This window comes from Vipera ursinii (assembly GCF_947247035.1).
Source record: "Vipera ursinii genome assembly, chromosome: 2".
Classification (NCBI taxonomy): domain Eukaryota; kingdom Metazoa; phylum Chordata; class Lepidosauria; order Squamata; family Viperidae; genus Vipera; species Vipera ursinii.
The window spans coordinates 244,656,271-244,779,855 of NC_139513.1; the positions used below are offsets into that span (position 1 = coordinate 244,656,271).

General features: G+C 39.0%; 2 protein-coding genes across 5 annotated transcripts; both read right to left on the bottom strand.

The window, feature by feature from the left end:
- Positions 1 to 14,249: 14,249 nt before the first annotated feature.
- On the bottom strand, positions 14,250 to 93,455 carry COMMD10 (COMM domain containing 10). Of its 3 annotated transcripts, XM_083356267.1 has the most exons (8): positions 93,341 to 93,455; positions 86,593 to 86,683; positions 84,044 to 84,154; positions 82,954 to 83,109; positions 69,336 to 69,446; positions 33,986 to 34,142; positions 18,162 to 18,221; positions 14,250 to 17,597 (listed from the first exon to the last, which is right to left on the bottom strand). In XM_083356267.1, exons 1-7 carry the CDS (start codon positions 93,373 to 93,375, stop codon positions 18,187 to 18,189), a joined length of 696 nt encoding a protein of 231 aa, XP_083212393.1. In that variant the 5' UTR covers positions 93,376 to 93,455; the 3' UTR covers positions 14,250 to 17,597; positions 18,162 to 18,186. The 3 variants fall into 3 exon arrangements, with proteins under 3 accessions (XP_083212393.1, XP_083212394.1, XP_083212395.1); XM_083356268.1 differs by lacking the exon at positions 33,986 to 34,142; XM_083356269.1 differs by lacking the exons at positions 14,250 to 17,597; positions 18,162 to 18,221; positions 33,986 to 34,142 and adding an exon at positions 66,894 to 66,970.
- Positions 93,456 to 101,910: 8,455 nt separating this feature from the next.
- Positions 101,911 to 118,087, bottom strand: ARL14EPL (ARF like GTPase 14 effector protein like). Of its 2 annotated transcripts, XM_083356274.1 has the most exons (4): positions 117,830 to 118,087; positions 115,436 to 115,568; positions 103,827 to 103,969; positions 101,911 to 102,251 (listed from the first exon to the last, which is right to left on the bottom strand). In XM_083356274.1, exons 2-4 carry the CDS (start codon positions 115,547 to 115,549, stop codon positions 102,035 to 102,037), a joined length of 474 nt encoding a protein of 157 aa, XP_083212400.1. In that variant the 5' UTR covers positions 115,550 to 115,568; positions 117,830 to 118,087; the 3' UTR covers positions 101,911 to 102,034. The 2 variants fall into 2 exon arrangements, with proteins under 2 accessions (XP_083212400.1, XP_083212399.1); XM_083356273.1 differs by lacking the exon at positions 117,830 to 118,087 and having other exon boundaries at positions 115,436 to 116,104.
- Positions 118,088 to 123,585: the final 5,498 nt, after the last annotated feature.

The window sequence follows — 123,585 nt, forward strand, 5'->3', positions numbered from 1 at the left end:
CAAGAGACACATTGACCCACAACCATCCTATGAACCCCTCGGAATCCAAATCAACTGGACAGCCAACCAGAGACAGCACTGATCCTCAACCAACCCACCCAAGCCCCCTTAACCTCACTTCTCCTACCAATGACCCTCACCTGATATAACCTTTCCATCACAAGGCCCTCACTTGACACACGTACAACTGACCCATCACAAGACCTACTAATCACACAAAGCCACACCTGACCTATAAACATCTGACCTATCACAAGACCCAACACAAGACCCTCACTTGACACACCCACACCTGACACATCAAAAGACCTAGTGATCACACAAAGCCCTTATAAACAGAAGAATACGGACACTGACATCCCCTAAACTCCACTGAAGATGTTTCCTAGCCTGGTAATGAAACGTTCAGAAAGCAACCCACAAGCTCAGAGAATGAATATTCACCCTCATTCATCCGTTGTGGGAATTAAAGAGTATCTTTATATTTTTATGCATCAAGCATTCTTGCTATGGTCAACAACTGCAAAGTTTCACCTTTTTCCCCAAGTTCTTTAGCCATGAAGCCTAAAAAAAATATCTCTGGTTTAACTTTTATATTCACTTGAAGAATCCTCTAAAATGTTAGTATTTTTTATTTAGAATATTAGAATGGCTGATATTAAAAAGGAAGTATATCCAAAAAGAACTTGGAGTGCTTCAAATCATCATCCTGAAAGCAGGCTTATGTCCATTGGCATCTTTCAGCCTCAAGAGACTATGGTATCGTGCTCTGGAAAGAGGTCCTAAAGCAGCATCTGGTGTGGCTAAAAAGGCCAATTCGAGAGTGGCAGTCCCTTCCACACTGAGGGGCAGATACAATCTGTCCCCTGTCCAGCCCCCAGATTTCGCTGGTTCTGGGACTCTTTCTTTTCCTCAGCCTGCCACAGAAGTGTCTCTTCGAATTGGAGAAGGCCATGCTGCGTCTTTAGCCTCCAAGCTGAGCAATCAGAGGTCAAGTTTTCCCAGCTGTTAATGTCCATTCCCAAGGCCTTTAGATCCCTTTTGCGGATATTCTTATATCGCAGCTCTGGTCTCCCTCTGGGGCACTTTCCCTGCACTAGTTCTCCATACAAGAGATCTTTCGGAATCTGATCATCAGCCATTCTCATGACATGCCCAAGCCAGCGTAAACGTCGCTGTTTCAATAGTGTATACATACTAGAAATTCCAGCACATTCCGGGACTGCGCTATTTGGAACTTTGTCATGCCAGGTGATGCCAAGAATACATCGGAGACAGCGCATTTGAAAGGTGTTTAACTTTCTTTCCTGCCATGCGTAAAAGGTCCAAGACTCACTGCAGTAAAAGAGTGTGCTCAGGATGTAGGCTCTATAGACCTGGATCTTTGTATGTTCTGTCAGCTTCTTATTAAGCCATACTGTCTTTGTAAGTCTGGAAAATGTGGTGGCCGCTTTACCAATATGTTTATTCAGCTCATTATCTAAAGAGAGAGTGTTGGAGATGGTTGAGCCGAGGTACACAAAGTCATGGACGACCTCCAGTTCTTGTGCAGAGATTGTAATACAAGGAGGTGAATCCATGTCCTGATCCATGGCTTGTGTTTTTTTCGGGCTGATTATTAGTCCAAAGTCTTGACAGGCCTTGCTAAAACAGTCCATAAGTTGTTGAAGGTCTTCGGCAGAGTGAGCAGTAATGGTAGCATCGTCAGTGAAGAGGAAATCCCGTAGGCATTTCAGCTGGATTTTAGACTTTGCTCTCAATCTAGAGAGATTAAAGAATTTTCCGTCTGATCTGGTCTGGAGATAAATACCCTCTGTTGCAGTTCCAAAAGTGTGTTTCAGCATGACAGCAAAAAAGATCCCGAATAAAGTTGGCGCAAGGACACAGCCCTGCTTCACTCCACTTCGAATGTCAAAGGAATCTGATGTTAAGCCATCAAAAACTACAGTGCCCTTCATTTCCTCGTGACAGGACCTGATGAGGAGGAGGAGCTGAGGTGGAGATCCAATCTTGGGGAGAATTTTATAAAGGCCGTCCCTACTAACCAAGTCAAAAGCTTTGGTAAGATCTATGAAGGCTACGAAAAGTGGCTGTCTTTTTTCCCTGCATTTCTCCTGCAACTGTCTAAGGGAAAATATCATGTCAGTAGTGGACCTGTTGGCTCAGAATCCACACTGTGATTCTGGGTAGACTCTCTCTGCAAGCACCTGGAGCCTCTTCAGTATGACACAGGCAACCAGCTTCCCTACAACACTGAGAAGAGAGATGCCATGGTAGTTGTTACAGTCACCCCTGTTGCCTTTGTTCTTATACAGTGTGACGATATTTTCATCCTTCATGTCCTGTGGTACTCCACCTTCCCTCCAACAAATGGCTGCTATTAAAAAGGAAATATATCCAACAAGAACTTGGAGTGCTTCAAATCATCATCCTCACAGCAGGCTTATATTGTAAAAAGAATGAACTGTTTAAGCCTAAACAGAATACAGGAATGAGGTTCCCCTGTATGATGTTAGTGCAAGTTCTGCAGTGAAATACCAGAATAAATCTATTTAGCAATAGAACAGCAGAAGCAGGTTACTAGAATGCATAAGGAGAAGATGAATTTGCTACTCTCCAAAATGTAATGCCAGCAACTATGCCAACAGCATACCAGTAGATGGATGGGAAGGATGGTACTGGTTACCTTTTAATTGGATCCAGACTTTCCAGTAATACCTATGTTTAACTTTAATCAATAAAAATGTTATTTGTTTTAACTTTATAATCGTTCAGGTACTCTACATGATCCAGTTTATAGATTATGCCATTGACAAACAGGATACAAGTCATCAAGAAACCAGTATTCAACATCCAACTAACCAAAATAAATTCAACAACCGTGTCACATTCAACATCTTTTTTTTCTGACTTTTTTTTATAAATTTCTAAAGTATTCTTATGTTATCTTAGGCATTTTCCCAATCTGATTTCTCTTCAGATCATACAATTCTTTGCCTTTGCTATTGGACTTTTTATTTTTTTTAATATTAAGCACTGAGAAAACAAATGGGGTAATTAATCTTGAAGAGGTATAATCCTTTTCTTCCTGCACAGGGCCTTGAGAGGTCACCAGCATAAATCAGCCATTTTGCTTAATTACAAAGGAATGTTCTGCCAGAAGCTGGAGGCACCTGCAGGTTTAGTAGCTGTTAAGTCTACATTATAATCTTAGAGAAATATTTTAAATTGAGAAATATTATTATAAAACACTCTTTGATATTAAGGTTAAAGTCCTTGTAATGTATTGGCCTTATCTGTTTAAATCACTTGCTTTATGTCTAACTGCTTGCTTAATGGTTGACCTACTTTTGTATGTTATGTAACGGTTGCTGGGCTGAACTAGACTTGCTGTCTCCAGCCTGTTAAGTAGTTTTGGGGCGGGAAACTACTACTTTAAATCTATTGGTCGCCGCCTAGAGGCCAACCGTATAAATAGCTGCGCAGCAGCTATTACCTTGCTTCTGTTATGTTCTGAGTTAGAATAAATTTGTTGCTGTTTGAACACCTCGTCTCGCTTAATGCCTTCAAGAACCGAATACTTAACAGTCCTTTTCCTCTCGATTTAAAATTATTTATATAAACAAGTCTAACCATTCCTTTCCTGTCACTTAACAGCTATTACCAGTCAGAGATACTCAGGCCATCTGACCTCATTACATGAAAATCATGAGCTACAACTGGAAGCTTATCTTGGGATTGTGATATCATTTCAATCCCAAATGGTCACCATTTTGTATTTTCAAAAACTGGATTTTGAAGCATATAGCGTTATTTATCTATTTGTCTGTTTTAGAACATTTATATAGCAGTCCATCTTATATTATCTTATATCACTTCCTTCTGGGTGGCTCCCAATCAACAATTAACCTCAGTAATAAAAGAAAATAATACATATATCTATTAAAATCATACACATTAAAAACCTCCCACCAAAGTTAAGCTTCCACATGCAGTCCCTTGTTAAATTATCTTATCGGTGTCACTGTCATCTGTCTGAGGAAAAGCTGGGTCATAAGTGCTTTTCAGAAGGCTAGGAGGATAGAGATCTGCCAGATTTTAAGAGAAAGGGAGTTCCATAGGACAGCAGCTGCTCTGTAAAAGCATACTTCCTAAATTCCACAAGATGGTGATTCTTAAGGAAAAGGACTAGGAGCATGCCCACCTTATCTTACCTGGTAGAACGGGTAGCTGTCCTTAGGGAGAAGCTGTCCCATAAATAACTTGGCCCTGTGCCATATTTTAAACCCCAGAACTGTAGAAAAAAAATTATAAGTTCATAGTCAACCAGTTTATTCACGTCCTGTTTCAAACCTGCATCCAGGTTTGGCTGCATATAATAAAATCATCCCCAAAAGCTGCAAAAACCTTTATAGGAAACATATTATCTATCCATTGATCTTTAAGAGACTGCAGAAGCATTTATAGCTCCAAATGGCACCATTTTTTTATGTCAAAAGCCCTTGTGAAGTAGCAGTGCCCCCCCTCCCACTCCCATAGCCTATAGCAGTGATGGCAAACCTTTTAGAGACCGCGTGCCCAAACTGCAACCCAAAACCCACTTATGTATCGTCGGGTGCTGGGTGGGCATGGCCCATTGGCTGGGCGTGGCTGCAGTGGTAATGGCAGACTGGATGGGACTAAAAAGTTCAATCAATTCCAACTTTGCAAGATCTTTTTTTTCCGCGAGAAGTTGAAATTGAGTGATTGATTGAACCTTTTTTTGGTTTTTTTGCACACGGCAGTGGAGGTCTAAAACGAAAAGGTTTTAATAAAACCCAGCCAAGGACTGGGGTGAGGGCTCTGCATGCCACCTCTGGCACGCGTGCCATAGGTTTGCCATCATGGGCCTATAGCTTTTCCACCTCGTGAAATCTATATATTTCAATTTCTGGATTCCACAAATTCCAAATGGCAGCTGCCCCTGATCCAAATAGCACAATAAACCTGAAGTTAGCTCCAATTCTGCCCAAGAAGCCACATAACGAGGAGAAAAAGGTGGCCCCGGACCAGGACATAGGCGGAAGAATTAACTTACAGTGGTGCAAAAAAATGATTGTATGATTTTTTTGAGAGTTCTATCACTTAGACATATTGAATTTGATTAACTCATGCTTATGTTGTGAAGAATGATGCATTATTCCTAGGTTTATGGAGCCCATCCTTCCTTAGACAGAATTCTCCACATGGAACAGCTACTTCCTGCTGTCAGCTATCCTGAAACAGGAAAATGTAGGGCAGCTTGGGAAGTCAAATGAATAAGGCTTGTTGCAGGGTGAAAATATAGGTCTATCTTTTATTTAAAAATCATATTTTGCTACATTGTGCATTTTGAAAACAAGGATCTATAGTATCAAATGAAGTAAGAAATAAGGTCCTTATGTGTTGAATTGCTGTTCAGATAAAGTGTGAAAAAAAGATTACACAGACTCTCATTTGTTCTTTATACGGGTGTTTGGAAAGCAAAATATAATGCCATTTGTCTCCTATGTGCTATACCCAGAGCTCAGCAATTTTGTTTCGTTTTGTGATTAACCACATGACTCTTCACCTCTCAGCAACACATTCAGGGGATGTCTGTGTACAATCTGACAACTGCCCACTTGTATCTTTCCTTTAAACAATATTGATATTTGATTTAAAAAGCTTATTTGTAATAGGGCTGATGGATAAGACAAGGCTCTTTTCCCAGATGCATTTTACAGACTACTGAAGTGAAGTGTTAGAAAGAAAATTAAACACTTTGTCAGTTCAAGAAGTGCTAAACAAACTATCCCACTAAAAGTGGGGGGAAAGTGGGGCTGGGGGAAAAAGCGCTTAGGAAAACTGGCAAGTCCTTTAAGCAGGGATCTTGGGAGACAAATAAGAGATTAATATGGGATTGAATCCACTGAGCAATTTTCTCATGCAATCGAGCAAAATTAATGCTGTTCTTTTGAAAGGCCCGTTCAGTTCAAGAAGTGGGTGATGCAAACCTTTCAGTGGATTTTATCCACTATATTATAGGCAAAGGAAATTGTTTTCTGAAATCCAGGAAAGGAGGGGGGCATGGTCAGTTCCACTACTGAAGGATATTATTCAGCAGCTTATTATTAGAGTGGTATTATCACTCTGCCTGCCCTTTTCCCAAGAAGCTCTGTAAATGGCAATCTTGTGAGGAAGATTTCACTCAGAAATAATATGTTTTCCCCTTCAAATCATTAAAATTCATAGATGATTTAAGGTATTTGAACCAGCACTTCACCTCATGACAGCTTAGTCTTGATGACAACATCGCAAACCTTCTTTGCTTTTTCATGTTTTACAGACTTTTGAAAACTTTACATGAAAGTGAAAATTTTAATCTTGTGATTCAATTGTTACAGGTGCATTAAAGGAGCATCCCTTAGTGAGAGAGGTACATAATGAAGGCCATGCTTTTGGTGACTGAGAGCAACTGATGACAGGAGAAACATCAATAGAAAATTTCCTCTCTCTCAAGATGAGAGATTAACACATCTCAAATATTTAAAGCTCAAAATTATTTAACTGGGTGTAATAGACATACCATCTATTTTCAGTCTTGCTTTCATGAAAAAAAAAATCATCCTGTCAATATCATGGACTTCCCACCAACATTTGTGGAAGAAGGGGGGAATTGAATTGAGACCAGAGAATTGCAAGCTGCCTACTGTATAGGCCACTGCTAGCCTTAAATCATATGCTATATGTACAGTATGTGAATAATTAATAATTATGAAGGAATAAGATGCTTGTGTAGGAATCATTATGATCCAATATTTAAAACTGAGACAACAAAACTGTGCTATCTAGAGCTTTGCTCGCTGGGTAATTTTCAGTAAATAGTTTCCTGTTTGTGAAGAGATCAAGAAATATGAACATGGTATTTAATATGTATTTAATTCCCAGTATGCATATTAAAATTACTATGGTCCCAGTGTAAAAAATCATCTGTGAAAAACAACCATTCTGCATGTTTCTGCTTCATCTACAAAGTTTTTGAAAAACTAATACTTTGTTGAAAAATACTATATGATTACACTGTTAGAAAACTTGAGGGAGTGAATAAACTTGTATTTCCCACAATTTTACACATCTCAATCTACAATCCTTTGTGTACTTACCAAGGACTAAATTGCCATCAGCATAAATGAACCTTTATCTCAGATTACCCCCTTTTGATTCTATATCCTCTACTAAAGAAGGTCTCATTACTCTGAATATAACTATTAAAAAAGATCATGTATGTAAAATACCCATATCCCAATAAAAGATGAAAGATTTGAAAAAGATGTCTATAGCATAATGGAGAAAGTAAACAAATTGGCCATCTTGCCATGTGATTTCCCAGAAAAAACGTAGTTATAGTAAAAACATGAAGCTGAGAAAAGGATAAGGTTTTTCACGTACATGCAATATCTTATGAGGAGAAAGAATTGAAATGGGTGACGGCTAAGTTAATAGTGTTGGAGATGAGTCTAACCCCCAGCACAATTTCCTGAGCATTGACCCATTACAATTCAAGAGAAAGAGAAAAAAAAAGCTAGCAAAGAAAGATGGAAGTAGACAATTTCAGACTGCTGAAGAGGTTCTGGGATTATTCAAGATCACCAAAGAGAAGGAAAACCAATAGTGGGATTCAAATATGTGACTAGCCGGTTCTCTGTGCGGATGCCACTTCTGGAAGTCCATTCTGGGCCTGGGCAACAAAACATAAGCTACCGGTTCTGCTGAAGTGGTGCAAACCGGCTGAATCCCACCACTGAGGAAAACCCTTTTGAATGGGATCTATCTATCCTAGATCTGCATAGGGATCTAAAGGAACTGAAGACATCAAAAATAAGGTTGTATCAACTTCTAGATGATGACAACTAACTTTTAACTGATGTTCTTTATGAACTCTTTGAGAAGTTTAATCATAGCTACATGTTAGGAGGCAATGCTTCTTGAGTCAGGGAAATAGCTAATTCCAGAATTGGAAGCCAGAAAAGGGAGGGAGAACTTAAGTTCTATTTATATACACTTGTTGAATGCTATCTGCCTAATTATCTACTACCTTGGTTCATAAGATGTTTGCAGTGCTAAGTCTTGTTTGATCAATCCACAGACCCATAACAATATTAACTAGAGATAAGGCACACATAGATCTATCAAGTATCTATTCCATTTTGAACATAAAATTGAATATAAAATTTGTTAAAACATTTATATAACTATTAGTCTCCTTAAATAAATTAATTTAATATGAGTTCTCATATTAAAATTCAACCTCCATGGAAAGAAACATCAAGCTAGCCTAGATAGATATCTGTAAAGTTGTCTATGATTCAACAAACTGAAATAGGAAATTTGTTTTTCATCTTACCTTTCAACTTACAGATCTCCCTTAATAATATTTGATATTATTTGATTTAGATTTTACAAAAATGATTTCACTGAATTCAGCATATCCTGTAACCTCATATCAGTTTATATTTTCTCCACAAAATATTTGTATTATTATTAATAGTAACATTTTAAATAAATTTTTTACCTCCTGGAACTTCAGAGAAAAAGAAGGGAGGGACGGAGAGAGGGAGAAGGAGAGGGAGAGGAGAGAGGGGGAGAGAGAGGGAAAGAGAGAGAGAAATAAGTTTTGAAACCAAGAGACCACCACAATTTTAATAAAGCTTACTATGGATGCAACCTTTTTGGTTGTTTGATTTGCTCAGTAGGACTTTTTTAATTCCTCCTGATTATATTTCTCAACGCTCCCAATGAACTCCTCTCCATGAAGTTTTATTCCACATTAAGCAGAATGTAATAAATCACAGATCTCATCACCTAATCGGCAAAATTCTCATTCATGCTTAGTTTCAATTCCATAGGCAGCAAGTCAGAGAAAAAGAACTGCAAGCAAGGTAGACTGTGAGGCCCAAGATACAATATGCCAGCATTTCATGCTTCATTATCCTAAGCTGTTTCCTCTTGGTTCTCGTGATCATCAAAACAGGATATCCTATACCAAAATGATGGGCGTTTGTTCTTTCATTACTGAATCCTCATCTGAAGCATCATATAGCTGCATGTGTTCTTTACCTGCCATTCCCATATCTTGCTTTTTCTCAAAGGAACTCAGGATGACATATATGGGGGCCTACTGTTTTATTCCTACCACTCTCCTCTTAAATAAATTAGACTGAAAGTGATGAAGTTTTGCTCAAGGCCAATATGTTTTCTTGGTTGAGAAGAATTTAAGCACAAAGGATGTTCTTCAGATAATAAACATCTGCAGCTACGCATTATTGGAGATAACAATACAGAGAAATAAACAGAGCAAAAAGCTAAGTGCCACCAGTGGCTATAATCCAATAAAAAGATGTAAATGTTTCACTGCTGGAGAAAAAGGCCTATTTAGTTGAACCTGAAAATTAGAATATGTAACAACAGAAACAATTGGGGGGAGGGGGCAGGGGAATGTCCAAAAAGGGGAAAACCCAATTAGTTTTAAAATAGGCACTGAAACCTATTTAAATAGAAATACATATTTTGAATTTTTAGGCTTCTCATAGGTGAGCGCACCTGGGGAAAAGCTCCAGCATTCAATCCCTTTTGAGTTTTCTATGCATTGCTTCTTAAGAGTTACAAATCAAATCTGAAGAGAGAACACTGTGTTATCATAGAACAATTTAATAAAAAACACTGAGTTTCATTTTGCAAAATTAATTAAAGTAACTAAATAAAGCCAATTGTCTAAATAACTATGCAACAAAGATACCTGCTTTATGCAAGCTCCGATATTCTTGTGCTGGTTGCTTCCTTGCTAATCTAATTATAGACAGAAAGTATAGCCAGCAAATACCAAGTAATAAAACTAATGTTAACCTTTTAATTGAATTAATACATTAATACAACATTCTGACACAATGTAAATTTCCTTATTTCATCCAGATAATTGTGAATGTTGACAAATTCTAGAAATTTCATTGACAAATACTATGGCCAAACTCAGGTCCCCACCTGCCTCCATTGCTCACAACTCGGCGGATGCCTTAGTGGAAGCCTGGGAAAGGGCCGCCACTGAGGCACTTGACCGGGTTGTACCCTTGCGGCCCCTGACCCTGGTTCTCCGCGGAGCTCCGGGAGATGAAGCGTCGGAAACGGGGCCTAGAGAGCTGCTGGAGGTCTAGCCGATCTGAATCCGACCGGTTGCGGTTAAGAACCCATATTAGGTCTTATCTCGCAGCGATGAGGGTGGCGAGGTGTAATTACTTCTCCACCCTCATCGCGTCCGCAGATAATCGCCCGGCTGCCCTGTTTAGGGTGACTCGCTCACTTCTTAATCAGGAGGTGAGGGAGGATCCCTTGCAGGGTCGTGCCGAGGAATTTAGTCAACATCTGTCGGATAAAATCGCTCGGATTCGGACCGGTTTGGACTCCAGCTGGGCAGAGTCTGGCGATCAGGACACGGGCAGTCTTGTCAATGTTATCTGGGAGGAGTTTGATTCTGTGACCCCTGATGAAGTGGACAGGATTATGGGGAGGCTGAGCTCCACCACATGTTTATTGGATCCGTGCCCTTCCTGGCTGGTTTATGCAGCTAGGGAGAGGACACGAGGCTGGCTCCAGGCGGTTATATCTGCTTCTTTGAGTGAGGGTTATTTCCCCACCGTCTTGAAGGAGGCGGTGGTGAGACCTCTCCTCAAGAAGCCTGCCCTGGACCCAGCTGTATTGAACAACTTTCGTCCAGTCTCCAACCTTCGCTTTCTTGCGAAGGTTGTTGAGAGTGTGGTGGCGCATCAGCTCCCTCTGGTCCTGGATGAAGCGGATTATTTGGACCCCTACCAATCGGGTTTCAGGCCCGGGTACAGCACGGAGACGGCATTGGTCGCTCTGGTGAATGATCTCTGGAGGGCTCGGGATAGGGGATATTCCTCTGTCCTAGTCCTATTAGACCTCTCGGCGGCTTTCGATACCATCGACCATGGTATCTTGCTGCGGCGTCTCAGGGGATTGGGAGTGGGAGGCACAGTTCTTCAGTGGTTCTCCTCCTATCTCCTGGGACGCTCGCAGTCGGTGTTGGCAGGGGGGCAGAGATCGGCCCCTAGGTCTCTCGTTTGTGGAGTTCCTCAGGGGTCGGTTCTCTCGCCTCTCCTGTTCAACATCTACATGAAACCGCTGGGTGAGATCATTCGTGGTTTTGGAGTTGGGTATCATCAATATGCTGATGATACCCAACTTTTCATTTTGACCCCAAACCACCCCAGTGATGCCCTCACTGTGATGTCCCGTTGCCTGGAGGCGGTACGGGTCTGGATGGGGAGGAACAGACTTCAACTCAACCCTGACAAGACTGAGTGGCTGTACATTCCGGCATCCCGGCGCCGCTTGGAATCTATCAGGATCCATTAAGCGTCTGGGGCGGTACCATCTAATTGGCTCCATACCCCCACGGCGGGCGGTGGCAAAACGGAAGACCAGCCGCAGGAGGTGATGATCGGTCCATGACACGGGCATAATAAATGGAGAGCCCCCACCAAGATCATCCAACCACCATCCAGATAAAAAAATCAGGTCAAGGGTGTGGCCTCCCTCATGAGTTGGTTTAGAAATTACTTGCGTCAGGTCCATGGCCGTCATGGAAGCCATGAACTCCCAAGCTAGCTCAGATGAGCCTCCCAGGGATGGTAGATTGAAGTCTCCCAAAACTATAAGTTTGGGAAACTCAACCACCAACCCCGAGAGGATATCGAGCAGCTCAGGCAGGGCTGCCGCTGCGCGACTAGGCGAAATGTACACCAGCAGCAAGCCCAACTGCGCCTCAGAACCAAATCTCACAAAGAGAGACTCACACCCGACTATCTGAGGAACGGTGGTCTCCCGCGGACATAAGGTCTCCCTAATAGTCACCGCCACACCCCCACCCCTACCATGAGCTCGTGGCCGATGTAGCACCCGGAAGCCTGGTGGTTAGAGGTCAACCAAAGGGACCCCACCCTCTGGGCCCAACCAAGTCTCCGTGATGCAAGCCAGGTCCGCGTGCTCACCCTCAACTAAATCCCTAACGAGGGGAGCTTTGTTAACCACGGACCTGGCATTCAGGTACACCAGCCGGAGCTCAGGAGGCTGCACATCCTCGCTCCCGGAACCTCGGGGAAGAGGCAGAGGGTTGGAGCGCCTCACCACTTGCAAATAGCGGAGACGGCCCTCCCAGTAACGATACGGCCCTCTGCCTATCCACCTGCTGCCATTCCCCGTCGTGGGAAAAGGTAATCCCACGACCCGCTCATGAGCCCCGGAGACAACCACTATACTCAGGTCAGTGAAACTGGACTATGACTATCAACACATTAAAAGCCTACTTTCCCCTCTGCAGATCACACAATTAGCATTTTTATTTATTTCAAGTATTTATAGCTTGCCCCAATCCTACTGGATTCCAAGTGGATGACAAGATGAAGCATACAATATTAAAAAAAGGCAAAAAGGGTGAAATAAAAAGACTCTAAGCACAACTGAGCAGGATTTTAAAAAGCCATGTAATAATTGCTGAGTGAATCAAATATCCACCAGGTTTGCTCCAGTCAAACTGATAGTAATAAGTGCAATAATTAAGTGATCTCTGTAAAAGTGTAGCTCTAGGTCTAATGTGGCCTTGCAGCAGGTTAGAAAATCCCTTCTTTTGCAAGCCACTCAGGCTAAAAACATTTATGCCTAGTCATCTGTTTCAAAGTCAATTTCTTCAGCTTTTTTAGAGGACTGCTTAAACAAAACTCCTGAAAAATATATTCTTTCTTTTCTCTGACTCACCACATTAATAATGGCACAATGGCAAAATGCTTTTAGTGAATATTTCAGATAAATTCCAAATGTTCAAAATAACTGAATTTCTTCAGTTCTCAGGTATACATATTTAGCAACTTTATCATGAAGAAGAATCCTGTAATGTGCTCAGAGTACAAATTATACAATTTTAATTTTGATCATATCTACCTAGCTTAGCAAAAGTAAAAAATAAAGTATCCACTATTTTAAAATTTTACATTCATGCCTGCTTAATGCAGAAATGCTTCCACTGCCTTTTGGAGAAGACATCAATTCATCTTACAGCATAAATTACCACAAATTCTGGAAATAATTCATATTTTTTCAGCCTGGGCAGATGTTTTGCTTTAGTCATTTCATAAATTCTGCATAACCATAGAATACAATTATCTGTTGTATTTATTCCATTTTAGTCTTGCTTAAACAAAACTGGCATTAAGCTGCTTAAAATTATGGCTGTGCTTTTACCATTAGCATTTCTGTACAGAATTATGTTGTTTCATTTGGCTTGCAGAGACTGGGAACCTATGTCTTGATAAAGAACATGAGCAAATTCTTGGCCAGCAAATCCAGTTTTTCTTACCTTTGCAGCAGCTTTCCAAGGTTTCAGACCAACCAGCAAGCCAAATTTAATTTGTTAATAACTAACATAAAACAGAAACAAGCTGGAAAATTAATAAAAAGATAAAAAGTAGAAAGTGCCATATTTTCAGCACTTCAACATCCTCTCGTTAACGAGATCTTGTTTGCTAGTTACTGGAAATGAATGCAATGTGGTGTTTTTTTTACTAGTTTAGTCTAGTGCAGCAGTTCTCAAACTGTGGTCCGCAAACCCCTGGGGGCCCACGATGTTGTCACAGGAGGTCCATGAAGGCTTGAAGATTTTTTATGATTTAAATCTTGAGTTAACTTCTTGGGGGTCTGTGGCCATGGACTGTGGCCACACAAGGGATTTAAAGGGGTTCTGTGGTGAAGAAAAGGTTGAGAACCACAGGCCTAGTGATTAAGACACTAGGCCAGGGGTAGGCAACCTCGGCTCTTTTATGACTCATGGACTTCAACTCCCAGAATTCCTGAGTCAGCATACTGACTCAGGAATTCTGGGAGTTGAAGTCCATGAGTCATAAAAGAGCCGAGGTTGCCTAGCCCTGCACTAGGCTATAAACCAGAAGACTCTTGAGTTGCAGGCCTGCCTTAGGCATGAAAAACAGCTGGGTGACCATGAGCCAGTCATTCTCAGTGCAACCCACCTGACAAGGATGTTATTGTAGGGAAAATAGGAGGAAGGAATATTAGGTATGTTTGCTTTGACTTCTTTATAAAAAAAGTAATAAAGGTGAGACAATAAATAAATAAATACATAAATAGCAGATCAGTAAAGATAATTGTGCAGCAAAATCTTGTATTGACTTGTTTTATTTTAACATTCAGGCAGTATAAATACTTCAACATCTAAGAGTCTTTGGAAATGTGAAATTGTTTTAGCCCCTTATTCCTCAGTAACATTATAGTCAATAATGCACAGATTGCTAAAGCATGCAGGAATATGGAAGTACCAATCCCCACCATCTAAAGCATCTACAGTATAAGTTATTTTAAGATTTCCATCCACACATCATTTGTTTTTTTGGGGGGAAAAAACAATTATCAGCCATGTTAACAGAATTTAGCATCTTGAGTTGCAATACTTAAAAGTATATTAGCCTAAATATACATGAACTATGAGAGTCTAGTCCTGACTGTTTGAAAATTATATATATGAACAATTTGGAAAAGTAGATAATTGAATAGGTTTAATAATCTGATAAATTTATCAGTTTATCATAGTCTCCAGGCTAAATGAAACTAGATGAATCAACAACATGGTTTGTGCTTGTTTTCAACTATGCCTCAAAATTAATTTTGCTTAATGACTCTATACATCCATATTGTCTACAAAATAGGTAAAGCAAAACTGAAGGTTATTCCTAATTGACTGGGGCGAATTTGAAGTGAGTTTAAGAGTTTGCACAAATTATTATTTAGCCTGATTTTTAATGTAAGCAAAAAGTCATTCTGCAGTGCATGTTTGGGTATTTTTCAGTCAAAAGAGGAAAGTTGCAGAAGCATGTGTTAATGTGCCAATCAATAATGGCTTGACTTGAATACTACAAACCAATTTCTCTCTGAATCATAATATCTAATTTAGTCACATAATAATCTGTTATTACACTTTCTCCCTATAAATATAACCTTTAAAGGTTTTAGACTGTAAACATTTTTCAGTTACCCTACACTGCTTTACACTGACCTACATTAAGTTTATTTATAGAATAAACTTGCAAAGAAAAATAAAACTTTGGGGTTAATTTAGTTGCACTCCATTAATAGGACCAAAGGCATTTATGCCCCAAAGTCCTTTCCAGTTTTTTTTTTTATAAATGACTAAATCATCCATAGGTTATGTCACTCATGGCAATGCCATTAGGGAAGTACTGCTCACTCAAATATCAAGGCAGCAACTTCTGCCCAGTTTTGGCTGCCTCTTTTATGATTTTCTCATATCATCTGTGTATACACACACCTAAGACATTGGTGGTGAAGAGGTTGCTAATTCATCGTTAGTGCTGGAGATCTCCTTTTCCTTTGTGCCCTGAGCCAACAAATTAGACACAATGTTAGGTTCCCTCTTCAGACAAGATTCAAGTCCATGATCCGTATAGTTCTCCATTCACCATATTAGTAACAGGAAGCAGGTGACTTATATACGGTCACTGATAATCTCCTAGCAGGGTTAGAGACAGCGGGAAGATCTCTGTTGCAGAAATCATCCACTTTAATCCATCAGTTACTATCTGTCTGGAAGGCCCTCTCTAGAAGGCCACCTGGATGTAAGATCAGAACTGTTTCAAGCCTTGGCCTCAGACCCTTCTGAATCTTTTGTCAAGAGAGGATGGAGACCTGCCCGAAGATATAATTAAGACATCTGCTTCCTCAACTTGCCTATCCTTCACTGCTGTAATGATTGCAAACTTTAAAACAAAGATAGATGTGTCACTCTGAAATCTATGTGGTTTCTCTATTGTTACTCTCTCTCCACTGGATCCTGCCATCTACTGTGATGCTAGAGAGAAGACATAAAGAAAATTGCTCACTACTCTGAAGAGGGGAAAAAATACTTCATAGCTTTTGTGACCCCTTCTTCTGCTAGAAGCCTGATCGCTGCAGCTGGGCAGCTTCTCCACTGGCTTTGATTGTCCGCTTGTGTGTGTGTGACAAAGGTCCTTGTTCATGGGAGAGCCTTCAGTTCCTATACAAAGCACTCTGTATTTGTTCACGCTGCTCTGTCACTGACCTGGAGGGAGTTACGTCTCCACATGATGGCAAAACTCCTACTTTTTGTATCAAAGAGGTGAAGTTAATCGTTCTGTTGGGTCCATTTTATATTTGAATGGCATTTTGTTTCTGGCATTGTCCAATGAAGCATTTCTCCAGGTAAACTGATCCGTAAACTGCATAACCATAATAAATTACTTGAGTTTGTGGGTAAACAAATTAAAAAAAGCATTTTCCTTTTACTGATCCAGTTACGGGATGCATGAATTCTTGCAAAAAAAAGTGAAGTCCCCTAATGAATACGAGAAAGGTGCTGCTGTGCTCACCTCAGGTGCCGTACATTTCCATATTATTTCTGAAATTTGCTCAAACCTACTCTAAGTATGATATCGTAGATGTACCACAGCAATGTCAATTAATTATTGCACCAAGGACACTTGGCAGAGACACCTCCTGCAACGACTTTTAATTGGCATTGTTAAATGCACTTATTGGTGTAACCAGCAGCTACTTTTTGAATGAAAATGAGAAACCTAGGGAAAGCTAGGAAATGCAAAATATTACCCATAGTTACCTTTTCCAATTACTAAGGTAATGTGTGCATTATAACTCAGTGGCTTCTTACCATTAAGGCACCCTAAAATGCACATCAACAATAGTTTCCGCCGTCATTGCAGCACTGGACCTCATCCTCAATGCTTTGGATTTACTAAAAAGGGCCTTGTTTTTTAACTTTAATTTCTTTCAAGCTGGGAAACTATAAAATCAAATCTTGATGGTAAAATGTTGATCAAGTAAACAACTGAATTTCTTAAGAAATTTTCATTATTCTGTTTTTGATGCGTGAGAGGGCAATTGTCCTTTAAAGCATTTTAGCAATTACTGAAGCATTCAAAAACAAGCAAACCTTGCTATTTGTCATAGTTGGAAAATCTGGCAGCAAATTCAAAGGCATTAAGTAATAAACCAAAATAGTCCAAAGTCAGAATACTCTTGTACTGTTGTTCTTATGGGTACGATATCAGTATGAGAGCCAATGTTTTAGCAATTTAATTATCTTTTTCTACTGTTTAAGCATACTTTGGATAATAATTACGTGAAGTTTATTATGCTACAGTATTACATAAACTGCTATCTTCAATGTAAATACAAAGCACAAAAACTGCAGACTTCATCATTCAAAATCTGCACAATAATATAGTACATTGCTTCATTTAAAGTTGAATACCATGTAGTCACATGAAACCAAAACTTTCTTAACAATGATTTCATTTACCTAATGATCAAAGAAACCTAAATTATTTATTGACAGTTGAATATTTCGACAAATATATTCAGCCGATATATCTTCAGTATCAAAACAGTTGGAATGTGATGGAGAAATTAATCTTTGCATAGTATCACGTCAGCGAATCCAGTTGCATTTGTATTGTTTCCAACTATTTGATCAAAATAAAACAAAAAAGGTATTTAGGAACATGAAAATGGAAGAGAAATGATAAAAATATGCAAATTAAATATAACCATACATTGATGAGATAATTCTTCATTAATAAAGCAAAAAATCATTATCCCATTATTTAAAGCTGACTTTTTAAAAAATTGTCCAATGACAATTTATCCTGTATAAATATGTGTTTGCAATTTGGAAACCTATGGTTATGACTGGGTGAATTCATCACCTGAATAAAATGTAAATAAATATGTTTTACTGATTTAAGCTTTTCAGAAATTCTTGCCCTTTTGGTTCTTGTTAGAGGTAACTACAAGTTGTAGCAAACACCCATTTTGTTCAAAGTCATTTGAAACAGCAAATGTAAATCTTCTTTTTACAAGATATAATTCAGAAGATCTTTGCTTTGAGGGAAGAAGGCATTATGTGTTTACAAGAAAAGCTCCAAGCAAGAACAACTCAGAACCATAGAGTTGATTAAATAAAGTCTTATTAAAGCAAAGGAAATGTTATCAAATGCTGGAAAATCTATTAAAACACCAATACAGACCTTGTTATAGAACTCAAATAGTTCTTTATGATTGAATTCCACAAATATTTTCTCCATATTCTGTGAAAGACAAAAAGATGGGCAATAAATTAGTCCACACAATATAATGCTGTCTGTACCTTCAGCCTATGGCAAACAGTTACTGTAGTTCAGTAATTTCCTTCAAAGGACAAGTTAACCTGTATAAAAATGTAAAAATAGCAAAACCCCAACCTTTTTTCACACTGTATATTCATGATTACAACAACAACAACAAAAATCATTCCCATTTTTACTTATTTCTTTGGAAGTTATTCTCTAAATCATAACAAAATAGATGGCTAGAAAAAAATTATTAATTTTTGTAACATTTATAAAACACCAAATGATATTTCATCTCTCCCAGATGTCCTCTGATAGTCAGTAAATGCCATTATAACAAGACATTGGAGGCTGTGCATGTGACTGAACTCACTGATCCATTACGGTGATATGCAAGCATATATTTAACATTTCACATTAATTTAACTGTTAATATCTTATCATGCTGAGCTCTCTATAGACATTTACCCAGACCTCCAACCAAAGAAGTGCTTTTAAAACTATTTTTAAATATTAAAGACAAAATCAGCTCACGATGGGAAACACAGTGGATGAGGCAGATGGCCGGTAATAACTTTCTGCACCAATAAATATTGCCTGATTTCTTGGCTCATGGCTACGCAAACATGGTGTTTTGCATTTCTAAACTTGTATTTATTTCATTTTCTGTATCCTTTGCCTATGTCATATTTCATTTGAGATAAAGAAGTATGTTTCAAAAGTGTTAATTTTTCTATAAAGACAGTAATTCTGTACTAACTATACAATATTCTTCATCATAACTGCTCAGGAACATCTATAGCACTCCTACCTTAGCATCTCAACAACCCCATCAATAGGTCAGATAGTAATTTACCTGGAATCGTACAGGTCATACTGTATGTCCTCTCACTCAGATTCAACACTCTAACCTTTACATAATGTTAGGTCTTCTATTTCTAACAGAATTTTTGCTAGTCAATTTTTGCGAGTCAAAATTTTGCTAGTCAAGTAACATTGGACATCTGTTAATCTTATACTTCTGGTGTTACTTCAGCTTTTTCAATTTTATTTTCATTTTTTATTTCCTTAAATATGTTCATTTTTCATTTTAATTATAAGATTTTACAGTATTTGGGCATATTAAGGGTTACTTCATTCAATCAGCCTAAAATATCTATTCATGTAACCTTCATCCCAAGGTTTGTACAAAGATTAGGAACTTAGAACTACAAGTAATCCTCAAATTTGACCAAAATTGGGTGAACTTTTGTTGCTAAGCCAAGATGGTTGTTAAGTAACTTGCACTCAATATTACAAACTTTTTTGCTAGGGTTGTTAATTAAATCCATCTACCTTCATTGACTTTGCTTTTTGGAAGCAGCTGGGAAGTCGCAAATGATGATCATGTGACCCAAGAATGCTGTAACCATCATAAATGCATGAGGGTTGCCAGGTACCCATATTATGTTCATGTCAAGTTTCCGACGTATGGGCTTTTCAAGTGACTATGAGGCATTGTTTACCTTAAAAGTCCTTTATTAGCCTAATACACTGACAAATGCTTGCTCAAAGGAAGCTGGAATCTGAAATCTCCGCCCCTTGCACAATATATTAAAACACAATTCTCCACCTTACTAATTTTGTCATTAATCATATTCTCCAATTAATTTAAAGAATCAGTTTCTCTTCCGTTAGAAGACCTGCCAAAGCCTTTTCTTCTTAGTGAGAGAAATGGCCTTGAAGGTGCATTCTTACTCATCCCCCCTCCTAACCTTAAACTAAAGCAATACACTAGTCTTAAAGCAATACACAAGTTTAACATATGAAACAGCTACTTCTTCATCTCTTGTCAAGCAATAACATTCGATGTTAGCAGAGTTGACAGTTCATGTGACTGCAGGAATGCTGCAGCAGTTGTTAATGTAAGGACCAGTGACAAATCACTTTTTCAGCATCATCGTAACTTTGAACAGTCAATAAATGAATGGTCATAAGTTGAAAATGCTAAAATATGAAATCCATTGTATGGATATGAAAGACTGAAAGATGAAACTAAAGCAATTCCTCCCAGTGAAGAGTTATGATGCACTGTACAGGCATATTTGGCATGGCAAGAAAGTAAAACGGATTCTGTGGATTCAATTCTAACACTAGCACAATGATTTCCAAGTAGTGGGAATACTTTGAAATTGATATTAAGAGATAATAAAAACACTGGGTCCAGTATGTTCAGCACATGGCCTCCTCCTCTTTTCTGCGGAAAAAGGTCCCATTCTAGTAATTAAAGGAAACTCATATCTATGTCAGAATCTAGTCTTACCCTAAAGAAGGAAATAAAGCATTATGCTCAAAATAGGATACAGAATAAAAAATAGAAGTGCTACAGTTGCAGTCTGTAATGACTCCTCTCTAATAAAGAACATAAAATGTTTTTTTAAAGGAAAAATGTAAAAGATTCTGATAGCCCACAAAATGAAAATAAGTTTATGTTGGCCTATGACCACAATAAACTCTTCATTCATTCCAAAAATAAGTTAACAAGTGCTACTTGCAGGAAATGGGGATACATTTCTAAAAAAATTCCATAGATTGTCATCTCCATCTGAGTCAATATTCATATAATTCCAAAAACAAAACTGCGCCTCTATTTTGGGAAATATTGCTATTTATTCACACTAAATAAAAGTGTAATCAGTTTGCTAACTGTCAAATGAATTTTGGTGCTGGATAGCATGTGCTCCTAAGCTGCCAAAAAGTTGACAGTTTATAAATGTAAAAGTTTATAAAAGAAAGTAACTTAAAATTTATACATATAACAAAAGAAAAGAAAAACCTCAGACAAGTCATTTTTATACAACAGGAATACTGTTATTTGAAAGGCTAGCATAAAGGTTTGCTTTATATTTTAAATTAGAATTAGGTGTGATCCACCTGACAATTAGGAAATTTAAAACTTCTCATACGTGCCTCTAAATCTGGCTGGTCAAACAGTAAATTGGGGAGAACATTTGTTCTTAGATGAAAGTGATTATCTAGATCTATTTCCATTTGGTTTCAGGACTGCTTATGGAACAGAAACCATATTGGCTGTTGTGTGGGGATGAAAGAGAGGGGGAGTACCACCCTATTAGTCTTTATGGGACTCTCGTCAGCTTTCTATACTATCAAGTATGGTCTCTCTTGCGTAGACTATCAAAGTTGGGATATGGGGGTATGTATTACACCAGGGATTTTCAACCAATGGTACAGGTACCAGCTGTGGTACATTGGCACCGCACAGGTGGTACGCGACCATCCTAGAAAAGTGGTAGCGGGGGAGGGGAATGAGCTGAACCGGTGGCAGCACCGCACAAGCCTGAGTGAGAGATGGCTGGAGCTGCAGGGCTGTCAGGGCTCAGCGGAAGCACCAGGATCAGCACCAGGCTCCAGCTGGAGCTTGACGCTGATCATGGCGCTTCTGAGCCCAGAAGAAGCGCCGATCAACTGGAATGTTGCAACATCTCTAGGGTCTTGTGATTTACATTCAGATGCTTGGCAACTGATTCATATTTATGACAGTCATAGTGTCCCAGGGTCATGTGAAGTGACCAAAACCTGCTGCAACCACCCAGCAGATGGAGAGAATAAAAACGAAACACCCCCCACCCCACCCCAGCTGCCAATCCTCAACAGAAATGCTCACAACAATGAAAACCTCAGACAGGAGGAAGAGCGCCGCCAGGCAGGCAGGCAGGTATCTTGCTCAGCTATGGCTTTGGGGGCACTTTTTTCAGTGCCATTGTAACTTCAAACAGTCACTAAGCGAACTGTTGTAAGTCAAGGACTATCTGTACTTCATCACTTTTTTTGGGGGGGGAGTCATCAAGTTTTTGATACCTTGCTAGGTGACTGGTGGTACTCGGATGCTGCCATATCCTAAAAGTAATACAGTGGGTGAAAAGGTTGAAAAGCCTTGTATTACATTATACTGTAATACTTCCACCCACTATTTGGGTGACCATTTCCAAAAGGTAGTGACAGGAGATTATTCTTCCGCCTTGTGGAGTTATAGGGAGTAGTAAAGTCCCTCGGGGCTCCACTTTACTCCCTCTGCTGTTTAACATCTCTATAAAACTGCTGGCAAGGTTATCCAGAAGTGGGCTCAGGTGCCATCAATAGAAGAATGATATCTAGCCCTATATCTCCTTTTCATCTAACACAGGTGAGGTGGTTGGTGTCCCGAGTTAATGCTTCAGCTGGGCAATGGTCTGGATAAAGGCCAATAAACAGAGAGATAAACAGAGAGATGGTGCCCGACCTTCACTCCTTCCGGCGCGATCTGAAGACTTATTTGTTTGAACAAGCCGGCCTGGCCTGATGGGGGATGGGTTGGGTTTTTATTGTTGTTGTAAATATACTTACCTACTGTTTTAGCTTGGGCATTTTGTTTAATTCTTTTTTAACTTTTGTATTTTTGTATTTTTATATGTTTGCTCTGTTCACCGCCCTGAGTCCTTCGGGAGAAGGGCGGTATACAAATAAAATTATTATTATTATTATTATTATTATTATTATTATTATTATTATTATTATTATTATTATTATTATTATTATTATTATTATTATTTAGACAGAATGGAAATACTGTTTGTGGATAGTATATCTGTCCAGCTGAGTGATGCCCTGCCTGTCATGGAGATATTTCCAATTATTCTAAAGGAGCAGTTCTCTATTTTGGGTTGCTGTAATAACAGAATATTAAATGTCTGGTTGTGTTGCACCTCTTTACTTTTCTTATACTCCTGCAAAGTAGGAAAGGTCTGTCTAAGGCTCTTCTGAATGTGGTCTATTGTGGACAGTTATATTTCATTCATCATCACTCTGGTTATGGAAAAATCAAGGTCATCTTCCTTATTCTTATGCAGAGAATAAGGAAGATGACCTTGATTTTTCCATTGCAATGATGACAGAATGACAATTATTTTGTCATTTCCAGATCCAATTCAAAATGCTGGTTTTAACCTTAAAGCCCTAAACAGATAGAAAAGCTGTCTCCCCTGTAGAGCCTTACCTTGTCTCCTTTGGTGGGGGACCTGGAGAGCCTCATTAGGTGACCTTAAGGTCTAGGTCAGGGGTAGGCAACCTTGGCTCTTTTATGACTCATGGACTTCAACTCCCAGAATTCCTGACCCAGCATAGCTAGCTCAGGAATTCTGGGAGTTGAAGTCCATGAGTCATAAAAGAGCCAAGGTTGCCTACCCCTGGTCTAGGTAGATACATACAGGAGAAGGTGCTCCTTGAGATAACCTCTTTAGCTAGGTTTCATCTCAATGGAATTATTTCCATTTTGTATATTACTCATCCATGTTGCAAATTCAGTTTTCTGAATAATTGATTGATTGGTTTTATTTTAAAGCGGACTAGGCTGAAAAGACTGATTTTGTAGAACAGGTACCAGACTTGAAGCAGGAAAATCTCAGCTGAAATCCCAACTCAACTATGAAGCTGACAGGACATCAGCATCTCTTAGGCATCTATTTCATCATAGGAATCTGGGCAACATGTAGATCTAATTTTTTTTATTTAGCATTTTGTCAGACTTTCTTATCTACACTACTTCTTCAATTAGTGCATTCTCTTTTTTCCATTTGTTCTCTAGCATACTTTGAAGATAAACAACAGTTCAAATTATTATGAGCCAAGACTTCATTGTTAGCTTGGGATAGATCTCTATCATAATCTCTACAATTATAGTTTGGATAGAAAAAAACAATGGCTGTCTACTCTTCAAACTCAGAAGGAACACAGGGATCAAGTAGCTATTTCAAATTGTTGAAGAACACATTGCACCTTTTCCCTATTGTAGGTTCATGTGATAATAGATATGTGGATTGATCTCCTTTGTGTGTCACACAGGTTATTCCATGACTCCACTGAATGTGTCAAATATCAAAGAAATCACAATCTGTTATGCAGATATAAAAGATTTGGATGCCTAATAGTGTGTGTTTCCTGTTATAAAGGGCATTATCATTGTGCAGAGAGGTCTTGCTATGAGTGTCATAAGTTTTGAATACCATCATGCAGTCACTTACAGATGGGGTTTCCAAAGGGTGACTACTGCATTTTGAAATCCTCAATCCTAATAGTCAAGATATCCATACTATTAAATCATTCCTTTCAACCAGGCCTTTTTGTGTGAAGGGTAAAAATAAATCTTTTTCCCCGTTTTCTTTTAGTATACATGTCTGAGAGTAACTGTTTTATTTTATTGTTTTCAAATATGATTGTAAATTGCTACAAGAGGCTTTATGGGAAACTGTACAAAGGTTTAAGTAAATAAATGCTTAAGGTTCAAGTAAATAAATATTATTGAGTTTATAAGCTTATAATACTTCTACTAGATGGGATCTTACACTGTGAATAGAATACATGAACATTTTACAGATATTATCAAAGCAAAACAAAGAGCCAATTTACTTTCTTTTTTTACCAGGCCTTTCAAATGGCATCATTTTCCTCTTTTTTCATATTCTTAGAACACAAAGAACAAATCAGGTTACTATTTACTTTATTTGAATTTGAATAAATTCAAATTAGTGGCAAAATATAACAATACCATTTTTAAAATCACTAGGAAAAAGCTTAGCTGTGGGTATCCTGTGAAATATATTGATTAGAACTGCTTCTGAAAATCATTAAGGCTTGTCATTGTTCTGTAATACTGGTTCTTTCAACTAAGTAAAAAAACAGTGATTCAAGTATACTTGTCTCAACATTCATCTTCTCCAATGATATGTTACAGATTAAAAACTGAACTTTTTAATGGACTTTTTTCTCTCTCTCCAAGCATCTTGTGTCAACTATAAAAGCATGGAAACTTAATTACATTACCTAGAAATCTGAGAGAGAGAAAGGAGTCAAAACAACAAACTGCCTACTTCAGCAATGTTCTATTTGTCTGGAACAGTAATATTTTAATTAGAGGAATGAATTAAGGTACCACTTCATCTTTTAAAGGACATTACTGCTTAAACTAATGAAGGAATTTATAGTAAAAAGGCAAGCTAATGCTTTTCAACAATGTTGTCATCATTTTAGATGAAAGGAAAAGTACATCCCTGAACGTTTCACATTATGTATAAACTAAACTAAACCAAACCACTAAACACACACACACACACACACACACATATATTATGTTAGTTTAGTTCAATAATATTTATCAGTTCTAATATATCTGTCCATCATGTTGTAAATGCTTGCTAAGCTATTCAATCATCAAGTGGAAATCTGAAAACTGTCTATAAATATAGTGACTCCCTAAAGTACAACTAGGGGTCCAAGGTTAGCTTGCTTTGGAGTAGCCAAAGCTTGACATTCTAAGATGATGTAAATTAGGCAAACAAATCAATGCATATTCTATTTCTAAAGCAGGGCATAAAATAAGCGTAGATCAAAATCAATTGAAAGTATGTGACTCAGCTTTAAAATGCAGTATTTGCCAACATACTGACAGAAATTGATGTAAAATTTGGACTAAAATAGATTCAACAGCTTGCCTTTTTTTTGGGAACTGCCGGGAAAGGTATTGCGTAATTAGTAGATGATACTGGATTGACCTGTACCCAAGTGGAATCGGAAGCTTCCCGTGTTATTTCCTCATATTTAAGAGACATACCTAGTAGGTTCTTCACTATGTGTCTTTTCAGTGTGCTGTACTGATTAAGATCCTGGACTGGGACACTACCCTCAACCATAGAAGCACACTGGTGCTTTTGGGGCAGCCATGTTCTCTTAGGTCAGGGGTAGGCAACCTCGACTCTTTTATGACTCCTGGACTTCAACTCCCAGAATTCCTGAGCCAGCCAAGCTGGGAGTTGAAGTCCATGAGTCATAAAAGAGCCGAGGTTGCCTACCCCTGTCTTAGGTCAAGCCACCTCACAAAACTATTGTTATCTTTGAAGGGGTTAAAAAATAATATTCTTAAAAATTTAGTAAAGGAATATACAAAGTTGGCTTGTTCAATCAAGGCTAAAATAGAAAATTAGATACATCTGTTTTCCCTTATCGGGCCCTGCTTGTTAAAGAATGATTGATGAGGACCCTGTTTTTTATGGGGAGAAGAGACTTTACCTCGTATTTAGAGATAGCAATAAGCTGTTTCAATTGCTTCTACTAGCTGGAACGAAGGGGGAAGGTTCTTTTCTTTCTTTTCACTTTTCTTTTGTATTTTTATTTTTGTGTTTTGGTAGTTCGAATTAGTTTTCATTCTATTTGTGACTGTTTATAAAATTATTTGGGGGGAAAAAATCAAAACTGCTGTGGGAGCAGATTCCTTGATGAAAGGTACGAGTCTAACAAATGAAGCCATATAATACTGTAAATGTATCATATGGCAACAAGCCTCCCATGAATTAAAATTCAAAATGTTATGACAACATCGTAAATTAGTTGAAAACCGGTGAAAGAAGCATTCACTCAGACAAAATATATGCAGTTCTATTTGTTTACTCAGTTTATATTATTTTAGCTCCAGAAGGCTAGAGCAGTTTTCAGTGCTCAAAACTCTTTTAAAGAGCAGCAGCCAAGACTGCTAGAGGCACTCCGCAAACAGGAATTTTAGGGAGGTAGCCACTGATAATGATATCTCACTCAAAAAGACTGCAATAATAAAGAAGCTACAAACTTTAATTTCCAGGAAAAGCACAGGGCCAAGCAGTGCTCAAACAGGACAGCAAAAACTCTAGCTAAACAGAGGAGACACCCTTGGGTACTATGAAAAAAGCAAAGCTAACCTTTGGGACCAATAAATGTCAATTTATGATTGAGAAATACCTAGAGAGCCAAAAACTAAGAGGAAATGACCCCAAAACTTTGACTGAAGGTGGGGCTATATGACCATCAGGTATATCAAGTCAAGCATCATTGGAGAAGTGAACTGGAGAAATCTCTCCCCTTCTGAAGTTTAAAAATAAAAAAGTGGTAGGCAAGTTATTTGTTATCACGGATGTCTGTTTTAAGGTACATGCTAGTGCAACTCCTAGATTCTGTTATTTTTAATGTCTCTGATCTCTGTACCGTAAGTTTACTGTCTTTCTGCTAACTTCATTCTTATATGCTTTCTTGCACCAAAGCTATTTGAACCTAAAATCTTTCCCATCTGGTTCCAGGCGTAATTTCTCCATAACCGTCTGTGAAGACTGATCTTTGAAGAGATACATTATGATCTCATCGATGCTAAATAAAGTATTTCATTCAATTGTACAATTTTTATACAATCTTATAATTTTTCAAAAGGACAACGCCCGGCCTTTTGTTCACTGGTCAAATGCCACAAGCTTACCAGGCTCAGGAAGTAATAGAATGCATTATTATTGTTATTGTTATCATCATAAAGATTCCCAAATTGATTCTCAATTTACTGGTGAAAAATCTGGTCAGGCTGTAAATGCCCCAAGTGGTAGGATTCCAACCATGGGCATTTCTTTTTTTTTTTCAGGTAGTGGGATAGTGCCAATGAGAAGTCCCGCATAACTCCTAACTAGAAGTTTTGACAAGTCAAGCAGGAGCTAAAGGGCATGGTTGAAAGAAGTCCTTGCCAACCAATTTCTCACAGTGCTCAGTTGTGTTTCCAGATTCTTCCTCACCTTCCCATACTGTAGGAACAGTCTCAAACAGTGGCCCATGCTAATTGTCAGCTCTGGCAGGGAAGAGCCTCTGAGCAATCTAAGTTTCCTTCTTTGAAGGAAGAAGAGGAAGCAATTCCCACAGTCTCTCACATCTGCTCCATTGTTCTACAACAGCTTTGTTAAAAATAGATCAAATGTGGAAATAGGGATGTGATACACATGTTATTGCATTAATACCATCTTTGGGCAGTGGCTGTTATCAAATTTACATAAGCTAATGTTTTCATCTACTCAGTGTTACAGAGTTATATACTCAAATAATACTGCATTTATTCAAAGAAACAGAACTTCATTTACAGGTTCAGAATGACTGCATCAACTTTTAAAGGATGTAACTTCTCTATTGAAAGAGTAATAAATGTGAATTGATGAAGTCTTAAGCACTGGTTGCAGCAAGATCTATGAAGTTAAGTGGGAGTTGACATGAAAAAACAGAAATGAAAAAGTCCAGAGAAGAAAACGAAGATGACAAACTGAACTCTGGCATCAGCAACTGTGTCTTCTGAGTCATTTCTAGTAAATCATGAAAGATGACATACATCTTAGGTTAGGGAACTAATGGAATCCTTGAAAGTCTTAAGTGCAAGGCTAATAAGCAGGTGTGCCATGAAGTCTGCAAATGGAAGCAGAAAGGCTATCAGTGGAATGATACTTAGTTGTAATGTTCACAACGAAAAAATGGAAACAGCTGCAAAGTCTGTTTCTATCTAAAAAATTTTTTAGAAAACCCATCTATTAAATATTATTTATTTTAAGCGTTCATAAAATACATCACTGTCTACCAAGTATAGATCTAAAATTAAAACAATAGTACAATCAAGCAATTACTCATTAAAAGCCAAAGTAAAACATTTTTTAAAAACAAGCCAGGATTATATTTATATTCATCAAAGAAGAAAAACAGTATTGTAATTAATATCTTTTCTAATATCTTGGCTGATCTCAGAGACTAAATAGCTCTGGCTAGTATTTGGACACAGTAGAGTGGGTAGAATTTATGGTAAATATGGTACATGGATTTTTTTTACACATTAAAAATATTTAGTCTAAGCCAGGGGTGTCAAACTCGCAACATCATGTGACGTGTTGTGACATATCACGACTTTTGCCAACAATGGGGTGGGTGCGGTTTCAGCATGATGCATTCAGCCCACGGGCCGGCAGTTTGACACCCCTGGTCTAAGCCAATATTGAACCCAAAACAGATTTTTATTTTTGGATAAGGTTTCTAGAAAGGAAACAAAAGTACTGTAACTTTATTATAAATAAAAGGTGAGCAAAGAAGTTTTCTTAATTATATTGGTCATTATTTTGACATCAAGCTAATGTTATACAGCTGCTACAAGTGTTAATAACACCTGATACTGGAACAAATGCTATGACAGTTTGGTGTGCATGTGTTATTTTGTTGTCTCCTAAAATAAATAAAAAAACAAAATGGTGTTAAAAAACCAAACAGAAAATAAGTGTTATCCCTAATCATCAAATGGCTTATGTTTTTTACAGTTCAAGTAATAATTACGTTTCAGGGGAAAAAATATTAAATCTGTATGGAACACGAGGCACAAATCACATTTTAAAAAGTACATGTGACACATAATTTAATGCAGATGAACGTTCACAGAATATTTCATACAGTAAATTCAAATTTCAAACTATTTTTAAAGCAGAGTCTACAGTCTTATTTGAATTCCTTCTCTTTCCCAGTCAGAGCTGAAGAAGCTTCTTGGATGAGAAGCAAAACATCTTCAAAGAAAAACAAAGTCCAGTTGCCTCATGAAAAAGCATCTTTGCGGAAACTATGACCTGGATGACTGAGAATCTCCATAGACACCCTTTTCTTTCCTTTTCAGAAATGCAGTCAATCAGCAAGCCCGTCTGTCCATTCTAAGAAAGTTAATTTCAGTGACCAGATATCAATTCCTCTACATGAAAATAAGAAAACTGGCATTTCATTAAATACATTTAACTAGATCTGGGAAACAAGATGATACCTTTATTCTATAAGTTTTATTAAAATATATGTTAAAGGTAAAGTTTCCCCCGCGTGCTAGTCGTTTCCAACTCTAGGGGCCGGTGCTCATCTCCGTTTCAAAGCCGAAGAGCCAGCGCTTGTCCGAGGACGTCTCCGTGGTCATGTGGCTGGCATGACTAGATGCCAAAGGCGCATGGAACATTGTTACCTTCCCACCGTAGTGGTCCCTATTTTTCTACTTGCATTTTTACGTGCTTTCGAACTGCTAGGTTGGCAGAAGCTGGGACGAGTAACAGGCGCTCACTCTGTTACGCGGCACTCGGGATTCGACCCACCAAACTGCCGACCTTCTGATCGACAAGCTCAGCGTCCTAATCCACTGAGCCACTGTGTCCCTTCATATGTTAGACACACATATATGTTAGACACACATATATTTGAATTAATTTTTTAATCAAAACGCTTATAGTACTTTGTAGTCAATACAAAGTGGGCCAGTAGCAGACAAGATATATTTAAAAATAATGTTATTAGTATGGACTGTCTGTGGAAGAGATTGCACATTTATAAAGCAAAAAGGCTGCTAATCGTTTTCTTCAAAATGTTAGTCTGAATCTTCCTCAGATGAACTCAGCTCAAATGATTATTTTAAATCAATTGTGATTATACTATTATTATTCTATACATATATGCCTATAATACATCAGAGATCTTCCTAGCAATATGGGAAAAGAAAAAGATACTGAAGATACTGTATTATTTTCTTGGGCATTTAAATCGTATGAAGAAATTGCTATGTAGTATGCAACATCACAAACATCAGACGAGTATTCTAGTCTTCAAAGAAAAGGAAGGCAAGCACTAATGATCAAAGAACAAAAGGAGAAAGGAAAGCCAGGGAGGAAAATCTGTATTAAGCAAAGTGTTCTTGAAAAAGGTGCCCATCTCAAATGGGTTGGACCTCATTAGCAACATTTTTCTTTCTTCACTAGCACCTTAGATTTCAACAAGTAGTAATGACATATTCTGCAAAAAAAATACAAGAAAGATTCTAAACCAGGGGTGTCAAAATGCCGGCCCCGCGGGCTGGTTTCATCATGCCGAAGCCACGCCCACCCCATTGCTGGCAATGGAAAAAGAGTCGTGATACGTTGCAACACGTCACGTGACATGGCGAGTTTGACACCAGTGTTCTAAACCATTTTTGAGTCTGTAGTCCTAAAGTAAAAGTAACATGCCTTTTAAGTCAAATTTATTTTTCAGTGATTTCATGAACATATATTTATTTTAATTTAATTCCATTTTATATCCCGCCCTTCTCCGAAGACTCAGGGCGGCTTACAAGCTTAGCAGTAGCCTTCATTCTATGTATATGCCTGCTTATTAGGGCTTTCACGCACATACCCAAGCGGCATTATTACAAAGTCAGCTTAATTGCCCCCAACAATCTGGGTCCTCATTTTACCTACCTGGGAAGGATGGAAGGCTGAGTCAACCTTGAGCCTGGTGGGATGCGAACCTGCACTAATTGCAGGCAGCTGGTGTTACTTAAGGAGGCATTAGCCCACTGCTCCACCAAGGCTCATGTAGCTTTCTTAGTAAACATACAAAAGTGGTTTGCTTATGTCTTCTCTTGACATTTTTTCTAATCTAATTTCTAATCTGACAAGTGCAGTTCCTATCCTAATGCTGATTACAGGTTGTCCTTGCTTAATGGCCATATGTTTAGTGAGCCCTCAAACGTACAACAGTACTGAACAAGTAGTTGTAGCTGTTGCAGGGTCTCAGCCATGTGACTGCAATTTGGGTGCTTGGTAACCAGTTTGCAATTACAGATGTTGCAGCATCTCTCACTCATGTGATCCCCATATGTCACCTTCCTTGCTGGCAAAATCAATGGGAAAGCTGGAAGGGGTCACAAGTGGTAACCACATGACATCATGCTTAATATGCATGATTAACTTAACGACAACAACTAGAAGAACTGAAACTGGTGTCACTAAGCAGTATGGTCATGTGTGTGACATTTTACAATCACATTAGTGTCCGAAATTGCTGTTACCATTGTTAAGCAATAATTACCTGCATGTACAGCCCTGTACATAATAAAGGCTGTCTAGATGCATTTCTACTTTATTTCAAGTATTAGTTGTGCTACCAATACAATCCTAGACCAGTGTTTTTCAACCTTCACCATTTTAAAATGCATGTACTTCAACTTCCAGAATTCCTCAGCCAACAAGACACTCTTTTCCTACAAAAGAGGTTACCATACAGTTTATTTTGTCCTTCAGAGACCATGTTCTGTATTCTACTGCCCTTCACGTGCATAGCTAGTAGTAATGAAAAACATAAACCGATCAGTTGTGCCAGAATTGCAAAAGTTCCTCCTTTGGGCCTTTTTTGCCTTTAGAAGGATAGCAAAGATGTTCTTTTTCCAGGAATTCAGATTGTTATAACAATATTTCTTTTCTCTGCTGCCCTGATGGTTTTAATATGGAGACAATTTTAATTCTCCCTTTTTACATTGTTTTTAACATTACAAACTTGCTAAAGGGCATTCACAGCCAAAGGGTGAAGTGGAAATCTCTAAAAAAATAAATATTAAATACATTAAAATAAATTAAAGAAATGAGGAATAGTGGAAGATTCCAGAAAAGATTATATAATGTTTAATAAGATTTCTGAAGTCAGGGAAGACATTCTGAGCCCTCCCCTTCCATGACTGAACCCAAGAGGTTAAAAAACCTTCCTTTGAGGTTGATTTAGTGAAGGAATTTGGCTTCATGCTCCTCTTTAAAGGGCAATCTCTTATACAAATATTTATATAGACATCCAAGCATTAAATCTATGCCATCAGTCAACTATACAAAGTGTATGCATTTATTATTCAGCCCTTGCTCCTTTAACACATACAAAACAGAAAATCAGGATAAAATAAACTTCCCTTTGCATATGTGATAAATCACTGGCTGTTCAAAATACATAATTGGCTTCCACATCTGAGGAGACATACAAGTGCTTTAGAAAGTCCAATAAATCATAATATATCATGACAAGAAATGAACCAGAGTATTTCACAGGCTTCCCTGCATATTCTCTTGTTTTCAAATGCAGTCCTGAGATCGCTTCTGGTTTTGATTGTTATTTGATTGAACTTTACAATATGCTTAATCTTAACTAAGATTTATCTCTAATAAGGCAATTTCAGACTATAAGTCTAAACTGATACAGTAAAAATGCATCCAGTATAATAGTTCAATGCATTAGTTCTTCCAACTAAGTACTGTTTTTTGATGGCCAAAAATTCTACGTAATGTTTGCTGGGTTGATTTCTCTGATGTCTAACATGCATTTAATGAAATGCATCTGGCTTTACGGCAGAGTTTATTCTTACATGTCTCCTTCTCCCCACTGTATTGTACTGGACTGTGAAAACAACAGCATTTTAGTACTGTAATCAAAATATTGCCACACATATAACTATAAAAATAATACACACTATTTGTTGATGAGAATGGCATTTATTCTTTACTTGCCACTATTTCATTCATTAGGATTTGTGATAAGAATAGTGATACCAAAATCCTGTACCAACAGAAATGCACAAGCATTTTAAAAAGGTCAGGTAAAACATGAGCAATTGCCCAGGCCATTTTTTTTTCCTTTTAAATATCCTTTAAAGTCTATCACAGGTCTACAGCATTAGGTTTTATAACAAGAACCTCTCCCAGAGATAACAGACAAAAGTTTTAAATAAAACTTTGGAGGAATGCCACTCAACAAAACACCCCCTCTAGTATAATACATACTGATTAGATTAAAGACCAACCTTTGTCCACAGGTAAATTATCTTTACTTTTCATAAATAAAAGCCTGAGAGTTTGTTGCTGTATTACTAAGATAATACTGGGGAAAAATTAACTGTACATCATCAAAAGAGGAAAGGACAGCTTTCTTTAAATGACATACTATAACTGTAGTCTGTATGTTTTAGAGTCACTGGGCATATGTGGACTCATATCACAGATACTCTCACAACATGGTTGCTATAAAGCCAGTCCTCAAACCTTAATTTACCAGAAAGTGAACTGCTGAGGAATGTTTTCACCCACCTCTTCCAGTCTGCAGGATGCTTCTTCTCACTGCCAGCCTATCTTTGCCTCTTTTCTGGCAGGTGGATAAACTTTCAAAACAACAATACTCACGCCCAAGCCTAGGCTTTCTACTTTTATTTTCTAAGATTTCTGAAGGGGTTTCACGGGGCCATTCCTGCAAATAATAATGCCAGAAGCTGGGATTTTGTTTTCAATATGCAAGCTCTGCATTTAAAATTAAAATAATCTAAATAAAATTAGTATGTGCAGCAGAGGACCTGGCAAATGCAGATACCATATTAGGGAGCTACTAAAGTTATTATACTAATATTGACCACTCAAATTTTTATTTCCAATTTTGCATCTAGCTTTGTTATTTCATTTCAGGTAATCCTCAACTTATAACCACAAGTGAACTCAAAGTTTATATTGCTAAGTGAGATAGTTGTTAAGTGAATTTTGTCCCATTGTGCAACCATTCTTGACACAGTTGTTAAGTGAATCACTGCAGTTGTTAAGTTAGTTTCATGGTTGTTAATTGAATCAGGCTTCCCCATTGACTTTGATTGTCAGAAGTCATGAAAAGGACACTGCAACCGTCATAAATATGAACCAGTAGTCAAGCATCTGAATTTTGGTTATGTGACCATGGGGAGACTGCCAATCAAAGATTACCTGTATTACAAAGAAAAAAATGACGGTCGTTCATCAACAAACCACAACTAAATTCCTTCTCCAAGCAAATTTCTCCACCCATTTTCCAATCTTTAGTAAACATTCTACAAGAATATACAAATTTTACCTATTTTAACTGTTGTGGTTTTGCTTTCAATTGTTTCCTCCAATTTGCTGCAAACATGACTATCTTGATCCTAGAGATATTATTTTTTAAGATCCATCCATACTCTGGGCTGCATACTTGTAACTATTTTTCTAACAAATTATCGGCTCTCATAGCCAGCAAGTATGCATCATTTGTGTGTATATTCACATCGCCAAACACACAGGAAGCATGTCCCCCCCGTTTGTTTTAGGATTAGAACCATTTAAAAATGAAGTAGTAGTAGTAGTAGTAGTTGGAAGGGACCTTGGAGGTCACCTAGTCCAACTCCTTGCTCAGGCAGGAAACCCTATACCGTTTCAGACAAATGGCTGTCCAGTCTCTTCTTAAAGACTTCCAGTGTTGGAGCATTCTCAGCTGCTGGAGGCAAGTTGTTCCATTGGTTAATTGTTCTAACTGTCAGGAAGTTTCTCCTTAGTTCTAGGTTGCTTCTCTCCTTGATTAGTTTCCATCCATTGCTTCTTGTCCTGCATTCAGGTGCTTTGGAGAATAGCTTGACTCCCTCTTCTTTGTGGCAGCCCCTGAGATATTGGACACTGCTATCATGTCCCCCCTGGTCCTTTTCTTCATTAAACTAGACATACCCAATTCCAGCAACTCTTCCTTATATGTTTTAGCCTCCAGTCCCCTAATCATCTTTGTTGCTCTTTTTTGTACTCTTTCTAGAGTCTCAACATCTTTTTACATTGTGGTGACCAAATCTGGATGTAGTATTCCAAGTGTGGCCTTACCAAGGTATTGTAAGTTGGTATTAACACTTTATGTGATCTTGATTCTATCCCTCTGTTAATGTAGCCTACCACTGTGTTGGCTTTTTTGACAGCTGCAACACACTGCTGGCTCATATTTAAGTGATTGTCCACTAGGATTCTGAGATCCCTCTCATAGTTACTACTATTGAGTGTCTAGTTGTTCTGAAAAAACAACTTCCATCATTTCCCATAGCTTCGCCCACAATAATCCTACCCCACTAGATGGTGCCAGGTTGGAGAAAACTAAACAATGCTACCCACTGTGACCAAATATTTCATCTTAAGATTCATATCAACTCATTAAAGTGTTTGTATAGCTCATCCTTGAGTGACAAACCAGGTAAGAAAAAGAAGAAAAAGTGTATGTACAGATAGTCCTCAACTTATCACCCCAATTGAGCCCAAAATGTATGTTGCTAAAGGAGACATTTGTCAAGTGAGTTTTGCCCCATTGTATGACCTTTGTTGCCATAGTTGTTAAGTGAATCACTGCAGTTGTTAAGTTAGTAACGGTTATTAAGTGAATATGGTTTCCCCATTGACTTTGCTTGTCAGAAGGTCGCAAAAGATGATTGCATGACCCTGGGATCCTGGAACTGTCATAAATATGAATCAATTGCCAAGCATCTGAATTTTGTTCATGTGACCAAGGGGATGCTGCAGTGGTTGTAAGTGTGAAAAATGGTCGTAAGTCACTCTTTTCAATGCTGTTGTAACGGACACTAAATGAGCTGATGTAAGTCAAGGACTGTCTGTATTGATTTTGTCTTTGGAAATGGCTTTGATTTAAATTTAGCATTAAGCATGACCAAAAAGGAACAATACAAAACCTGACCTTGGCTAAATAGTGTGTCATCTACCTGTGTTGCTAAATAGTGTATTATCTACCTGTGTTATATTATTCTTCTATCAGTTCCAGCATAATAGCCATCCCTCCCTGCAAAGTATTTCATATAAAGATCCTTTCAGCATCTTTTAGACTTTACAGTTGCTAAAACTACTTTATACCATTAAAATTACACCCATACTTTAACTTAGATTTCTAGAGGGAACCTCACAGAGTTAAAACCCATTTGGTAATAGCCTACTGTGGACTGAGAAGAAAAAGTGCTATAACATAAGCGATAGTGCTTTTAAGTAGGTTACCTGTGTCACATCTTCATGACCCCATGCAGAGAACTGGACAAATGCACACTATATTCTAACACATCATCAGCTGAGATTAACAATATGCAGAACAGTACAGTTAAAAATCTTCTAATAATTTAAGTCTTCCTCTGTTGTACTCTTTATAGCATATTGAATGGTTTTCTTTTTAAAAAATTCCCAGCTGAACAGGTGAAAAGAATGTTTAAAAAGTTTTAATAATTCTTTTAAATCATTATAATTCATGGCTTGGAATAAAAAAGATAAAGGTAGAAAAGATGAACTAATTATTTAGTTTGGATACATAAGTTAATGGCACAAAGGAACTTATCTAGAAATTCATTCTCACAGCAAGGGCTTGCATTCACTAATATGTCTTAGGAAGGACTCTTACAGTTAATTCTCTTATTTTCCACACAGGACTCCATCATTATGAATATATGACCACAGTTTAAAGCTGCATGAACTCTTGAATAGATTTCAAATCAGCCAAACAATAATTACCTACTGCTCTGATATCGAGGTTTCTGCTGGTAGGTTTATAAAATGTAAGAACTGGAATTAATAACTTGGAATAGCAATTTCAAAACAAATTGTGCTAACTTTTCCTATAAAAGCCTGTGATCAAACTCAACTATTTCTTCTTATATTTTATGTTAAGATCCATGTTTGTAAATGCATGTACAAAATTACATAGATGCACACTACACTGTTGATTTTTTTTTCCAACAAACGGAGGCAGTTTTGCCAGGCAGAGTAGTCAATGACTTAGAGATCAGAAGCTGGTAATGCCTAAGCCAAATATGGCTTTTTGAGGAACATCATCTGACTCCCACTAGACTAGCAGAAGACAAAAAAGCTGAGTCAAATAAGGAGCAGGCTTACATATGAACAAGCTGCTGTTGGAAAACAATAGCATAACCCCAATCTCGTATTGTCCTTTTCCAGGGGAAGCACGATACCTATCTTCTATCTATTATTGTAAAGAAATGGCCTTAAAGATAGAGAAGGAAAGATTTTTTCTCCATAGGAACCTGGAATGTAAGATCCATGAATCAAGGATGGAGTCACTGAAGCAGTAGGCGTGAGCTTAAATGGACTCCAGAAGATGGTAGAGGACAGGAAAGCCTGGAGGAACGTTGTCCATAGGGTCGCGATGGGTCGGACACGACTTCTCAGCTAACAACAACAACATTGTGAGAAATTAGGAAGCATGGGGGGCGGGAGAGAGAGAGAATGAATTCTGCTGCTAATTTTTAACAACTACAGAGAAGATTTTGGAAGCCATAAACAAGGAGGTTAGAGAGCTGCACCAGGCTGTGTGTATGGATTGGGCCTTCAGACTGTCCACTTACATCATCTTCCACAATCCCCTATTTTCATGAGACTGCTGCTGCTGCGAAAAGGAGGCAAAGAAGCTTCAATTCATGAATCTCAATTCACAGATCTTTGGGAACAATTTAAAAAAGGGTAATATATATTTTAAACAGTAAAAAGCAAGGAGAAGAACCATTTAGAATAACTAGCTTCATATTTAATCATTTATCTTTAAAAATAAAGTGCAATGATGCAACTTTAGTTTGTTTTGCAGTATTCATGAGAAGCTTTAGCACTGGGAACTGTATTGGGATCAAATGTCCAGATGAACATTTTTTAAAAAAAAATTTATTCAATTAAAGAATGGTTCTTAGTTTCTGTATGGACATGTCCCAGTAGGGTGTGGGGTTTTTTGTTTTGTGTTTTTTTTGGGGGGGTGGGGGGGGTGGGAATCTAGAACTGGTTTGCATCTTCTTCCAAGATGATTTTTTAAACTTCCCTACAGCTTTGGAAGTTCTTGGTTGTCTACCAAATGGGTACTAATGAGGTCTGACCTTGTAATCTTTTTCAAGTTAACCAAGATCAGTTAGAAATCTTTGGTTTTCCCATTCACATGTTTCAGAATAACATTTTATGTTGTGCTGCAACTCTGCACTATGCTTATTATATTATATTATATTATATTATATTATATTATATTATATTATATTATATTATATTATATTATATTATTATATTATTATATTAATTATATTATATTATATTGTATTGTATTGTATTGTATTGTATTGTATTGTATTATATTATATTATATTATATTATATTATATTATATTATATTATATTATATTATATTATATTATATTTATAGACTCATAAGAACCACTAAAACCAACCTTCCTTTTCATAAGCAACATTCCAATTAAGTATTTGTAACAAAAACAGAAAGAGACCCAGTTTGGTACAGTGGGCAAGGCACCAGACTGTGAGTTCTAATCCTGCTTTGGGTATAAATACAGCTAATGATTTTGGGCCAGTTACTCTCTGTCAGCCAAGGGAAGAAGTCAATAGCAAAACATTTCTATAAACTTTGCCAAGAAAGTTGCAGGGACTCGTCCAGGCAGTCACCAGGAGTCAACAGGGATTCAAAGACACCAAAAAACCCACAGAAAATGGAGAACGGAGGAAGGACAGAAAAAGAGAAAATATATATTAAACTCAGATTTCAAAAGCTTTTAAGAACTGAAAATATTGGACTTTGCTTCCTCTCAAAAGCTTCCATCTCAGTGAGTCACTGTAATTTTAAGAAGCTATGCCTAAAGCTTTATTTTTTTCTTTTCTCCTCCATTCTGATTATCTTTTGATTTGATAATTCACATTAAGTCTTCTGGCAAGAACTACGCTAACATGAGACACTCTAAGCTGAAAAGCGGAGTAAATATGTGTTCAATAAACAATTGCAGACTTCCACAGAAGTCTGCTGGAAGTGTCCTTGAAAAGTTAAGTTTATTTTGACCACTTTCATAGTTTGGAGGGGGGGGGAGGAATTCCCATCTGCTTGTGGAATTGGATGCTATCTTTTCTAACAAACAGACCACTATTGTAAGAATCTTTCTTTCTTTCTTTCTTTCTTTCTTTCTTTCTTTCTTTCTTTCCTTTCTTTCTCTTTCTTTCTTTCTTTCTTTCTTTCTTTCTTTCTTTCTTTCTTTCTTTCTTTCTTTCTTTCTTTCCACTAACAGTTCAATACAGGCAGTCCTCGACTTACTGCCATAACTGCGACTGGAATTTCCCAAGTTGATGTGTGGTTTTTATGACCATACTTACTGCAACTGTTAAGTCAAACCAGCTTCCCTAACCAACTTTCCTTGTCAGAATACACATGGGAATGTCACAAATCATGACCACATGACTAGAAGATGCAGCAACCATCAGAAATGTGATGTTAGGACTCAGGTTACCAAGATAGAGGCAGACATTTATTGCTCTGATTAAAGGGCACAACAAACGGCCCTACAACGGCCAGTGAGGCTCTACCTCACACTACCCTCTGGAATGAACTGCCTCCGGAGCTGCGGACGGCCCCTGACCTTCGATCCTTCCACCGTGACCTGAAGACATGGATGTTCCAACAAACGGGCCTGGACTGACCATGGTTTTTAATTTGGTTTTTATTGTGTTAAATTGTCCCATATTTCTTACATTCATTGTTTAACTCTTTTTTTAATTTTTGTATTTTATGTCTCTTAATTTTTATTGTTGTGAGCCGCCCTGAGTCCTTAGGGAGAAGGGCGGCATATAAATTTAATAAATCCTAATCCTAATCCTACCCTGAAGGCAGCCACCTTCAGTCTCCCAAAGAAAAGCTAGTAAGCCATAAAAAAAAAGTCCAAAGAGAAGGTGCAAGCTCATGGGGCAAGGTTCAGGGGCAAGGTACAAAGGGCAAGGAAGTCCACGAGGCAAAAGGCAAGTCCACAAGGGAAAGGAAAGGCACAAGCAGAAGCACAAGTCAAAGCCGGGGGAGTGTGAGCCAAAACAAACAATTGTTCCTGACAAAGAAAATCTCCCCCACACACACACACAGCTTCTCCTTAAGTCAACCCACAGCAGGTCTTCCTTGTGAGGACGACAGCCCTCCTTTGAGCTTGCCTCCGTTCCACTCTCTGTGCCCTTGGCTCAAGTGGGGGGAGGTAGCTATTCCTCATCAGAGGGGATCTGTTGCCTATCAGCATCACTGCCTGTCTGTAGACCAGGGGTGTCAAACTGCGGGCTGGTTGCATCATGCAGAGGCCAGCTCTGGCAATGCGAAAAAACTCACGATACATCACGACACATCATGTGACATGACGAATTTGACACCCGTGCTGTAAACAATTCTCCCCTGTGTCTGTGAAGGTAGGTCTGGTCGACCAGCTCCCCCAATGCCTGAGGGGCCTGAGATAGCATCTTCCTCCGTCCCTGGCCTCTCCAAACATCCCCGTCGGACAGCCCTGGTTCCAACTCCTCCTCCTCCGAACAAGGCTCCGATTAAGCCATGACCTGCGAGCTGGTTGCCAAGTACTTAAAATGTGATCACATGACCACAGGTATGGTGCAATGGTCATAATGAGGATGCGTCATAAGTCACTTTTTCCAAGGCCATTGTAAGTTTGAACTGTTGTTAAATAAATGGTTGTATGTCAAAGACTACTTATATAAACTTCTCTGCTGACAGGCATAGTTGTGGGCCATTATCAGCCTTTCTCTCAAAAAGTTTTTTTTTAAAAAAACCAACAACATGACATTAAACCTTTAAATACTCCACATGTAAATCCCTTCTACCTATGCCTTGAGGAAAGTATAGAATGAAAACAATATAATATTTGTTTTTACAAAGTAATATTGACAAGAGTTATGACATTTCTCCCTCGGTTCCTTAAGCAAATGTTATCTTTCTCTTCAATTTTTAAACTATTTAGTGAGATATTTCAAGCTACCAATATTAGTAAGTTTGGCTGATCAGATTTAATTGATTTAATCAGAACATTAAATAACCCATTACATACATTGAAATGTTTTAAGTACTTATCTTTAACGCAATATCCCTTTTGAACTACTACTAACTGCAAAGGAGCAGTGTGCCATTGGTTCTTTAAAAAACAAGTTGCATAAAACAGGATCAAACCAATCTAGCATAAAGCTAGATTCCAGACCAATTGTAATTAAGTAAGCCTATGCCATCTAACATTATTCAAAACCAAGTGATACTAGGCTCATCATGGTATTATCACATGCTTGTCATTATTAGAATCTTGGGGTGAGAGAAACATTTATTTATTTTGTATTCTGCTTTTATTAACTCAAGGCTGTGAACATATTCAACACATCTTCATCCTCCTATTTTCCCACAACAATACTGTGAAGGGGGTTGGGCTGAGAGAGAGTGACTGGACCAAAATCACTCAACTGGTTCTCATGGCTAAGGCAGGTCTTGAAATCATGGTCTCCTGTTTCCCAACCTGGTGCCTTAACCACTAGACCAAACTGGCTCTCATCAAATTAAGTCATCTTCTCTCTCTTTCTCTAGGACCTAGGAAGCAGGTCCAGAAAAAAGGAGATTTAAAAATGTATGCCAAGTTGCTGTATAGCTCAAAGACATGCTTTTCCTGCTTTCAATAGATTTGCCAATTATAAGTCACCCAACCAAGAAATAAGTACAAAGTATAGTAATCGCCAGCTACTCAGCAGGATACAGCTTTCTTAAACTTCCCATTGCAGATTCCTTAATGGTAAGAAATATTGAAGTATATCTGCAATAATATTTGCAAAAACCGTTTTTACTTACATGTGAAACTATTGTGACACACACATGGGGGGGATCTTTTATTTATTACTGTTTTATTACAGATACTGTATATCAGTTCCTTTCTTTGCCTGTGTAGCATAATTTCCTGTAAGGTTATTTGGGGATAAACAGATATATGTTTAAACAAAAAAATGAGTTTGAATTCTTTGAACCTGAGGAAGTGGACATGGTCCTTGTGACTGTGAGGTTGACCACCTGCTTAGATCCATATCTTCCTGGCTGGTGAAGGCTTCCTGATGATTGGGTTTGGGCAATGGTAAATTATTTTTAAAAAGAGGGATTGGTTCCATTGTTCCTTACAGAGGTGTTGGTCAGCTCCCTCCTTAAGAAGCCATTATTAGACCAACCACAAGACCCACCCATACCAGACAATTTTTATACAGTATCCAACATTCCTGTTTCAAGGACGTTTGTGGAGAAGATGATTACACAACATTTTCAGGGCATTCTGGTTGAAATAAGATATCTGTCCCCCTTTCAGGCCTAGGTATGGGTCTGAAACAGCATTGGTCACACTTTTAGATGATCTTTGACAGGAGCAGGATGGTGGTAGAGATAGTCCTTGTTCAACAGCCACTCATTCAGCAACTGTTCAAGAGTTACGAAGGTGTTGAATATGTGGTACTTATGACCGGTCTTCAAAGTTCTGGCCACTCTAGCACCTCCATAGTCATGTGATTGTGATCTCGGTACTTTGCAATCAGTTTGCATTTATAATGAATGCAGCATCCCGTGGTTACATAATCACCATCTGCAATCTTTCCTACCAGCTTCCCACAAGCAAAGTCAATGGGGAAGCTGACAGGGAAAGTTGCAAGTCTCTTTGGTAAGTCACTTGCAGCCTTCCCAACACTGCAGCAAGCACTCCTGCCCCTGTGCACTCATTTCCACCTTACAGGCCCCAGGTGGACCATCCTCTACCCAGCAGCAGCCATCCCCAGCCCTGCCACACTTGCAGCAAATGGGAAATGGCAATGAATAAATCTCAATGTCAGTATCCTACAGAGATTACCTCCACTTTTAAAGTTATGTTCCTGGTAGCATAGCATCTTAAAATAAGTGGGAAGGTTATTTTAATCTATTTGTCATTTTTTTCAAAATGCCACTTGATTAGGAATAATTAAACTGGACTGGACTAGATGCATGGTTGATTTTAGCAACAGAGTATCTCATATGTCCTAGATCTGCATCATATAATGTACATCTATGTGCACACAAACACTTTATAAACACATACACATATATGGCTATGCGTGCATGTGCCGGCATGAATTATATGCATACACTGAATGACATTTTCCAACTTTGTTCCAGGAGCACAAAACTCTGTTCTTACATGTTTTTCTTTTTAATAATTTAGATAAATCTCACTGAGTTAACAGTGGTTAACCTAACGATACAGAAAGAATTTCTTAGTTCTTAGCTTAAGGCTTTAAAAGTATAACACAGAGATATATAGTAAGATGTGTTTTCAAATAAATCCATTTAGGACTCAATGTAAAAAATGAACACCATATTTTGATTTTCCATAAGCCTAATATTTCACATTGAAGCTCATATTAGTTAGAAATGCTAGGGGCTAATAATTTTGAATTATAACCTTTTTTTTTGATTAACCATTTATTTATTTCGCTTTAGTGGCTTTGACTTCAGCAAAGGGCAGCACCCAGCTAATTTTGGTGGATCTCTGAGGTCAAGCAGAGTCAGCTATGGTTAATATTTGAATGTGAGTGCTAAGGTAATTGGCTCAACTAGGAAAGGGGGGGATCACCAAAGGGAATGACAACCATTTCTGACAGGTTCTCAAAAACCTGCATGGAGGGAGTCATCATAAGTCAAGCTCAATTCAACAGCTCAACATATTTATCTTTTTCCCCATGTTTGGGCTCCTGTGTATAGCTATTATATTGTACCTTCTTGGCTTTCAAGTTTCAAAATATTATAGACATTACACATACCAATATATGGCATCATAAATTTATTTCAGCTGTGATATTCTTTGGTTTCAAAACATATTTTCCTTCTTTGTTTTCTTTAAAAAGGAGTTAGAAATGTAATTATTTCACAGCAAAAATCAACAGTATTTTTAAGAGAAAATAAATTCTATTTTATCTTACATAATAGCAAAGATTTAATTACCTATTCAAAAACTACCATGTGCAAAAAGCTGTTTTGTGAACAGTTGTCCCTCATCTCAAAAAGCAAAAAAAAGAAAAGAAAAGAAAAGAAAACCTGCGCGAAATGAAAACAAAAAAGGACTATTGGGGCAGGGGAGGATCAATTTGCTGTTGAAATCCCACTGGATAAGTCTATGTCCTTGTGCTAAATTAAAATGTTTCTTTGCACTGTGCCCAAAGCAGCATTTAAATAATGCTTTGTGTGTACTGTTGCAGAGTTACCATTATCCAATAGCTATGTGCTTACATGACAGTCGATACAAAGTAGCATTTTTTTAAAAAAAATGTTTATCTGTGCATTCAGCAAAGATTCAACCCAAAACTTGAAAATACTTAAAATACTTGGCTATCCAAAATTATTTAATACACCACCATTGTCTGATTTTTGTACCTGTTGCTGAAAAGATAACTTTTCTAAAGTATGAATTTTAAAACATTAGGAGGCTAAATTCTTTATTTTGGCTTAGCATGGTTTATAATTTAAAGTAAATTATAGCTTAATTGTATGCAGACCATGCAACTATGACTTGTTCAGCAATAAATTATGGCTTAGTATAATGTGTGAACCCAGCCAAACTAATCGCTTGATCGGCACTCCATTCTAGATTATGGGTAAGTAGGGATTTTTAAAGGAGACTAATTAAAAGTAGAGACAATCCAGGAACACAGATGTAACACTTTTACTTCTCTCGTGCATTTATTCCAATCAGGCATATTTAGAAACTGTTCTCAAGAGACTTGTTTTACATTGTAATGGCTCCTTAATATAGAAATACATTAAGCCTTTGATCGGTAATAGGATATTTTGCATAAACATTAATAAAATACATAGCCATATATATCTTGTGCTGTACAGTACCCAATCTGTTACACAGCATCCCTGGTGGAACACACTATTTTTGCTTGAGTTTTTGCTAAAAGAATATTTTTCTTCATAAGCCTCTGATCAAGATATCTGGGAGCTACAAGACTCTGCTATGAATGAACAGGCCTGAATACCAAGTTAGAAAGAGAAAATCAAACTTATCAATAATCAAATTTATTCAAACATCATCGGTCTGTGTTTTGTTATTAATTTTTGGCCTGAATCTTTTAAAAACTCTTTGTAATTGAGAAAATCTTATTCCCACACTCTATAACATACTATCCAGGATAAATAAGGTACATTTTTAATTACTTTATTCCCCCCTCCCCCGATAAAGAACAAAGGATTAGTTTTAAAGAGGCAAGAGGTCAGAAATAGGAATAAATGGCTTCCCTCAACAAACTGGTGACAGTAGTGAGATTCTCCTAACATTTACAACATTTAACTTATAAAATAAATTTTTATATTTTAAATATAAAATATACATATAAATATTTACATTATTTTTATTAATTTTATAATTTATAAATTAAATTTTATTTCATTAAATATATAAATAAAATATAAACATAAAATGTTTAATATTTATGTTGTAATCATTTATTAAAAGAAATAAAATACACTTAACTTACAAAGTAACAAAGTAGCAGGAGAAGAAATCAAATAAATAAAAAACACACTCTCATCTTCCCAAAACAAATGTTTTGGTCATGATTCCTCTCCCTATCCCTTTCCATACATTGAATAATTGTATCTTAATAAAACCCTGGGCTGTGCAAATATTAAACATCAAATCTTGGACTTCAGATTTTGTTACCTATAATTAAGGTGAAATATGGTAAAGCGATACAATGAGAAAAGAACAGTTTTGTTTGAACAATTCCTAGATTCTCAGTTTAGATATCTAAAAGCTGACTGAAATATTTACCAAAAACCTGAAGAGCACACATTTTTAATACTAGTGAATGCTAAAATGCTATCTGAAATGCCAAAATATTGGATTAGTCCATAAATAGAAAACTGTATAGTCTATGCATAGAAAAGGGGGAGGGCCTTCTCTGTGGGGGCGCCTGCCCTCTGGAACCAGCTGCCTGCGGAGCTTAGGACTGCCCCCGACTTTCGATCATTCCGCCGAGACCTGAAGACCTGGCTCTTCGAGCTTTCTGGCTCAGGCTGAATTTTAATTGGGGTTAACTGGGGTTTTACATGTTGCAGGGACTTAGTTTAATCTTTTTTTAAATTGGTCTTAATTTTTGTATTAATGTTTTAAAAATTATACCCTGTAAACCGCCCTGAGTCCTTCGGGAAAGGGTGGTATATAAATTCAATAAATTAAATTAAATTAAATTAAAACTACAGACATCTATGAATTTTGATGGAGCCCTTTCTCTGGTACTTTCCTCTTTCTGATCCTTACTCTTGCCAACTTTCATGCATTCAAACAAAGGATCTGAAAGAGGGACCTTGGAGTTGGGATCAGCTCTCCAGACAACCTGGATTCATAACCCAAGCATAATTAATTCCCTTTCAGCTCTCCTCATGGAAGCTAGGAAGTAAAGGATATCTGCAAATGAAGTTATTGAATCATACATTTTCTACTTGAAGCAATGTATTTTCTAAAAAGCAAGATTTTTCTTTACTAAAAATACTTTATTTTTCCAAATAAATATGTGTAAAGGAGAGATGGAGTTTATGTATCAAGTGTTTGTTTATAAGACCTATACCCAAGATTTTATTAGATATGTGCACATTGAAATAAAGCCAAACTATTTTACATTATGTCAAGGATAAACATGGCACTAATTCAGAGATGACAGTGTGAAACTGGTTAGACTTTGTACAGAAAGAATTCAAAAACAAAAACAAAACCCTCAGCAATTTATACTGAGCTACATTTAATAAACCAGTAAGAATTATGATAACTTACCTGGAGACATTTACTAATTTAGTTACCTTTTTAAAAAGACAGACACCCCTTTTCTTCCAGTATTCATAATTATAAGTTTCTGAACACAAGAAAGTAGGCAACGAAGAAAACCTCTAGATTATTTAATGCAATCATTCATTCATTCATCCATCATTAGAAACTAATGGAATAAAAAGATCTTTAGTCACGTTACCTATAAAAGCTTTTAAAGTATCTCACAAATTTATGCATAGATGGCTCTTTCAAGTGACATTTAACTTATTGTTCTGCCTTACTGACATTTACTGAATGACCTACTTTGGCTGAAATTATTAGTGTGAAAAACTATCTTCAGTATTATGAATAATGTTGACCAGACACAATGTCTTATCTGAACAATATGCAAACATTGATGTCCCTGGTTGGAGAAGGTTAGTTATTCCAACATGACTCTCAGAAATTGGCAGTGATGAGCAATTCAGTTAGAAAAGGTTCAGAAGGACACGGAATTGAAAAGCCAAAGTTGTGAAACCTCTTCCATTATACATCAGACACTGAAATATATCCTTACATAAAGACCAATGTGATACTGACTAAGTGACAATAAAGTGACAATAAAGTTATTGTTGTTGCTGCTGTTGTAACTCATTTGATACTGAAGAAAGGTTTTAGTTTATATGTATTTTTTAAAGCTCACTTTTCTTCGAAATTTCAACGTTGCATATATGAATGGCACTCTCTGTCTCCTTTCCTAACAGCTGTTTGAGATAGTTGAAATTGAGAAGTAGAGGTCAATGGCTTCCTGGCCAAGGTAAGAATTTTAATTTGCATCTTTCCTGCTCTATTTCAACACCCTAACTGAGTCTTCCCCATCTGCATTTCCTGAAGATATGTAGACTTTGTCCCAGAATGACCCAATTGTTGATGAAGAATTCTGGAACCCATATATTGACAGAATCTATATATCTGAAAGTGGAAAAATTTTTTATAGAATTCCTCTAATCACTACACAACTGTGGGTCTAATTTATGAAGAATTCCACCCATCCTTATAATGATGTTTTTCACAGTGCTTATTACCTAAATAATTACATAGTTTGTATTTTTAATTTTAAGGGACGCGGTGGCTCAGTGGGTTAGGACGCTGAGCTTGTCGATCAGAAGGTCGGCAGTTTGGTGGGTCGAATCCTGAGTGCCGCGTAACAGAGTGAGCGCCTGTTACTCGTCCCAGCTTCTGCCAACCTAGCAGTTCGAAAGCACGTAAAAATGCAAGTAGAAATATAGGGACCACATGAGATGTCTTCGGACAAGCGCTGGCTCTTCGGCTTTGAAACGGAGAAGAGCACCAGCCCCTAGAGTCGGAAACGACTAGCACGCATGTGCGGGGGAACCTTTACCTTTACCTCTTTATTTTTTATTTTAATTTTTTAACTTTACTTTTTTCTTACAAACAAGGCACAATGCCTTTATTTTTGCAATCATTTCTTTCACTCTGTTATAAAGCAATACAAATTTAATGCAACACAGTACAGGTATTCAATAATGATGGGATTGTCAGAAACGAAGTGGTTGTGTGTGCATGAACCAACAGCCAACAATGGTCTTCGAAGTAGCCACAGAAAAATACAAAGAATGCAGCTGCTTTAATGCTTCAAGGATTTTATTTGTACTAATTTATTTGCATTCTTGGAAAAAGTTGATATATACATACCCGATGAATAATTAATAAAAGACAATATCGGTAATACTGGAAAATCTGACAGAATGGTTATTAAAAAATAAAAAACAAAAAACTGAGCTAGAACATTAATTGCAGCACTACAGCCAGCATCTTGGCCTGTTTTACCAAACCCTGCAGACACAACTGGTCATTACTCCAATCATAAAGCACCAAGTTGAACCTATCCTTGAATAAATAAATCAGTACTAAAGTAAACATGGAGACAAAGCAATTATTTTATGGGTTTGGAGGTTCAGAAGAACTGAAACAACACTGAGTATAACTTTCTACTCAGAGATCAGCTACATATTCCTCTATTTGTAATCTATCTCATATTTCCACAGAGACAATTCACTACCTGTTTTAGTCTGAAAAGTCACAGCTGATAAGGCCAAGATCAGTTGTTTTTAATGGAGTTTAATTAGGATGCCAAGTAATGATCTAATAAGAGTACTATGTTTACAATGCATACTGCCAAAAATGCTTAAATATACCTTCTTAAAGTTTCAAAACCATATCCTTGGAATAGCTTTTTTTAAAATCCTTTTCAATTAGAATCTGAGACCACAATTAAGAAAAAAAGATAAAGAAATACAAAGATATCTTGTTCCCTAAATTGCAAAAAGCTTGTTTAGCTCACAATCAAACTTGATTAAAACTACTCTTTACATTTTAATAAGCCCCCTGATGGAATTTATCCTACTTTGGCCTCTTAGTACATTTTTTACCTGGGTGGCCATCATTTAAATACTTTACAAAAGGGCCTTATTTAGTTCAAGCAGTGCAGAACAAGTTCCCATGAATGTGAATGGGCAAGGAAGTGCTTAGGGAGGAAAAACTGCCTCAAAAGAATAAACATAGTTACAATGGCTCACTATTCTAACAGGATACAAATTTCATCTAAGTACATAATTCAACATAATCCTGCTTTGTTTACATAGCAATTTTATGTCCAATACTGTACTAAATGTTGCAAGCATAATGCAGCTGTAATCACAGATATTTCATGGCAGGATTATCACTCATAAATGACTTTTCAGTTAAGATTTTGTATGAATAGGCTGGCATACAAGGTCTTCCCTCTGGATGATCATGATTTCAGATGATACTAGTTTGGACACAACTGAGAAAGGAAATTATTGCTGGCCTAATTATCACAGAAAATGATTTTGAAACACTCGGAAGTCTTGTCCATGTTTGTTCATTTGTTCTAATCCTATCAATAATGCCATAGACTCATAGAGCAAAATGATGAAACCCAATCTCTCTCTCTTGTTTTTCTCTCGTTCTCTCTGCTTGTCTGTCTGTGTCATCTATCTATCTATCTATCTATCTATCTATCTATCTATCTATCTATCTATCTATCTATCTATCTATCTATCATCTATCCTATCTATCTATCTATCTATCTATCTATCTATCTATCTATCTATCTATCTATCTATCTATCTATCTATCTATCTATCTATCTATCTAAAATGCACAAAACTAAACATTATGGTAAAAGCCAAACTTTAAACAGTTATGTTTTACTTCAAAACAAAACCAATGAATGGTTGAAACAAACTAAATATAATTTTCTACTCAGGGATTAGCTACACATTAGATATCTATCCGATTTCCATTGGAACATTTCTTTACCTGTATTCATTTTGAAAAAGATCAAGATACTGTAAGTGTGATTTTCACTATTATCATTAAAGTTAAGAATAATACCTATATTGTGGATCTCCCAAATACTTCCTCACCCCCTAAGACACCCCTTGCTCCATTTAATGACCCATATGCTCATTTATCAGGGAGAACTGGGGCAGGGGTCACTAAATGAAGCTGTTCTGCTTAATGGCATGCAACCCCAATGGGCAGACTCCATTAAGGTTTTTATAATGCAAGCAATCAAAGAAAACAAATTTCGCAGAAGAAGCAATGAGACACAAATATATCCTCATAGGGTTCAACAGGCTTTCTGGCCTACCATGGGTTTACAAAATATATACTTTTCCCCACAGACCTCTGTTGCAAAAATTCTAGACTTACCTTTACTATCTTATCCTCTGAATTCATTAGAGTGGATTGGGCTGGATTGCCCACATTCTTCTTATGCTATATCATTTAACATGTTTTTCTCCTATTTCTACCAGAACACTATTTTTGAGAATGTTTTAAACAAGATGAAATACTATCAGATCAACTTTAATTCTCATGCCATTCACATATGAGCTAAATCAAAAGAGAATGCCCTGATAGTGATGTTTTAACCATCTCTGTTTAAACTATAATGAGCCACACATTATAGTTTTCCATCCTAAGTTATTTTATTTTCTTATTTCCCAAGTTAAACATCATGCTGTTTAGATTACCCGTCCTGCTGATGAAAAATGTAAGAAACTGCTGCTGTAGAAAATGTGGTTATGCATGAGGATATATTAGTCCATATTAATCAGTATGAAAAAAGAAAACAAAAGTTCATGTAAATGCTATCTGCTGCGGATTGGAGAAAATACTGAATTCATTTATCGCTGTTGACATGAGTATAATAAATTCATGTACAACTTACACAGAGAACAGAACACAGTTTGTGAGTCTTGAAGCCAGAACATCCACCTAATGAAAAAGGTAAGTGAAATAGAAAAGTTTTGAAATGGTACAAGAAATAAGAGAGTGTTTCTAGCAATGTATAAATTCTAGACTACAAAAAGTATATTCTTCGTGTATGTGGATTTTACTCAGAATGCAAAGTGTTTGACCTGATGCATCAGCAACCATTTTAATGTTTGGGTCAGAAATTCTCAAACTAGCAACTACTGAGAATTTTGCTGTTCATTTTATCTCTATAAATCACAATGCAATATAAATTGCTGAGGATTTGAGAGTGCATTATTAAGAACCAGAGCTTTAAGAGAAAATATACATCATATTAAATCCACCATGAGAAGCGTCTGCAGTTTCTTTGTTTTTTGGGAAGAAATTATGATAAATGCTAGCCTGAAAGGAATAATCTTTGGTGCAATCAGATAGAGTGTGTATGTGTTGGTAGAGGGACAAGAAATAGTTACTGTGCACTGATATAGTGCTTTTATGATATCCAGATTGAATATCTAAATAATTAAAACAACAAATTGTTTTCATTAGAAACATAAGATTAATAGAACATTTGACAAATATTTCTGCAGAAATCAATGCTCATCATTGCAGTTAATGAGGTTTTCTCCTAGTTGTTGTAAATATCATATATACTGAACCATTAAACAACTCACTTAAAATTCTTAAAATTTCTTTTCCTTACAACATTCTCCTATTATACACATTTTTGTATAATATTTTTGAAAAAAAGTATTACTTCAAAGAAGATGCCTGCGAATGCCAGTAATTATATGCTTGTTGTAAGACATGGATTATAATATTTCATTTGAAAAGAAACCCATGCTAGATTTCTGTTATTCTTAAATTCTAGTCATCAAACTAAGATGTCATGTTAATAAGAAAAATCTGTTAATTTATCTGGAATAAGACTTTCAATTGGACAGAAAAATAAACTATTTCAAACAAAAAGAATGGAATATTCTAAACAGGGCCATAACATGGTACATGTGTGTTTGTGTATTTTTTAAATTTAATGTGATATATAAATCCTGCTTCATTCTTGGGGTGGATTCAGATACAATGCTAAACTAAGCATAAACAAATCACTTGGTGGTTTAGGATTATATCCATATCAAGCTCACAAAGGTCATGTAACAGCAATTGGAGAAAAGCAGAATGGATACATAGATAATATTCTAAGATCTGCATATCCCAGGGCAAAAGACCAAATATTTTGTTTGTTTCAAATTTATAATTTTCTTCAACAAATCTAATAGCATGCTGCAATGTGGGATTGGCCTATTTTATCTAACTGTTATACTGTTGTTTTTAATTACCCTTTTAATTAATTTACTTTAATTTTCTTCAATACTTAGAAACCAACTATAAGCTCCAATGATTGATACAATATATTTCTGTAGCACTTGCATGTAAAGCCTTACAAATATATTTTTATTATTTTTTAAGATATAAGACATGGGGGGAAATTTTCTTTGTATCTTTACAAAAGTGACAAGAAACTGTATAAAGGAAAGAAATATGAAATTATTTTACTTGTTTGAAATTAATATATATATTCTACTATTTCTGATAACTCTTAATGGACTTTTGCTGAATAACACTAAATGATGAGCCTTTCTTATTTGTTAATAGATAAAGTATGAGATATGGAATAAAAAGATTTCTGGTTGAAACATTAGAGAAGGTGTTAAGTTATTGAAAATGTTTGTACTTGTCTTTTTATATATTTTTCTCCTTTCCCCTTTTTCTTTTTCTCTCTGCATTTTTTACTTTTTCTTCCTTTACATATTTCTCATTTTGTATTAATTTTATGTATTGTATTTTTAAACTTGAAGAAATATTATTATACAAAATAGAGCCTCATAAATGTTATCTAAATATTGAAATAAGTAAATAAGGCCATCCAATCAGAACCTCACTGTAACTACTTTTAAAAGTACTGCACTAAATAATAATAATATCTTTACTGTCTTACATAAGATCAATATAGAAGATGTTGTCAGGCTTCCATATCACAGGCATCCTTACAGAGAAAAATTCCCTTTGGGCCTGCTTTGTTAAGAAGCAGGAGAGACAGCGAGTTAAACAGCTTAACTTTTATTCCGAACCAGGCAAACAACATAAGAACATGGCTCTTATTTATACTGGCAGCTGTCAGAAGGTTAGCCAATCAGGGCTGAGCCGGTTCCCGCGCCATTCGTCTCCTCCAATCGGAGCCGGCAGATTTTGACAGCTCGGAGCTGTCAGTGGAGGCGCGTGCAGAACTGTCAGTCGGTTGCGCCTGCGTAGTTCTGTCCGGCAGCTTTTGACAGCTGTCAAAAGCTGCCGCGGCTTTTACCTCAGCCCTGTTATTCTCTATAATACCTAACAATGTAAATAATGAATACATAACAATGTGCATTAAGTGAATACATAACACCCCTTACCCCTCCCTCTGATTGTGTTGATTTTTCCCCCACTGTTTCTTTTTTGGGTTTCCCCATTCGAAGTCTTGTAAGTAGGCGGGGGGTCTTTTTATCCTTTCGGAGCGCCGGGGGGTCGTCTCAGCTGGTTGTTCCTTTTCCCCAGGCAACTCGAAGACTGGTTCAGGGGTCAAGGGGCATGGTTCCGTCGTTTCAGCGTCGTTTGGAGTGGGGTCTTGAAGTGGTACATTCTGATCGGGGGGGTTGCGGCGTGAAAGTGTTTGCGGTGGGGCTTCTGCCTGCATTTCATCGTTCCCCCTTTCCCCCATATTTTGCGGGCTGCGCCTTCGGAGTTGGTCGATGTGCCTGCGGATGTGGGAATTGTGTCCTATGTCTATGATGTATGATAGGGGGCCCGTTTGTTCAATGACCACCCCTTGTGTCCATTTGTTTCCCCCCCCCCCCGTAGTTCCTTGCCCAGACAGCTTGCCCTGTGCTGAGAGTTCTATGCTGGAGGGGTAGTTCTGGGTCTGGAGGGGATCTGTCAGGATGTAGACGGTCTAGTCTGGTAGTTAATCTTTTGCCCCAGCGAAGCTTTGCTGGAGACTTTCCAGTAGTTGTGCATGGGGTGGTTTGTTGTGATAAAAGGAATTGAGCCAGTCTTCGGTGCCAGTTGCCGGAGATGATTTTCCGCAGTGCCTCTTTGGTTGATTTCACCATCACCTCTGCCAAGCTGTTCGTGGATGGGTGAAATGGAGCTGTGGTGGTGTGCCTAATAGAGTTCGCCGTTGTGAAACTCTGGAATTCGTAGGAAGTAAATTGGGGGCCGTTATCGGAAACTATAACATCTGGAAGCCCATGTGTTGCGAACAACCCCCTTAAAACTTGTATTGTGGCTGTTGAAGTTGTGCTAGTCACTGGTGCCACCTCTAGCCATCTCGAATAGCTATCCACGACTATTAAGAATGATTGTCCCTGGAATGGACCTGCATAATCTATGTGGATACGAGACCAGGGTGTCTTTGTAGTTTCCCATCTGTGTATGGGAGCCTGTGGCTGGGCGGCTCTAACAAGTTGGCAGGAATAGCAGCCGGCTACATGTGTTTCAATTTGCTTGTCTAATCCTGGCCACCAGACATAGCTTCTGGCCAGAGCCTTCATTTTCACGGTCCCCGGGTGACCTTCGTGGAGGCTCTCTAACACCTTGAGTCTGTGTTTGTCGGGTATGATTACCCTGCTGCCCCATAATAGACACCCCTGATGGGTGGATAATTCCTTTTGCTTTAAAATATAAGGTTGGAATTCTGGGTCTGGGGGTGTGCATTGCCAGCCAGACGTGACATAGCCTAAGACTCTGCCTAAAATTTTGTCTGCAGCAGTAGCTGCAGAGATGTCTTTAACAGATAATGGGCATTCTGGTAGGTCTGAGATAGCCAGTATCCTTCCAGCTGGTGCTGGGTCTGGGTCGACTATCAGTTGGGGCAGTCTGCTAAGGCCATCAGCATGGCCCATGGATTTCCCTGGCTTGTATTCTAAGTTGTATGAATAGGCTGACAGAAAGGTAGACTATCTCAGGATGTGGGGAGATAATATTTGTGGGGTTAGTTTGTTTACTGTAAAAAGTCCTAATAGGGGCTTATGGTCCGTAAAAATGGTAAAGGGTCGGCCGTATAGGTAGTCATGAAACTTTTTTACGCTAGCCACTATAGCTAAAGCCTCTTTGTCAATCTGAGCGTAATTACGCTCAGGTTTTGACAGCGTTCTGGAATAGAACGCTACAGGGGTCTGCGTTCTTTCCTTAGTTAAGTGGCTTAGGACCGCTCCGATGCCATAGGGGGAGGCATCACAAGCCAAACATAAGGGCAGCTGTTCGTTAAACAGGGCTACTGTTGCATTGCTGGTAAGTTTTTTAATAGATTAAAACTTTTATCATGCTCAGATGACCAGTTCCAGGGTTTGCCTTTATCTAATAGCCTGTGTAAGGGTTCAGCAATGGAGGCTTTATGAGGCAGGAAGGTATGATAAAAATTAACTAACCCTAGGAAGGCTTGAAGTTCTTGTTTATTTTTAGGGGTTGGTGCTGTTTTAATGGCTTTAATTTTTGTTTCAGTGGGGTGAATTCCCTTAGCATCAATTTTAAATCCTAAAAACTCTGTTGAAGGCACTCCGATGGAGCATTTGTCTCGTTTTAATTTGAGACCAGCCTCCCTGAATCTAAGGAGCACCTTTGTTAATTTGTCAGCTAGGTCTTTTTCTGATTCCCCTGCAATTAGGATGTCGTCAAAATATGGACAGACCCCGGGGATCCCTTTAAGTGTTTTTTCCATGATTTCTTGAAAGATCCCCGGGGCTGCAGAGATGCCGAATTGAAGGCGGTTAATTTTAAATGCTCCTTTGTGGGTGACGATTGTCTGAGCTAAGGCGGTGTCAGGGGTGACAGGCAGCTGTAAATACGCCTGCGCCAAGTCTAACTTGGCAAAAATGGCGCCTGACTTAATGGCCGCGAGGATGTCTTTGACAGCCGGGACTGGGTAGGCATGTGCATTTAATGCGCGGTTGAGGGTCGCTTTATAATCGGCACATAATCTTATTTGGCCATTTGGCTTAATTGGGGTCACTATGGGTGTCTCCCACTCTGCCCCTTCTACTGGTTCTAGGACTCCTAAGTTAGTTAATCGGTCTAGCTCAGTTTCTATTTTTTCTCTCAAGGCGAAGGGAACTCTTCTTGCCTTGATTCTGACAGGCATTACATTAGGGTTTAGTTTAAGCGATACGGGCGGTCCCGTGTACTTCCCTAGCGAGCTGTCAAAGACGTCCGCGAATTGAAGGCAGACGGATTCTAAGTTTGACAGCTGAATGGCGTTGACGCCTGTCAACGCTATCCCTAGTGCCTCGAACCAGTCTAGTCCTAGCAGGCTGATTCTGTTTTCCTGGGTCACTAGTATAGGGAGGGATCCTTTAAATTGTTTGAACTCCACGGGGACGGAAGCCTTTCCCCGGAGTTTAATGGGCGTTTTCTGAAAGTCAGCTAGGCGGAGTTTGGTGGGTCGAAGGGCGGGCCGTTTTCTACTTTGGTTACAAATGTCCCTGTAGGTTTGCCACAAAATGAGTGAGACGGAGGACCCAGAGTCCACTTCCATCTCACAGGGGATTCCATGAATCAGAACGTCCACCTTGACTTTGGGCTTAAGAGTGCTGTGGACTGTGTATTCCCCCGCCCTTCCCCTCACATTAAGCACTAGGGGTTTGGAGCTGTGCCTGGCTCTGGGTGTGTGTTGGCTCATACCTGCGGGTGTCACCTCCAGTTCATGCAGATTTTCTCGGCTCCGGCTGCGGCACACGGCTTTGAGGTGACCTGTCTTTCCGCACCCATGGCATTTGGCACTGTGGAACCGGCACGTTGCTGTCGGGTGGCTTCCGCCACAGCTGGCACACTTAGCCCTGTTTGGCTGGAAGTTAGCGCCCCTCTGATTGTTGGCAGGCCCCCCTCTGTAGTTGCGTTGCAGCCTGAGCTTTTCGAACCGCCGCTGTACCGCATCGATGTCCATGGAGACGTCGTCATCTTTGGGACCGCTGAACCCGCCGTCCTCCTGGTGCACGGACCCACTGGGCCCGCTGTCAGGTGAAAGTCGGTTGTCACCGTGGCAGTCCTCGTATGCAATGACTTCCCTCGCCACATCGGTCATTGTCATTTCTGGCTTGGCGATCAGCTTCTTCCTCAGCCGCTCGTCTTTGAGCCCTATGACGATCTGGTCCCGGATTCGGTCTTCTAAGTCCGGGAACCGACACCGTCGTGCGGCGTGTCTGACCCGGGTTATGAAGTCATTTGCTGGCTCGTCAGGAAGCTGAAGTTTTCGGGCGAAATTTACTCTCCAGAAGAGTTCTGACTTGATGGGCATGAAGTATTTGCTCAGCCCCTCGGTAAGATCGGCGTAGGAGATAGTGGCGATCGGTTCAGGAGTGAAGATTCCCACAGCGGCATCATAGACAGCGGGCCCGCTGAGCCAGAGGAGGGCGGCTGCCATGGCCCGGTCGTCCGTAATCTTCTTTTCCACCAGGTATCCTTCTACCTGGCCCAGATGAGATTCCCAGCCTTCTGGGTGGCGGGTATTGAACTCTCGAATGTGGCCATGGTTCGTTATGCTGTCTGTAAACCGTGGGTGCAGCTGCTTGCGTTGAATGGAAGTTCGGCTTCCGAGTGACTTCAGCGAGTGACTAGCTCGGGCTAAGGGAAAAAATCTCTTCTCCCCTTAGGTAGTGACTTCAGCTTAGGCAAGCAGGCATCCCATCCTCGTCGCCAGTGCTTTGTTAAGAAACAGGCGAGACAGCGAGTTAAACGGCTTAACTTTTATTCCGAACCAGGCAAACAACATAAGAACATGGCTCTTATTTATACTGGCAGCTGTCAGTAGGTTAGCCAATCAGGGCTGAGCCAGTTCCCGCGCCATTCGTCTCCTCCAATCGGAGCCGGCAGCTTTTGACAGCTCGGAGCTGTCAGTGGAGGCGCATGCAGAACTGTCAGTCGGTTGCGCCTGCGTAGTTCTGTCCGGCAGCTTTTGACAGCTGTCAAAAGCTGCCGCGGCTTTTACCTCAGCCCTGTTATTCTCTATAATACCTAACAATGTAAATAATGAATACATAACAATGTGCATTAAGTGAATACATAACAGGGCCTATATCCCTTTTATTTCTCATTGGGAACATAAGTCTTCCCCTTTGTGTTCACAACACAAGCCAGGTAGATTCATCTTGAAATTCTGGTTTAGCTTGAGATGGCAATGTACAACTGAGTTCCATTAACGTTTTGATGAAACTTTATCCCAAATCTCCTCAGCTGCTTCATATAGATATTAAGCAGAAAAGGGTAAATTGCTAAGCTTCACCACTCGTTCCCTATCACTACTAACATGAACCATCATAGTAGGAATGGAAGAACTACAAAATGGTGCCTCCCCAGTTTCAGTGGGCGGTTTGAGAAGGAAACTATGGTAGAGGTACTACTTGCTTAAGGGCTCTTGACGTTCTGACCAAATTACAGGCATGCAACTTTAAAACAAGTTGAGAGTATTCTTTCTCCCTATTCTTCAGTTACGTATCAATAAAAAGGTACTGCTTTCCATAATACTGCCAGATAATAATTAGGAATATGCAAAGTTCTACCTGTCGATGAAAAATCCATGGCTAATAGTATGCAATGGAAGAATGGATTTGCTGTTAAACGTAATACTGAAAATATCTGAAGATATGTTTTTTTGGGGGGGCTTATTTGTAGCAACAGTAGCAGTATTACAATATTACAAACATAAAGCCAACATTTTTGTAAAAATAGCTCATCCGCTGGGAAGATCAAAGCTATTTATTTCTTCTTTCTGAGCTTTTACTTTGTGTGCAAAAAAAAACCCTTCTATATACTGTGAGAGTAAAAGAAAAGATAAAGCTGGGAACTGCAAAGTGTTAAAGGGATGCTTAAAAATGTTCCTGTTTTGGTAAAACATCATTGTCAGATTCTAGCCAGAGTTCTTTTGAACCAAGTCTGACAGCCCAAAGTTGGATGGCTACATTGGAGATCCAATGCCAATTCTCTAGCTTTAAGTACCTTCAAGCCAACACTCATCTCAATGGGTGGGGGAGTTTGTTTAGCCCTTAGCTCTTCTTGCACCTGCGCTTTACTTTCATCATTCTTGAACAGTAACAAGGATTAAAGGTGTGATTCATTTCACCTTATTGCCTTTAACTGGACAACTGCTAAGCAAACACAAGTAACATTTTGTACTTGTGCTGGTATAAATGCCTCCAGTTTCTCCAGATTCAGTCTGTTTATTGGCCAAGAAAAGGACATATGGAATAATGCTGAATCACTTACCTCATGTCTCTCTAGGAGCAACAACATAACCTCTATATGCAGAATCCATGTGAGTAAAGTAGCCCAGTATGTAATAGACAAAATCCAATCTATCTATTCAGCTGGATATCAATCCTTTTCCTTATGAGACTACAGTTTTCATCTGGGAACAGATTTTTTTTGGCACTTTATTTCTCTTCCTCCCCACATTGTCCCTTGTGTTCTCCAGATCTACTCTGAAGGGAATTCTAGATTTCTAGATTTCAATATTATTTTGGAAGGATAAGGCAATTGGGAAGGCTTACATAATAGGCAAATGGATTTGCCAACAGTGGATATTTCACAAGTACTGTAGATACCCAAGGACACACTTATAACAGTATATGAGGTCCGTATTTTGACAGAAATGAATTAAAGAAATTACAAAGAACCACCTATATAATCTTATATTGTCAACCCCACTGATTTGGACAATATCCTACCTAATAATGGCTCCTGTATTTTCTAAAAATTCATAATGCATGAAACTGTAATTAGGCTGGCTTTCTTAAAAGAAACAAAAAAGCCAATTAGCTTCTAAAGTGGGTAGAGAAAACACAGGAGGAAATAATTATTTTCATTGCTACATGGGCTCAGCCTAAAAACTAGCTGCCATTAGATATAGTGAAGGTGGGATGAAATAGTTCAAAAGGCAGCATATTGAAAAAAATGTTTATACAAAGACTCACCATAACTCTTAGTAAGTGATAGAAGCAAGATAAAAAGGAATTACAAACTTAGGAAAACGTAATTCTCATTTAAAATATAATTGTCATGTTTCTTATCAATTCAGTTAGTGTTCATTCTTAATTAGGAATATTATATTTGAAATAGTTTTTGACTAACTAAAAATGAAATATTTTTGTCAGTAGAGAAAATGAACTTACAGCAACCTCCCACCAAAAGAATCACTGATTATAAAATGTGTTTTTAAAAGTAAGCTATTTGAGCAAAATATTAATTTTCATTTCTGGTAAATATGATTATTTAGATTTTATCAGGCAGTAACTAAAAAAGCACTGACCAAACATACTGCTTCTTTGTATTTGCACTGTAATTTTATCTGACTTTATTTGAATCAAAACCATCAAGAAGACTATATAAGATAATTAGCTGATCTTTAATGAGTTGTTCATTCTGCATTGCAATGCTCTACCTCAGGGGTGTCAAACTGGCAGCCCACGGGCTAGATGCGTCACATGCAGGTCACGCCCACCCCAACTCCACAAAGGAAAAAAAACATTGCGATATGTCATGATACGTCAGGTGATATAATCAAGTTTGACACCGAGCGCTCTATCTAGTAACACATTGTTACTCTCTTATCATTCAGATAAAGGAATCCTGTACTAATTCCACTGAAATAAATCAAATTACCCAGCATAATAGATTTAACCATCTGGTACATATTATCAAGTATAAATAAAGGCAGTCAGATCAATGAGATCCATGAAATGGTGCTAGTGTTGTAACTATTGTTGTCCTCAACCGCCTCTCCATGTATATTTATTACTATTTTGGGTCACTACTGATTACAATTAACTACTATAATATATATATCTAAGCCACATGTTTACAACAGAGATATTGGGAGAAAAGCAAAAAACCTGGTAAGATTTTGGCTAATTGCTTAAAACAAAAAAAATTATAGGGCAATGATTCAATTATATATTTCCTTATTAGAAATGAAATGTATAAAGCTCCAGTGGAATAAACAGGCCTTTAAAATTTTTGACTAAAACTTGAGTTTTTAACTTCAACTAACCACCCAGATTTAAGAGACGGGCAGCCATAACTGGAGTACATCCCTTTTTGTAGCAGATATTTACTACTTTTCACATTTTCTGAAGAAATGAAGTGAACCCAATAGAAGAGATTATCTGCTGAGCTTGGGTGTTTGCTTGCAGAGATTTCATTACCAATTAGGCACAGTAATTGCAGTGTACTGAGGTTACCTAGTTCAATAATGAAATGTCAACAGAACCCAACAGAATTGAAATGAGGTTAGGGCAAAAGAAAACTGTACTTTAATGCTAAATTTAATTTGGTCAAGTTTTTCATTTAAAAACATGTTTTCATTGTTCAATATGGTTGAAATACAAAAATGCCATGATGTTAAGGCTTTGGAATCAAGGAAGGAATAACATCACTGTTAGACATCCACTGTCACTGTTGCATTACAGCAGGGGTGTCAAACTTGCAACGTCACATAACATATCCCGACATATCGTAACTTTTTTTCTATTGCCAGTAATGGGGTAGGCGTGGTTTCGCCATGACGCATCAGGCCTGCAGGCCGGCAGTTTGACACCCGTGCATTACAGCATGGTCCAACAACTGTGAAACAGGCTCTTTCAGTTATTTTGAAACTGTTTTGACCTTGAAACATTTCCACAGTAATTGAACTAGGACAAACTGTTTCACTCTCAAAATTTAGTTCCAAACTAAAAAAATAGTGTTTTGTAACTTGAAGTGTATACAAATTGTTTGCACATGTCTATTACCAAATTGTTCCTATGTTGGCTAAAATAAAATTTTGTTTCATAACATAAAAAAATGTTACTAAAATCATGTCCGTTTACTTTAAATCTGACACAGAGATTCCAAATAAACATGTCTAGAATTGAACTGCAAGGATTACTTGTGAATTAAAAGCAATACTTTTACATTAAAGATAAAGAAATATAAAAAAATAGAAACTATGCAAATGAAAACAATAATTTTGAACATACTGTAGAAAACTGATTATTTATTCTTCTATTTATTTGCTCTACATCCTGGCTTGCTGCTCTGGAAAACCTTATAGTGACTTAGTTTGTCTTCTGTTTAAAATTCTTCCCACAAATAAAGACTCCTGTACTGTCACTATTTAATATAATTTTCAGAAAACTAAATTATATTTTGTCATTAAGATGATTTCATGAAAGCATCTTGGGGAAAGGTAGATTAAATACAAAACAGAGCATTTTATCATGATTATTTCTACCAGAAGGTATTAGATCTGAATTTATCAAAATTGCTATTCATCATTTCATCAGTGATAGTTTTATAGTTTAAATTTTACATGGATTCTGGCCTTGACACAAATATAATAATACTGATAATATTAAGCTCCAGATAAGTTGGAATAAACTCCTAGAGAGGATCACGCTAGCAAAGAACTGCAGTCCAATACATCTGAAAGGCACAAATTATTAATTATTATTATTGTATTAGCATTAATCAACTAGTCCACACAGTTCAGTTCTTTCATAATTCAGCTCAAACAGTCAATTTGTGGTTTTTTCCCCCCAAAATAAATAAATTTAAAACTTGATCATTTTTTTCCACTAATGGAGTACCGTATTTTCCGGCGTATAAGACGACCCGGCGTATAAGACGACCCCTGACTTTTAAGAAGATTTTCAAGGTTTTTCGTCTTATACACCGGAAAATACTTACATGCCAGTTGCCAAGTGTCCGACACAAGCCCGATTCAGCCCCGTCTGATGCAGATGGTGCAAAGCCTCCCTTTTGAAGCCCAAAGGGGCTTTTCCTTCCACCCACCCATTTGAGACCACATTTGCAGACGGAGCAGCCGTGTGTCTGGAGCCAAGCCCCACCCAGGAGGCAGTCAGCCAGCTGGGCTCGGAAGACGCGCTGGAGAGGCGGGCTTGGGGCGGCCATGCCGAGGCCGGCTGGCGAGGGCTGCTGCGTGGTCTGCGGGCGAGAGGGGCGCCAGGCCCGCCGGAAGTCCCTGGAAGTTCCTGGAACGGGCTGGCAGACACGCTCTTCCCCGGGCCACTGGAAGTCCCCGGAAGTTCCCCAAACTTGGAACGGCCTGGCGGCGGGCGGGTGCTCCCTCCCCGATCCGCCAGGGAGCGTCTCCCAAAGCCGTCGTGAAGGGAGCGGGAAGGCAGCCAGGGGCAGTGGGCCCCGACACGCGGAAATAGCGACCCTCGGCCGGCTCCCCCGAGATCCCCCCGACCCCGTCCGCTGAAGCCTGCTCTCCACAAGGGCGGGTGCCACTACGTTCTCAACCCCCCAAACCCGGCAGCGCTCCTTGATCTGCGGCCCCGCCTCCTCCGAAATACCAATGCGTTTGATTGGCTCGTCCCCTTCTCGAGGCGTTTTATATACGTAGCTCTTCCCGCCCGCCTCTAGCGGTGGCCAATCTGTCGGCCTGGTCGCTGGCGAGCTGGCCCGCGGCTAGGGCCAGGGCCCAGGAACAGGTAGCCGGGTGCGGGTGGGGGGAAGGAAAGCCAGGCACGGGCTTCTGCGGCTGGTTGCGAGGCCGGATGCGGGCGTCTGCCGGGAGAGATAGCGGGTAGCAGGGCACGCTCTGCTTATACTCAGATGCCGCTTGGGGGAGGGGGAGGGGCTTCCTGCGGCTCCCGGGGTCTGGTGTTTGCAAGGGGGAGGGGAAGGGGCTTAGAGGCTCTTGGGGATGGGAAGGGAGAGTCACGATGGAGGGGGGACTGGACTAAGGAGGCTTGAAGTTGCTTTGCAAGAATGGGGACGCTCGACTGATTTATGTTTTTTTCTGGCGTATAAGACGACCCGGCGTATAAGACGACCCCCCAACTTTTGAGAAGATTTTCAGGGGTTCAAAAGTCATCTTATATGCCGGAAAATACGGTATATCAAAAAGTAGCAAATTCCCATATGATGGTAAGCTTTATTATTTCTATTTTCAACCAATCTCATTTTAAATGAAAAAAAGCCAATTTTAGGAATTTAACTATGGGCCAGTTTGGTGTAATGGTTAAAACATCAAGCTAGAAACTGAGAAATCTATGAGTTCTAGTCCTGCCTTAGGTACAAAGCCAGCTGGATGATCTACAGCAGGTATGTCAAACTGCCGGCCCGCGGACTGGATTCATACCAAAACCGCATCCACCCCATTGCCAACAATGGGGGAAAAGTCACAATATGTTGCGCGATGTCACATGATGTCGCGGGTTTGACATGCTTGAGCTAGGGCAATCACTTTCTCTCACCTCTAAGAAGCAGGAAATGGTAAAGCACTTCCAAAATCTTGCCAAGAAAACTGCAGGCAGTCACCCAGGATCAAAACTGACTTAAAGTCCCCCATTCCCCCACCAAAAAAAAAAGAGCAAAGGGAATCAATACCCCTATAGTTAGTTTCTGCTCTTGTGGTCACTCTGTGAAGTGGAACACCATGTGAGTCAAGCTACCATGGAGTTAGTTTCCTCATTTGGATCCATTAATTATTATCAATAGAGCCAAGATAAATTATAACTATTCAAATTCACATTTCTTAAATAGGGAGATTATTGACATGTGAGCCATGAAGGGACAATGTTGGATTTTAAAATTATTATTATTATACCTCTGAGGAGAAATCTCTGGTATCAGACTATTCTGTTTAGTAGTGGCTCACTAATGGAACAGAAAACACACAAATATACATACTGTAAACTGCAACCATCACATCTCAAAAATGCTGCTCCATTGATGGGGTTTAACAAAAGAGATAAGTGTTGCTCATTATTTGCCTTTGCAAAAACATTTTCAAAGGATTGAGGTATTTTAGGATGAGCAATATCTTATCCATCCTAACTTGGAAATATGGAGGCCAAAAAGGCATAGTACAAAGATTTAGAGTGCTCACTGTCTTTGCCTGATGCAGGGTCCTTCCTTTCGTTCCCATCCAGCAATAATAATCTAAAATGATTTTATTAGATTAACTATGACAGATTTTTTAAAAGAAGAAATCTAAGCTAATAAAAATTTGTAGATTTGCAATCTCTTGATATTCTTTCAGTTAGAGAGTTTATTCATTTTACAAATATAATTCAGACACTAAAATGTTTTTTGCCTTTCAGATATTAATTTTAAATATCTCTTGAAGTATTTATTATGTTTCAAATACAAATAAAAATTAAACAAATATTTACTATTTTAATTTCATGTAAAGACATTAGATCTGAATACTAGCCACTGTCCTATTATATGCAGATTAGAAACGTAAATACAGTTTCCCTCAGCTACTTAAATCCATAATTGAGTCAATATTATTGGGGGGGGGAGAAACACACCCAAACCATCAAAGAAACTTTAAAGAGCTCTATCGCCCTCTAGTGAGCCAATGCAATGAATTTAAGTCAAGGAGTATTGAAACAAAAGTTACTACGGTATTAGTAAACCCATGCATTTTAGAATTTATAAATAATATATCCCTGAGGTAGAATTAATCTTAATTACAGAAAGATAAACGTATCTAAGAACATATGAAAACAAGTTGTGTATGGTCCATAAAAGCAAGAATTAAATCAAAGCAAGAATTTATTTCCAAAGGGAATCATCTCTTCATTCCAAGAAGCAATATACTTTTATAAAAAGCTTTCTATTTAGGATGTTTATACTTCCCAATATAAAGTAACTCATCATTTCTAAAAATTGGTATTTGCAGAGTCCCTTTAAAGTAGCCATTAAGTGAATACAAATTAAGAGGTTCTATTTGCTTATCATCAGCCTCTGTGTCAATAAGGCATAAGTGAGCTAAGCAAAGCCACAGCCAATAATGCAAAGACCATCTTTTGGTCCAATGGTGCATAATGGAAAAATCTGCTTTAGGGCTTTTTCTTCCTTGGAGACCAAAGTTGCTACCACTGTCCATTTATCTTAAGATTTTGAGCGAACCTATTCCCATAGTACAAATTAGTAAAAAAAAAATCTTTTCCACTTAATACAATGTTTCCATTTGCATAATTTCTCTACCATCCCAGCCTTTTGATTCTGGACGTATAAATCTCAACAAGCAATCTCAAAATCAAATTATTTATTTAATCAATCACAATAATAAATACAGCTATTCACCTTCAGTATTACCCCTTCAGTCAGGAGTTAAGGATATGCACTAACAGCTATTGCTGTGTTTGATTTCTTTCTATGTGTCATTAATCTTTAGTACCTGCACAGTTGCATCATGCCATTTGTTATCAGATTCTTAGCCCACAGATGTTTTGAATCCACAGATGTTTTAGGTGTTCAAGTTACAATGGTAGCTACATATAAGTGCAATTTCTTCCAAGCTATGAGGAAAAACCCTTGAGGTTACAATGTAAGTAAGAAGGTACATGTAGAGCTGTTCTTTGTAACTTCCAATAAGCTTCGTAACACAATTGTTCATTTCTTCAAATAAACGGTATAGGGAACATTAAGCCATCGATCCACTATTGGCAGAAGTTTCTGTCTGCCGCAGGCATAATCTAAAATGATTTCACTTACAAAGCTTTTAAAAATTTGGATTATATGTAACACTTTGATACTGATTCACTCCTAGATTCTTCCATTACCTTTAAGTTCAACTATAGTCATACCATTATTATAATGGTAAGATTCTTGATTTAGCTGTGTGCCAAGTTCAAATAGGTAAATATGGAGCAGGTGTTGTTGCCAATTCCTCTATATCAGCTAATTCTGCTGATTGCCAGGAGTTCGATTTTGACCAGCTGAAGGTTGACTCATCCTATCATCCTTCCAAGGTCAGTAAAATGAGGACCCAGATTGTTGGGAGCAATATGCTGATTCTGTAAACCGCTTAGAGAGGGACTGTAAAGCACTATAAAGTGGTACATAAGTGTAAGTGCTATTGTTATTGCTACATCTGCAGATTTTTTTTGCCTAAACATCCATCAACATTTAAATCAAATTGCTTTCCTAAAGCACTGAACTCAACTTTCAATATTTAGGGTGGAATAGGTACAAAATAACCTTCATTATTTTATATAATTTTACTAATATCCTGAACAGTTGTTGCCTGCTCTTTAAAAAGAAGGGATGAAATTGGGGGAAAATGTATAATAAAATCCATCTTTACGACGACAAGATTAATTGTGGGCTCTTTCATACATCAATGTTTCCATCCCCAATCTGTCAAAAAATCTGAAACTGATCCACAATCATCCTCAGTTCTGCTGACCTCAGATCATCCAAAACATAAAAGAGAATAAGATGAGCTTGTTAACATTCACATATTAATAAAGGTAAAGGTAAAAGTTCCCCTGCACATGCGTGCTAGTCGTTTCCAACTCTAGGGGCTGGTGCTGATCTCCGTTTCAAAGCTGAAGAGCCAGAGCTTGTCTGAGGACGTCTCCGTGACTAGACGCCAAAGGCGCACAGAACGCTGTTACCTTCCCACCGTCATGGTCCCTATTTTTCTACTTGCATTTTTACGTGCTTTCAAACTGCTAGGTTGGCAGAAGCTGGGACGAGTAACAGACGCTCACTCTGTTACGCGGCACTCGGGATTCGACCCGCCAAACTGCCGACCATCTGATCGACAAGTTCAGAGTCCTAACCTACTGAGCCACAGTGTCCCTTCACATATTAATAAGTGAATGCAAACAAATGTTTTTCTACCCACAATCCTCATTTCTACTCTACATAAAAGGCAAATCAATTCCTAGTAGTATATATGGTTTCCATTATATATTTGTCTAGTAGTATAAAAAAAGTTAGCGGAGGGGAAAGTTTTAAAATTGCCCAGGCATGATTCCATTGTATTTAAAAACTCCAAAGAATTGTAAAAGTAAAATAAAAAACCAGTATGTCAGCAATTTCGTTAATAAATATAATCAAAGTTGTAACACCATATGCTGGCATGCCAGGTAAGCATGGGTATAAATTCCTCAATAAATAATTAAATACAGTTTTGCATGTTGCTAAGGTGGCAAAACAATGGATAATAGACCAGTTTCCGGAACAAGACACTGAACCTCAATGTGGTAGGGAGTTAAAAGAGAGGAGCTAATGAGTAGCTTAAGTCCAGGGGCATGGAGACAAAATGAAAGAAAAGTTCTACCAATGAGAAAAAAGACCGCACAAAATTCTACAAAGAAACACTTCAAAAGACCACCTTTGTTATAATTACCAATGAACCAGAAATAAATCATCTTAGCTTCCCAAAACAAACCAACACTATAAGATTAGACCAAAATAGTGTAAATCTTTTGTTTAGAAGTAGCCTTAGCTGTCTGTAACTCAATGGCCTATTTAAATTTACACCTTGCTTCTAATTCCTGAAGTATAAAGACTGACTTAGGATTGCCCACAACTGCCTATAACTGTTGCCACATACCTATGCTGCGAAGAGGTTGTTGGTTAAGCATAAGTTGCAGGTGACCACAGAACAGGCTGATGCAAACACCTCCCAAATCCCAACTGCACATTGTGCAGAGGTGTGCATCTTACATGCCGATTGGTCGATCCAACTTCCTGTTCTGGGCTTTGCTGTTTGAGTGGCCCTGGCCCTGGCCAGAATGTTAAAATTCACAGGTGTACGAATGCAACAATTATGGAACCATCTATGGACTGATGCAGCGCTAGAGAAGTCTGCTCAATCCTTAATTCATTCATTATCTGCAAAGCTGCCAGAACACTAATGAAAAAAAAGTGACATATTGCTCTTACCTTTGAATCTTCACTGCTGACTCCAAGTTCTAATACAGCTTGAGGAGATTTTTGTTTTGCCTGCATGGACTGAGCCATCTGAAGGTTGAGTTGCCATCCGACTGTCTCAAGCTACAAAACACAACATCATGCTGATTACTAGTGTGGTAAATAAAAGAAGACAGTATTTTTCCCCCCAATACTGCTTAGGAACAATTGTTAGTCAATATGAAGCACAGAGACTGAACGAAAAAGAATTCTACCATCTTTCTTCATTTCTCTACCAGGCTTACTTTTACAATCAGGTTAAAGAAAAAATATTACTTATGGTTAAGAAGTGAATTACAATTATCATTGTTATTAAAACCCACAAACCATTCTCAAACCAAACTAATTCTCAGTTACTACACATATTAACTCCCAAGGCCATAAAATAAGTGACTAGGGTGAAGTTATTACAGAGTAAAGAAAGGTTTTATTAAGTCAGTAGATTTTGCTCCTTAAGAGTGCTCCTTACCGATTTGTGACAATAATAAATAAATAGAAGGGACCCTGATTTCTTAGCCATAAAACAGAAGCATTCTAATTTTAAAATAATAGAAATTGGCTTTAAAAACCTGTTTAAAAAGTAGTCTTGTAATAAAACTATAGAAGCTATGGTGTCCTGACTACTTATTTTATTAGCCCAAAAGGTTTGATGGCATGATTTATTGGCAAGAATAGCCTCTTTTGGAAATAATACATTACGTGCTGATTGTGCAACTATATGCACAACTAACTGAAAAAAACCTGAGAAGCATACACAGTATCGGTATTATTTAGTATGCTATAATGCAAATAAATAATCTGCATTAGTCTAACAGCAGGTACACTTCTCATGCCAATTCATGCCTTGAAGAAAATTCAAAACTAAATCAAGACAAATGCAGAAAAAGGAAACAGAAGGTATTAAAAAAATTGTGGCAAATATAAGGATAAAAATATAGGTAAGGCAGAGGCTCACATAGAAAAAAGCAAAACAAAAAACAAAATCCCACAACCAGAACAAGCCACCCTCCAAGATCTGTCATGCTGATAAAATTCATCAGGCAGTTACTTTAAATTACTGGAGGGCCAATCTTACCATTCAAGCCATACACTGTTCTTAGCTTGGCCTTTATAGGTAGTCCTTGGGTTATGACCCTAAATGGATCAGAATTTTAAGCAAGCAGTTGTTAAACAAAACACTATGTGACCATATGCTTAACTATGGCAGTCCCAGCAATCCAGATTGCAGTTGTTAGACCAGGACCACATGGTCATTAGGCTAGGGACCCATGTTTTTCCTGCCCTATATGAACTGCCTCTGCTACAACTCTCCCTTTTCCACCACAGCCCCCAAATGAAAGTCATCTTCTCCCTTCTTTTGCTTGCTCAGGATTTAGGCAACCATCAAGGGACCAGTCCTGCAATATGTGTAGCAAGTACAACGGAGCCTCAGTTGATGGCTTTGTAAGAGAACAGCTGGGTCAAGCGAACAGATGGCCTCTGGATTGTCACTGCGTTTTTTAGTTTTTTGTCAGTAAGCTTGTTGCAGTCTGTTTCTTTGCAGGTTGAATTGTTATCTTATCATTGTAACCATGGTGAGTGTCACATGTTCAGCCATGTAGTTTGTTTGGTTTTATATTTATTACTGTGTGCGCATGTCCAAAACAAAAGTTACTTTCTCTTTCTTTTCCTTTGTGCTCTCTGGCGAGATAGACATGTAGTCATGAGTCTTTCTGTGGTTTTACAAGTTTCTTTGTAATTAAAAGGTTTATAGTAGAATATATGCTTTGGGTTTTCTTTCTTTTACCTGTTGTTTATCATGCATCAAATGAACCACAGTTCATCGCCCTCTGATAGGGTTTTGTTTGATTTACTCTTCTGACATGGATGGCCTCTGTTAACGACGCTCCGTCCTTTCCTGAATGTCCAAGGCCAGTTCTCCTGGAGCACTTCCAAAATAAACTGCAGAGCACACATTGCACCTCCAGGAAACCCTTGTCTCTCCACTGCATCCAATTCTGCCCTCAACCTGAACAGTGCCTCTTGGAGAACACCAGCCAGCATGATGAACACGCTGCACCTCACCATCCTGTGCCATTGTGCTCTCCACGGCCTGTGGGCTATCACTTCTGGCCAGGCCAGCAAGCTGCTTTTAACAGACAAGGTTCCACCTCCCTACCATTTCACCAAGTTCACCAAGCACGTCCTTGAGTTGCATCTTCAGCCAGTGCCCACAACACAGACCCACAGGAGGGGGAAGAAGATAGCAAAGATTATCTGGAGGCTGCCATTGCAGAGGGAGGGAGTGGAGTGCAGCATGCCAAAAAAGGCAGAGGTGGGGGAAACATAGGTGGGTAGGGGGAGTTTAAGTAGAGGTGATTTGCACAGGGCAGGAGAACATAGCTGTAGCACACTGTGACTGATCATGATTGAGGTCAGGTCAACAAGCAGCCAAATCACATGACTATGGGGATGCTGCAATGGCCAGAACATTAAAGACTGGTCATGACTACCATTCATTCAGCCCCATCATAGTTTCAAACAGGCAGTGAACACACGATAGTAATCCGAGGGAGTCTATAAAATTAGAAGTACTGAAAATCTTGAAAGCTTGAAATCATCTACAAATTGCTCCAACTCGAAGCCACATGATTACATTTGATATCTTAAATCAGTTTAAGGGATACTTTGATCCTATTGTTCCTTTGAAGCTCCATGCAGCTCTTAAAGATAGTCACCGCGAAACATTACAGCATGAATATCCATTTAAGGCCAGTAGCTCCTAAAAGATCACATTGCCAGGGAAGGGTGGGAGGAAAACAAAAAAAGTCATACCAGTAATGTTCAGTCTCCAGTAAACATCCTGTCTTCTCAGGAAAAAGATGCTCCCAAAAGGAATAATGTTACATTGTATCTTTATAATTTCTGAACAGTGCAAAATAGTTTATTAAGAATGGGCCTTACATCTTTAATAAATATGTATAACTTTTATGCCCCTAAATTAACAAATTAATATATTCAGGACTGTTTGTTGTTATATTCATTGCACAGAACCAAACCTACTGACATCTCCTTTTCTGGTGGAAGATTCACTCTCAGATAATAAGTTCACTACTTCTCCGCTAAGTTTAGTATTTAAGTTTAAGTTTAAGTTGAATTTATATACCGCCCTTTTCCCATAGGACTCAGGGCGGTTTACAAAGTATTTAAAAACATCAATACAATACAAAAGTTAAAAATAATTAAAAACAGTTAAAAATAATTAAATTTGATCCCTGAAAAATATAAAACCCCAATTAAAAACTCTTAGTCTGGGCCGGAAAGCTCAAAGAGCCAGGTCTTTGATTAAGAGGAGTTTCCTAGATTTTTACTCGAAATTATATTCTAAAGACTGTGCGTAGGGCGTCTTGGTCCAGATAGGGACGCAACTGGCGCACCAGGCGAGCCTGTGCAAAAGCCCCCCTGGTCACGGCTCCTATGTGATCTTCAAAATTGAGCCGTGAATCCAGGAGGACGCCCAAGTTGCGAGCCCTATCAACGGGGGGTAACACCTCACCCCCCATCATTAGAGGTGGAATAACATGGTTAACCCGAGACGCCGATATGCACAGCCACTCGGTCTTGGCGGGATTGAGACGAAGCCTGTTTCTCCCCATCCAGACCTGAACCGCCTCCAGGCACCGGGACATCACGGAGAGGGCATCACTGGGTTGGTTCGGGGTGGAAAGAAAAAGTTGGGTATCATCAGCATACTGGTGATACCCCACCCCAAAACCACGAATGATCTCGCCCAGCGGCTTCATGTAGATGTTGAACAGGAGAGGTGAGAGAACCGACCCCTGAGGAACTCCACAAATGAGAGACCTCGGGGCGGATCTCTGCCCTCCTGTCAACACCGACTGCGAGTGGCCCCGGAGGTAGGAGGAGAACCACCGTAAAACGGTGCCTCCCACTCCCAACCCCCTGAGACGCCGCAGCAGGATACCATGGTCGATGGTATCAAAAGCCGCTGAGAGATCTAATAGGACCAGGACAGAGGAGCAACCCCTGTCCCTAGCCCTCCAGAGATCATTCACCAGTGCGACCAATGCCGTCTCCGTGCTGTGTCCGGGCCTGAAGCCCGATTGGTACGGGTCCAGATAATCAGTTTCCTCCAGGAACAGAGGGAGCTGATGCGCCACCACACTCTCAACAACCTTCGCCAGAAAGCGAAGGTTGGAGACTGGACGATAGTTGTTTAAAACAGCCGGGTCCAAAGCAGGCTTCTTGAGGAGGGGTCTCACCACCGCCTCCTTCAGGGCGGCAGGGAAGACACCCTCCTTCAAAGAAGCAGTTATTACTGCATGGAACCAGCCTCGTGTTCCCTCCCGAGCTGCATAAGCTAGCCAGGAGGGGCACGGATCCAACAAACAGGTGGTGGAGCTCAGTCTCCCCATGATCCTGTCCACATCATCAGGGGAAACAGGGTCGAACTCAGTCCAGATAACATGCTCAAGACCGCCTGATTCCTCCACATCAGACTCTGCCCAGTCAGAGTCCAGGCCGGTCCGGATCCGAGCGATTTTGTCTGCCAGATGATGACTAAACTCCTCGGCTCGTCCCTGCAAGGGATCCTCTCTCACCTCCTGGTTAAGGAGGGAGCGAGTCACCCTAAACAGGGCGGCCGGGCGATTTTCTGCGGATGCGACAAGGGCGGCAAAGTAGTTAGACTTCGCCGTCCTTATCGCCGCAAGATAAGACCTTATAAAGGTTCTTAACTGCAATCGGTCGGATTCGGATCGGCTGGATCTCCAACCGCTCTCTAGACCTCGTCTCCGACGCTTCATCTCCCGGAGCTCCACAGAGAACCATGGGGCCCAACGGGATCTGCGCCGAGTCAGAGGTCGCATGGGTACAACGCAGTCGAGTGCCCTGGTGGCAGCGAGTTGTAATGGGGGTTTCCCGATACTCCCATGTAACACCTCTACTCCGCGAGCTACATTGGCTTCCGGTTGCCCTCCGGGTGAAATTCAAGGTGCTGGTTATCACCTATAAAGCCCTATATGGCCTGGGTCCGGGATATTTGAGGGAACACCTGCTGCCGGCATCAAACGCCCTTCGCCCAGTGCGCTCCCACAGGGAGGCTCTGCTCAGGGTTCCGCCGGTGAGAGATTGCCGGCGGGTGACACCCAGGGATAGGGCCTTCTCAGTGGGAGCGCCTGCCCTCTGGAACCAGCTGCCGGTGGAGCTGAGGACTGCCCCCGACCTCCGATCATTCCGCCGGGGCCTGAAGACCTGGCTCTTTCAGCTCTCGGGCCCAGACTGAGGAGGAATTTTTAATTTGGGGTTCTTTTTAACTGACTACAGGGTTAATTTAATATTTTTTAATTTGTTCTTAATTTTTGTATTTTGGATTTTTAATTCCCTGTAAACCGCCCTGAGTCCTCAGGGAATAGGGCGGTATATAAATATAAATAAATAAATAAATAAATAAAGAGAATATACAAGCTCTAGATATAGATAAGTATCTACAGGGAGCTCATTTCCCAAGACTTTCACAAGAACAACAACTTGAGATGAATTGCCCAATTACACCAGAAGAAATTTCTTTAGCTATTAAACAGTTGAAATTGGGCAAAACTCCAGGAACAGATGGATTAACAGCAATTTATTATAAAAAGTTGCTGCCTGAAATGATTGAACCCTTAAAGATTTTGTTTAATGAAATTCAGACTGGAGGTGCAGTTCCTCCATCATGGAGGACAGCTTTTGTATCGTTGATCCCAAAGGAGGATCAAGATCTTACCCAACCTAAAAATTATAGACCTATATCGCTCTTAAATACAGATTATAAGATCTTTGCTAAAGTATTGGCTAATAGATTAATGCAAGTTTTGAAACAAATGATTCATAGTGACCAATCGGGATTTATATCTGGGAGGTATATGAAAAATAATGTAAGACAAATTGTTAACTTGCTTGAATATTTGGATAAGAACAACCAAGTCTCCGCAGCACTGATATTTTTGGATGCAGAGAAAGCCTTTGACCAATTGAATTGGCAGTTTTTATTAAGAGTTGTTGAGGAGATGAATTTTGGAGAAGGTTTTCTACATGCTATTAAAGCTATATATCAACAACAAACTGCACAAATTATAGTTAATGGGGGACTAACAGAGACTTTTAGAATTGAAAAAGGTACAAGGCAGGGCTGCCCCCTATCACCATTATTGTTTGTTTTAACATTAGAGATTTTACTAATTAAAATTCGAGAGTCCTCTTTGATAAGGGGAATTAAAATAAAACAGAATGATTATAGACTGAGAGCTTTTGCTGATGACTTGGTTGTGACAGTATCCCAACCGCTACAGTCGGTTGTAGACTTGATGGAAATTATAACTCAGTATGGTAAGGTTTCTGGGTTTAAGGTGAACAGTAATACAACTAAGATATTATCCAAGAATTTATCTACGAGTGAAAGGGATATGTTATCTAACTTAACAGGTTTTGAAATAGTGAAGAAGGTTAAATATCTAGGAGTGCATATTGCAGCCTCAAATGTAAAATTGTATAAGAACAATTATGAAACACTATGGTTGAAGGTACAAAGGGACTTAAATAATTGGAAAAAATTACAATTATCACTACTGGGAAGAATTGCAGTTGTTAAAATGAATGTTCTACCAAAGTTCCTCTTTCTGTTTCAGATGATACCTATACTGAAAAAGGATGCCAACCTTGATCAATGGCAGAAGGGTATTAACAAATTTATCTGGGCGGGGGAAAAACCAAGAGTTAAATTCAAGATTTTACAGGATGCCAGGGAAAGAGGGGGACTCAAGGCGCCGAATTTGAAATTGTACTATGATGCGGCTGCTTTGACCTGGGTTAGTGATTGGCTTAATTTAACTAACAAGAGAATACTTCATCTTGAGGGATGGGATTTGGTATATGGATGGCATGCATACTTGCTTTATGACAAGAAGGTAGACAGGGCTTTTAAATCCCATATTCTTAGAAGTGCTTTACTGCGTGTCTGGAAAAAGTACTATAATAAGTTAAATTATAAAATACCAATTTGGGGAATTCCTGGACACGCGATAGAGGGTGTATCTATGGGAGTGAGTATGGATATGGTTTCTTATAAGGAACTACTCAAATTGCAAGGGAATGATTGGCAACTTAAATCAGCAGAGGAGTTAAGACAAGAAAACATAAATTACTCTTGGTTTCAATATACCCAATTGAAAGCTAGGTGGAAGTCAGATCAAAAGGTTGGTATCACAATTACAGATCAAAATTTAGTAAAGCAAATTAGAGATTCAAAATGTGCACATATAAAGAGGATATATAATGCTTTAATTGAATTGGATTCGGAAACGGAATTGGTTAAAGATTGCATGGTAAAGTGGGCACAAAATATTCAGGAACCAATCTCGTTGGACACCTGGGAGATAATTTGGGTTAGAAATGTTAAATTTACCCAGGCTCAAAATTTAAGAGAAAATTTTTACAAAATGTTTTATAGATGGCATCTGGATCCCAAGAAGTTGTCCAACATGTATCCTAATCTGCAGTCTAAGTGTTGGAGGTGTGGTAGCTTAGAAGCTACCTATTTCCACATGTGGTGGACTTGTAGAAACATAAAAGCCTTCTGGATTAAAATCTGGTGGAACATTCAAAAGATTTTTAAGAGGAAGATAAAGTTATCCCCGCAATTGTTCTTACTGGGTATTGTTGTAAATTGTGATGTCAAAGAGACTAATCTGATGTTGAATATGATAACGGCAGCACGGCTACTGGTGGGACAATATTGGAAGAAGGACAATCTGCCCATGGTAGATGAATGGGTGTTTAAAGTTTCTAATCTTGCAGAAATGTCCAAGATTTCTGCTTATTTAAAGGATCACTCACAGGAGAAATATATTTCAGTTTGGAGGAGATGGATAAATTATATTCAAAACAAATATGGGACCAAAAAGTTCCATTTAGCTTATGAGTAGAATTTAGTGGGATATTGTTATTGTTAGTAGTTATGCTAAGAGAGAGTTAAAGCGCAGTACGAATTTGGTTGATTGTATATTGTGTAAATTTTTATTTAGAATATGATTGTTGTAACTATAATCCTGTATTTAGCCCTGGGAAGTGGGGGGGGGGGAAGTGGGGGGGTTGGGGTGGGAGGGATTTGGGGATATATTGTAAAATATTGTAAAACTCTTTAATAAAAAAAAAGAATGGGCCTTACATCTTTAATAAATATGTATAACTTTTATGCCCCTAAATTAACAAATTAATATACTCAGGACTGTTTGTTGTTATATTCATTGCACAGAACCAAACCTACTGACATCTCCTTTTCTGGTGGAAGATTCACTCTCAGATAATAAGTTCACTACTTCTCCACTAAGTTTAGTATTTAAGTTTAAGTTTAAGTTGAATTTATATACCGCCCTTTTCCTGTAGGACTCAGGGCGGTTTACAAAGTATTTAAAAACGTCAATACAATACAAAAGTTAAAAACAGTTAAAAATAATTAAATTTGATCCCTGAAAAATATAAAACCCCAATTAAAAACTCTCAGCCTGGGCCGGAAAGCTCAAAGAGCCAGGTCTTCCGGTCCCGACGGAATGACCGAAGGTTGGGGGCAGTCCTAAGCTCCACGGGCAGCTGGTTCCAAAGGGCAGGCACACCCACTGAGAAGGCCCTCCCCCTGGGTGTTATCCGCCGGCAGTCTTTTACCGGCGGCACCCTAAGAAGGCCCTCCATGTGGGAGCGCACAGGACGAAGGGAACTTGATGCCGGCAGCAGGTGTTCCCTCAAATTTACCTACTACGCTTTTCTTTTTTTATATATATGGGGATTCTCAGTCATCCAGGTCATGACTGTCCCAAAGATGCTTTTCAAAAGGCAAATGGACTTTGGTTTTTATCTTGAAAAATCTTTCACTTCCCGTCCAAGAAGCTTCTTCAGTTTTTGTCTTTTTTTATATTTCTCAGTAGAATCAAGATAGGATTGTTTATGACACAATATTTAAAACTTTAACTATGTTAAGCAGAAAACAGTTCAATAAACTCAGTGTCATATTTAGAAGGTGAAAATAACACGTCAGTCATATGTTTTATACTAGCACTAAAAAGTTCTGCATTTTATCTGAGCAAATACAACTTATTTCCAGTCAGAATTGCTGGTGTCAAAAAAAAACACACCAAAATTATTCCAGCCATTGGACCATACATTATTTCTAGAGCTCACTTCACAATCACAACGGCAATGCTATGATAAAGTGAAAACCATGTACTGGGACAGACTTATATCACTTCCTACTTGGTTAATAAGCAACAGACAACACATGGCTGTGACTTGCAATTTTACTTTGGTCACAAAGCTGGGATATTTTACCCTTCTTACTTTGAATAGTCACTAAAGTAAGCTCTCAGTAAGCAGGAACTACTTGTATGCCCTATGAAGAGTCTTGACGCCTGGGTGCTTACATATAAATCCAGCACATACAGTAATAATAGCAAGAGGGAGGGGGAAAACATGCCATATTAAGATTTTTAAAATCAACAGAATTCAAAATGTTGCATATTTGCTTTGGAGATTATTATTCAGTGTGATGAGAAGATTCTTGCCAGTAGAAAAAAAAAGTAAAATATAGATTAAATCTTATCTTTTACAACAAATAAATAATTTCCTTTGGAAAAGGCCTTCCTAATGCAGTACAACACTGAAGTGAAACAAACACCAGCAAAATTTGTTTAGGGCACAATAATAGGTTTATTGAATTACAGTATCTCATAATACACTATGAGTCAGCCCATTCTAGTCCCACATGATGTCACTCCTGCATTTAAATAAAATGGTAGGAAAAAAAGCAACTTTATTTGTTAGATCTTGGCTCATATCAGGAGCTATTTCTAGTAGTTCTGACACTTCTGACATTAACAGTGCTCTAATTAAGGTGTTAATATGAAGTTTAATGCCCTGAATTTCTTCCAATTAATTTCAAGGGAGCTATTAACACAATTTCCAAAATTTCCTCTGCTTGACAGAAATATTAAAAACGTTATGTATTGCAGCCACAAACGTTTGATGTCGATAACAAATAGAATATCACACTACCCATCCCACCCACCCCCTCCAAAGATACAAACTGCAAAAATGCTCAGTGCTCAGGTTACCATGTAAGAAAAAGCAAAGCTCCAAAATCCTTAATATTGTATGATAGATTCATCCAGGGTACCTTCCAATCTAGAAAAAGATATTAGCAGAAGCTATGCAAGTAATTGTTCTTCCTTGCAGCAATCTTTTCATACAATTTTCTATATAGCTAGGCTTCCAGCCATGACTTTGATGGGATGGATGCCTTCATTACATCTTCACACTTCATGCTTCATGCCTTCACCTGCCAGTTACTGAGCAGGTGTTTTTGATCAGTGTTTTTCAAACTTGGCAACTTTAAGATGTGTGGACCTCGATTCCCAGAATTCCTCAGCAATTATGTTGGAAGTCCATTCATCTTAAAGTTGCCAAGTTTGAAAAACACTGCTGTACATATTTTAGATACTTCCACTTCCAGTGTGAGCCTTATGGTAAGTCAGATCCAATATAGGGAACACCAAAATATAGTATATAAGTAAGTATTATATGGAAAAACAGTAAATAAGTACCTTCAATGTTGCTTGCACCTTCCCAACTAAGCTCATTTACAATCTTAATTACACTTTAACTGCAGCAGAGATTCTTTTTTTAGAATGTAATTTTTTTAACTGAGTACATTCTAATTTATGCCACCTCTTTAATGTATTCTTCTGATGTGTATATCTTTTAATTACACATAAAAAACTGTAAACCTTTAAAATGTGGCAACCAATTAAAATAAGACAAGGCACAATGGAGAATAAGGTCCTCAGCAATAAAAGAGAAACCATTCACTAGTTCACAATGCACAGCACCCTTCACTCCAATTGTACATCTTACTTCCACTTTAAAAGCAAATAATGGTTCACCAGGGTGCATTCAGAGTTAACTCTTTCGTATCAGGAAAGCTGATTTTTCATTATATATGTTTCAAACTTAATTTAATCAAATTCTGGGCAAATTCTTTTAAACCCAGTTTCAAGCCAGTTTGCCTCAAATTATGATCGTGCATGTCAGGCCAATGGAAAAACAAAGTTAAATAATGATTTAGCATACACCTGAATCAATCTACAGTTTGTAAAGTATGTCCTCCATGAGATGTTCAACCAATAATTAAATTATTCAAAACAATGTGCAAAAACCACCCCCTTACAAGTAATATATTTATATTAGGAAAGGGTTTTATTCAATAGAAAATTCTGCAATAAATAAAATAATGGGAACTTCTCCGATAACACAAATGTTGCACACAATTGTTTCTTTTAAGCATAATATGAATTTAAAATTCATAAAACTGATTTATGGGCAATGTATTTATATCCATAGACATTTTTATATTGCTCAGCTCTTTCTAATATAAGATTTTTTCAATAGAAATTTTGGTATGGTCAGGGCTTTTTTTCTCATAGAACGCTCAGAACGGCGTTCCGGCACCTTTTTTTTGCAAAAAAACAAAACAAAAAACAAAACCCAGCTCCCTTATTGGCTTTCCTAAGCCTATTGCAGGGCTAGCAATCTTGGCTCCATTTTTATGACTCATGGACTTCAACTCCCAGAAATCCTGAGCCAGCCATGCTGAGCGGAAAGGGAGAGGTTTCCAAGCTGAGCCATGCTGGCTCAGGAATTCTGGGAGTTGAAGTCCTTGAGTCATAAAAGAGCCTGCACTAGAAGAGGGCATTAAAATTATTTACAGGATTACGTCTTTAGGAACTAAACTTTTAGAATCTAAAACAGCTAATTCAAAAAAGCCAACAGGAAAGAACCTCACATTTTTCATCTGCTTCTGTCTTTTGGAAGGTAAGATTAGATAACAAAATAATCTATTTCTTATGTTAACATCTCTGCAATGAAATCAAAGGTAACAGGAAAGAAATGAGAAACATTTTTCTCAATGTAATATGTCTAATTTAGCTGATTCTAGGGGGAAAATAGTATCTTTTGTACACTCTTGAAAACTATTTTGAATCTAAACAATTCTTAAGAATGAAATATGCTTAATTTGGACTTTACTTTTACTGTTTGGACTGTTGTGTGTTTTGAAAAATAGATTATTTAGAATCTAGTTATGTTGCACTTCAGTCTTTAAATAATTAACCTAGTATATACAGTACATAACAATATATGATGTTTTCCCTGGTGAGCTTAACATCAATAACAACATTTATTAAAAAGACTAAAATAATTTCTGGTGGTATTATCTGTATAGTAAAATTTTGGACAAGCAGTGATCATGTTACATATGTGCATAAGCGTAGTCAGTAGCATATGCCTTTTTAAAAATATCAAACATGCAAAGAAACAAAAATAAGTCCAAAATATCTGTATTACATCCAGAAATGCCAACTTTGCAACCAATATTTGTCATCCATAACTATGGCACCCTAAGGATACCTGCATACATGCAAATGTTTCTCTGGGATCAGTAACGCAGCAGGGATTGCTTTTTCCTTCCAGTAACATATACCTAAAACTAGTTTATTGCATTTGGCAATTGTACTAAAAAAAAATTCATTGTCAACCAATATAATTCATTTAATTTGAAATCAAGTGAAAAATTGATTTAAATTATTTTATTAAAACAAATTAATGGTAATTCTTTTATAAGAAGTTGCCTCAAACCAAATGAGTTTGACATGCCTGCTCTAGATAGTTGAATGCTCCAAAATAAATTCTAGACCAGGCCTGTACATGCAGCCTACCAAGCACCCACACTTTTTTTTAAAGTAATAAAATCACCACCACTGCCCTGAAAGTCATGTTGCCTAGTGCCTCCATGGCTTACCATGACCACGAACTTCAACACTGTAGATGCTCCTCTAGTCACCAAATCATTGATTAGCCCACCAGCATTCCTTTGCAGACCACAAAGATTTTTAATTTATCAGTGTGGGCCTTTCCCTTCTACAAGTTGCACAGATCTCTTCTAGATTTTCCTCTTGCCTTTCCGAGTTAACTCCCTGGTCTGTCATTGAGCAAGAATTGACTTTGTAGGGAAGCATATTATCATTTGATGTATATTTAACATATGTTCTACCTTTATTTACTAATTATATAATATTTGTATGCAATCCACATGGTGAGGTTTGGGGAAACTTACAATAGAAAAAAATATATTTTTAAAATCATAAGGTTAAAACATCGCCTGACCCGCACTGCCTCCACTGCCCGCACCACGCAGCCCCACCATATAGAGTGGGCTCTGCTGCTTCCACAGCACCAGCCACGCCAGCTCCAGACCCGGGGGCGGAGCCCGCTGCCAACATCCTTCGCACCTGTGACTGCAGCAGCGCCCCACCCCCACCCCCCCACCTCCTGCGCCCGCCAAGATGAGAATTCCAGCACCTTTTTTTTAGAAAAAAAGCACTGGGTATGGTTATTGCTGAAAATGATACTCGCTTGCTATAACTCTGCCCAAACTCTTCTGTGCTTAGAAGAAACTATTATCTATATCTCTGATTATTTAATGTGTTGCATAATTTTCAATCATAATTACCTTATGTGATGACAAAATTCTTTGTCTAAACTTTTCTACTATCTCTGGACCTCCAATTGTCCATACAGTAACAAATACTTCTATTTTATCATGATTCAAGTTGGAATGCTGCAGCTGCTGTTGCAAAATACTATGTTTCAAGTTGTGATAAATGGCCTGTAAAAAAAAAAGATATTCAATGTACTGCACATACTTTCATAAATGTTGTTTTAAATGACAATTATGAAGAACCCAGGGAACGCTGAACAAATGTGCAAATGTGATTTAGGATTTTCAGTAACAACAGAAGCATAGGATTGAAAAACGGAAATTATTCATTAATAAAATGACCATAAAATAATATCCCTGAAACAGAAAGGCTAGTTTTAAAAAGAAAGAAAGTTGATTCCGTGAGGAGAAATTTATTTGTATAACAAATATAGCAGTCTGTAAATTATTTCTTACTGTACTAAAATACGACATGTAAAATAATAGATTATGTGACTTGCATCTCTTCAAGTAATTCAAAGAGAGAGATTCCAATGCTATTATTTTTCTTTGTGATTTCTATTTGCTTGAATCTCATGTGCTACACAATGGCTATGATCCATGCTAATCTATGGTTTAAGACCCAGCAGTTATAGGTTTGCTTTACATCTTAAGCCTTAAAAAATAGTTGAAACAAAAGTGGAGGGATTCACACATCTAATGACCTTTGTCTGCTTCTGGCTTATCATGTTGTGTGAATTCAGCTAATCATGGAAATCCTGACACATACAGAATTATACCAGCAATCTAAGAAACAAAAAGCTTGCATTCTTGCATAGGTATGTATTTCAGCCATATATCATCTTAATATCATATTTTCTTAGAAATTCAGTTGTAACCAATATACTTCTTTATATAATAAAGGTTAAGACTGTAGCAATAATTCTTTAATGCATAGTGACAATCTCTACTTTTTCCAAGACATCAACACATCCATGTAAAAAAACAAAACAAAAACATTTGGAGCACTATCTTTTAACGTCAAACTTTCAAAAATCTTTTTCTCTATATCAAGTTAAATATTTACAAACATGTCAAAATTATAACGTTAAAAAGTGGATACCTGTTCCAAAATGAATGTTATAGTTTCAAGTATAAGATGAAGGTCTTGTTTTTCTATTGAGAATGCAGCTTGAAGTTTTTCCTCCTCCTCTTCTGTGAAAGTACTCCCTGTCTGAAATTTATAAAAACTCTCCAGTTTAATTTTTTTAAAAAGAAAATTATTTAAATGATTATTTAAAATAAGGAAATTATTTAAATGATTGCTTCATGCCCCGTTCCCTAACTGCTGCCCGAGGTAAATATGAAAAGAATAAAAAGCAAATAAATGCAAACTTAAATTCAAAAGCAAAGGCAAACAGTTTACCTGTAAATATACAGTAAATAAATTTCCTTTGCTAGCATTTTTCCTTTCAAAGTCACTAATGGGGAAAGGTCTGTTCTCTAATGAGAACCACTCGGAAGCTTCAGCTGGTACAGAGTGCAGCTGCACGAGTTCTTTTGGGGGTCTCCCGATACTCCCATATTACACCTCCGCTCCGTGAACTGCACTGGCTTCCAGTTGCCTTCCGGGTGAAATTCAAGGTGCTGGTGATGACATACAAAGCCCTACATGGCATGGGTCCGGATTACCTACGGGAGCACCTACTGCCGGCGTCAACTTCCCTCCGTCCTGTACGTTCCCACAGAGAGGGCCTCCTCAGGGTACCACCGGTCAGAGAATGTCAGCTGGTGACCCCCAGGGGGAGAGCATTCTCGGTGGGTGCACCAATCCTTTGGAACCACTTGCCGGCTGAACTCCGGATAGCCCCAGACCTTCGCTCCTTCCGGCGTGATCTAAAAATTTATCTATTCGAACAAGCCGGCCTGGCCTGATGGATTTGGGTTTTAATATTATTTTAACTAATGTATTCTTATTTTTATTGCCCTGTACACCGCCCTGAGTCCCTCAGGAGAAGGGCGGTATATAAATCAAATAAATAAATAAATAAATAATGTTCATAAAATGAGAGCCAAGGAGAACAGAATGCTTTACAAGAATTTCCTTTGTGCTGATTTGATTCTTTATAGATGAAGAAGCCTCCTTATTTGCTTTCTATAATGTCTAATATCCTTGACTAAAATATTGTTATCTATATTGTATTCTTTGTTTATATAAATCTGTTTTCTGCAGCCCTCTGAGCTACTTATGATCATGATAGCTAAACACTGCTAGAATTGCCATTTGGATGTGAAAAACCAAACATTGCCATATAAATAAAATAAACAAACAAAACTTACTGCTGACACTAAAAAAAACCCTGCCCTTTCTTTTTTTTCCAAATAATTATTTTATTACATTAGGAGATACAAATAATATACCATGGATACAAATATTAGCTGAATACAATAGGGATTTTTTGCAATGTAAATTAGAAATTGCTAATATGATGATTTAGACAAGGCTTTAAAAAGCTTTAAAAAGGATGTTAAATGTAACTCTTGGGCACCCCAAAAGAAGGACCTCCTTCTGTTTAGTTGTCTCCAGAGAGCTATCATTTTTAATTTTAGAACTATTGTACCATACTATAAACTTGGAATGGCGTGGTTTGAGGAAATACCTATCTCCCATAGTACATGCCCAGCCAATTCAATCTGGCAAGATTAGTGCGCTCATGGGAACCATCATTTAAACAACGCATTCTATCATTTTTATTTTTTTTTAATTTTAATTCCATTTATATCCCGCCCTTCTCCGAAGACTCAGGGCGGCTTACAAACTTAGCAGTAGCCTTCATTCTATGTATATGCCTGCTTATTAGGGCTTTCACACACACACCCAAGCGGCATTATTACAAAGTCAGCTTAATTGCCCCCAACAATCTGGGTCCTCATTTTACCTACCTCGGAAGGATGGAAGGCTGAGTCAACCTTGAGCCTGGTGGGATGCGAACCTGCATTAATTGCAGGCAGCTGGTGTTACTTAAGGAGGCATTAGGCCACTGCTCCACCAAGGCTCTTTTTATCATGACCCTGGAGACATACAGTATCTTTTCTGTAGTAGCAAATGCCCTCTAGAATGAGGTTTCCCCAAGATTCCAACACCCTCCACTCTGTAGAGGTTTTGAATGACCTGGAAGACCTGACTCTTCACCCAGGCATTAGGACAACGATGCCCAAAGCCTCCTTTTAATTAGGTTGTTTTCCTTTGTTCCCATCTGATCTTGTCATTCTGCCATCTTTACCCTCCTTTTTGTTTTTTGTGCTTTTAATATGTTAAACAGTTTATAAACTGTCCAGAGTCACTGAACGCCAGTAATTATTAGTCTCCCTAATGACTCATAATTACCATTTAACATGAGACAGAAGCTGATCTGATGTTTGAACAAATTTTATTCTATTTTAATCAAAAATAGATCAAAAAAATGTTAACCCTACTCTGAAACGGAGTTAATGGTTATAATCATTTTACCTCATTCCCTTAACAGGTAATCCTCCAGAGATGTAAACTATGCCCAGAATTTATTGGCCTGCATAGCTACTTCTAGAATTCTGACAATTGAATCTCATATATTTGGAAGCTGCCCAGATAATATTCAACGATTTTGAGTCGTTTTCACTTTCTATACCAACCTTTATGTGAAGCTTCTGAAGAATGCGGGAGAGAAGGCGAGAGAATCTGCCTGTATCCAGAGCATTGATCAAGGTCACAGCTTTTCGAACTCTTAAAAAAGGAACGGAAATTTAAAAAAACGATTCACCTACAGGTAGATAACAGCAGATATATGAATTTATCTCCTCAGCTTTTACCAAGTTGTCAAACAGCAATTTAATATTAATTGAAGTAGCTGACTGCTTTTTCAGGCAATCTGAAAACCTTGAGGGCCAGAGGATGGACTTTGTAATACTTGAAACATGGTTTTTGTAATACTGTTGCACTGGCTAATTAACATGGGTCTTCTTTTATTTTAATTTTGCTCTTCAATTGTATCGCTGATAATTTCCCATAAATCTTAACGTTCAAGGAAAAGCCCCTCTTTCAGAAACCAGGACTGGCAGGAGAGCATTCAATACATTGTAGATAACAGTTTCGTTTTTAGCTGTTCTCAAGTCTCTGTGAACAAAGAAAATAGCCAAGCCAACCTTGAGAAGCACTGAGAATGTATCTTACCCAAACCCATTATGATGTTTTCCATTTACAAATGTTTCTTTTACTTTTATTCAGAATACAGTGCTCTTTTCTATGGCTATGGTGTGATTCTTGTGATGTAACAGATGACTATTTCTAAACCAATCAACTTTTGCTGTGAAGTTCTTTGTTGTGTTAACTGCAAAAGTAAATGTAATTCATTTCTTGGGGTTCCCCTTTTCATAGGGAGACCCCATTTTATCAGAGTAATAAATTGTTAAAATGGCAGGCCCCAAAACAAGAGCACAAGAATATATATGCAAGGAAGACAATAAGGATTTGGGGATGTGACATACAGCCCCCCCCAAGAAGAATGGGAAATCCACCTAAAAGACAAAAAGGGAAGGGGAACAAATAATACAGACATATCAATTAGGTTTATCAGGATATTGAGAATGGAAGCGTCTTAGAAGTTTAGGGGCTCTAACGTGTTTCTTGTACAACCACTCATTCTGGGCAGAAGTGAGATTCTTCCAAGCTACTAAGCATTGTGTCACCCCATGGTGTATTCAAGAATCCAAAATGTCCTTAATCTCCAAGTATTGCTCACCCTCAACTGTGATAGGTGTGGGTGCCTGAGGTGCAGGAGGCCTAAGGTTAGAAGTGATCTCCAGTTTGAGCAAACTGCAATGGAAAACAGGGTGGATTTTCCGTAAGTTCTTTGGCAAGTCCAAATCAACTGTCACAGGATTGATGATGCGTTTGTTAGGGAAAGCTCCTACAAATTTAGGGCCTAATTTCTTAGAAGGTTGTAAAGACTTCAAATACTTTGTGGAGAGATATACTCAGTCTCCAACTTTATATGGTTTTTGTTCCATTCTCCATTTATCGGTTTGAGTCTTACAGTTTCTCTGGCTTCATCCAGAGCTTTCCTGACTGCTGGCCAGGTATTTTGTAGCTGTTTAATCCATTCTTGCAAGGAGGGGATTTCAGGTTCCTAGGTAGGGAGTTCAGGAATGGCCACAAATGTTTGACCATTAGCTACTTGAAATTGAGTAAAAGCTGTACTGGAGTGCACAGCATTATTATAAGCCATCTCTGGTTTCTTACTGTTATATTGTAGTAATCTGGATAATGTGTCAGCTAAAAAATTCTTTCCCCCAAAGAGGTAATGAATAGTGAAATCAAAACGATGGAAATGTTGGGACCATCTTGCCTGTTTAGGGGAGACCTTCCTGGGGGTTTTCATGGCTTCAAGATTCTTATGATCAGTCCATACTTTAAATGGTATTTTACTCCCTTCTAGGAAATGTCTCCAAGTGAGGAGGGCCCATTGTACAGCATAGGCCTCCTTCTCCCAAGCTGCCAACCTCTGCTCACTGTCTGATAATTTCTTAGAGATGTAAGCACAAGGTTGTAATTGTCCTTCTTTATTTCTCTACAATAAAGCCACTCCCACAGCCACATCACTGGCATCCGCTTGAATTACAAATGGCTGTTCTGGTTCCAGATGTTTCAAAACCGGTCCATACAAAAAAGTCTCTTAAGTTTCTCAAAGGCTGCTTGACACTCTCCTGTCCATTTTAACAGTTGACTGGGCTTTGGTTTATCCCCCGCCCCCTGTGGTTTTTAACAAGTTTGTGATTGGGAGGGCAATCTATGCAAAAGATGGGATGAATTGTCTGTAAAAGTTTGCAAATCCTAGGAAACTTTGGAGCTGTTTCCTGGTTTTTGGAGGGGCCCAATACAAGACTGCTCTCACTTTCTCTGGGTCCCTCTCTGTTACCTCACTGGATATATGATAGCCCAAGTAATCAATACGATCTTTGTGAAACTCACACTTAGACAGTTTGGTGTACAATTTGGCAGAGCGCAGCTTTTTTAGTACCAGTCTGACCAATTTAATGTGCTCATCTTTGGTTTCGGTGTAAATAAGGATATCATCTAGGTCAGACATGTCAAACTCATGATGTCACGTGACATCACGTGACGTATCAGACCTGTTTTGCCATTGCTAGCAATGGGGTGGACACGGCTTCCGGATGACGCATCCAGCCCACAGGCCGGCAGTTTGACACTCCTGATCTAGGTAAACCAAAACCCCTTTATAAAGGTGATCATGTAGGACCTCATTAATCAATTGCACAAATACTGCAGGAGCCCCTTGTAGCCCAAAAGGGAGAACTTTAAATTGGAAGCAACCAATGGGCAGTTTTCCATTCATCCCCTTTCTTTATTTGTATGCGGTAATAAGCTTCTCTCAAGTCTAGCTTGGAAAAAAATTTCCCTTTAGATAAGTGCGCTAAAATCTCTTTCATTAAAGGTAGTGGATAAATGTTCTCCACACACACAGCATTCAGACTCCTATAATCCACACACAGATAAAGAGAGCTTCTTTTATCTGAATAATACAGAGGCTGCTACTCGGGGTCTAGCCAGCTCTATAAAACCCCGCTCCAAATTCTTTTTGATGAAATTTCCCAGTTCGTCTAACTCCCTGGGAGTCATAGAGTACATTTTTGGTTTTGGCAATTTCACCCCTGGGATTTCAATAGCAGTCTGTGGGCTGGTGAGGAAGGAGTTCGTCCACTCTCCATTCACTGAATGCTTCAGCCAAATCTCACTATTCCACTAGAAGGTTTTTCAAGTCTGACTCACTGAGGGCAGAGACAAAATCATGGCATAATCCACATCTCCCACTGTTTTCTTTAGAAGCGGACGGGGTTCCCCCTTGTGGGAATTTTAAGTGTCCTTCCCTCCAGTTGATCATGGGATTCCACTTCTTTAGCCAAGAACTAATGGCCACTCCATCCCTGGGGTCACAATAAAAGCTAGAGTCTCTGCATGGTCCCCAGGTTAATATGTAAAGGTCTGGTGGCAAAGCTGCCGGGTACCCCCCTGCAACCGAGCCATCCAATTGGCAGAAAGTAATTGGGGGGTACCCTCCTGACGGGTATCCCCATTTTCCCCAGTAGTTCTGGGCTAATCATGCATTGGGTACACCCCGAGTCCAGCAAGGCAGCTAATTTTACTGTCTTCCCAGTGCCAGATATAGAAATTTCTAGGGGCACTGTTATGGGGTCAATTGGCCCACTCACCAATGGGTTGTTCTTGTAGTCTTCCATCCCTTCTGGGCCATCGTAGCATGAAGTCAGAGCTTGACCCTCTTGATCGTGGTCCTGGGGGAGCTCTATGACTTCTTCAGACCTCATCACAGTCTCCCTGGGGTGCAGTGAGGTTCTCGGAGTTCTCCCAGCCAGTAGACAATCCCCTCTCTTGGCAGGTGTCTTGCTGCAGCAGTCCATGGATTGATGTCCCTCTTTACCACATCTGAAGCAGGTGGTGCTGTAAGATGGGGCAGGCAAACCTCATGCAGCCTCCCTTCGCTTCTCTGACTGCGGTTTGAAGCAGGCACCAGTCGTACAGCCGTCCTGGGGCTCCGTGAGCTATGCAGGCATTATATAGCTCTTCATTGAGCCCATTCTGGAAACAGCTTACCAGGATGTCTTCCGGCCAGCGAAGGCGATTGGCCAACTCTCTGAATTCTTCAGTGTATTCAGCAACTGGTCTCCTTTCCTGCTTCACTGTTTTTATTCGCTCCCAGGCTTTCTTGTCTGCTAGCTGGCTTCAAAATGTCTGCAGAGAGCAGCTATAAAATTGAAATTCCTCAATTCAGGTGTGTTGCAATTGTACAGGGTCACCATCCAGTCAGCTGCTCCATCTTCCAAAGCTAGGATAACAACCCAGACCTTATCGACATCAGTAGGCAGTGTTCTCCCATAGATTTGCATGTAGGTGAACACTTGTGCCAGGAAATACCCCAACTGCCTCGGGTCTCCATCAAACCTCACTCCGATCGGAATCAGTTTTACTCAGCTGGTTGGGGTGGTCTGCCTCTGGTTCCTTGAAATGGACAGCCTCGCCCGGATGCTGCCTCCTGGGTTCCAGCCGCTGCCATCTCTCGGACCTCCAATTCCTCTTCCTCCAATTCACCCTTTGACTCTTCCTCCGATAGGGGGCTTTCTTTTAGCTGCACCTTAAATTTGAGGGCTTTTTTCACATACTCCATCACAGCTTCCATAGTCCCCGACTTCCTTTTCTCCACCTTTATCAGGAGGGGCAGGTTCTGGATTTTTTTTCTTTGCCTTTTTCTTCCCTCCACCATGGGTAAGGGTGACTTACCCATGGGTTTTCTTCCCATCCTTTTTTCCTACCCCGAGTGATCATCTGGCTCGATCATCTTCACCAGAAGGCCCGGCTTCTTCCAGGTCCGTGGAGAGACTTTCATCTGGTTTCAAGCATAGGAGATCTTTGGCCCACTTCTCTCCCTGGAACACCTCCATGTGAAATTTAGTTATGACTCCCCTGGTAGGGAAGCAGCTTCTCCGGGTTGAGTACTATGCAGATCTCGCCTTATGTAAGGACCCACCTCAGCTAACCACCCAAGAAAACAGAACTCTTGAAACAGGCATTGTCTCAAAAGGAAACTTTTATTAGGGGTTAGTGACAGTAAGGCAGTCAAGGAGAGATCTGGGGAAAATCCCGCTTAAATGGCATAGTTAAACCAGCAATATTCCTCCTCCCACCAGAGCAATAATGTCCATTTGAATCCAGTCAATCCACAGATGACATGATGTGTGGGTAACTGGCACAGTTGGCGCGCATCTCAAGGTCTTCTCCAGTTTTGTTTCTCCTCACATTCCTTTTTCAAGTGGATAGAGACGGGAGAAGAAAAGTAGAAAGCAAAAGTTATCTCAAATAAAAGCAATTATTACCCCTCCTGTAGAATGGTAGGCCCCAAAACAAGAGCACAACAATATATATGCAAGAAAGACAATAAGGATTTGGAGACCTGACAGTATGTGTCTGTATGTGTTTCTGTGTACAGTCATTTCCAGGATCTGGAGGAAGAACGAGACCCTCTAGTAACAAAACACAAAAACTTATTCAAAACAAGATTTGGAAAATGGAGCTCATTGGCTTGTGAAAAGCTCCCTGAAACAATTATGATTGGTTTGCCTGGAGAAAACATGAAATGAAAATTTTGTATGTGAAATTGTTTATACAAGCAGTCTGATTGGAGGACAAATGTGTATGTCGATGGTAAAAAAGTGTGCATGCCTATGTGTTGACCTCCACCCCCAGACTGAAAGGGACTAGGCCCCTTTGATATGAAGACCAAATCTGGCCCTAAGTTCTGCCTCATTTTACTTTTTCCAATAAGGAACCAAGTCAGAAAATCATTTAAAAACAACTTATTAGAATACTCTGATAAAGTGTGGTCTCCCTATGAAGAGGGGAAACCCCAAGAAATGGATTACATTTATTTTATAATTAACACAACAAAGGACTTCAAAGCAAAAGCTTGTTTAGAAATAGTCATCTGTTACATCACAACAATTACAGCATAGCCATAGAAAAGAGCATTGTATTCTGAATAAAAGTAAAAGAAACATTTGCAAACGAAAAACATCAAAATGGGTTTGGTAAGATACATTCTCAGTGCTTCTCAAGATTGGCTTGACTATTTGTTCACGGAGGCTTGAGAACAGCTAAAAAGGAAACTGTTGTCTACAATGTATTGAATGCTCTCCTGCCAGTCCTCGTTTCTGAAAGAGGGGCTTTTTCTTGAACGTTAAGGTTTATGGGAAATTATCAGCAATACAATTAAAGAGCAAAATTAAAATACAAGAAATCCCATGTTAATTAAGCCAGTGAAACAGTATTATAAAAACTATGTTTCAAGTATTACAAAGTCCATCCTCTGTGGCCCTCAACCTCCAGCTAAACAGAAACGAAATGATTCTTACTTCCCTTACTAGTCTTGCAAAGAAAACAAGTCTCCTCAGAAGTAGGTCTGATGATGCGAGTCATTGTTTCACAACCTTAGCAACTGTGAAACTGCAGACTTCGAGTCCCGCAATTCTGGGACTTGAAGTCCGCACATTTCAAAGTTGCTAAAGCTGGGAAATACTGTGCTCATCAAATATGATGACACAAGGCAAGGAAACTCTTTCTTAGAAAGTCAGGAATGATTTTACGTGTGTGAACCTTGGTTCCTTATTCTCTTTGCTCCTTGTTCAAGTGTTAACATTTAAAGAGAAGCTCGCCTCTCCCCCTCCGTTTACTTTTTATCCTGCATCACTTAATATTTTTTTAAAGGGCGTCTCCTATCCAAACGCAGCCGGGACGGTACTAATCCGCAGCGTCTTTTAGGCAAGAGGAGAAGCACAGAAGAAGTCTCGTTCTTACCTCTCGGTATCCGGAATAACCATGGGCGCCGCCATTTTGAACCCCGTCAATCATACCTCCCCCTTTCCCTGGAGAGCCAATCAGCGGGCTCAAAATGCTTTCTCCCGGAAAAGCTAATCCTAGCGGCGCGAGTCAGGCAAGCTCCGCCTTTCGCCTTCTAAGCCTTCTCCGGGTGTTTATCGCCGGGGAGCGGTAGGAGGGAGTGGATAGTTGGGTGCTGGTGCTGCGATCGTCACAGCCGGCGAGTAGCACGCAACGGAGCATGCGCGTGGAAGCGCTGCCTCTTGCAAAGTGTTGTCTATCTTCCGTTGGCTAAGTGTCATAATCATTTGGGCCATTGCATAAGAGATTAGTGTTTATTCATTTCCGAGGTACGTGGCTGTTCACCCATCCTTTAGTCCACAGAAAATGACACTTTTTGGCAAGGCTAGTCACAGCAAAGCAGGAAAAATTTGGACACGCCCTGCAGCGACGCCACTGTTGTAGATCCTCCTTTAGGTGCCTATCTTCAGATGCTGGAACAAATCAGAAACTGCAAAATACTTTGATTCTTGCAAAAAAATAAAAGGGACAGCTTTTTCTGGTAATTACTAATTTCTAACGAGCAGATTGGTTGCATCTTGTCGTTGGCCTTTTGCTTTGCCAAAAAAGGAATGATTAAAATGTATTTTATCTTGTATACGTGTATGCTGTGTAGGTTTCTTAAGTTTAGGCTAAGGCACAGTAGGCACTGTCCTAATTGTCTATGGCTCCCTCCTTACATAAACATAGTATTCTAAAAATAAAAATTTCACATTGGCAAGAAGTGATGCCATCAGACACTGTGGCCTAGAGGCACCGTAAGCCTTTGAATCAGCACTGGTTGTGAATCAAGTTACATTCTTTTTTAAAATATATTTTATTGATTTTTTAAAAAAACATAAATCACTCAATAATTGGTGAACAGTGTCGTCTGGGTTACATTTGTAAAACAATCATTAACAATTTCTATAATCCATATTCCACATATTAATTTTAGTTAATTTCCTCTTTCCCCAAAATATCCTCTTTTGCAAGCATTGAACTAATACAATTCTTATTGTTTTGATAAATAACAATTCAATATATATTTTTCCCAATATTCCTAAAAATAATAATCATTTTTGTATAATATTTCTTTTCTGTTCAATCATTCTGGTTGCCTTATCTTACATCCTGTTACGGTCCTTATTTTAGTTTATTTCTCCCACCAAATTCTAGATATTCTTACTGGTGAAGATTCTCTCAAAAATTAATTACATTTACATCTACAAATTTAACTCTATTTTTTTTCCGTATAAGCCAGGGGTGTCAAACTCAATTTCATTGAGGGCCGCATCAGCATTGCGGTTGCTCTCGGGGCCAGGTGGGTATGGCCAGGGTGGGCGTGGCCTACTGGGTGGGCGTGGCTAGAGTGCGTATGGCCTACTGGGTGGGCGTGGTCAGCTCTACATCGTTCGCATCAAGGGTGCCTATGGGGGCCTGGGCAGGAGTGGGAGAGATCTGAGGGTCTCTGGCAGGAGGAGGATCTCTGGGCCAGGGCCAAGGCAGTGGGAGCCGTTCCCTCACTGTTTCCAGGATGGCTTCATGGGCCAGATCCAGCCCCCGGGCCTTGTGTTTGACATGTCTGGTATAAGCCATCTCACACTTTTACATTTCTTAAGAAATAGATAAAACAATGAAAAGAAAAAAAGAAGGAAAAGAATGGAAAACAAGAGTAAAGAAACATAAGAAATAACATACCACTTAAAATATATATGCCTCCTAGGCTAATATGTATTTATTTTCTTAATTTCTTATTCTTTTTAACCATAATTAAGAATATCTATTCTTAAAATATTCCATTCATCTAGTCCTTTAACTCTTATTCAAAACATTTTTTTATAATTTTCTTAAATTCAGTCACATTTAAGTATCTAACATTTCCTTTATTTAAATCATTTCAACTTTTTTATATTGCTCATATCAAGAGAACACAAAAGAAAAAAAGCATACTATATTGTTTAGAGAATTCATCCCTCTTAGAATAGTATATTCCAAATTTTTTATATTTCTTTAACCATATTCAAACAATTTTTTTCTTTTTTAAGTATTCTCTCTGATAAGTCCCATCATCTATTTTCTTGGTTTCCACCTTAATCTTTTCCTTTGCCCAGTATCTTTCTTAATGTATTTTGCTGAATCAAAAGGTTTTTCCATATGTTCATAAATGTTGCTGTAGATATAAAAAGTAAATCAGTATCTTTGTTAGGCACTCCTTTTTATTGGGAATCTTTTTCCTTCTTTTTCTCTCTGCTTCTCTTGTCACTTTTTGTCTCTTCAGTTCTGGTGTTTTTCCTGATATTTCTAGAATAAATTTATCCAGTCTTTTTTCTTGTCCTCAAGTTTATTTTGTTGTGTTGAAATATAAGTTGTCTTTTCCAAATCTAATATTTCTTGTAAAAAAATTTCCACTTGGATTAGATCATACTTCTTTGTTTTGTAGAATTCCATCTTCAAGTCTCTGTCCTCAAATTTATGTTCAGTCGTCTGTTTTGTCTGTTCCTTCTCTGCTGTATTTTCCTGAGGGGTTTTTTTGTATAAAATTGAATTGGATATCAGTTGATTTATATTTTCAAAGTTACTCTGAATTTCTTTGTGATTTGAGATCATTTTTCTTTGAATTAGTTGCAGCTTAACATATCTCCTCTTGAAAAGTATTCATTTTTCTTAAGTATTTCCTATAAATCTCTGATTTTCCATGATGACCAAAAGTCCAGATTTCCTCCCTCCCTTTGGAAATAGCTTTGGAGTCAGAATTGAATAAATACTTATAGTCCAGAGAATTAAAAAAAAATTGTTTTGTTTTTGTTCCCTTAGGTTTGTAAGTCTACACAGCTGTTCTCTATTTGTTTTTTTTTGTTTGTTTGTTTTATTAGAGTTTTACAAAAAATTTTTTACAATACATATCCCCAAAACCCACCCGCCCCAAACCACCCCCCTTCCCCCCCACTTCCCAGAGCTGAATACAGGGTTATAGATATAATAATCATATTCTAACTAAGATTATCCATTATAAAATTAACCAAATTCATAATGTGCTTTAACTCCTGCTGTTCTCTATTTGTTAAAGCTTTGAAAGTCACAGGCATAGATTAGATTTTTCTCCAGTCATTTTACCATGACTGTCATAATCCTCATCCACCAGTAGGTGTCAGAACTGGTTCATTTTTCAGATTTTATTCCTCCATGAAAGGTTAAATTTGCCACTTCCAGTAGCAAAAGGGTCGGGGAAAACCCCCCTTCCTTCACCATGAACTCAGAAAGCAAAATGGACATCACCAACAAATTCGGAGTGCTTGGGTTTAGTTAGGAGGGCACTGATTTTTCAAGACTACCCTATCTCTGTTTCGTGGTAAAATACATGGGAAAATCCCATTTGAGGAAAATTCTACTTATGGCTAGGGATAGGTCACCATGAACTCAGAGAGCAAAATGGACATCACCAACAAATTCGGAGTGCTTGGGTTTAGTTAGGAGGGCACTGATTTTTCAAGACTACCCTATCTCTGTTTCGTGGTAAAATACATGGGAAAATCCCATTTGAGGAAAATTCTACTTATGGTTAGGGATAGGTCACCATGAACTCGGTGAGCAAAATGTACATCGCCAAAAAGTTCGGAGTGCTTGGGTGTGGTTAGGAGGGCACTAACCTTTCTAGCCTGCCCTATTTATGTTTCCTGAAAAATACATGGGAAAATCCCATTGGAGGAATAGTCCACTTAGGGTTAGGGTTAGGTCATCATGAACTCATTGAGTATAATGGATATTGCCAACAAATTTGGAGTGCTTGATTATGGTTAGGAGGGCACTGACTTTTCTAGGCTGCCCTATCTATGTTTCCTGGTAAAATACATGGAAAAATCCCATTAGGGTTAGGTAGAGCATGATCAGTGGTTAGGGATCCTGAGTGTTGTAGCTCAGAAACATTTAGGAGTCATTCGTTCCTCAATCCTGTCATAGAAGATAGTATTTGTTGGATCTATTCATTGTTTAATGTTTTTATATCCATCTCTAAAATATGTTAAAATGGAAATGCACAAAATGCATTAAAGTAACACCAGCAAGTGGTAGTAGAACTAACATAAAAAAATAAAATTTAGTCAATAAGTGAAAATGATTTTTTGAGTAAAGACTTCTATAGGAAAGCCCAGTTCCTCCTAGAGGGAGCAATACTTCATTTGATCATTTAAGACAGCTCTCTCCAATATTGGGCATTCAATATGTACTCCCATTATCTTCATATTCTATCAACAGCCTTTAGCCATGCTAGCTTTGGGGCTGATGAAATGTGGAGTATACCAGGCTAAGAAAAGCTTTTTAGGATAATTGCTTTGGTGTGTACCATTGAAAGCAAAGAATCAACCCATGAATGAAGAAACAAATCTACCATCAATCTATGACTTTATTGGCCATCCTGTTAGCAGGATGACTTTTGCAGCAATTGCCTTTGGTTCTCTGTGGTACAAGAATATGATGGAAATAAGGAGCCTTACACTGACCAATTCACATAATGTTATGGGGAGAGAAACCAGAGAGAGAGGCGGGGTGACATTTTCATTCTCATTCTCTATTCATAGAACAATCTCTGAATAAAGCTTTTCCTATACTATAAATCTGTTTCTTCTTGGAAAGAAAAGCTCTAAACTTCAGCAGGGTAACAACCTACTCTCCATTAATCACACAGAACATTGATTTGTGCTTAGATTGTAAGCCGCCCTGAGTCTTCGGAGAAGGGCGGGATATAAATGGGATTTAAAAAAGCCTTCACATCTATTAGATTTGAGGTCTCCATTGTGTTTATTGGGTCAATAGCTTCAAGAACATCCTCTTTTTTTGAAGAAATTTTCAAAGAAAAATGTCAGCTAAAGTACAAATTTTCCCCCGGATTTTCAGAAGAGGATTGTGACAAATGACTATGAAACCTCTATGGATTGAAATCCTAAATAGTGTAAGATCTGATCAAACAGAAAATGCATATGCAGTCTGTTTCTTTTATAACCTTAGTTGCTCTCAGGCTGTTGAATCAGACATCTCAGTTTTTTGGCTGAGATCAAAAATGTTGGTTATTTTGTACAATATCATCCTATTAGTGTGCCCATTATGGAAGCAATCTCATTTTCGTAATTTTTTTTAAAGTTATTAAAATATAATAAGAGGGAAAGGATTATTAATTGCTACACTCTGCTATACTAACATTCTGTTAAAAATTTAAGGTTGTATTTTGTTAAAGCCTTCTAAATTCTTAAAAGTGTTTTATAGAAGGACTATCTTCTTTATGTAAAATCAAATGTCGGAAGATACTTTGTTTTCAGCCTCAAAAGATTGAACTAATCTAGTTAGTAAATAACATTTTATATTTTTAAATTCATCTTACAATATTGAGAACAAGAAATAGCGGCCCTTTCACTAAAATGAAAATGGTGAAGTTTCTTAAAAGGTATGTAGATGATATGAATAGACTGTCATTCTTCAAGACTGGGAATATCAGTCAACTTAACATGAAACACATAGCATCCGTTCAGGTAGAAAAAAAGGCAGCCAGCTTATTTTCCAAAAGTTCTTTCTTTGATTCCAAATTCCTACAATGTACAATTGGGAATACAGAATGCTCTCAATTTGAGAACTACAAATTTAAGCATTCTCTTTGTTACAAATTTTTCCAGACTCAAAAAGGTATCTGGATTATATCTTGAAATGTTTATTACGGCAGCATTCCAATTTCATCTGATTTTTCAGACAGGAATTTTTAATCAGATCTCTAGTTTCATTTGGAGATGTAGCTTATGTTTAATTTATCATTTTTCTCTATTTTATTTTACATTTTATTTATGAAAGTCTTCAAAGGATGTAATCTATGCATTTTCTAGCATAAGTGTAATCTTAGCAGAGAGTGATGAATATAAAGAGTTTTTCCTTCTTGATTGTTGATGAGTAAGTGGTGTAAGCAGTAGGGTAGGCTAGACTTATTTCCAGTCAAATAATGAAGTGGGATCATTTGGCATTCTGTCGAAGAAAATCAGAATATGTCACTGAAACCCAGAAAAATAGCTCAAAATCTGGTATACACACTACTGTACTAGACAATCTGGAGCCATAGGTCAGTCTGCTATAATAACTCATCTTTCTAAAATATTGCAGCTATGATATGGACTACGCTTTCCATAAATGTGTAGGGTCACATTGTGATAGTCAGGATTATGTCATAATGATTAGGTACCAATATCACAGTATTTCTGGACATTCAATGTGTCACAGATACCTAATAAGACATAAAAAATAATACAAATTAAGTAATTTGGCTTGTGTTAGCTCAAAAATTTCCCCACAGTAATAATTCCAACCATAGTTCATATAAGTACTACTCTTAAAAAATGTCAACCATATTTGCTTACAGTGAAGAATGGTGAACTAATACCCTACGAACAACATTATGGCCTAAAGTTCATTGTTTGGCCTCATACTTTTTAATACAGGTAGTCCTTGATTTATGACCACATTTGAGACCAAAATTTATGTGGCTAAGCAAGATAGTTACCGTAATTGAGTTTTGCCCCATTTTACAACCTTTCTTGCCACAGTTGTTAAGTGAACCAGTTGTTGGTAACACGGTTGCTAAGTGAATCTGGTTTTCCCCTTGACTTTGCAGTCGCAAAAGGTGACCACATGACCCCAAGATATTGCAACTGTCATAAATGTGAGCCAGTTGTCAAGCATCCAAGCTTTGACCACGTGATGCTACAATGGTCGTAAGTGTGAAGAACAGTCATGTCACTTTTTTCAATCTCGTTACAAGTGTTCAATCACTAAATGAATGGTTGTAAGTTGAGGACTACTTGTTACATAATTTTTAATTTTTTTACAATAATTTTTATATTATGCAACACATAGATTTAGGACATTGTATAACTAAAGCATAACAGAAGCCAGACCTACTTCTATAGGTAATATGTTCCCTAATGTGGAAGCAAGGTTGAGAAAGCCTACCTTCTGGCCACTCCTCCTTTCACCTCCCATTGAGGCACAACCTTGAGTAGATCCTATGTAGTGTTCTCACATAATAGGCAAGATCATGTTCAATAAAGTGCTCACTAATGTGATTCAAAGCTATGTCCAATATTGGATGAATAAGTAATTAATTCAATAGCATTTTGAATTGGGCCCAGTAGTTTACTTGCAGACATTTAATTACCCAACTAGGTGGCATCATCACAGCTAGTGAGTGTGGGATTTGTTCTCTGTTTACACAGTATACAGTAATTTTCCCCTGCCAGTGAGAGAAAGGGTGTAGCTTTCTCCTTGATATTTCCTTCATTAGAGTATTGTTTTTTGCTTGATGGTTTTTCTGGTGTTAATCTCTGCTGCAATCAGTTATATCATTTGAGCATTTTTCCATCCAGTTGAGCAGTGTATTGGAGGTTTTTATCTGACAGTGGTAGGCAGGGCATGCTGTCATAGGCAAAACTTTTTTTTCTGAGCAGCACCAAGGAATGATTGTATAATGCATGCATAGATGAATCAAGAAATAATGAGCGATTGAGGTTATTTTTTTTTCTTCAATTTACTCAGCTGTTTTTAAATTCTTTATCCTTGGCTGATTCTACCGCACATCCCCTTCTACTTGACCCTAGCAGTGGAGGAATATTCAGTCAATTCCCTAGAGTCTAGATAAGCCTCTCCACCCTGGAGGTCCTCCAAATGTTCTGCAGCTGTAACTTCCAGGATTCCCAGCATATCTGGATGCTACCAAAGTGAAAAAGGCTTAATGCTAACTAACATTTTCTAACTAAAGAACCTCACAGAGGCAGCTGCACATTACATTCCAATAACCTAAGATGAAATTCTAATACCCATTTGCTGAGGAAGGGGAAGAAAAATTCTTCATTTTTTTTTCTTTTATCTATCATCTCCTTCCATTCCTACCATGCAAAATTTCTCTTCATCACCTGTGTTCCAAGATCTTCAACATTAGGAAACCATCCACTTCATGCACTTCAAATCTGCTATTAAAAATAAAGCACATGGGGAGATGCACTAATTTGTAATGGAGAAACGTAGGTAGACAAATGTGAAGCACCTTTTCTCTACTTCTCCTGTCAAGGTTCTCCTGATGCTCTTGCTCTCAAACTATCTTCTCCTTGCACTCCAATCATGGTTCTCTTATGCTATCTTGCCCTGAAGACATGTACTTTTCCAAGTTTCCTTCTATGATTTAAGCTATTTATTTTCCTTCCAACAAATAGTATGGCAACCTGCATTTTCCTAAAGGGGAAAAAAACCTGACTATTGTTTGGAAGGACAGATACTGAAGCTGAAGCTCAAATACTTCGGCCAGCTAATGAGAAAAAGGGACTCATTGGAAAAGACCCTGACGCTAGGAAAAGTTGAAGGTAGAAGGAGAAGGGGACAGCAGAGGATGAAATGGTTAGATAGTGTCATCAATGCAATGAACATGAATTTGGGCAAACTCCGGGAAACAGTGGAATACGGGGGGGAGCTGGTGTGCTGTGGTCCATCGGGTCACAAAGACACAACTTAGTGACTGAACAACAACCCTGCATTTATTTGTAAAATAAAAATCCCCTTTTTTTTTCTTTACAAAAGCGAGAAAAATAATATCAGGAAACATAATGTGATCTAGTTGTTTCGAAATGGAAATCGAATGATTTGGCCAGCCTCCACCTGAATCTGCTCATAAACCCATTTTCGGTTGCAGCGACATTCTGCCCCACACTTTGTTGAATTACATTTAGGACAAGGGTAAAAGCAGCCCAGGCAGTTCTTCTCTAGACAATCACACAAATCTGTTTTATTGGAAATCAGATGACCGTGTTTATCATATTTCTTCAGAGTCCTATAAAATAGCAGAGGAACCTTGTTAGTTAGAATATGAAGTAAAAAGTGAAAACGCACTGCAAAGCAAAAAAAAATATCTCCAGAATTACCCTACGATACTATTTTAATGTACAAATAACACTTTTATCTTTACCTCAGATTGGGACGCAGCATTACAAGAGACCTATTTAAAAAAGGAGGAAGAAAATTGCTTTCACAGATGGTTCCTCAGGACTGCTTAGCATGGGAATTTTTTATAACTTGGGTAAACTATAAATGGCAGCAGTGGTGTGCCAGATTATGTCCTGTTAGGATATGCACTTTTTTATATGAAAGCAATAATCCCCACTGGAAAAGAGAACTTTTAGGATTCTGATCGGCTGCGCAGCAGGGCATGCAGAGCAGCAAATTAAATTCCAATTAAACAGAGGATTGCCAGATTGCTAATGTGGATAACAGCCAGCCACATAGACCAGATAGCAAATGTAATTCCCATTGAAACTAAGTAGAGATAAAAACTGGCATGTGGCTATAGTTTTGAAGACTGCATACAGGTAGTTGTTGACTTATGACCATTCAAACTTATGTCGGGCCCAGAATGGGTGCCAGCCAGTAAAGCACTTCTGGCCATCATAAAATATGACACCTCCCTGATCACGTGATCACATTTTGGACACTTGGCAACTAGCTCACAGCATCCTGTGATGACTTGACTGTGATTGGTATCCTTTTTGCTGGTTACTGGCAAAAAAAACCACCCATTCAGAAGAATGGGTTCTCATTTACAAACAGGGTATTTACTTAATGATCACAATTTCACTTATTAGGCTTCCAGAATTGGTTCAAAACCTTTTAAGATTCCCATTTAGATGCAAAACTACATAGAGCTATCAATCAGCATACTGAACATCACTTCTACACTGCTGAATGTTTTTTCTGTGATTTCTTAGAAACATTAAATAAAATGCATAAGGACAAGAACGAAAACTATATGCAGCATTCTACAATAGCACTCCTAATTTACTGTTGTTCCTTAAATTTTCCTGTGAAGAAAAAAAAATCTTCAGAATTTAGAAGAGATTCTGAATATGAAACAATTTGAAATTTTCTTGAAATCCAGAAAACTTTGCATATCATTAACGTTAATTGTAATATTCTGTGTATGTGTGTGTCTGTGCATGCACGCACACATGCGCATGTGTATGCGTGTACATAATACACTAAATTTAAAACAATATTTGTATTTGTCTTGGCTCCACCCACTTGTAGTATAGTACATACTACTCCTCTCTATGACCAAATGCAGCCTTCAGCCCTAAACCAATTTTACACCCTTAATCTGCCAAATGACCTCTAATTTAATTCTGAGCAGATTTATTCTGTCTTAAATGCTTAAATAAGAGAATCTCAAGGAATAGTAGTCATAATTGTAGCAATCATGGTAATTATGGATACCGCTAACTGCAGTAGAACTTTCAAGAAGACGTGCATTAGTCTGGAGCCTTAAGCATCTGATGGTGATTAAACAACCCTGTAAATTTCTATTTCCAAAGCTAATTTAAAATATAGGAAGAATATGGATATATCATCTTACTTCTTTGTAGTATTAAAACAATCCTGGTTTATCATTGACATACAGACTTTCTTTTGTTGTTCCCGAGTTTCTGGGTTGAAATCTGCCAGCAGAGGTCCTGGATTTTGAAATGCCAAGCATTTTAGCTGTCGTTCAATTTGTTGCTGTGAACAAACATACTAGTGGTTACAGAGATAACATGTTCACAATTACATTTACGAATTCATCATTAAATGAAAACAGAAACTTAAAAAACCCCAGTAATTAAATTGCAAATCAGAGTCTTTTTCACAGTGATTTCTGTTAAAACATAAACTCAAATTCTCTTTTAATTAATGTTGCTCAAAAGATAAAAAATATAACATTGTAGCCCGTCTGTAATTTTGAATTATATGTGATCTATTAGTGAATCAAACTTGGTGAAACCATCATTATTTATCTCTGGTCTAGCTCAAAGAAGAATATCTACTTTTGGATTGTAGATAACCTATTCACCATGGATTGCAGATACTTCATCAGATGAATTTAGAGGAATGGACAAATTACATTAGATTCAATTTACCTGACCTGCTAAAAAGGCAGAAAGAACTCAACTCTTATTATTTCATTTGTAAAATAGCATTTTTCAGCATAAGCTATTTATTTAGTCCATCTGAATTACATCATACTGAAGTAAGGTTAGGGATTCTAACAGCTAGCTGAGGCTGCTACTAACATGTCCCTCTCTGGTTCTGCCACTGATTAGCAGGACTCTCCTACTGTGCCTGTAGTGGAAAAAATGAGCCTAACAAACAAAAGGAAGACATCCCCACCCCACCTTGTCTTTTAGATATGACCTAGTAAAACCCAGTTCCTCTCTTTGCCTGATCTCATCAGAGCTGAATTAACTCCCCCTGCCCTTGGGAAATTCCCCCCTCTTCTAGCTAGACCAAGGAATAGAAGCATCCTCACCCAATCACAGTATAGCACAAGAGCAACAGGAATTTATGACCTAGAGCAGGGATAGGCAACCTTGGGTCTTTTATGACTCGTGGACTTCAACTCCCAGAATTCCTGAGCCAGCATGCCTACCCCTGACCTAGAGGAACCCCAATGGAACCCCAATCGCCCATCTTCTGATCAGCTGATGACCTCAGCATTCCATCTCTTTCACAATGAACTTCTCCAGCTCTATTGCATTGCTAAAAGTCCTGCTCTGCCTGACAATAGAATTCACCACAAGAACGGAGACAAAGACCTGCCCAATTTCCCACAACTGACCAGCCACTCAAATCCCTAGGATTTCCTTGTAGCCCTCAACTTCTATTTTAAAAAAGCTTTGCTTTTCAGGGATTTTTTTTTCCTACAACATGCATCCAATAATCATTGCAATAACCATGATTTTTCTGTGTTGTATTCCTTACTTTGGCAAAATTCCTCAACTGTGCCAAATACACACTCATATCTCACAAACAACACATCTTCCCATTTCACTTCGCAACCCTTGGGTGACAGGGGAAGAAGAAAACAAAGAGGAAGGGTTGATTTAAGTTGTGTTGCCTCCATATTCATGCTCACTGTGACTCAGTAGCAAGGTAGGGAGTGTTGCTATCCTTACAAATTCAAGATAATGACTGATGTGTTCACCAGCTTCATTTTCATCCCTATCAATAAAAATACCACCTCCAATTGTTCTCGATAATGTATGGAAAGGTAGGGCCAAAGACTGTGGACATTCTCTCCTATTGGCCAGTCAGCCAGATTTTGAAAGTACTGTATTTATTTATTTCCTATAGGACAGACATGTCAAACACAAGGCCCGGGGGCCAGATGCGGCCCGCGAAGTGGTTTCATGTGGCCCACGAAGCCATCCTAGAAACAGTGAGGGAACGCCCCCCACTGCCTTGGCCCTGGCCCAGAGACCCTCCTTCTGCCAGAGACCCTCAGATCTGTCCCACTCCTGCCCAGGCCCCCATAGGCACCCTTGATGCGAACCATGTAGAGCTGGCCACGCCCACCCAGCAGGCCATACGAACTCTAGCCACGCCCACCCGGCAGGCCACGCCCACCCTGGCCATACCCACCCGGCCCCTTGAGGGCAACCGCAATGCTGATGCGGCCCTCAGTGAAATTGAGTTTGACACCCCTGGTCTAGAAGCAGGGGTCCTCAACCTTGGCAACTTCAAGACTTGTGGACTTCAACTCCCAGAATTCCTAGCTGGCTGAGGAATTCTGGGAGTTGAAGTCCACAAGTCTTGAAGTTGCCAAGGTTGAGGTCCCCTGCTCTATAGGTAACTTAAGGCAGCAAACATATCTAACACTCCTTCGATCTCAACAACCCTGTGAGTTGGATTGGACTTTGCTGCAAGAGAACCCAAGGTTATCCAAACGGCTTTTGTGCCTAAGACGGGAACCCCCAGTCTCCTGATGATTAGCCCAAAGTCACCCAGCTACCTTCATGCCTAAAGTACCTCTAGAATTCACCATCTCATGGCTTCTAGGCCAGCATCTTCACCAAGCTAGCTCAAATTTCAGTTGAAATTGCTCACAATCTACTTTTTTTTTAAAGCGCCTTTGAGTCAATCTTGACACATCAAAACTACCTATACAAACCCCTACAGGTTTTAGCAACAGGTTTGGAAGCAATTTCCTTCTTTTGAGGGCTGAGATTTGGCTCCAACTCATCTAGTTAGCTTAATGAGTAAAGCAGGACTAGAATTCACTTCTGATCTCTGGCCTAATGTTTTTAACTATTACACCAAGCGCTCCCACTGAATTTATACTATAGATTTATTCTATCTATATCATCTACAACTACTCTTTCTCTCTCCTTCTCTCATCTATCTATCTATCATCATGTCTGTCTATATCTTTCTATCTGTGTCTGTCTGTCTATCTAGCTAGCTAGCTTCTATCTATCATATCTATCATCTGTCTCTATATCTTTCTGTGTCTGTCTTATCTATATCTAATCTCTATCTAATCTTTCTATCATCTATCATCTGTGTCTATCTAATCTATATCTATCATTATCATCTATCATCTGTCTCTGTCTGTCTATCTTTCTATCTGTGTCTTACTTATCTCTAATCTCTATCATCTATCATCTGTGTCTATCTATCTAATCTATATCTATCATCTATCATATCTATAATCTATCATCTGTCTCTGTCTGTCTATATCTTTCTGTGTGTGTGTGTCTATATATCTGTCTGTCTTATCTATCTCTAATCTATCTAATCCAGACATGTCGAACACAAGGCCCGGGGGCTGCATCCAGCCCGCGAAGTGGTTTCATGTGGCCCGCGAAGCCATCCTGGAAACAGTGAGGGAACGGCCCCCACTGCCTTGGCCCTGGCCCAGAGACCCTCCTTCTGCCAGAGACCCTCAGATCTGTCCCACTCCTGCCCAGGCCCCCATAGGCACCCTTGATGCGAAGGATGTAGAGCTGGCCACGCCCACCCAGTAGGCCATACGCACTCTAGCCACGCCCACCCAGTAGGCCACGCCCACCCAGGCCACACCCACCCGCCCCCCTGAGGGCAACCGCAATGCTGATGCGGCCCTCAATGAAATTGAGTTTGACACCCCTGCTATAGGACTATCAATGTCCTGCCTATGTTCTTCAAAAAGTCCAAATGTCTTCTGGGAGATGGATTATTTCTGTGTCAAAAAACAGACCAAATAAAAGGCTTTATAGAGCAGATGTCTGGTCTTTGTTGAAGCCAAGCCTGAGTGACCATAGGGATCAACATCCAATGATAGGCTAAAAAGAGGACAAGTTCACAGCAGACTTCAGAAGCTGGACAGAGCTCTACCCATGACCATTTAGTTGCCAGGCTCAGCTCTGAGGCATGGTAGATGTTCGTTACTACAAGAATTGAGTTGTACCACTTCAACAGCAGAACAACCAAAAGCAATTTTAGGCTGCTCCTGTAGCAAAAGGGATGAGGTAATTATATGTTACAAATATATGTCCATTAGAAATGGTTAAGCTTTTACCTTTGTTGTGCAAAGGGTTTCAGAATCAACACCTGGCTACCTATGACTAAGAAACATATCTATTTCAAATCCTAATGATTCACTACTATTCAGTGTAGGCAATATTTTTACATTCTGTATATCTATATCAACAGTAATTTCCATCATGCTCTTTTCTTTATGCAATGAGAAGCATTATATAGAGTGCAGAAAAGTAAGAAACAGTAAACTAAAAAAGGCATGCTTTTTTTAAAAAATGAAACATAGCTAAATGTAATTTATTTCAGTATCATTCATGCCACTCAATACCTTTCTATCCTTGCAAATCATGTTTGCTACCATCGTGTTCATATACCATTTCATATACTGCCTTTTGCTCTTAATTTCTCTCTTTGTTTTTGAAGATCTCATCAACCCCATCCATGATTTCCTCAGTCTTTTCCGTTCCTTTTCATTCATCCTTTCTTCAGATTTTGTTTTTGTTTTGTTTAATGTTCCTTTGTTCTATCTGTGTGAAACTACTTCAGCATACGTCTTTCACTCACTGTTCTATTTACCATTTATTCCTCTGACACTCCAAGTCACAATCTTTTATAAGCTATGCTCATCATCAGATGGGCCTATAGTTTTGGACTTCCATGCCCCATCCTGGCACTGATCCATCACGACTTTTATATAACATTTATTAGTGATATATAGACCACATTACCACCCTTAGTAGAATTGATCCTATACTGGGCGGTTTTGACACATGCAGGAGCAATCAAAGCCCATTTTTATACTAAGTATGCTCACATTATTATATGCAAGGTAAGATTTCTAATCCAGAGAATAATTTGCAACCGGCATAGTGTTATCAGCATCCCACGAACTGAGCTACATAGAACATACTGACACACTCATGATACTTTATGAGATTTCATGATACTTCCTGATATATAATCTAAAGATTCTCCAAAACATCAAATTATAATTCTTCACAGAACAAAAGGAAAAATGCTGGATACATAGGAGGTAAACCAAGCATAATTTATAGTGGATCAATTCTAAAAAGCCAAAAGATATTTCTGCCTCTGACCATTGCTCTCATAAAATTACTCTTTCTTAGCATCAAGAATTATACTTTGTTCAGCAACAAGAGATCCACCATCCACTCTAGCTCAAGCCCTGTGGGAAGAACCAGATATTACCGATTCATTTAAATGTCAGGATGGAGGCGGTACAAACGTCAGTGAGGATTTTGTTCCAGAAGGCAAACACCACAGCAAAAGAGCCTTGTTTTTCTACCTGGCATGTCCAATTGTCCTGCTGCAGCTAAACATTTGCTATCTTGGAGAAAGGCTCCATATCTGAGCAAGTTTATGCAGCACATGGGAGATCAAACTGCATCACAGTTATTCAGGTCTTAGGACACATTTACTTGCACGTGTTTGAGACTTCAAAAATAAACCAGAAATAAAATGAAGCTTGCCTCAGGCAATTTATGCACCCAGCATTGTATGATTATAGTAATAAACCTCAAAGCATTCCAGCAGAAGTCTTTCTATGCTCATGTATTGGTCTAATATATAGCATTACTCAAACTCATAGTGCTTATTGTCTCCAGGTAAAAATGAAGTCTGACTAGAGAAATTATTATTCTACCTACCAGGTACAATAAAGTAGAATTAGCTAATCTGTTTGTGCTAATTCTCTGTTAGCAGACAAACACAGCTTGTAAGCATGGGCATAGCTTTTCTAGGGATATTTTGATCCTAGTTATCTTGTCATGCTGCCTACGCTGTTAATAAATCTTTGGACGGAGGGATCTTGCAACCCATAAGTAAATAGTGCATTTATTCAACATTTGATGGGATAGCTCAGAAAAATAGAGGCAATTTGTCTGTGTTAAATAGTGAAACTGGGTAAGTGTGTACACTACACCTTACTATGTTTTCCTCATACCATGTTCATTTGGAGTCTAAATATATTAATGCATTTTACTAGTTACTCAATTTACAAGAGAACCTGCTTTAGAAGTTACAGTTCTTACAGATCCAGTCATCTGTAAATCAAACTTACAGGGATATGGTCCCTACTGAAGCAAGAAGGTCCTGGACGAGCCTCTGTGAGAGGGCGGCTCGTATATGTTATCATCTGTACCAACCAACTACCATCTGCTGCCTCCCTAGAGGTGAGAGATCTAGGGAGGTATGCCTTTCTGAGTTGGTATTTGTCCATCCCATGGTAGATCTGGGCCCTTCGTGAGAGGGAGGTGCCTGTTCTATTTCGGAGTCATCTGATTGGTACCCAGCTCAGTGGCAGGGAGCTGGTGAACTGGACAATCTTGACCTTGGACACTCTTGACCAGCTTTTCAGCTTTCCAACTTTTGACTGATGGACTGCCTGATTGGACTCCCACGGACTAATGGTTTTATCTTACTCCAGCACAGCCTTACTGGCGCTCAGGGGTGCCCCCCTCTCCTGGGTGCGACCCGCCTGCCTTTCCATCGGACCTCTTGATGACAGGCCCAATTATTGGGACCCCGAGAGATGGCTGGGCAGGGACAGGAGCCTCTCTTCCAAATTTAACAAGAGGCCCTTGGTGTGTATTTTAGCTAAATGTTTTGAGGGGTTAGGGAGGGGGGTGGGTTTATCGGCTCGGTTGGAAACTAGGGGGGTTCCGCCAACCGTTTCTCAGACCAGGTCAGGGATTGATCGTGCCGTGGTGGGAGTTGGGCTGGGGGCCTATGGGGCCCCGGGGCGGGGTGTGGGATTATCTATTCCCACGGTGGTTGGGAACGGCCGCAGGTGTAGGAACAGAGGGCCACATCAATTCCCGGGGGTGCGTCCCCGCTGTCTTCAAGCGGTGATGCGCTCCGACCCTCTGATTTCAGCACGTGGTACCGGGAGCGAGGATGTGCAGCCACCTGAGCTCAGGCTCGTGTATTTCAATGCCAGGTCCGTTATGAATAAAGCACCTCTCATCCGTGATCTGATTGAGGAGGAGCATGCGGACCTGGCTTGCATCACGGAGACCTGGTTGGGCCCAGAGGGTGGAGTCCCCCTGGTTGATCTTAGCCCATCAGGTTTCCGGGTGCTGCACCAGCCTAGGGCTCAGGGTAGGGGCGGTGGAGTGGCAGTTGTTGTGAGGGAGACCCTATGTCCGCGGGAGGCCACCACAGTCCAGATAGCCGGGTGTGAGTCCCTCCTCCTGAGATGTGGTCCCAGAGCTCAGTTGGGCTTGCTGCTGGTGTACGTTTCACCTAGACACGTGGCAGCAGCCCTGCCTGAGCTTCTCGATATCCTCTCAGGGTTGGTGGTTGAGTTCCCCAAACTTATTGTTTTGGGTGACTTCAACCTACCATCCCTGGGGGGATCATCTGAGTTAGCTCGGGAGTTCATGGCTTCCATGACGGCCATGGACCTGAAGCAGGTTATTCTGGGCCCAACTCACGGGGGGGTCACACGCTCGATCTGGTTTTTCTATCCGGACGGTGGTTAGATGATCTTGGGGGGGGTTCCCCAATTAATTCACCCCTGTCATGGACCAATCATCATCTCCTGCGGATGGTCTTCCATTTTGCCACTCCCTGTCGTGGGGTTGCTGAGCCAACAAGATGGTTCCGCCCTAGGCGCCTTATGGACCCTGAGCGGTTCCAAACGGCACTTGGGCCCCCACCTGCCTCCTTTGCTCACAGCTCGGTCGATGCCTTAGTGGAAGCCTGGGAAAGGTCAGCCACAGAGGCACTCGACCAAGTTGTACCCATGCGGCCCTTGACCCGACGCAGATCCCAACGGGCCCCATGGTTCTCCATGGAGCTCCGTGAGATGAAGCGTCGGAGACGGGGCCTAGAGAGCTGTTGGAGGTCCAGCCGATCCGAATCCGACCGGTTACGACTAAGGTCGTTTACGAGAACTTATCTCGCAGCGTTGAGGGTGGCTAGGTCTAACCACCTTGCCACCCTCATCGCGTCCGCAGATAATCGCCCGGCCGCCCAGTTTAGGGTAACTCGCTCTCTTCTTAATCAGGAGGTGAGGGAGGAACCCTTGCAGGGTCGAGCCGAGGAATTTAGCCGATTTCTGTCGGACAAAATCGCTCGGATCCGGACCAGTTTGGACTCCGACTGGGCAGAGTCTGACGAAGAGGATACGGGCGGCCTTGTCGATTTAATCTGGGAAGAGTTCGATCCTGAGACTCCTGAAGAAGTGGACAAGATCATGGGGAAGCTGAGCTCCACCACGTGTTTGTTGGACCCGTGCCCATCCTGGCTGACTTATGCAGCTCGGGATGGGACACGAGGCTGGCTCCAGGCAGTGATTACTGCGTCTTTGAGTCAGGGTAGTTTTCCCTCCGCCTTGAAGGAGGCGGTGGTGAGACCCCTCCTCAAGAAGCCTGCCTTGGACCCAGCAATTTTAAACAACTATCGTCCGGTCTCCAACCTTTGCTTTTTGGCGAAGGTTGTTGAGAGCGTGGTGGCGCATCAGCTCCCTTTGTTCTTGGAGGAAGCTGACTACCTAGACCCGTACCAATCGGGTTTCAGGCCCGGGCACAGCACGGAGACGGCATTGGTCGCGCTGGCGAATGATCTCAGGCGGGCTCGGGACAGAGGTTGTTCCTCTGTCCTAGTCCTTTTAGACCGCTCAGCGGCTTTTGATACCATCGACCATGGTATCCTGCTGCGACGTCTCAGAGGGTTAGGAGTGGGAGGCACAGTTCTCCAGTGGTTCTCCTCTTACCTTCTGGGACGTTCGCAGTCGGTGTTGGCAGGGGGGCAGAGATCGACCTTGAGACCTCTCATTTGTGGAGTTCCTCAGGGATCGGTTCTCTCGCCTCTCCTGTTCAACATCTATATGAAGCCGCTGGGTGAGATCATTCGTGGTTTTGGAGTTGGGTATCACCAATATGCTGATGATACCCAACTTTTTATTTCTACCCCAAACCACCCCAGCGATGCCCTCGACGTGATGTCCCATTGCCTGGAGGCGGTCTGGGTCTGGATGGGGAGGAACAGGCTTCGACTCAACCCTGACAAGACTGAGTGGCTGTTCGTGCCGGCATCCCGGGAAATTCCGATTATCCCATCATTGGCCATGGGGGGTGAGTTATTACCCCCCGTAGATAGGGCCCGCAACTTGGGGGTCCTTCTAGATTCACAGTTCTCTTTGGAAGAGCATATTGGAGCTGTGACTAGGGGGGCCTTTGCCCAGGTTCGCCTGGTGCGCCAGTTGCGACCCTATCTAGACCGGGATGCCTTGCGCACAGTCACTCATGCGCTCGTGACCTCTCGTCTAGACTACTGTAATGCTCTCTACATGGGGCTGCCCTTGAGGTCCACCCGGAGACTCTAGCTGGTGCAGAATGCGGCCGCGCGAGTTGTCTTGGGAGTTTCCCGATACTCCCATGTTACACCTTTGCTCCGCGAGCTGCATTGGCTACAGGTTGCTCTCCGGGTGAGGTTCAAGGTGTTAGTGATGACTTACAAAGCCCTTCATGGCATGGGTCCGGATTACCTACGGCAACACCTGCGGCCGGCGTCAACTTCCCTCCGTCCAGTGCGCTCCCACAGAGAGGGCCTCCTCAGGGTGCCACCGATCAAAGAATGCCGATTGGTGACCCCCAGGGGGAGAGCGTTCTCTGTGGGCGCGCCAGACCTTTGGAACAGCTTACCGGTTGAGCTCCGGATGGCCCCCGACCTTCGCTCCTTCCGGCGCGATCTCAAAACTTTCTTTTTCGAACAAGCTGGCCTGGTCTGATGGGATGGGGTTGGGTTTTTATAAATAGTTTTAATTGTAATATGTATTAATTTTAAGGGCATAATGTTTAATGACTTTTTAATTTTTGTATAATATTTTTATTGTGTATTGCCCTGTTCACCGCCCTGAGTCCTTCGGGAGAAGGGCGGTATAGAAATCAAATTATTAAATTAAATTAAATATTATGGCTGTTTCAGGAACTAATGGGTGCTAAAGTAAGGGCAGTAATAGATGCGATGCCATAGAATGCTTTAACCCAGTGTTTCTCAACCATGTATCTTAGTTGCCAAAGCTGATAAACATTGCTTTAATCAGATTTTGGAAGTGGCCATGGCATAGGAGAAAGAGCATGGTTTGGTGATAAGGTGGTATATATAGTATCCAAGCTGTTCTCTGCATATGCAAAAATATCAATAAGTACTGTTGATCAAAGGTGGCTGTGACTTGGGTTCTCTGGGAATTGATTGGGCACCTACCAATATCGATCTGCCTGTCTATCTGTCTGTCTGCCTTTCTGGGATTTCTATTTTGTCCTGCTATTTGCTCAAGTGGTTTTATGCTGCACCAGTATAAAGTGCTGCCCAACTAGATTTACTAGGGGAAAAGCTAGTAAAGAGAAAGCAGAAAATAACACTAAACACCAGGGGGAAAGAAAAACTAATGCTAAAATAGCCTGAACAGGAACAGCCACAAAAGCTCCAGATCAGGTATCCAGAAGCTACTTTCTTTCTTGATTCTTTTTATTTACCGCACACTTGGAATGGTGCAAAAAGTAGCTTCCTACTCAAAGCTCTTCAGTTGCAAAATACTCCTATAAATTAAAGCTTTAAACTGTTCAGGAAATGGCACCCTTGTTTTATGAATAATTACATGGGCCCTGAATGGAGAACAAGATAAGAATAAGATTATTCGGGTCATTCTAAGACACCCTTGGCGGGGGAGAGGACAAAAGAAAAAGAAAAACTATTTGTCTTGCACTATAGTCAGGCAATAGACAAGAAGGCCTAAAAGAAATTTATGTCATTCCATAGATGGCACTGAATCAAGGTGTATGCAGAGAGAAGAATTGTATTAGCTTATCTCACGTCAACATGACAAATCTACAACAAAAGGCTGGTAGTAGTTGAAGAAAAAAAATAATTTGTGGTACTACGGCTGAAGACACTGGAGCAAAAGTTAAGGATTAATAAGGAGATTGCAATTTTGAATGGTTCATGTTTGCATTACCATCCCCAAACAATATTTTTATGTTGCTTTTATTTTTCTAACTGCATGTGCTAGGAGCTAGGATGGTCTCTATTTTTCTGACTTTTATTTTAGACCTTTTGTGGGCTGTGGGTATGTTAAAAGGTTTAAAAAAAATAGAAAAAGGTCTTGACCACCAGAAAGGAGATGTAGAGAACAGGCTTTGATCAGACTTAAACTCTGCAGCTCTCGCTTAGTGACTCAGTATTGTAGGCTATATGAATGGAGCTAAAAGGTTAGCATCAGAAGAGATTTATACATCACAGCCTCAACCCAGCTTGTGAACATTTGGACACTCTCTTTGTTTTCTTGCACCAATAATTGCAGAATGATCTGAACACCACAATGGATGCACACACTAAGGAAGTCTGAAACGAAGCATATGTTCTGGTGCAATCTTATCTAAATGAACAAACATTATCTCTAAGAATATGGGTAAATTATTTGTGGGCTGAGCAATGGAAGCACCTTGTATGAAAATATGTAGCCAATGCCCGACAACTATTCAACTACATACTAGGAAATATATTTAATTCAATACCAAATTCCAGAAAAAAAATGTCCAGAGATTCAATAACAGAAAAGGATAACACGAATCAAAAGCAAGACCTAATTTTTTTATCTTTAAATGTGAATTATAAAACATTTTCTGCAAGTTATAAATACTTCGGAGAATTCTGAAGTTGTACCTGTTGTTTTTGCTCCAAGGTCATCTCCTTAGTGCATACGCTGCTCCCTCCTGCCAATTCCCCTGCTGTAGATGGGCCCCCTGAAGGACATGGCCCTTCGAAGCAATCACTCATTTTTAAAGGTATGCAAAACCTGAAATGAGAAATCTACAAATCATGGATGTGAAAAATGGTCATTTTTTCAGTGCTGTTGTAACTTTGAACAGTCATTAAATGACTGTTTTTTAGACAGCAACGCACATCAATAATCCCAAGAACAAAACATTACAAGATTCAGTTTTTGATCACTGGCATTTATTAAGATACTTTTTTTACTGTTGTATAGCTAAATATTTTATATCACAGGGTCTTTTGCTGTCATTATTCTGTATACCATTCAGACTCTTTGAAAGTAAAACATGACTGGGAATATATGTACATTGATTTGGAAAGAAACAAATAAAGAAATTATAGAGTAGAATAAAATGCCATGTGATTATATTTTCATACACAATTAGCTTTAAATGGATTGTCCCATAAGAAGCAAGTTTAACTGGCCATTTTAACAAGTGCTACATTTCCATTTTAAAACTTCCTACATAACAGTTTGGTAATTAATCCATTGTGAATCTGGCTTCTCCAGTGACTTTGCTTGTCAGAAGTTTGCAAAAACTGATCACATAATGCCAGGACACTGCAACTGACATAAATATGAACCATCTGAATTTTAATCACATGGGGATGCTGCAATGAACATAAGTATAAAAAAGTCATGTCACTTTTTTCAGCGCCATTCCAACTTTGAACAACCACTAAACAAACAGTTGTAAATCGAGAACTACCTGTACATTATTAGGCCTGATGTTAGGCCTACATCAGTGTTTCTCCACCTTAGCAGTTTGAAGAAGTGTGAATGTCATCTTCAAGCTATGCTGGCTGAGGAATTCTGGGAGTTGAAGTCCACACATCTTCAAACTGCCAAGGTGGAGAAACACTGGCCTACACTATACAAAAAAAATTATGCCATACCAAGAAATATAAAATACAGCAACCTCAATTAAGGTTGGAAAAAGGTTAAACAGTTTTGGCACTGGTTAATCTCTAATATCAAATGTTTTTTAAAAACAATCCTATATTAAAAGGGGAAAATTGCATTGCACTGAACTTATTTATAGAAAGACTCCAGGTGCCAGGGAAGCTACCAATCCTGAACTCAAACACCATCCTCTGACATGTGCAACAAGGCTTGATTTTAAAAATGGACAGGTGTCATGTACTGCAAATTACATATAAATTAAAGGCCAGGAGTTTCACAGTCAGTGGGAAGGTGTCAAAAAGTCAAAATAACTGGCAATCATAAGATCTTGCTCAGATGTTTCATTCTGGTTACAGCTTTAATCTTTGGTCTTCTTATTTATGTTAACAAATGGGGAGGATTGACCCCCTTCTCTCCTCTTCCTTATAATTGCATTAATTAATTTATAAATAGAATGCCATATTTTACAGGCAACAAATGTTGCTCCATAGTTATGAATTCATTTATTTTGTTATTCTGATTTTGTCCTATCCTGTTTTCAAATATAGTTTCTGGACAGTAACATGTATCAACAGATATTTATCTTTGATGTATTTATTTTTCTTACATGTTGCTCGCCTCACTGTCCAAAGTAACTCTAGGTGGCTTAGAATGGCATAAAATTATAAATACAGAAACATTTAAAGCATTAAAATTAAAATTGATAAATAAATAAAATTAATATTAAATAAAGGTTAAAACCAAGAGCATGGATGTATGGTCTGGCTTTTATCTGTCACTCAACCAACCAGCAGAGAGAGTTTGTGTGTGCACATGTGCATATCTATTCTCACACGTGTAAATCTCTCTCTCTTTCTGTCTCTCTCTCTCTCTCTGAGGGAATCTTCAGAAAATGTTTGACTTTATATTTTTTAGCCTACTTTTTCTTTTGGTTGATTTCTTTTAAGCTTCAGGTTTTCTTTCTGTTGAGTAAATCGACATATTAACGCCAGGAGCCATGGTGGCACATTGGCAGAATGCAGTGTTGCAGGCTAACTCACTGTTCACTGTGAGGACTTTGATTCTGACCAGCTTAAGGTTGACTTCCATCCTTGTGATGTCAGTAAAATGAGGACATAGATTGTTGGGGGCAATATGCTGACTCTGTAAACTGCTTAGAAAGGGCTATAAAGCCTATGAAGCAGTATATAAGTCTAATGCTATTGCTATTGCTATTAATTGTAGGTGATGATTTCTCTCTATCATATGCAGATAGCCACCTACTGATTGTAACAAAAATACACACAAACACAAAATCTCTGGCTTTATTGGAACAAGTTGTTTCTCTGCAAATCACTGTGGACAAAGTGTTGTGGCCCCGACGCCCGAGCCTGTCCTACCTGAGGAAGAGGACTCTGAGGATGCTGGGGAGGAACTGGCAAGGCCTCCCTCTCTGGGACCCTCCCCTCTGGCAAGTCCTCCTTCTCCGGGGCCCTCCTCTCTGGCAAGGCCTCTGTCTCCATCTGAAGGCTGACAGGAGCAGCCTGGGAGTAGCCAGGCTGGGAGCCAGCCTGTTATGGAGCTCGAGCAGCTGCAGCAGATACAGTCTAGCGAAGAGGACTCATGGCTGGACCCCCGAGAAAGACGCAGGGCCAAGCGTTTACAGCAGCGTAGGAAGAGTAGGAGGGCCAGGGATTAGCGAGTCATTGAGCCACACCCCACTAGGTACAAAAGGGGGTGTGGCTGCTCTCAGAACTTTGTGACGAACAATAGTTTAAACAATTTCTGGTCACATCTTCGGAAATCTGCTTCTTGTTTGAAACCCTGGTCTGAATTCTTGGCAACACTTCTGTACATCTGCTTCTGAACTGTTTGTTTGGACGTTATCTCATTCCAGCTGACGCCTATTTTGCTGCCAAGGCCTTATCTGAAGGCAATTAACTACAGCCTGTAGAATTAACTCTTGCTAGCCGTGCCTGCTTGTCTGTTTGTTTGTACTCCGGAGGGGGGAACAGAACACAAAGGTTCTACCTTGGAGGGAAAAAAGCACAGGAATATTTTTGAAACAGCAATTTGTTACCTTTTAAAGATGCTCAAAAATCTGAAAGCAAGCTTTTCCTTTCTATCAGCAGAACTAACCTCAGGAACCACTACCAATTTTGTGGATCTTGTTATAACTTCTCTCCCTCCTCAATTTAGAAAAATGGAGCCCTTGTTTTTTCTTTAGAACTACATGTGTAAGGAAATGCAGCCTGGAATGTATTGTATTTCCATACACATTTCATCAACTGTCACCAGAAGGAATTTCACAGACATAAACAAATAAAACAAATAAAAAATCTCACATAAAAAATCAGCATTTTCAATTGCAAATTCAGCAAAAAGTAAAAGCAATCTACCGTTAGGTGTCAGTGTTCTTCTATGGAGTTGAACCATGCCACTGTTTACCATTTTTTATATGTCTCATTTTGCATGAACTAAATAATTAGGCTCCAACTAGTCTAGCACTTGGAGGGGAAACCACCAAATAATCCCAGATTTGTGTATTAGAGTAGGACTTCCGGACAAAATATCCTAGAAGAAACTAACAGCAAATTGGGTTACTGCCAGGAGAATCCCCTGACTTGATTTGTTTGTTGAATGCGTCATCCCCACCCACAAAGTTGTTCCATTTACACTATAGAAAGGGATCACTTGCTGTCCTACCTTTCATTTCAACCATGTAAAAATTGATTGCATATTTTATCAACAATTCCAGCCTTAAGTTCCTTAATAACCCTTGGTCAGAAGCCATCAGGACCTAGAGATTTATTTATGATGTTCAAGATTTGATGAATTCAGCTAACTTGCTTCCAATACAGATAATTATATTGATTGATAACACATCAAAACAATTTCTTCCCAAGGTGTATTGATAAACTTAAAGCAATCTGCCCAAACAGTTGCCTTTCCAAAATGTGGAATGCAGACAGTCATGCTGGCTACAAATTTTCAGAGCTGTAACCCAAAGACATCTGGAGCACATTAGGAAACACTGATTTAAACCAAACTAGTAACTGTGTACAGCTATTTTATTATAATAATACACATTATTCTGTATCCAGAAATCCACTAAAACTCAAAAACAAAAATCCACTATAACTCCAAGGTTTGGGCTAGCAGCAAGATTGGTATACAAGACATGGATCATGAGACGTTAGCATGTGTCTGTGACTATATAAAAAAATAAAGATTGCAATTTCAATTATATGGTTGTAGACATCATTTTCCTTTTTGTGATCTCCCCCACCTTGCATAATATAAAGATATTCATTGAAAAATGGGAGAACTATTAGATTATTATTTCATTAGCTTAACCTTTTATTCCTTAAAGTTAGTCTGGTGATTATTAATTTACATGGCTTTAACAACATATTTTTTTAATCAGCTGCTTATTGGAAAAATAAAACTCTTCCCATTGTGATTGATGTCAGGAAATACAATTTCTGTGGTTGGAGTGATTTAGCAACATTTCATCTCGTATTCCCCAAAGACCGAAACCAGAGACAATGTCCCTAATGCATCATGCTCCTAGCAACACTAGAAAAATAAATCTAGTTTTACTGTGATTTCTTTCCATATTTTTTACAACATATACAGTAAGTATGCAAATCAGAATCATTTTCACATGAACCAGCCATTAATGTTATTTCATAGAGGACTTGTTTCAAAAGACGTTTGCCTCAAATAGTTTCAAATATTTATCATAATAAAATCTTTTGGATAGTGAGTCAATCTATCTTAAAATTGTTAGAATTTTGTATTGTGTGGTTTCCTGTAAAACTTAAATCAGAACTTCCTATATTGTCTTTTCAACATTGATAAAAAAAATAAACATTGATTCTTAAATTATTTTTTTATATATTCCACAAGGAATATTTTATTACATAATATTTTTAGACAAAGAATGCATTAAAACTACACGCATGTTAGAATTAAAAATCTTTCATGCATAACCTACAATGTTTATTCTTTTTCAGCTAATTATTTTCTGCTTACTGCTCTATAGAGGAAAATCACACAATAGCTAGTATAAATAAGCATGAAATAAATGTTGAATTCCATGAATTCAATGACAGACAGTAAATGATCATTACTAAAATTAGCATCATCTTAAAGGTCTCCTTTTGAGGTGTAAAATTAAGAATCAGGATGCTGATTCACACTTTCAAAAAGTTTTTACAAAGAATGAAATATCATTTGAATGGTCTCCTTCAGGTACTTATTGATCAAGTTATTCTTATTATGTCAAAATTCTTTTTTCAAAACTTACCTAATAAGATTGTTAAAATGCAATAAACAATCTGATAGCGAATTTCTGTTATAGGTACACTCTGCATAAATTCAACTGTTAGTAGTGGTACATGGTCTGAAATCCTGCTTATTGTCTCTCAGTAGCAATGCTACTTGTTTGCTCACTAACATAATTGGGCACAATGGGCAATGTGACTGCGCTAATTAGTGTACCTACTAGTGCACCTGAGTCACATTTAACCAGGGATTCCGCAAGCAACATGAGAACAGCATCACTTCATGGGGAAAAAATACTTTAAAATCAAGAACTGCAGTTTTACAATGTTCATGTTTTTTAATTACGATACATTCATACAGAAGATGAATGTAAGACTTTTAGCACTGATATTTAAGTTTTTAATTTGATTTTCTGATCCAGATGAATTTTTACTTTGCTGGTGATACACAACGCAGTCAAAGCCATCAATTGAATTAAACATTTAAACTTGCAGGAGGTGGGGAAAAAATCCATGAATATGGTTAGCTTTACCTTCATCACAATTCCAAGACATTCTATAATAATGGAGATTTTTTATATTATTCAGAAACTCCTGAGAATGAAGATTGAATCTTCACTGACATATTGCAAGGCTTTTGGGGGGAGAAACCCCTGAACTCTTTGACCCTCTGCCTAAGTAATTTTACTCTGACTGATGAAGTTGTTCAGATTAACAAAGTTTGGTCCAGTTGCCATGATTCAACCTTTAAACACATTACAAAATAGGCTTTTGTAACTTGACTATCTTCTAGTGAAATGCTCAGATTTTTGTTTGTTTGTTTTATATGTAAAGTTAATCCATATTTTTAAACAATTTTCCTGAACAGTGATGTTCCAAGTTCAAGATTCTTTAATAAGCATAAAAACAAATAGCTTCTTATTTTGCACTTTTACTGAAATGGCTAATGCCAGCCATTAACTAATTCTAACTGGTGCATTTTTATTGGATATTTCAGTGGTGGCAAGAAAGAAACGGAGCATAATAGTCACCTATCCATTTGATTTTAAAAATCTAGTACAGACAGGCCCGGGGGCCGGATCAGGCCCACGAAGTGGTTTCATGTGGCCCACGAAGCCATCCTGGAAACAGTGAGGGAACGGCCCCCACTACCTTGGCTCTGGCCCAGAGACCCTCCTTCTGCCAGAGACCCTCAGATCTGTCCCACTCCTGCCCGGGCCCCCATAGGCACCCTTGATGCAAACGATGTAGAGCTGGCCACACCCACCCAGTAGGCCATACGCACTCTAGCCACACCCACCCAGTAGGCCACGCCCACCCTGGCCATACCCACCTGGCCCACTGAGGGCAACCGCAATGCTGATGTGGCCCTCAATGAAATTGAGTTTGACACCCCTGATCTAGTATAATCAAAATATTTTTAAATAAAATCAAAATAATTTAAGAAGGTTATTCTCTTCACTAAAGACAAGCAATTGGAATTTATTTTCCTCTAGCTTTTTCTTCCAGCTATTGCAGAACTATAACTCTCAGTATCCCACAATACTGGCCAGATAACCAAAGCTTGCTAGTAAATAAGCTTAATTTCAATACTTCTGGTTCCCCACCGAGGGCATCTAGGGCAATTTCAGTAGATTAAGGAATTACTCACATAGGTCTTCAGAGAACAAAAACACACTATGTACACTACACTACTAGACCTACCGTCTTCAAAGTAAATTATATTTAGAGAATATATATCACAAACATATATTTAGATTTACAGGCTGTGCTTGCTTATTTGGGAAAAAAGCGCACTGAAATTAATGGTATTTATGTCTAACTAACCATGCAGAGGCTTGGATGAGGAGAGTTAAACACACGGTTTTTCTTGGCACATGTAGTCAGGCTTTCCTTGGGATTTTAAGGACAAAATGTTCCTGCCTCAGCTATAAAGGATTCTGAAAATACATTTGCTCAGAAAGAAGGAGCCCTAAATAATGTATTTAAAGCAGCATCATAATCGTTACTAAAAAAAAATCCCAATAGTTCTAAAACATTTCAATTTCATTTAATTTAAAATTGCCATTATACTGTATATAAATTGGCCAATTAAAAAAAAATCCAGACATTTAAAACAGGCAAAGCTTAAAAAGAAGTTGGTTCAAAATACCATCCATATATTTTATGATCTGAAAACTCAAAATTAGGCACAAAGTACATAAATTTCTTCTGGGCAACATGACATACATTCCAGTGATCTAATGATGTTGACTCATTATTTCTGACAGATCTCTCTTGACATGATTTCATCAGAGAGAAAGGAAAAACAACAACTTTCCCAGTTAGACAGCTGCTATAACTGAGAATGAGTAGCAAAATCAATGTTCAAGGTATCTTTTTTATATCTAGCTTGTAATACTTTCCCTGGATTAGGTGACCAGTACAGCAAGAGAATTTAAGACCACAACAGCAAATAAGTAAATGTGGACCGCTCATATTAACAGAGCCAGCCAGATTCTTTCAGGCCAATCCATTTCCATTTTTGTCCCCTCCATTCAGTTTTTCACTATGAATATGCAGGATGTCCTGCCCTTAGTCACACTAGAACAGTAACAAGAAAATTCGGGAAGAGAAAATGCTGTGGTTTATGCATTGTGGGAGGTATTACTGTCTTCATTTAAACATCTTGTTCATACCTTCATTAGAGTCCTTTCTTCATTTCTTGATTCTTTTACTGAATTCAACAAAGCTTAAGCTCCAAAACTAAAACTTTTAGAAAATTTGCAAGAACAATGTTTGCATATACAATACTTTACTTTGAAATATATATATATATATATATATGTGTGTGTGTTTTCTGAGGTTTTCGCGGGTGCCTGTATGTG

Coding starts and splice junctions, on each gene's coding strand:
- COMMD10 (XM_083356267.1), bottom strand. CDS start 93,375: ATGGCGGCGCCCATGGTTATTCCGGATACCGAGAG. Junction 69,447..82,953: donor GAATTTTGTCATCACATAAG/GTAATTATGATT, acceptor TGTGTTTTGTAG/CTTGAGACAGTCGGATGGCA. Junction 18,222..33,985: donor CATCCTGCAGACTGGAAGAG/GTGGGTGAAAAC, acceptor TGTCTTTCACAG/AATATGGAGAAAATATTTGT.
- ARL14EPL (XM_083356274.1), bottom strand. CDS start 115,549: ATGAGTGATTGCTTCGAAGGGCCATGTCCTTCAGGGGGCCCATCTACA. Junction 103,970..115,435: donor CCTTGGAGCAAAAACAACAG/GTACAACTTCAG, acceptor GTTTGTTCACAG/CAACAAATTGAACGACAGCT. Junction 102,252..103,826: donor TGTTTTAATACTACAAAGAA/GTAAGATGATAT, acceptor GCTATTTTATAG/GACTCTGAAGAAATATGATA.